Here is a 144,179-nt window from a genome sequence, read left to right as displayed (position 1 = left end):
TTGTATTGGTTTTGTCATACATCAACATGAATCTGCCACAGGTATACATGTGTTCCCCATCCTGTACCCCCCTCCCTCCTCCCTCCCCATACCATCCCTCTGGGTCATCCCAGTGAGGAAACACTATATCATTATCATGTAGTTGTCCTTTGGACAAATTTGGCCCATAGGGCATTGACCTTCTAAAATCAAAACCAGTGGTGCCACATCAATGAATCGATAGCACTGAGTGTGCCCTATCCTCTTTTGCCCTAGTTTCAGGTTCTAGGGATTATGGGAACTTAAAAAGAAATATGATGAAAATAACTTGGCCAGCTGGGAGGAAAAAGCTCCACTTGGAAAGTAGGGGAGAGTCAAGTATATCAGCTAAATGGCACATCTAAAAAATAATAAATAAATGGCTCTTTTCTCTTTGGTAAAGATCTCTCCAAGTTATCATGATAAACTCAACACAGTGTGAGTTAGCAGTTAACCCTTGATTATCTTTAGAAAATGAAGTGTACACCTCAGATATGCAGATGACACCACCCTTACGGCAGAAAGTGAAGGAGAACTAAAGAGTCTCTTGATGAAAGTGCAAAAAGAGAGTGAAAAAGTTGGCTTAAATCTCAACATTCAGAAAACTAAGATCGTGGCATCAGTCCCATCACCTCATGGCAAACAGATGGGGAAACAGTGGAAACAGTGGCTGACTTTATTTTGCAGGGCTCAACTGGACATGGACCAACAGACTGGTTCCAAATAGGAAAAGGAGTACGTCAAGACTGTATATTGTCACCCTGCTTATTTAACTTATACGCAGAGTACATCATGAGAAACGCTGGGCTGGAAGAAACACAAGCTGGAATCAAGATTGCCAGGAGCAATATCAATAACCTCAGATATGCAGATGACACCACCCTTATGGCAGAAAGTGAAGAGGAACTCAAAAGTCTCTTGATGAAAGTGAAAGAGGAGAGTGAAAAAATTGGCTTAAAGCTCAACATTCAGAAAACGAAGATCATAGTATCCGGTCCCATCACTTCATGGGAAATAGATGGGGAAACAGGGGAAACAGTGTCAGACTTTATTTTTTTTGGCTCCAAAATCACTGCAGATGGTGACTGCAGCCATGACATTAAAAGATGCTTACTCCTTGGAAGGAAAGTTATGGCCAGCCTAGATAGCATATTAAAAAACAGAGACATTACTTTGTCAACAAAGGTCCATCTAGTCAAGGCTATGGTTTTTCCAGTAGTCATGTATGGATGTGAGAGTTGGACTGTGAAGAAAGCTGAGCGCTGAAGAATCGATGTTTTTGAATTGGGATGTTGGAGAAGACTCTTGAGGGCCCCTTGGACTGCAAGGAAATCCAACCAGTCCATCCTAAAGGAAATCAGTCCTGAATATTCATTGGAAGGACTGATGCTGAAGCTGAAACTCCAGTACTTTGGCCACCTCATGCAAAGAGTTGACTCATTTGAAAAGACCCTGATGCTGGGAGGGATTGGGGGCAGGAGGAGAAGGGGATGACAGAGGATGAGACGGTTGAATGGCATCACCGACTGGATGGACGTGAGTTTGGGTAAACTCTGGGAGTTGGTGATGGACAGGGAGGCCTGGCATGATGCAGTCCATGGGGTCACAAAGAGTCAGACGTGACTGAGCGACTGAACTGAACTAAACTGAAAGGATCCCAAACAGGATAATATTTTAAAAGTTCTGTTTCACTTAGCATTTAGCATCTGTTTCACACAGCATTCCACTGTGTTTTTCTTAAACAACTATTAAAATTATTTTACTTTGCCCAAGGGGCACACCTCAGTGTGAGGGATTCAGGTTCCTTGGAGTGTTGCTGTGACTGGAGAAGACACACATCAAGTGAAATAATTACCACAGAAATATTTGCCCAAAGAAAGTAGAAGTGATAATAAAAATCGGGGTTTGTATAACACAGCACAATTTATAAATTTCACATATATGTTCCTCAACCTTGGAAGATAGAAAGGTATATAATTATTATCCATGGGTTATACATGGATGGGTGGAAAGAAAGAGAAACAATAATAGGAATTTATTTTTAGTAGTCCATGTAGACACTTAAATTTCAGTTTAACGCAAACCCTAGTTGTAGCCCTCCTGATGGGCACAGACAAATGTTTTCAATTTTGCATCCTATGTCTGAAGCTACCAGGTTCTACCTTCACCAGGTGTGGCATCCAAAACAGAGACTTGGCACATGCACACACCCCCCAGTAATTGCCAGTCTTATAGACTTAAGATCATTTCCAGGTTAATGTTTATTTTGGATGAATGTTTTGACCATGGGAACATTTTGAAAGAAGGCTGCTCATCATTCAAATATGAATTCATCCATTTCTCCACTTACCAAATATGTACTGAGAAGATCATTGGTGTACCTTAAAGGTTAAGAGTGAATCAGAAGTGGTCCTGGCCTGCAAGAAGCTAAACACAAATCTTAAAACAGCAAACTAACTGGGAGGTACTTGGGGGGACTTTGGATGCTATGAATTTAGCTCTTGCCAAGACAAGATGTGTTCTTGGTAGTGGCAGTGGTTAGGGCAAAACGTTTTTTGTAGATTTGAGAGACCCTAATTCAATGATGTGAAACTTCCGCATCCTAAAAGATTACCAGGGAGCCTTATTTAAGTAAGATGTCTGGGCCCCACCCCCAGATATAGTATCCTAATTTAATTTTCTCAAGTAGGGCCAGTGAATTTGAATTTTAAAAACCCCCATCACCCGCCTCCCCCCCAACCAAGGCATTCAAATAAGTGAGTTCAAGAGACCCAGGTAGCCCTCAAAATGTTCTCCACCCAAGTAGCCTTTGCTTGGGGATCTTGCACGTCTAGTCATACTCTTTCTCTGGAACTTGATTCCAAAAAGAACCTGAGAGTTAGTCCAAATGCTTCAAGTTCTCACAGTGGGGGTGATCTTCATGAATATGTCTCTTTTGCAATGAACTCTGTTTTCTTTTTTTTTTTTTTACTTTTTAAAATTTTTTCCACAATTTGTTCTCCATATTTAAGCATATTTACATACACACATTTATATTTGCTAATATAAGGGGCTCATTTTACAGATGTTCTTTTTTTTTTTTTTTAGTTTTTTATTTTTTAAATTTTAAAATCTTTAATTCTTACATGCATTCCCAAACATGAACCCCCCCTCCCACCTCCCTCCCCATAACATCTTTCTGGGTCATCCCCATGCACCAGCCCCAAGCATGCTGCATCCTGCGTCAGACATAGACTGGCGATTCAATTCACATGATAGTATACATGTTAGAATGTCATTCTCCCAAATCATCCCACCCTCTCCCTCTCCCTCTGAGTCCAAAAGTCTGTTATACAGATCTGTGTCTCTTTCCCTGTCTTGCATACAGGGTCGTCATTGCCATCTTCCTAAATTCCATATATATGTGTTAGTATACTGTATTGGTGTTTTTCTTTCTGGCTTACTTCACTCTGTATAATCGGCTCCAGTTTCATCCATCTCATCAGAACTGATTCAAATGAATTCTTTTTAATGGCTGAGTAATACTCCATTGTGTATATGTACCACAGCTTGCTTATCCATTCATCTGCTGATGGACATCTAGGTTGTTTCCATGTCCTGGCTATTATAAACAGTGCTGCGATGAACATTGGGGTACATGTGTCTCTTTCAATTCTGGTTTCCTCGGTGTGTATGCCCAGAAGTGGGATTGCTGTTTGCCTTAATTATAGAGATGAAAGGTTTCTGCCCTATATTCTGGTCTTAGTCTGTCCCTCTCTGTCAATCGATGGTGAGCTACCAAAGGCAAGGGGTTCACAGTCAACAATCTCTCCACTCCCCTGCCTTGCACATGAGGAAGTTTGCAAGAAATGCTCATTTGGTTGAATTAAATGGACAGGATTTTAAGAACTTGAAATGTGTATGCTTTTCTATTCCAAGAACCACTTCGAATTGATGATTCTCCTCTACTGAGCAGAAAGCCCTAGTAAGAGTTCTGTTCACCATCTAAAGAGGCATGGGGCAAATGTTGTTATAAAGGGCTGCTCCTTATGTTCCAAACTCTTCTGGCTTTTGTGAATGTCTTTGCATTAAATTCACGCAGAACTGATAATTTACTTAACGATAGTTCTTCAACTATTTCCTCATAGAAAGTTTGGATCTAAACAGAAAATTTTCACTGAAATGATGAACCCTTTGCAAAGTTTTTTAGAGAGGCTTCTGGGCAGGTCGCGTGTTATTAGTTCTGAGCCTTTAAACATGAACATACACACAAGCAACCACATCTGCAAAAAAAAATGTCCATGTGCATCATTCCATGGTGTTACTCAAAAATATAGAAGAAAATGAGTTAAATAAAAACAGGCAACAATGAATGTGTCTGCTGGGAGAACTTCCTTGTGTTTTCCATTATCACAGCTAAACATTGTCAGACCCTTAACTTGATTTTAATGTATTTAAGCAATAACCATCAAGGCACAGGGTACTTTCTGGGAATTAATAAGCAGCAAGAAGAGTTGGTGGCCCAAAGTCAGACCGAGAACTGTTAACTCCAGTTAGCAATCAATTTCCCAGGAAATGCCTGGCATTGAGGTTGGTATTACTATTTATAAGCCCTTTATATATGAAGAAAAGAAATACATACATCCCCCCTGCCATGCCTTCATTTCACAGAATGCTGTGGGAAAGCTGAAAGCTGAATCACTGTTGCCGCTACATTAGGCCTTTTCTGTTAAATTAAAAGTAATTATCAAAATGGAGGCTTTGGTCAACAACAAAAGCCATATGTAAGTGCCCCCATACTACCCTCCTCTTCCTCATCCCCACCACCTGTAAATTAAAGGGAAGTAGTAATGACAGCACCTTCCTGGGACATTTTCTTAATGAAGTCCAGCACACTGCAGGAAAGTGCATGAATCTTAAGCATACAGCTTGATACAATTTTTTGAGATGAACTCAGTCGCATTATGACCCAGATCAAGGCTGTGACCATTTCCAGAATCACTAAAGCCTTCCTCATTCTCTCTCTCAGGCAGGATCTCAACAAAGGTAATCACAATTCTGCCCTCAAATGCCATAGAATTGTCTTTCCTTTTCCTAAAGTGTCAGTTGCTCAGTCGTGTCCAACTCTTTGCAACCCCATGGACTGTAGCCTGCCAGGCTCTGTCCATGGGATTTTCCAGGCAAGAATACTGGCATGGGTTGCCAGGCCCTCCTCCAGGGAATCTTCCCAACCCAGGGATCAAACCCAGGTCTCCCACATTGCAGGCAGATTCTTTACCATCTGAGCCACCAGGGAAGCCCTTTCATTTTCCTAAAGTAAATAAAGTAGAAAGTAAAGTCACTCAGTCATGTCCGACTCTTTGCGACCCCATGGACTGTAGCCCGCCAGGCTCCTCCATCCATGGGATTCTCCAGGCAAGAGTATTGGAGTGGGTTGCCATTTCCTTCTCCAGGGAATCTTCCCAGCCCAGGGATCGAACCCAGGTCTCCCTCATTGTAGGCAGACGCTTTCCATCTGAGCCACCAGGGAAATCCTCATTTTCCTAAGTGTTATGTAAATGGAATCATACAGTGGGTACTCTTTTTGTGTCTTTTTTTTTCCTCAACATTGTCTGTGAGACTCATATATGTTGTTGCATGCCACTGTTTTTCATTGTTGCTTCAGAGAAACTTTTTTTTCAATGTAAGTGTTTAATATTAATGGAGACAGAGGAAATTGACTTCTGGCTTTTATTATCATTAAAATTTTTCTGTGTAATAATGATTGTTTTTAAATCTTGAATCTTTTTATTGAAGTACAGTTGACTTACAATGCTGTATTATAGATGTACAACAAAGTGATTCAATTATATATATATATATATATATATACTCATTTTCAAATTCTTTTCCCATTTAGATTATTACAGAATATTGAGCAAGAGTTCCCTGTACTACACAGCAGGTCCTTGTTGGTTATCTATTTTATATATAGTAGTATATATATGTTACTCCCAAATTCCTAAATTATCCTTCCCCCCAGCTTTCCCCTCTCATAACCGTAGGCTTGTTTTCTCTATGAGTCTCTTTCCATTCTGTAAATAAGTTCATTTCTATCTTTTTTTATTCCAAATAGAAGTGATGTCATATGGTATTTGACTTTGAAGAGTAACTTTTAAATATGCTAAAGCTTGAAAAAAAAAAGAAGCAGAAAAAGTGTTTTTCTTTTTCTGACCTGTAAGAAGCTTTGATGCCTCAAAGCATGAATGTCTAGATTTTGTTAGGACTGGGATGGTAACACATATACAACGGCACTGTGTGTTTAGGACATAATAAACCTCACCCGTGGTAAGGCAACTGCTTCATAAGGCTGTTCCAAGGACAGGCACAAGAATTATGTATAAAATTATACACAAGAATTGTGTATAAACAAGCATAAAATGTAAAGCGTAGTTGAGGCATCTTTCTTAACCTCTCTCCTCCTTCCCCATTGTGAAAGGAATTATTATCAAGTGCCTATTAAGTGCTAGGTACTTTAGCACTTTTGTTGCAGAAACCAGTACTCGAGAAACCAAGCACCACATTCAGACAGTTGGAGAACTCAGGTTTATTACACCAGCGGGCCCAGAGGAGTTAACACTCCAAGCTCTGAACCCCAAACAAAGGGATTACAGAGTTTTTATAGACAGACTGTAGTGGGTAACACTGGCTGTTTAAACTAAGGGGTTTCGTGCATGCAGGAACAGTGGTCAGGATGGGGAGGGGGATGCCTGACCTGGACAGCCATGATTAAACAGGTTTGCAGGGGCTGGGTGATTGCAAAGAGCAGGACAAGGGTGAGTGGGATAAACTCCAGTTTCTAGTATTGCAAGTCCCCACTTTCTGAAATGACGTGACCTACGTGATCTAGACTTTGCAAGGGGCAAGCTGAGTTACAGAGGCAGAAGAAGGAGGTTATGCAAAACTTCACTTTGTCTTCACCACACTCCATGAATGTAGGTATTGCTTTCTCCAGTTCACAGATGGAGAAAGTGAGGAATGCAAGCTAATTTGCTCAAGGTCACAAAGGTAAGTGGTAGAATTAGAACTTAGGATCTAACTCTGAAATTTAAGCCCTTTCATCATACCCATAGCCAGGTGAGAAAGGTGGGCCAGAGGGAGTCATTGACTAGGGAGGGGAGGATGACACAGGATTCACTGAGATTCTAGTCAGCAACCCTAGGCTCCTTGGGGTGCATCTGAGCCTTCAGTATCTGGACTTTTAAGTGCCATTTTATTTTATAAAAAAATTTTTTTGGCCATGCCACATGGCTTTTAGGATCTTAGTTCCCCAAGCGGGGACTGAACCTGGGCTCTGGCAGTGAAAGCTCCAAATCCTAACCCCTGGACTGCCAGGAAATTCCCTAAGTGACATTTTGATGAAACTTGGCTTTAGTCTGCATTTACCAGTGTGAGAGATGTATTAAGCATCCCCTCAATACTCTTATAAATTGATGCTTAACATTTATTGATAACTTAGTATGTTCCAGACACCATTTTCATGCTTTCCATGCATTAGCTCATTAAGTCCTTTTAAACACCTTATGAGAAAATACTCCAGATAACCCCATGTTACAGAAGAAAAAACTGAAGCATGAAGGAGTTAAGTAGCTTGCTTGAGGTCACACACCTGGAAGTTTAAGGGGTCTGAATCTGAATTTGAACCTAAGGATTCAAATCCCAGGTGGTTGAGATCCATTAGCTTGAAAACTCTATATCATACTGCCTCAAGTTAGGCTAGTGCACCTTTTATAAGCAAATTTGCCCTTGTCCTGTATTTTGACCAAGCCATTCAATTCAGATGCAACTTCCTAAAGCACAGACTGTATTGTATTCCATATTACTGTTTTAAAATTTATCCTGAGTTCTGTATTTAGTGGGTGATGGGTAAATATCAGCTGACTCACATATCAAAACATTTATTGAATCTCCAATAGGTTTTCATTTTGGAAGCTGGATCGCCTGATGGATAATTCATAACAGTGATATTATTTCCCAAATGAAAAATTAGAAGATATTCTCCAAGCAGTTTTGTTTTTAAATTTTTGAATATAAAAACTATTGGGTAGGATGATCAAATCACATTTGTTGGTTATTATTCTCATTATGTATTTTTCTGTAACAAATCACCCAAACTTAGTAGCAGGAAGTCACAATCATCTTTTTATGCTCCCAGATTCTGTGTGACAGGAATTCAGGCAGGGAACCAACAAGTGTGGCTTATCACCCTTTCAAAAATTCTGATGCCTCAGCTACGAAGAATCAGATGACTGGAAGTGGCTTGAATGGCTAAGGACTGGAATCACCTAGAGCAGGTGTTCCCAACCCTCAGGCCATGGATGCATACCTAGAAACAGGGCCACACAGCAGGAGGTGAGTGGCAGGCAAGCAAGTGAAGCTTCATCTTTATTTACAGCGGCTCCCTATTACTCTCCCATCACCCTCAGATGGGACCTCCTAGTTGCAGGAAAACAAGCCCAGGGCTTCCACTGATTCTGCATTAGGGTGAGTTATATAATTATTTCATTATATATCACAGTGTAATAATAATAGAAATAATGTGCACAATAAATGTGACATGCTTGAGTCATCCTGAAACCATCCCCTCAATCCTTGTCCATGGAAAAATTGTCTTCCGTGAAGCTGGTCCCTGGTGCCAAAAAGCTCAAGAACAACTTATCTAGAGGCTTCTTCACTCACATGTCTGGTGTCTGGTCTGTGATGTCTTATAGACTGGGAATGATTACTTGAGCACCTACTCATGGTCCCTCCATGTGACTTGGGCTCCCTCACAGCCTGGTGTCTCAAAATAGTCTGACATCTCACATGGCAGCTCAGGGCTCCAAGTCAGAATGTTCTGCCAAACAAGGTAAAAGCAACATCACTTTTTTTGATCTAGCCTCAGAAATCATCTAGCACCACTTTTACTAGACTCTTAGTTAAAGCAGTCACAAGCCTGCCAATGTTCAAAGGAAGGGTTTGATCCCCACCTGTCGATAGAAGTATCAAAGAATTTGTAGCCATATTTTAAAATTGCTACAGTTATACAGTCACTAATGACATTTATTACATAAAGTCTTCACTGTCCTAGTGATAAGAGAACAGACTCTATGGTTTCAATACCTTTAAACCATGAAGTTTTTGCACCTTACTTTATGTCCCTTGGTATGTTTCAGTGTCTCCTAGTTTATAGTCTATGGAAACTTGAATAGTATTTGTATCCTGCTGTTGTGTGAAAATTGTATAAATCTTAATTATATTAAATTGGTTCATAGTACTTTTCAGGTCTACTATATCCTACTTTTCTGTCTATTCATTCTATTAATTTTTGAGAGTTTGATACTGAAACTCTCATTAAAAATCTTACCTACTTAAAAAAATGAAGGTAATCTATAGTGGAACTATATGTAACTTTATTCTGTATTTTCCAAGTCTCCTGTAAATGTGTTATCATACTTTCATAATTTAAAAAATAAGAAAGGAAAAATAAGTCTGCATTGTCCCAAGAAAGCCAAGACCAAGTCAGCTTCGACAAAGCAATGATGGAACTTGAAAGTGTTGAATTGGGGTTGATATTATATTACTCTGGTGTCCAACTAATTTTATTCTATAATCTTGGGACATCTTGAATCTCCAGGGATGTCCCTTAATGAAGCACTCTCATTAATGCATGTAAGTTGCCTTTGCTCTTCCCCCCATTAGAGTAAGGGGACATTTCAGCTCCCAGCTTTTGCTTCCCTGCTTCCTCACTCCTTCCTGGGTGATACTGTAACTTGAGATTTTCCTCTCACTTCTTCCCTGTCAAAGCCCTGTCCCGTGTGGGACATTATTGGCTAGGAAGCTGTGATCCATTTGAGGAGAAAAATGTGAAGCAGAGTAATCAATACCTAAGGTCACAACCCAGGTTGATAACCTCACGGTGAATGGGGCTCCCAGTTATCTAGTAAACAGTTGCGCAGGGTATTTGCACTTGCTATCTAGTAGACTTGTCATTTTGTAACCATCAGTCTTTCTGTATGTTTAGTTGTCCTAATTTAGAATCAAGTCATCCAGAATATCAGAGGGCACTCAGAGTTCAGGTTTTGTTTCAATCCGTGTATTTTACAGGTGAGGGCACTGAAGCCAGGGAGGTCGCTAGGGAGCCTTCTCTGAAGTCAAAGGCTATGAAGGAAAGGAGTACAGAACAGAACCCAGGTCTCTTTACAGCCAGTCCAGGCTCTTTTCAGCTCACTGCCTAAATCCTCACCACCACTTCCTAGACTCATGCAGTGCCCCTCACATTTACTTAAAAGAGCCCTATCCACAGAGGCACGTGGGAGCCGAAAAGCTGAGAGACTGCTCTCTTTCTGCTTTTCCCATTTTTCTCTCCTTCACTAGACTGAGGCTAAGACTCTGATGTGTGTGTGTGTGTGTGTGTGTGTGTGTGTGTGTGCACGCGCTCAGTCGTGTCTGAGGCTTTGCGACCCTATGGAGTGTAACCCTCCAGGGTCCTTTGTCCATGGGATCTCCCAGACAAGGATACTGGAGCGGGTTGCCATTTCCTTCTCCAGAGGATCTTCCTGACCCAGAGACAGGACCCACATCTCTTGCATCTCCTGCATTGGCAGGTGGATTCTTTACCATTTGTGCCACCTTTGATAGGGAGAGAGAATGGATTGTAAGAAACTGGAAGGGCTTTTGATCTTTCAGTTCAGTTCAGTTCATTTCAGTCACTCAGTCGTGTCTGACTCTTTGTGACCCCATGAATCGCAGCACACCAGGCCTCCTTGTCCATCACCAACTCCTGGAGCTTACTCAAACTCATGTCCATCCAGTCAGTGATGCCATCCAACCATCTCATCACCATCTCATCCTCTGTCATCCCCTTCTCCTCCCACCTTCATTCATTCCCAGCATCAGGGTCTTTTCAAATGAGTAAGTTATTTCAATCAGGTGGCCAAAGTATTGGAGTTTCAGCTTCAGCATCAGTCCTTCCAATGAATATTCAGGACTGATTTCCTTTAGGATGGACTGGTTGGATCCCCTTATTGTCCAAGAGACTCTCAAGAGTCTTCTTCAACACCACAGTTCAAAAGCATCAGTTCTTTGGCGCTCAGCTTTCTTTATAGTCCAACTCTCACATCCATACATGATTACTGGAAAACCCATAGCCTTGACTAGACAGACCTTTCTTGGCAAAGTAATGTCTCTGCTTTTTAATATGCTGTCTAGGTTTGTCCTAACTTTTCTTCCAAGGAGCAAGCATCTTTTAATTTCATAGCTTCAGTCAACATCTGCAGTGATTTTGGAGCCCAAACAAAGTTTCTCACTGTTTTCCCATCTATTTGCCATGAAGTGATGGGACCAGATGCCATGATCTTTGTTTTCTGACTGTTGAGTTTTAAGCCAACTTTTTCACTCTCCTCTTTCACTTTCATCAAGAGGCTCTTTAGTTCTTCTTCACTTTCTGCCATAAGGGTGGTGTCATCTGCATATCTGAGGTTATTGATATTTCTCCTGGCAATCTTGATTCCAGCTTGTGCTTCATCCAGCTCATCGTTTCTCATGACGTACTCTGAATAGAAGTTAAATAAGCAGGGTGACAATATACAGCCTTGATGTACTCCTTTTCCTATTTGGAACCAGTCTGTTGTTCCATGTCCAGTTCTAACTGTTGCTTCTTGACCTGCATACAGATTTCTCAGGAGGCAGGTCAGGTGGTCTGGGATTCCCATCTCTTTGAGAATTTTCCACAGTTTATTGTGATCCACACAGTCAAAGGCTTTGGCATAGTCAATAAAGCAGAAATAGATGTTTTCCTGGGACTCTCTTGCTTTTTCTATGATCTAACAGATGTTGGCAATTTGATCTCTGGTTCCTGTGCCTTTTCTAAATCCAGCTTGAATATCTGGAAGTTCACGGTTCATGTACTGTTGAAGCCTGGCTTGGAGGATTTGGGACATTACTTTGCTAGAGTGTGAGATGAGTGCAATTGTGTGGTAGTTTGAACATTTTTTGGCATTGACTTTCTTTGGGGTTGGAATGAAAACTGACCTTTCCAGTCCTGTGGCCACTGCTGAGTTTTCCAGATTTGCTGGCATATTAAGTACAGCATTTTCACAGCATCATGAAGAAATCTACAAAAAAATTAGTAGAACATGTGAGTCTAGCATGATATAAGGTCAATATACAAAAATAAATTGTACTTGCCTGGAGAATCCCATGGACAGAGGAACCTGTCAGGCTACAGTCCATAAGTTTGGACTGTAGCAACTTGGCATGCATGCATGCACACAATACTTAACAATAGACAATTGGAAAATGAAATCAAATCACTATAATAACCTCAGATATCATTATATACTTAGGAATAATTCTAAGTCTATGGATAATTGTAGTACCTCCAATTTAGTATGCTATGAATTTCAACAATTTCACTAAAAGATGGTTGCTCCAACCCAGTGATTTCCTATCTATTCCATGCTTCCAGTCACACTTTTGCTATCAGATACCTTCAATTAAGAGTCGGACACGACTGAGCGACTTCTTTCACTTTCATGCATTGGAGAGGGAAATGGCAACCCACTCCAGTGTTCTTGCCTGGAGAATCCCAGGGACGGGGGAGCCTGGTGGGCTGCTGTCTATGGGGTCACACAGAGTCAGACATGACTGAAGCGACTTAGCAGCAGCAGCAGCAGTAGCAGCCTTCAATTAATCACACAATTTGCATCTTTCATTGTATAAAGTTGAATGAAATACACTAAGCAATAATGTATTTTATTCTATTGTACATTTAAAACTATATTTTGACGTTTAGAATAATCATTTAAAAACTGTAGCATTTGGGGAAATGTAGTTTATGAAATTGTAAACTAACCGAAACGTGGGCACTGGAAGCAGTTACTTCTACCCGTTTTGTTGGCTAAGTTACTAAAATGAAGCTAAAGAATAAATAATATTAAAGTGAGTTTTATATGTCCAGATAAATATAGAAATAAAAGAAATCATGCTATTAGGAAGTTGAGCTGAAATTAAGAACATTGTAGGAAATTGGAAATGAGACCATGTTTTCCTGGAAGGTGACAGTAACTTGTGCTTCCCAAAAGCTTGAACAAGTATGATGTAGGGTGAAATGGACTTTTCCAGAATCCATGAAAAAAAGTCTTTTTAATAAAAATTTTTACAAGAGTACAGTTGATTTACAATTTGTGTGAGTTTCAGATATACAGCAAAGTGACTCAGTTATACATATATGTATCTGTTCTTTTTCATATTTTTTTCCTATATAGGTTATTACAGAATATTGACTAGAGGTCCCTGTGCTATGCATTAGGTCCTGGTTTGGTTACCTATTTTATCTACAGTAGTGTGTATATGTTAATACCAGTCTCCTAATTTATCACTTCACCTACACATTTCCCCTTTGGTAACCATAAATTTGATTTCAAGATCTGTGAATTTGTTTTGTATTAATAAATAAGTTCATTTGTATCATTTATTCAGGAAAAAATAAATCTGAAAGAAATTTGCCTAAAGTGAAAAATTGTATCACTAAATAAAAAATGACAGTCTCCTAATTTTTGTGTGGTTGTAACAAAGACCTGGGTCCAGTTTAAGATCATTTGAAATCATACATTCATAAAAATCTAGAAAGACTTTACGAACTTAATCAGACCAGAATGTGAGGAAGCAGGCACCCTGAGTGAATTCATGAATTAAACTTTTGGCTCCCTTTTAGTTTTGAATTCAGAAGTTCTGTCCTCTCCCCTCAGCACTTACAAAAGGAACTTAGAACAAAATTTGCATAACTGTAAGTGGGGAGAGAGAATTTTCTACCTTCAGGAACTATCAGTTTAAGAAGCACACAACACCTGTAAGTTTGACCTAATTATAGCAATGTGTTCTAATTGAGATTTCCTTTGAAAGACACTCAGACTTTTAAGAAGAGATGGATAATAAAAATCTATGTAAGAAATATCCCTTTTTGAAAGACATTCTGAAGAATTTAGGAATAGGGAGGAGTGATATCCTCAACTTACTCTAAAATGGTTCAAAAAAATTATATACACACATGCACAGGAATGATAAGAAAGCAAATGGGGCAAAGTAGAAACTGTTTATGAATCTGAGTGAAGGGTATATAAGAGATCTTTAAGTTTGAAATTACATCAAAATAAAAAAATTTTCCCCGTGTCTATCTAAATCACATAGCTTTCACAGCCACTGATGTAAGCTACCTATAAAAATCACGTTTTAGTGGTTTTTATAACCTGAACTGGAACTCTACATATGCTATTTCAAGTGGCTTTTCTAATATAGAACCACTACTTATTGTATCTTCACAAAGAACTCATTATACTAACTGAAGCTCAAGCAAAGTTCATCTCTTTAATTAAGCCAAGTTGAAAAAATATTTTATTGGAAATAATTTTGGAATTTTCCTGTCAATATGGCCAAATATCCCCAGGAAAATAATCGCTTTCTTTAAACTAGAAAGGAATGAGAAGAATGGATGGAGACAAGAAATCTTGTTTAAATATGTGTTGTTAGAGGATGAATCTTCAATTTTATAAGTATTTGAAAGCTGATAAGATAGAAGAGGGTGGTCTAAGAAGGATCACAGTGAAGGCTGAAAGATAAGAACATATGGAAATAACCCAAACCTGAAGCTACTTATCTCTGAATTTCTTGTTATGTGAGATAAATGTCCTTACTGCTTAAAAAAATATGGAAGTAATAATAAGTAATAATGATGATTATTATCATGACAATGGCATCATTGCTGGAGTCAGCCCTGAGTCTTATATTCCAGATTGGAGAGTAGAAACCATTTTTCCCATTTGGTCTGATGAAGGAAGTGGCATTCTAAAGAATTCTTGTTGCATAAAAATTGCCAAACACGGGGTGAAAGGAGAACTATGTCCCAAACTGGTGAGAAAATGAGCCCAAAGAGTGGCACAATGTCTTTCCAAAAAAAAGCGGAGGAAAATTGCCCATAATTTGTTTGAATTGGAATCTTAGATTCAGTGCAGCTTCATTTCTTTCTTTGATGAAGGGCATTTATTCGTGCTGGTATTCTCCCTAAAAGATGCAAGCATTTATCAAACTACAATTTCACAGAGTGAAAAAAAAAAAAAAAACATAAGGATAGTTCTGTTTCTCAGTGAAAACTCTGTGGTTTCCTGTGATTTGGCCTCAAGTGTCATATGTCAGCATTTCCACACTATTGTTCCAAAAAACCCAGATTCAAGGGCAGGGCACATAAGCCTTACCTTTTCAAGGGAAATCAAAGAATTGTTGTTGTTGTTGTTGTTGTTCAGTTGCTAAGTCGTTTCCGACTCTTTGCAACCACGTGAACTACTGCATGCCAGGCTTCCCTGTCCTTCACTATATCCCGGAGTTTGCTCAAACTCATGTCCATTGAATCGGTGATGCCATCCAACCATCTCATCCTCTGTTGCCCCCTTTTCCTCCTGCCCTCAGTCTTTTGCAGCATCAAGATTTTTTCCAATGAGTAGGCACTTCGCATCAGATGGTCAAAGTATTGGAGTTTCAGAATTAGCGACCGTTTTTAATAGTGGCCACATTTCAAGATTCACACTTGTGCCTCAGTGCTTCCTTCAGGCATCCTGTTTCTGTTGTCTCCATTCACCCAGGTTGCTACAAAGGTGAGTTCACTGTCACTTCCGATGGACATCCCTCAGTCAGCCATTGTATTAGTTTCAAACTTAGTGGCTTAAAACAATACAAATTTTCTTTTTATAATTCTAGAGTTCAGAAGTCTGCTTCCCTCTTGTAAGAACCCTCCTGATCATGCTGAACCCACCTGGGATAATCCAGGATAATCTCCCTGTCTCAAGATCCTTAATTTACTTTCATCTACAAAGTCCATTTTGCCATGTAAAGTACTGCATTCACACGTTCTGGAATGTGGCCATCTTTAGAGGATCATTACTCTGACTACCACCACCATGTTTCCGGAAGCAATGGACCACTTGCCTTAATAACTGTGTAATTATCATGTACTGTTTCAGAATGTGGATCTTATGATGTGTTGGCCAAAGAGAGACTTAAAAGAAACCAGATGTAGTATTTATTTCTGTTAGCTTCTGAAATTTATTATTAAAAGTTGGATGTTATTATCTATCCTATGACTATCAGTTTAATCTTGCCTTTAGAGTAGCTTGATACAACTTCTAATTGACAGGCTTTTGTGAAAGATTTCTGATCTGATTTTCTAATTCTTCACAGCAAAGTTTTCTGACAATTATCCTTTCAAGACTCTATCCTAGTACTTGACATAGAGTAAATTTTCAAATAATGTGTGTTAAATAAATTGAGTCTCTATACTGCTGATGAAAATATTGGGTGTGAATTCTCTGTTTATCAGGTGGTGCCTTTAAGTTGTGGGCTTCCTTGGTGGTTCAGATGGTAAAGCATCTGCCTGCAATGCAGGAGACCCGGGTTCGATCCCTGGGTCAGGAAGATCCCCTGGAGAAAGAAATGGCAACCCACTCCAGTACTCTTGCCTGGAAAATTCCATGGACAGAGGAGCCTGGTGGGCTACAGTCCATGGGGTCACAGGGTCGGACACGACTGAGTGACTTCACTTTTAAGTTGCTAATAATAATCAATAAGGGGCTTCCCTGGTGGCTCAGTAGTAAAGGAGACTCCGGTTCAATCCCTGGGTCTGGAAGATCCCCTAGAGAAGGAAATGGAAACCCACTCCAGTCTTCTTACCTTGGAAATCCCATGGACAGAGAATATTGGTGGGCTACAGTCCATGGGGTTGTAAAAAAGTCAGGCATGACTTAATGACTAAACAACAGCAATAAATAATCCATAAAAGTGTTTTCTTGGTGGAGGGTTTGCTCTCTGACTACAGTCCCTTGGTTAGTGAAGTTGTTGAATGGTGTAATGCCAGCATGTGTAAAAAGAGATTTCTAGACAACTGGCAGTGACCTGACACTGACCTCCTTCTGAATTAAGACTTTTTATACTTCTGTATTGACTTCCCTTGTGACTCAGCTGGTAAAGAATCCGCCTGCAATGCGGGAGTCCTGGGTTCAATCCCTGGGTTGGGAAGATCTCCTGGATAAGGGAAAGGCTACCCACTCCAGTATTCTGGCCTAGAGAATTCCATGGACTGTATAGTCCATGGGATCGCAAAGAGTCAGACACGACTGAGCAACTTACACTTTCCCTTTCACTTCTGTATCACAAATGATAAAACCCACCACATATCAAAGGACTTTTCCCAATAGTGTGTTTATTAAAGGAAAGGAGGTATAAATATCTCAGCTAATTACACCTAAGAGATATTTACCTTCAATTTCTCTTCACTAAAACCGTTGGCTAGTTCTGGCTAAGGTAAAAATGCCCTTTCTCTGATTTTACATCTTCATCTTCTTTCCACTGACTGAACATGGTGGTCAACTCCTGTCTCAATCCGTGCTGAGTCATATTGTACTACTCACTTTTTCATATGAGAAGTGATAGGTAAATTACAGGAAATTTTCTTTTTCTATCTGCTGTTACTCAGTTATGAATTCACATCGTAATGTCTATGTCACTGATAGTTTTGTAGCTCTTTCCACTTGCTAGTAAGGAGATAACATGCAAAAATGGAGACAGAAATAGATGGCTTCACATTAATTTTCCCTTTGGAAAAAGTATGCCCATTCTCTGCTTGGGCAGAAGGGTTTCATACATCAATTTAATATTTAGCAGAAATAAACAAATATCTTTCAGGCTGAGTTCTTTCTGATAAATGACCCTCTCAAAGCTAGAAATCCCCGTAATTGTTATGTACATGCTCTATCTCAAAGTCATCATCTTATGTTGGTCTCTGAGTGGTTATAAATGCTACTTTTCCTTGAACATTGGATTTCCAACAGGTCAGGCAACTGGTCATGCCCAGTGGGTTTCCACAGGGTTGAAGCAACAGTGGGAAATTTCTCATTGGAAATTTCTGAAGATGCAAAAATGGAAGTCATTAATAGAAAGCCAAGAACCTTCCAGAAAGCTAAGGTCTAAGAAATTTGAACGGACTTCCCCAGTGGCTCAGAGGTAAGAACCCACCTGCCCATGCAGGAGATGTAGGAGACACGGGTTTTATCCCTGGGTCAGGAAAATCCCCTGGAGGCAGGCATGGCAACCGACTCCAGCATTCTTGCTTGGAGAATCCCATGGACAGAGGAGCCTGGTGGTTTACAGTCCATAGTGTAGCAGTGTCAGTCATGACTAAAGTGACTGAGCATGCTCGCATGCAAGAAACTGAAAGAATCCAAAGGAGTCTTGAACATCAAAGCTAGAAGTAGGTATAAGTACAGAGCCAAGAATCTAAGAAAGAGGGAGATGGGAAGAAATGGAAATGGGTGGGAAAGAGTAAATGGAAAGTGTTCTGGAGCAAAGACTTAGAACAGGAGTCACTATCCATAGTTCACTTCTGCATACAGTCAAGAGTCATGCATGGGGTGGAGTTTGGAGAATTGTTCAGTATTCAGGTTACTCCCCATTTGCCCTTCCATGTCCATTCTCCAGCTTCCTTTGCCCTGGTTAGTACCCCTTTAGATTCCATCATCTAGGTTCCTTTACTGTACAGTTTCCAGTTGGGTTTGACCAATGGAAGGCCCCAAGAAGAGATCTGAGAACAGGAGAGAGAGATCAGAGTGTTTATTGGTCCCAAGTCCCATCCTACTGTGCTGCAGACTGGCAGCAGCTGAGTCCTACTGGAGCCTTGGCTCCTGCCTAGTTGGGTCTTTCCAACTACCATAGGTATCACTGAAAGTGAAGGTGTTAGCTGCTCACTCGAATCTGACTCTTTGTGACCCCATGGACTGTAGCCTGCCAGGCTCCTCTGTCCATGGAATTTTTCAGGCAAGAATACTAGAATGGGGAGCCATTCCTTCTCCAGGGGATCTTCCTAACCCAAAGATTGAACCCTGGTCTCCTGCATTACAAGCAGATTCTTTACCCTCTGAGCCATAGGGCAACTCCTACAATTTCTCTTTGTCACTTGTCTTCTCAGGCCTAAGGATAATATTGTGGCTTTCCAACTTTACTAGCTCCAAGGTGCTTCACCATCCATTATTAGTTCTCATTTCCCTGCTGTCACCTCTGTAAACACTGCCTTCTTCAAAATTCCATTTGGGTGTGCTTTCTGTTTCCTGTTGCTGAAACCCCAACTGATAGACAGTAAATGGATATTTACTAGAGTTGGCAAAAATTCTAAACATTTCTGAGTGCTGTTGCTATCAGTTATGTAAGTGTGTATTCTGTGCTGTAAGTCACCCTTTCGTGTGTCTTGTGATTCAGGAATAAAATGCTTTGTTCCTGCCTTTTATTGGTTTATGGTCTGCCAAGATTACAAGACTGAGCATGCTAAATAGTATAATACTGTGAAGGAATTGCTACAGTGCTGGGAAACGTAATGGGAGAATGGAAAAATTACCCAGGTTCACTTGGGGTTTTCAGGAAAATTCTCTGTTGGCAACCTGAAGAAGGAATTACTGTAGGATTGATGATCTGTTGTCTTCCCTTGACTTTGTAAAGATAGATATGTCCTTTCCTCCCCAGAAGACATCTAAGCAAAGATATCTTTATCATATAAACACTTCCTGAATCAAGCTTATCTTTGGTCAGCTTCTCAGAGCAGAGACTCAAATAAGAATTCATGAAGAAGCTATTTATGAATGAAGTGTTCCTAAGAGAAACCAATAAGGGAGTGGGATAAGCAACACAAGGATTGAAGAAGTCAAGGGTAAGAGTTTTGGTAATATCCCAGCCTCAACCGAATCCCAAAGAGAGCTCAGAAGTCTAAATTGCATCTCAGAGCTGTTTCCCTTGTGACATGGGAAGGGGGAGATTTTGTATTTCTGTACCAGTCATTGCTTCTGAGCTATTCATGGTAGAGGGTGGGTTAGTTGGGGAGCCACATAAGTGTCCCAACAGGTCCAGGAAAGATTAGAAGTGAACAAATTGGATCCAATAGTCCAAGGGATGGTCTCTGAAGATGGTGGCAGGTAAGAGTAGTTGAGAGGCCAGCATGCAGACACTAAAGAATGGATACATAGAACTCATAAAGGTGAATCTAGAGAAACTGACTAGAGCACCAGCATGATCTGCTACAGAGTGCTTCCAGGAGCACATCTGCAGCTGTTTAGCACACCATTAGGCAAAATCCTGGGGAAAAGCAAACAAGCAAGTGCATTTTTAGGTTTTAGAGGCATTGCAAGAGATTTTGAGTGATGCCTGTCTCTAAGGTGACCAATGGTAGCCCAGCATACCAGATTTTCTGTGCTAAAACTCAGATGGTCCTGTGTAACCTGGGATGGTTTGTCACTCTACCTGTATCTGAAATGTCACTCAGTGAAGAAATCGCAGGTTGTCTCAGAAAAGATCTAACCCAGGCAGAGCCAGCAGAGTATAGGAAGGTTGCAAACCTCCCCTGATACAGCCCTCAGTTGTTTCTGCAGCTGCATGGAGTGTGGCAATCTGGGGAGAAATTGAGTCTTGACAAGTGGGGATGTGGGAACTGCAGAAGAAGAAGGAGAGGGCTTCAAATTTGGTTTATTTTCCAGGTACAGCAAAAGCCTTTATAACCTCAGGCAGCAGCGAGCGCCTTTCTCAAGGTGCACTTCTGAGGAAGACCTTGGTTCCCCGGGATAGGAGAGGGTGCTAAGATTCGTCAGAGGTTCATACTAGTGGGACTAGCTCAGGATCAAGACTCTTTATTAGCCTTTCCTGAGAGATTTCTCCCAGATAAAATTTCCAGACTAATGCTTTCATGCTCCTTCGTCTTCAGGGAGGAGGCAAGGGAAAAGATGTTTGACATGAGTTTGAATTTTTTACAGTGTTACTGTAAATTCTATTGATGTGATAATAAATTTCCATTTAGCAATATTCTTGTTTAGCTTTGTTTCAAGTCTAATGTGAATGATGATGAGTAATAACACTTCAAATTACATCAATTTTCTATATGAGAAAATATGCCATGTTCATGACATTTTTTGTTTTTGAAAAAGGGAATCAGAAGGTGATTCATGACTACAGCTTTTAACTTATGTATGGGTTGAACTTTTTTCTAAAGAATGTTGTCATGATGATTTCACCCTGGGTAAGCTGAAAATGTTTCAGCGTGAGGGTTTTGAGTTACTGAATTAGAGATAAGTTTGTATGCAGGTGTCAATTGTAACTGTAAGAATCTTCTGAATTTAATGATTCAAAGAGCTAGAATGACAGTTCTTATTTCTGACTGCATGGGAGAACTATCTGGGGAGCTTTAAAATGATTCCAATATCTGGACCCCACTCAAGACCAATGATATCTGAACTTCTGGGAGTGAAGTCCAAACAGGTGGGCTTCGTGGACCCATGACATGTGCAGTTCCATGGGGCCTTGGACTTACAAGCACCCGGCTTCACCCACTTGCCCTGTCTCACTGGAGAGTTGTCAGGGGTCAAGCCTGTCACATGAGCCTTGAAAGGAGCATCTACCATCACATCTCCTACATACAGAGTTAGACAAATAGGGATGCGTGATGCCATTTTCCTGGTCCACTGCTTTTCAAATCAACAGGCTTACTTTGTGCCCCTGCATCAGTGAGGTAGGAGACCCACCGTTAGGTTTTCCTCTGAGCCAGGTAGCCAGTGAGGTCTTGAAATCGTGTGAAACACTTGGCGAGTCATCCACTAGTAGAAGTCCCTGAGCCCGAGACACCAAAAGGAGTGACCCAGTATTCGGCAGGATAGAGGCTAGAGAGAAAAGTAGGCAGAAAACCCGAAGTCCTAAATGTTTTTCCTTATTGTCTTCATTCTCTAGAGTGGCCCTTGGCTGAATCTTGTATTCTTTGAGTCAAGACTCCCTTTCCTGTCTTTATCATTGGAACACGGGCTACTGCATAGAAATCAGGGGAAGAGCAAATTATGTAAAAGAAAGGTCTTGGGTAGATATATCTTATGAGTCAAAGCTGATCAGGTTTATCTTTGTTATTATATTCAGAAATAAAAATTGAGCTGACGAAGGGAAAGAGAACACAGAGTGCTCATCATGAATGTTCTTCACATTGTACCCTATCTTTCATTATTAAGTCTTTGCGTCAATACAATAAAAACAGTCCAAAAATGAACTGGCTTTCCTATCAAGAAGCAGGAGAATGCTTGGAGCATACTTTAGTTATGTTCAGTGAAATATATGAAGTTATCATGTTTGCAACAATCTCTCTTTCAACAAATCTAGCACTCACCATGTGCAGACGCTGTTGTAGGTACAGGGGCTACAGCAGTAAACAAGAAGAACAAAAATTCCTGCCCTTAGGAAATGCATGTTCTAGTGGGGAGACACGGACAGTAATAATGAGTAAGATATAAAGGATATTTGATGGAAATAGATGCTACATAGAAACATAAAGCAGGAAAAGGAGCTGCTGGAGGTTGAAGGTTAAGCAGGGTTTGCGGCTCAGGTAAAGTCTAAATGATCACCTTGGGCTTGGGCACTGGGGAAGTTTTATTCTTACTCCTGGCTGGGATTGGCTACCACTATCCTAGAGAGGCTTCCCTGTGTGCCTCAGCAGTAAACAATCCACCTGCAATGCCAGAGATGTGGGAGACTCAGGTTCGATCCCTGGGTTGGGAAGGTCCCCTGGAGGAGAATATGGCAACCCTCTCCAGTAATCTTGCTTGGAGAATCCCATGGACATGGACAGAGGAGCCTGGCAGGCGTTAGCCTATAAGAGTTGGACACAACTAAGCACACACACGTGCACACACACACACACACACCCTAGGGAGCCAGAGGAAGTTTGGTGCCCCAGGACCCAACTGCCGGGTGGCACTTCCAGAGGATGTGCCAACCGATATTGGTTGTCTACTCATGGTATTTTTGATATGACACCCTCAGTAAAGGTCGCTCATCTTTACAATGCATGTGAATTCCATCAACTGCTAAACTTATTTGATGGTATAAATAGGGTGGCTGACTCCATCTCTGGAAGTGCCACCCAGCAGTTGGGTCCTGGGGCACCAAACTTCCTCTGGCTCCCTAGGGTGTGTGTGTGTGTGTGTGTGCTTAGTTGTGTCCAACTCTTATAGGGAGCCTAGTTTTTTTTTTTAATCTAATATAAAATTTGTTTCCATTCTATTGTAACACTGTGATTCAATTGGTGGGCTATAATAGAACTACTCTTGCACATTTCATGAAGAAATAAATCCCTGGGGCCTCAAGCAACTCCTGGATATTTCAAACATTTTCAAAAGTTTTTAGAACCTAGGTATCAAGATCCAACAACAGAGAATTATTCCAGCTTTCCTTTCTTCAGAAAATTGAGACTTTCTTTATTTCTCCTGGGCATGTCAGACTAAAGAAACACTCTATTCATCTTCAAGTGGCTCAGACTTCTATCAAAAATATTGGATTCTCTTTTATGGAATATAAACGAAGGAGGAGACTTTCTGATACTGATTGAGGCTTTGTCTTAGGATCTGTCCCAAGCAAATGTTTCAAAATGAGTTCTTTACTAGCAGTGGCAGCTTCAGCATTTCAATTCAGGAAGGACACAGAAGCTTCATCTAAGTGGAATTTGGAGGTGGGGACAGGTGATAGAATTTGTGCTATGTCTTGCTTGAAGTTGCATTCACATAAAAAATACATTATTTTTATTCAGTTTAGATATTTTAGGGGGCTGGCTGGAGAGGAGGTTAGGGCTGGTGGAGGTTACTACAGAAGGTAACTAAAGAAGGTAAAAGCCTTACCCTGCCTTGCCTCCTCACCACAAATGCTTACCAGACTGGGAGAAGTAAAAAGAAAAAGGTATTAGCTGACCTTTCACTTCTATGCCCCATGTCACCATCAGAATCAGGTCTGGGACTTCTATATAGAGCTCTGAAATTCAGTTTGTCTTGGACTCTCTTCTTCCTCTTCTCCATCTCTCCTCTATTCATCCTACCCAACCCCTCATCTAGTTCCAGCTAATGTCTGCTTTTCGGTTCAAGTCGGCAAATATTTATGAAGGATACTCTATGAGCTCCTCATTTGACTAGGCAATGGAGGGAATACAATGATGAACTGATAAGCATACAAGTTGGGAACTGACAAGAGTTTAAGCTAAGTTTAAGTTTAGAAAGTCTTCCAGACTTATTTACATCTTAATTTGGGACCACTGAAGATCCAAAGTTTTAAGATAAAGGGCGGAAGCTATTTTAACCCAACAACAGGAGGTGGAATTGAATCAGTGGGGCACGTTGGGTGTTGAGGGGCCCACGGGGGTGGGGGAATGGGGGATGTTCTGTGTGCAGTGAACCCTGTCCAGCACCTTTTATACCAGCACCTAGGTATCACATAATCTCAAAAGAAGAGAAAAATCTCCAAAATCCTTTGAACAGGTTAAGATTCAGTGACTCTATGATTCTCAGTCACATCTTGGAGTAGCAAATGGATGTAAATTCTCAGATGCTTTCCAATTCCTGGATGATTCTACCCTGCTGTTGTCCTTCATGCATTCAGATGACTCTGCCTTTCATTCCTGAACACTCTACACTTTAAACATTTTCTCTCTCCTGGGTATGGAAGATTTTGGGCTGACACCACCAGGAGTTAATGATTCCCTGGTGTATTGTTTTCTTAGGCAGCAGTCACAAAGTACCACAAACGAAATGGCTGAAATAACATAAGTTTATTGTGTGACATTACTGGGGGCCAAAAGTCCAAAATCAAGGTGCTGGCAGGGCCTCTATGGGAGGATCCTTTCTTGCCTCTTCCAGCTTCTGGTGGTGGTTTAATTGCTCAGCTGTGCCCAACTCTTGTGACCCCATGGACTGTAGCCCGCCAGGCTCCTCTGTGGGATTTCCCAGGCAAGAATACTGGAGTGGGTTGCCATTTCATTCTCCAGGGGATCTTCCCGACCCAGGGATTGAATCTGTGTCTCCTGCATTGGCAGGCAGATTCTTTACCACTAAACCACCTGGGAAGCCCCTCCAGCTTCTGGTAGTCCCAGGCATCCTTTGTTTGTGGCAGCACAACTCTATCTCTACCTCCATCTTCACGTGGTTGACTTCCCACTGGGATCATGTCTTTTCTTCTCCTTCTGCAAAAACACCAGCCATATTGGATTAAGGACCCACCCTACTCCAGTATGACTTCATCTTAACTTACATCTTAATTACAGCTGTAAAACCCCATTTCCAAATAAGGTCACATTCACAGGCCCTGTGTGTTAGGATTTCAACATATTTTAGGTGGATACAACTCCACACACAACATCTGGTGACCAACAATGTTTTTCCATGTCTAGGAATAAGGTTTTGGTTGGCAGACATGAAACAAGCCAAAGCAAAATGGTCCATGGGGGAGGAAACCATGATCTGACTAGCCTGACATGCTTGTCAGTTTGTGCTAATCAATCCTACATGTATTTGCCTTATCACACCGGCTGTACACTTTCTTTCTTTCCCCTTCCTTTCTTCCCTCCTGCCTCCCTCCCTCCTTCCTTCTGTCCCTCATTCCTCCTTTATTTTATCATGGAATCAAATGGTTAAATATTTGGTGCTGGGAGATTTATGGCAAGATCTGGATCAGAAAAAAGGTACTTTCCTGTGAGTAAGGTAAATATTGAGGTACTCATCAGTTTATCACATACCCTAAAACCATAAGAGAGAGCTTGCCAAGTGTTTTGTAATGGAAGGATCCACTGCAAGTATTCAGGTTTATATTTATCTTTGCATTGCACACATATACACAGACACACACACACATCCGTATTCACACATACACATTTTTAAGTAACTTAGCTGACAGCATCAACATTTCATTCAGAGCATTCTGTGGGTGATATTGTCTCCAGCACCACCGTCTTGTGAGATAACTGGTCACATATTTCCCTAGCACAAGGAGACCAATTAAAGAAATTGGCATTCTGCAAATTTGAACCAATGATTTGCTTACTAATCCCAATCAGCCAAGGTGAAGAAATTTAGTTCATGCTTCTCGTAGAGCCAGAAAAGGAAACTCTAGCAAAAACAGCTGCCCCATCGTCTTCTCTTCCCCTCTTAATCACCTCCAGGTCCGCAATTTTCAGTTATCAGAAAACAACACACTAGGTTCAGGCTCATGATAAATTATAACACAGCTCAAAGAGTAAGAGAACAAAAGTTATTAAAATTATCATCAGGAGACACTTTGTCAAGAGCTTAACGTGTTATAAAACTCTGTACTGGGGTAAGTCAGAAATGGGGCTTCCCAGGTGGCTCTAGTGGTAAAGAACCCTCCTGCCAACGCAGGAGACAGAAGAGACGCAGGTTGGATCCCCGGGTTGGGAAGATCCCCAGGAGAAGGACATGGACAGAGGAGCCTGGGGTCGCAAAAAGTTGGATACTACTGAGCAGCTCAGCACACACGCATGAGGATCAGAATGGGAGATGCCAATAGGATTAAGCTGTTACATTTTTTGTTTTAACCTCAGCTGTTTTGAATTTGGACTGATCATTGGAACTCCCTCTCCTTGATTCTACATGGGATGTACACATCTGTTCTTATCAATGTCACAAAAATACTTTCGAAAACAGGTGGAGGGTGGCACAGGAATCTCTGGAGACATCATGAATGTCTAGATGCACTTTCTTATTTAAAGATCTTATTTGAAGAAAAATTCTCAATAGCTCTGGAACTAAAAGGGAAGCGCAATGGTGTTTGGTCAGTGGAGCAAGAGATTTGTAGCCGAGAGAAAATACAGATAAAGTTATTTACAGTGTGCTTTTTATACATCTCTTAGCATAACTCAGGCTTAGAAAAGATCTCAATTGTGATTTTGCTGGTTTAATTTTGACCTGAACAAAACGGATTTGCTGGTTTTGTTTCTTCTTTTTATTTAAATAGGACACACCCTCCTGGTTTTGAGAAATCTGATCGTTATCTCTGAGTTAGAACCAGGCCTGATGAAGTTCTTTTTCCAGTTTTGGATGTTTGATCATGCTGGATTCCTACCAAAAGCCTCAAGGGAGACTTAACTTGAAGGACAAAGATGATTGTCAAGTGAGCTATGAATTAGGGTCTGATTCTTTGGTAGATATTCAATGAAAATGGTTTAGGCAAAGGTATATTCAATAAGGCAGACAAAAACACCTTGGGGAATAAGAAAGGCAAAGTAAACACACAGCAACTCATTAAAGAAACAGCCAATGAGCAATTCATAACCAATATCTGATATATAATTTAAGACCCAAAGGTCACTTAATATCAACTCTATTGCAACACAAAAGCACAGAAAAATCTGGCTGGCAGTTGTTCTTCAGCTTGCCTTAGCTGCTTTTATTTCACGCAAGTGTTTCTCCAGAGGCACAAAAAAATGTAAGAATAAAATCGGATTTATCGGAGGCATTTGTTTGGATTAATTACATAATAAAAGCATTTTCATACTGCTAATTTACTAAGCAATGTCACTGGAATGCTGAATTGCTTTACTTTTATTATGATGATCAAAAGAGATAAATGCAGGCCTGGCCACAAAACCAAAGCAGAGAGAAGAGAGGCAGCAGTCATTCTTCGCATAATTACTGGTATTTGTCATCCTTGTCTTGAAAAGGGGATCATCAGTTTTTCTAAAGACTGTTTTCTTTGCTTCAGAGCCTCTTCTTCAGCATGCTGTTTATCATCCATGTTGTCCTTATTTACCCAGCAACAAATACACGACGAATATGTTTTTCATTAGGCAATTTAATGAATTTAATTTTGCTTCAAAATGTTAATTTAAAAGTGTGCATTTCGTTCTTACAAGGATAAAACTGAAAAAAATCTTGGTTCTCAAGTGTTAGATTAAATTACTAGAAGTAGAATTGAAAACCAGGATTAATCAGTATGAAATTTAGTGTTGTGAGCCTGAGGTTGATTTTTATCAATTATAATTAATTTTCCTATCCCTTTAAGAAAACAAAGGCTCAAGAATCAGGGCTTCTAAAGCTTTATTTACATTTAGGGAGAAATTTTTGAAGAGAACAAGTGTAAGAGGAAACAGAAAGGAAGTCTGCCTCGAGGAGAAAAACCCTAAAGAAAAAGCTGCTATCCATCACTAGAAAATGAATGAGAATTGTATTATTTCTTGGCTTTTAAAGAATCTGTCTTTTGCCAACTTGGAAGAAAAAGGATCCATTTTTCCCCTACATAACTACATTTAATAATTTCCATAAAATTGACATTTTAAAACTATGGCAAAAAGCCAAATTAAAACTTTTGGATTCCTAATCCCTAAATTCTGAACTCGTTTTCTTAAGGAATACCTATGATACACTTTAAAACGAATCCAATTAATATAATTACAGAGAGGTTAAATAACACATACACGCTGGATCTGTTTCTGTAAAACATAGCTGTTCTGTTATTTATATTTGGTTATTTTAAAAAATTAGAGATGTGGACATATATATAAAGTAACTTTTTTTTTTAAAGAGGGAATCTGTTGTCTTCTACATCATTAAATTTGTAAAAAGCCCCTACAACCAATTAGCTTGGAAATCTCATATTCATGCTTCTGAATATTGCTGCAGTGGTAACGAGGAAAGCAGTACATCCAGGTATTTAATGTGTAACCGAAACAAGGTACAGGCATCAACCTGTATCCCGCGGCAGTTGACATGCTAATTTCTTCGCCTCCTCTCTCGCGCGCGCACTCCACCTCGCTTCCCCAACCCTCTTCCCCCACAAGATAAGAGGCACCCTCTGGGCAGTGGAAGGTGCCTCGCGGCGAGTGAAGAGCCACCGGAAGAGTGAGGGCAGAGCGCGCGGAGCCCACGCCCTCGGCCGCAGGGGGAATGCAGGCGGCCGCCGCGGGCCGGAGCAGAGGGGAGCCGGGTAGGAGCGCGGGACTGGGGATCTGCCGCACGAGGCGCGGGCCCCGCAGCCCTCCCGGGGCGCATGGGGGGGGGATGGGCGGGCCGAGGGCGGAGCGCTGCGCTTCGCGGGGCGGCGGGAAAGGGGCGGAGAGGACAGCTCTGACTCGGGCGGGCAGAGGGACGGTGGCAGAACCTGCGGGCTAGTTGGGAGGCTCACCCTCTGGGAGGAAGGGAAGCGGAGACCGCCGCTGCTGAGGAGCGAGGAGACGCCTGGAGGCCGAGGGTCAGGCCGCCGCTATCTCCTCCAGCAGTGCACACCGCAGAGATCGCGCAGCCGGCGGGCGCACCGGCCACCAACGGCGACCCTTCGCGCAGGTGGGCACCCTAGAGCGCTGCGCTCTGTCCCCTCCTGGGCCACCGTGGGCCCGATGCCCTCCCTTCCGGGCCGCTGAGCTCGGGGACGAAGGCTGGGCAGGTCCGGGGACCGGAGGAAGGTGCTCGGCCCCTTGGTGTGCACGCTTGTGCGCGCGCGCTGTGCTAGATGGGGAAGAGGTGCGGAAAAGCTGCCTCTCTCGGGGCTCACTGTCCCCATCCCTACCCTCCCCGGACGAGCTGACCCCCCGAGCGGCTTCGGAGGACTGCGACCCCTTCCCCCGCGCTCAGTCTCGGTGGTGCGTGCAATTCGCTCCCCTCTTCCCAATGCACACCCAGCTCCATCAGGACGCCCCTTGGGGAGAAGAGTGGTGGCAGGACCAGGTGGGGCGTGAGCGGGGAAGGCGAGAGTTGCTCGAGTATTGTCTGCCGGGGCGAGTGCCTGAGCCCGCGCACTCCCTCCCGCTTTAGGGGCCGAGGGTAAGGGTGGAGGTGGTGGTGGTGGAGGAGGGAGCGGGGAGGAGGGAGTGGGTTTGCCGAACTTCTTTCGGAAGGCTGACTGTGTGCATGCACTTGGCGCCTTGTGCACGTTTGGGTGAGGGTTTAATAGAGACACGTGGGAGCAACATTGGTTGCTGGCGGGCCCTCCAAAGAGCCTCTTGGGGTAGCCCAGAGCGCCTTCGGGGTTGGGACGGAGGGGTTGGTGTTAGTGTAAATGTCAGTCTTAGGGAGGAGAAGGAGAGCGGCTTCAGGAGACTTGATTTTCGTAGATTTGCTGCCATTCCTTAAACCAAACCAGGCTTTCCGGGCGTTAAAGTAAATTACCAGTAAGTGGGGACGGATCCCTGATAAGGCTGAAAAGGCCCCCGGGTTTGCTGGGGAGCGAGCTCGGCAGGCCTGCTGCCTGGGTGGCTTCTGGTGCTGTCTCGTGTGGGGTGGGGGTGGGGGGTAGGGAATGGTACTTGTCCCTTTAGCTTAAGGTGCTGGAGCTGGAACACTTCTGGATAGACTTTAGGACCAAGAGGAGGCAAAAATTCTCAACTCTGGAATCCCAACCTGTCTCTGTCCTCTCTCTTTCCCTTTCTCTCTCCCTCTTCTTCTCCCTCTCCCTCTCTCAGACACACACACCACACACCACCACACCACACCACACCCTGGGGTAGTTTGCTTGTCTGTCTGTCTCTGTCACACACATCCACACCACACATACACCCTGGTTGGGTCTTTTATTCTAAATTAACTCCAGCATCTCCGTGTGTGTGTGTGTGTGTGTGTGTGTGAGAGAGAGAGAGAGAGAGAGAGAGAGAGAGAGAGAGAGAGAGAGAGAGAGAGAGAGAGAGAGAGAGACTTACCACACACACACACACATAGCCCTCTCATCTCATGGCTGCTTTGACTCACTGATACACAGTTGCTCATGGATTTTTATTCATTGCTTGTTCTGCTCATAGATTTTTATTCTTTTTTTTTTTTTTTTTTTTTAGGAAAAAAGACCTACCTATATTAAAATCTGTGGAGTGTCAGAAAGACCTTTCAGCACTCATTCACATTCAAATCAAGAATAGGGCCTTATGATGAAAACACCCCATATAGATGTTTTAGATTGGGCAAAGCTCTAGTTTGTGTTAGAATTAATATTATTATTTTAAATAGACATTTTACAACTATGTGACAGAATAATCTTTACCTGGATCTCTCCCTTTTTTCTTTGTGGTAATTTACAGAATTCTTAATTATCTGGTTAACAAAAGTTGTCTTCTAATATTAAAAGACCGGTCTTGAAACAGTTGCAAGGTTGGCATGAGAATAGACTCTGGGACTCATATCTCTTTAATGAACTGATAAGAGTGGTGTTGATCTGAGACTTATGTATGGGCAAATTTCTAAATAATTTATCAAACCATTGAGGGTGAGGGACTCCTTGTAAATTTTCCACACAGAAAAGGGAGAACACTTTTATCTTTTAGAGCAAATATTTTGCCACTCTCCCTCCAATTGTCCCTGTTAGATGCCTAGAAAATATGCATGGTAAATGAATAATACATGGCTTATTTCTCTTTTTCGTCTACAGGTGGCAGTGTAGAAGCCAAGACGGGAGCTTCCAGAAGTACTTTCAGAAAAATAAGAGTGAACCTCAGAACGCAAACACAGGGATCTGAAAAACCACAGGTATGTAGAAAAATTAATCCATCTATCTGGCTTTATAATTATTGCATTCCACTATCCTGACATTTATATTGACTTCTATGAAGTGAAATGTATTTTGAGGTCTTCTCAAAGGGGAAAGCAAGTGTATTCTATTGCAGACAATATATTTAAATAAAAATACTGCGCATCATTATACTGTGTTACTTTTTACTGCTCTAAAAAAGAAGCATTGTTTCCATCATGACCATGTGGCTTTGCATTCAACTAGTTGTTGCTTGATGTTTGCTTTTAAAAACACTTTTCCTGAAGCTGTATGAAACTGCCAATTGTTCTGAAAAATTTATTTTGGGACACGATTACCAAAGCCACCCTGTTGAACCAACATAATAATATCCACTTTTTATAACAAACTGTGTCTCACTTGACATCTCACTTATCAGAATACATACAGGCTACTGCTTTTTTTTCTTGGCCACTTGGGGCAGCATGTGGGATCTTCCTTCCTACCAGGGATCAAACCAATGTCCCAAGGGAAGTCTCTATGCTGCTACTTTAAAAAAAAAAAAACATTAGCCACATGCTCAGCAGTGACAGTGCAGAATCCTAAACACTGGACTGCCAGGGAATTCCCTAGGCTGCTTCTTTTAAACCAGCCTTTGTCATTTTTCTCCTACTTTGCTGGCTTTTCCAAGCCCAACATATAAGTACCTTCATAATTTACCCACTTGACTCAACTAATGACAAATTTAATATGGGAACAAAGACAGTCAAGTTCTCAAGTTCTCAAGTTTTTCATTGTGATACAATTCAAAAGAATTTGCCTCTGGTCATCATTAAAATATAAGATTTTACATATTAAGGCCCTTTTTCAAATGAGTAAGTTATGAATGGTAGAGGAAGTGTGGGTGGGGGGAGTTCACCTTGGTAGCTTTTTATTTTCTTTCCTTAGATTTGTGGGCCATAGCTAATGATGCTTTCACAGGGAAGCTATAGTTATGATCATGTTGGTTGTATAACGAGCTGGCATCAAAATGGCTGTTAAAGGGGATGAAGCTTTGTCTTTCCCTGGGGGATGTATGCATTCATCCAATGCCAGAATGTGGAGATATCTTTTGCTTTTTTTACTTTCTGCCTTTACAGTTGAAGAGGGATTTGTTTAGCCCCTGCCAATGAGGGTGTAAGACAAAGTCAGATGCTGTTCTTGAAGAGAATAATATCAAATTGGACATTTACAGGTAGAAGGCAAATTGGGACCTCTGATTTGAAAAGTATAAATTGAAGACTGAAAGACTGTTTGCTGGAAAGATCGAGGATCTTTCCTCGATCCTTGATCCTCGATCTTTCCACTCATCCTCCACTTGGTGTGGAGTGGCTTGACAACAGCTCTCAGACATTTAGGAACACATAAATTTGCACTGTGTGGGACTTTGATTCATTATCTGACTCTATAAACTGGGAAGTAACTAATCATTGCACAATTTGGCTAAGAAGAATGGGGTCTAGTCTTCTAAGTCAGAAAGGAAAGGAGCAAAGATGAGATTTTACTTCTTTCTGGAATTATAGCATTCTCAATATAGAGACATCAGGTACTTTAAAGATGTGCCCAGTAAGAGCACTGCTTTGAAAATACTGTATTTTATTTTTGAGGTATAACATGGGACTTCCCAGGTGGCATTCATGGTAAAGTATCCATCTGCCAATGCAGGAGACACAAGGGATGCGGGTTTGATCCCAGGGTCAGGAAGATTCCTTGGAGTAGGGAAGATTCCCTGGAGTAGGAGATGGCAGCCTACTCCAGTATTCTTGCCTGGAAGATGCTATGGGCAGAGGAGCCTGGCAGGCTATAGTCCATGGGGCCCTAAAGAGTCACACAACTGACTGAGTACTTACATACAATAAAGTGTGTACAATGCATTAATCCTAAGTTTATTGCTCTATGAACTTTTATATGTGTATATGCTCATGGGACTACCACCCAGGTCAAGAATACAACTTTTCCAGTATCCCAAAAGATTTCCTCCTCTTTCCCCTTCTGGTCAGGTTTTATCCTATTTCTAATGAACTGAATCTGAAGATAACTACATTATGATTTGGTTTCCACACTGTCGTGTTTTTTAAACTCCATCCATTCCTTTTATTGGTTGTTAAGCTCCATGTAAATAGAGTCATATAGAAGGGACTTGTGTGTGTATGTCTTCTTTCACATAACATAATGTCTTTGTTGAGGCTTCCCCATTAGCTCAGTGGTAGAGAATCCACCTGCAATGCAGGAGATTCAGGAGATGCAGATTTGACCCCTGGGTTGGGAAGATCCCCTGGAGGGGAGGGCATGGCAACGCACTCCAGTATTCCTGCCTGGAGAATCCCTATGGACAGAGGAGCCTGGCGGGCTACAGTCCAGAGGGTCACAAAGAGTTGGACACGACTGAGCCACAGCACACACGCACAATGTCTTTGTGATTTATCCATGTTGCTATGTTAGTAGTTCATTCTAATCAGTTGAGTAGTAATTTCTGTTGTATGGATATACCACAATTTGTTTATCCATTCTCCTGTTGGATCTTTGGATTGTTTCTACTGTATGACTAACATGAATAAAGCAGCTGTGAATATTCTGGCTTATAAGTTTTGGTGCACATGCTCACTCATTACTTTTGAGCATATACAGAGGAGTAGAACTGTTAAGGTCACAGGGTAGGCTTGTATTTAGCTTCAGTGAAAGTGAAAGTCACTCAGTTGTGTCCGACGCTTTGTGACCCCATGGATTACACAGTCCATATAATTCTCCAAGCCAGAATACAGGGAGTAGGTTGCCATTCCCTTCTCTAGGGGATCTTCCCAACCTAGGGACTGAACCCAGGTCTCCTGCATTGCAGGCAGATTCTTCACCAGCTGAGCCACAAGGCAAGCCAAAGAACACTGGAGTGGGTAGCCTATCCCTTCTCCAGTGGATCTTCCTGACCCAGAAATCGAACTGGGGTCTTCTATATTGCAGGCAGATTCTTTACCAACTGAGCTATCAAGGAACCCCATCCATTAGCTTCAGTAGATATTGCCAAATGGTTTTCCAAGATGATTTTTACCAATTTACACTCGACCAGGAGTTCCAGTTGCTCCACATTTTCACCAACACTTGGTTTTGTTGCTCTTTTTAGTTTAGCTGTTTTTGTAGGAGAGTAGTGATAATGTCCTTGTGGGTTTAAAAAAATTTTTTTAATTAAAAAAATTTTTAGCAAAATGTACATAACATTTACCATTGTGACCACTTAAAAATGTTGGTGGTATTAAGTACATTTACTCTGTTGTACCACTATCCATTTCCAGAACTCTTTTCATCTTGTGAAACTGAAGCTATATCCATTAAACAATAACTCCCCATTTTCTCTTCCCCTAGTACCTGGCAAACACCATTCTACTTTCTATCTCTATAAATTTGACTACTTTAAGTACCTCATATGGGTTGAAATCCGGAATATTTGTTCTTTTGTAACCCACTTATTTCACTTAGCATAATGTCCTTAAGATTCATTCATGTTGTAGAATGTGTTGGAATTTCCTTTCTTTTTACAGCTAAGTAATGTTCCTTTGTATGAATATCCACCACATTTTATTTATCCATTTGTCTGTTGGTGGACACTTGGGTTGCTGCCACCTTTTGGCTATTGTGAATAATGCTGCTAAGAACATGGATGTATAAATATTTCTTTGAGACCCTGCTTTAATTTTTGGGGTGCATACCTACAAGTGGAATTGCTGCATTGTATGGTGATTCTGTTTTAATTTTTTGAGGAACCACCATACTGTTTTCCATAGACATTGCACCATTTTACATTCCCAATGGTGTGTACAAGGGTTTCAGTTTCTCCACACCCTTGCCAGTGCTTGTTATTTATTTATTTATTTATTTTTGATAGTAGCCATCCTAATGGGTGTGAGGTGGTCCTTATGTTTTAAATTTATGTTTCCTGATGAGTAATGTTGTTAAATGCCGTTTCACATACTTATTGGCGTTTGGATATCTTTTTGTGAAATTCCAGTTAAAATCTTTTTCCCAGTTTTGAATTGGATTCTTTGTATTTTTCTTTTTCTTTTTTTTTTTGTCATTTTTTTTTTATTCTTCACATGGATCCTTTGTCAGATATATGTATTACATTTTCTCCCAGTCTGGGTTGCCTTTTCATTGTCTTCACAGTATTTTTTGATGATTTTTAATGAATCTAATTACCATTTTTTTTCTTTCTTGGGTATTGCTTTTTGCATTCTATTTATGAAGTCTTTACTTACTTCAGGGATATTTTTAAAAGCTTCCCTTCTAGTTACTGAAAATATATGAAGGCAATCTGTTTGGAAGATGCAATAAATTAACCAGAAGCAGATTTCAAAAAAAGTATCCTAAGAATGAAAGTTAGTGATGTTCTTTGCTGCAGCAGGTGCCACCAAGGGCTTGAAAAAAAATGTGTTTTTTTCCATCAAATACATGGACACTGATGATCTTCCTCAAGCTGCTCCTGTTGCTGTCTCCCCCTACCTCCACTGACTGTGACTGGGGCCCTCTAAAGTGGGAAGAACCCTAGGAAAAAGTCCCGGGGATGCTTGGCCAGAGGAAAGAATGTGGCATAAAGGATGGTTTTCTATTTTTCCTTAATTTGTAACCTGTACTTTCAAAATGATCCTTCCCCTCCCCTCTTCCATCCCCAAGGAAGGTTGCTGCTCTTTGGCGATGCTTCTTTCTTTGCCTCTGAAATATTTATGTCCCTCAGGATCGTGCCATCCCTCTGCACCTCTCTGTCTCCACCTTTTCCTTGAAGGCCCTGTGTTCACATTCACTCTCCAGTCTTGAGCTGGCCATCTGTCCGTGCTCTGTGTTCTAAAGACACCCCAGGTCTTTATCTCCTGTTTCCCCTACCCATCCCTCAGCATAAGGTCCAGATCTGTATTGTTCTCTGCCTCCTGGACATCTCTCACTGGGTATCCCTTAGGTACCTTTCTAAAAACCCTGTTTTGTTCCTTTCCAGTCTGCTCTTCTGCTCTTAATGCTTTCATTGATACATTTGCTATTAATCTAGGCTTCCAAATTAGAAATCTTGGCACTGTCTCTGATTCTCCCACCCAACTTATATATCACCCTCAAAGCCCACCTATAGTTGATTGTCAAGGCTGTTAGGTCCTTCTCCCATCTCTGAAACACTTTTCAAAGGCATCTTCTCTTCCTTAATATTTACTACCTTGTGATTCAGGTCCCCTCTTGTGATTCAGACTATGGTAATAATCGTCTCCAGATTCATCTTTCTGATTCTTACTCTTGCCTCTAATCCCCCACTTCTCATCAGATTTTGTTTCCTAAAACAGATTTAATCACGTCATTTCCCACTTTAAAATGATGTGTAGCTCTCCATGCCTGCAAGAGAGATTCTAATCCTGTAGCTTGATTTACAGTATGACACTCTTCATTATTTGCCTTCAACCTGCTTTTAATGCTCTGTCATCTGCCACTTCCTCCCCACACTCCATCTGTCTTAAACACTGTTTTCCATTCCTAGAACATTCCTTGAACTCTTTCTGTGCTTTTGCTCATGCTGTTTCTTCTGCTTCTGATGTCTGTTCCTGTCCACTGGTGACTTACTGGTCTTTCCTTAAAAACCACCTCAAATGTGACCTCTCTGACTGAGCCTTCCTATCCTCTAAGTTGACTTTGTTGTTGATACTTTTTTTTTTACTGTTGTTAGAGGAATGACTCCCTAATTGCAGGCACTATCACATACTAATCTTCATACCCTTAGATCACCACTTCAAATATAGAAGGCATTTCACAAATGTTCATTGAATGAATAATTCATGACAAAGCATTCCTTACTATATCAGTTAGCTTTGGCTTCTCAACAAACCACCACAGTATTGGTTTGGTTTGTGGTTTAAAACAACCTGCATTTAGCGAGCCCTTGATTCTGTGGGTTGGCAATTTGGGCCAGATTCAGCTGGGTGGTTCTTTGGATCTGGGCAAATTTTTCACCGAGCGGGTTGGGGTCTGGCTCTTCCAGGATGTCCTCAGCTCCTCTCCACATGGTTTCTAATCTTTAACCAGGCCAGCATGGGCTTGTTAACACTGTGGGTGGCAGGGTTCTAAGAGAGGGGGCAGAGGCATGCAAGACCTCTTGAGGATTAGGCTTGCAACTGGCACGAAGTGACTTCCTCTGAATTCTATTATCCAAAACAAGTCACAAAGCCAGCCCTGACTCAGTAGTGGGGAAATAGATTCCCTCTCTTGAAGGGAGGAGCTGCAGTCATGTTGCAAGGAGCACAGAGAGAAGAGAATAATTGCAGACATTTTTACACTTACCTAGCAGCAGGAATGGGCTTCCTCAGTGGCTCAGGGGTAAAGAATCTGCCTGCAATGCAAGAGACACAAAAAACTCGAGTTTGGTACCTCGGTCAGGAAGATCCCCTGGAGGAGGAAATGGCAGCCCACTCCAGTATTATTGCCTGGAGAATCTCCATGGACAGAGGAGCTTGGCGGGTTACAGTCTGTAGGGTTACAAAGAATCAGATACTACTGAAGTGACTTAGCATGCATACACGCAGGAGCAGGAATGTGAGCGTAGAGCAGGCTTGGTCCAGAGAGCTGATTCCATTTAGGTCCGCAGCAGGGAGAACAGTTTTGACCCTGGAAGACTGAATCTGTTTGAATCTAAGATGAGCTTACCAATATGGTACCAGGGTTCCTAGCATCCTCCTTTGGCCCTCCCCTCAAGTTCTCTCTCTTTATCCTTTTATCCAAGGTATATTTAAGACATCCTTGGTTTCCTCTTGGCATTTATGAGGTATTGATACCATTGATGCTGTGGAATGGGGAAGCTGCTCTTCAGTCCTGGAAAAGGAGTTAGGTCTCTCCTCCTCCTTCCTTCTGAACGCTGTTATAGTGAAGCTTGAGCATTGGGGAAGCTTCTCATCATGGAGGACTGTTGAGTATCTCACATTGGTTTGTCTCTAGCATCTGATTTAAGAGGCGTTTTTGGAAGAGGAGGATGTCAGGCAGTGAAAAGAGATATAATTGATTGGGGCTGTTCATCTGTGTTCTCCCTCACTTATGTGTGAACACTGAAGCTATCCTTCTACTGGGAAACAGTGAAGTGAAAGTGAAAGTGAACTCGCTCAGTCGTGTCCGACTCTTTGCGACCCTGTGGACTGTAACCTACCAGGCTCCTCCGTCCATAGAATTCTCCACAAGAATACTGGAGTGGGTTGCCATTTCCTTCTCTAGGGGATCTTCCCGACCCAGGGATTGAACCCGGGTCTCCTGCCTTGCAGGCAGACCCTTTAACCTCTGAGCCACCAGGGGAAACAGCAGTAGTAGTTTATCCAATGTTAATGTTTGTGTGTTTTTCCAGCTGTTACAAACTACTCAGAGTGGAAACATGAATTCAAATGTTTCTGATTTGCTACCTATTAAAGAATCTTTTCTTAAAGACTAGACTACATTAGGAGGAAGTATCGTTCTAATATACAGATAGGAGTTTAGTTCAAATATACATGAAGAGTATGTTAGTAAGTATGCTTAGTAAAATGTACACAAAGTAACCCCAGTTTTCCAGAGATAAGATGGTAACCATGGTTAGGTTTGAGTTTTTCCATAGCTTGGTTTTAGTACACATCTACATGTTTTAGGAGAGCTGTTTGAAGTATTTAAAGAAAACATATACATTTTGCCTCATTCAAACTTATAACCAAAAAGCCTGAAAGAATAAGGAGGCCATTAAATGGCCTTAAGACCCTTCTGGCCTCTTTCTGATCTCTCATGTGTTTTCCTCCTGGCTTATGCCACTCTTAGATTGGCCACTGGCACAATTAGAGGCATGAAAAAGCCACAACTCTTGAGTAAATCCCCTGTCAAAATAACAGATGTGCTAATATTTATGGGTGAAAATAGAACTTGCACTTATGTTAAAAAATGTCTCCTAGAAGTTTTTTCTTACGGCATGCTTTTCCTTTTATTTTTCCGAGAACAAAAGATTTACATCTTGGAGTTCACATCTCACTTATTTATAGATCAGTTTCTTACTGAATCTCTGTATTACCTTTGCTACTTATTTAAAATGACAACATCAATTCAGGTGGCCACAAATAAGTAGTTTTAGAAGACAATGACAATTTCAAGTTAGAAAAATCAATATTTTTATTTGTTAATTTATTAAGTCAAGGAATTTTAACAGCTTGCAATAAGGTACTAGTTGAGACAGATAGCATTTACACGTTACTCATGTTTTTGTTTTCTAACAGAGCTAATTTGATATTATAGACAATAGTCTAAAATATTTTATATATTATATCCCCAATATGTTGCATAATGTGTGTTTTCCTTCCTAAGGTATATCTGTTGTTCTTTAGTTGCAAAGTTGTGTCTAATTCTTTTGCAACCCCATTAAATGTAGCCCACCAGACTCTTCTATCCATGGGATTCCCCAGGCAAGAGTATTGGAGTGGGTTGCCATTTCCTTCTCCAGGAGATCTTCCTGACCCAGGAATCGAATCCACATCTCATGCATTAGCAGGTGGATTCTTTACCACTGAGCCACCAGGGAATCCCATAGTCTCTATGTACTATATTACGTAGAGAGAGAAACACTGTTGTTCTGGTTCCCAGTAGGTTTCTAAATAGCTCTGGGCTTCAGTTTTGTCATCTCTTAACATAAGGGTTGGACTGTTTATTTTAAAAGTCCCATCTTAATCTGACATCCCATCAGTCTTAATACTATGGTTGTGTTTTCCCCCCTGATTTTAGTAAGCTTTACCAAAAACTCTTATTGGGATTAAATTTTTTATTGTATAAAATGTAAAATTACTTTATTATAAGGTTAAGGAAATGAGATCAGGCCAGGTAGAAACCAGGAGTCAGGATCCATCATTGTAGTATAGTCAAATTTATGTCATTGTGGAGTTTTTCTGTGCTTGGTCAAGAGCAGAATGACTACAATCCTACTGAAGAACAGAAACTTTATTGTTGAGTAGGGTGCCTATCCTCAAACTATCCTCTTTATCATAACCTCTTCAAGAATTGTACTAAATTTGAAGGCAGATACATGACTTGCCAGGTTTTTGTACCAAGCATTTGACGTTCACAAATCCAGGTGTGGTTTTCCTTACATTCATCCTGCTTCGGTTTGCCAACTTTCTTGAGGGTTGATGTCTTTCATCAGTATTGGAAAATCCTCAGCCATTGTCTCTTCAAATATTGCTTCTGTCCTCACTTCTCTCTGGCTGTCCAACTACGTACATAGTCAGGATACCATGTTTCTTACCTTCTTCTTCTTTTCTATTTGAGATTTAATGTGAGTTTTCCATTAAGCTTTACCTTTAAGTTTACTAATCCTATCTTCTGCTTTGTCTGTGAAGTGAAAGTCGCTCAGTTATGTCCAACTCTTTGTGACTCCATGGACTATACAAACCATGGAATTCTCTAGGCCAGAACACTGGAGTGTTCCCTTCTCCAGGGGATCTTCCCAACCCAGGGATCGAACCCAGGTTTCCCACATTGCAGGTGGAGTTTTTACCAGCTGAGCCACCAGGGAAGCCCAAGAATACTGAAGTGGGTAGCCTATCTCTTCTCCAGTGGATCTTCCTGACCCAGAAATTGAACCAGGGTCTCCTACATTGTAGGTGGGTTCTTTACCAGCTGAGCTACCAGAGAAGCAATTTACATAAGCATTTAAAAATATAAAGGGACACTATGAAGCAGTATGACATGTTTCCTGCTTTGTCTAGTGTGGTATTAAACCCATCCAATGAGTTAATATCAGACACTGCATTTTCTTAATTTCCGATACTTAATTTTTCTAGGATGTTCGTTTGATTTTTTTATATGGATTCTAGTTCTCTTTTGAAATTCTCCATCTTTTCATCCATTTCCTTTTTTCCCTTATTTTTTAACCAATTAATCAGTTTAATAATCTTACTGAATCTAATAATGCAAATCATCTGTGAACCTGCATCTATTTGTCTTTTTTCTATTGCATATTGGTTGCATTTATGTTCAGCTTTTCTCATGTCTAATAATTTTTTTTTCATTCTGCCTCTGTTTATTGCTACCAACCCATCTTCCTCCCGAAGAAGGCAATGGCAACCCACTCCAGTACTCTTGCCTGGCAAATCCCATGGACAGAGGAGCCTGGTAGGCTGCAGTCCATGGGGTTGCGAAGAGTCGGACATGACTGAGTGTCTTCACATTCACTTTTCACTTTCATGCATTGGAGAAGGACATGGCAACTCATTCCAGTGTTCTTGCCTGGAGAATCCCAGGGACGGGGGAGCCTGGTGGGCTGCCGTCTATGGGGTCACACAGAGTCAGACACGACTGAAGTGATTTAGCAGCAGCAGCAGCAGCAGCATCTTCCTCCACCCCACTCATGTATACATGCTGTCGTGTGACCCCAGGGACTGCAGTCCTCCAGGCTCTTCTCTCCATGGAAATTTCCAGGCAAGAATACTGGAGTGGGTTGGCATTTTCTTTTCCATCATGTCTAATAATTTTTTATTTTGTACCCAGACACAGTGTGTGAAAGAGTCTTAGACTAGTTCTAGATTACATCTTCTAGAAAAGATTTCCTTCTTGTCTTCTGTTAGGTAAATATAGTGAGGAGCTGATCACCTTCAGATATTGAGCTAAATTAAGGCCAGGTTGCAGTTTTAGGAAGACTCAATCTAGTTATAGTTGTCCACTCTCCTCAGGTCTGGCTTTCCTGGGCTTTTGATTGAAACCTTAGGGGTATTTTTGTCTTCTTAATCCAGAAAAAATGAGGGAGATTAAATTTTCCCCCTTTGGCGGTCTTGGAATTACTCGTCTCCTATCTTCTTAGTTTCAAATTCTTGCAACTGTCTTGAGGAGAAACCTGGTTATGTATTTGAGGCTGAACACCCACGGTAGTAAAAACTTCATCTCTGAAACACTATGAAACACTGGAGAGTTCACTCTGAAAAGAACCTTCAGCCTGCTGCCTTTTCCTCCCTCGTACAGCTCCAGAACTGAACACACAGGTGTATTTTCCATCTTTCATATTGGCCTTTGCATGTTCATTAAAAGCTTTGCTGATTTCTTTTCCACAGTAGAAATCCTATCTCTTGGTCTCATGAATATGAACCCAAAGGTCCAAGGTGCCCCGAGGGAAGATGATCAGCAATTATCTGCTCACCTCAGAACGGCTCCCTTCATTTGATGTTCTTGTACTTGAGTCCTTTATAGTCTAATGGAAGACTCAGACGTTTTTTTACTGCATAAAACATATAAAATGGGATGTGAAACTTCATAATACATCATATTTACATCCTCATTTATTCTTCAAGTGGAGTCTACTGTTTAAACATTGCTAGACTGCTTCAGTCATGTCCGATTCTTTGTGATCCCATGGACTGCCACCTGCCAGGCTCTTCTGTCCATGGGATTCACCAGGCAAGAATACTGGAGTGGGTTGCCATGCCCTCCTCCAGAGGATCTTTCTGACCCAGGAATCAAACCTGTGTCTCTTTCATCTCCTGCATTGGCAAGCGGGTTCTTTACCACTAGCACCATGTGATGTTTAAACAGTAAACATTTTTCAGCTTTGTGATAAAAGTAATTTTGGTTAGAAGCACCTCAGTTCAGTTCAGTCACTCAGTCATGTCCAACTCTTTGCGACCCCATAGACTGCAGCACGTCAGGTCTCCCTGTCCATTACCGACTCCCAGAGCTTGCTCAAACTCATGTCCATTGAGTCGGAGATGCCATCCAACCATCTCATCCTCTGTCGTCCCCTTTTCCTCCTGCCTTCAATCTTTCCCAGCATCAAAGTCTTTATCAATGAGTCGGTTCTTCACATCAGGTGGCCAAAGTATTGGAGCTTAAGCTTCAGTATCAGTCTTTCCAATGAATAGTCAGGACTGATTTCCTTTAGGATGGACTAGTTGGATCTCCTTGCTGTCCAAGGGACTCTCAAGAGTCTTCTCCAACACCAGAGTTCAAAGGCATCAGTTCTTCGGTGCTTAGCTTTCTATATAGTCCAACTTTTGAATGCATACATGACTACTGGAAAAACCATAGCTTTGACTAGACGGACCTTAGTCGGCAAAGTAATGTCTCTGCTTTTGAATATTCTATCTAGGTTGGTCATAACTTTTCTTCCAAGGAGCAAGCGTCTTTTAATTTCATGGCTGCAGTCACCATCTGCAGTGATTTTGGAGCCCCCCGAAATAAAGTCTGACACTGTTTCCACTGTTAATCTACCTATTTTCCATGAAGTGATGGGACTGGATGCCATGATCTAAGTTTTCTGAATGTTGAGTTTTAAGCCAACTTTTTTGCTCTCCTCTTTCACTTTCATCAAGAAGCTCTTTAGTTCTTCTTCACTTTCTGTCATAAAGGTAGTGTCATCTGCATATCTGAGGTTATTGATATTTCCCCCGGCAATCTTGATTCCAGCTTGTGCTTCATCCAGTCCAGCATTTCTCATGATGTACTCTGCATAGAAGTTAAATAAGCAGGGTGACAATATACAGTCTTGATGTACTCCTTTCCCAATTTGGAACCAGTCTGTTGTTCCATATCCAGTTCTAACTGTTGCTTCCTGACATGAATATAGGTTTCTCAAGAGGCAAGTCAGGTGGTCTGGGATTCCCATCTCTTGCAGAATTTTCCACAATTTGTTGTGATTCACACAGTCCAAGGCTTTGGCATAGTCAGTAATGCAGAAGTATAGTGGTTTTCTGGAACTCACTTGATTTTTCAATGATCCAAAGGATGTTGGCAATTTGATCTCTGGTTCTTCTGCCTTTTCTAAATCCAGCTTGAACATCTGGAATTTCAAGGTTCATGTACTGTTGAAGCCTGGCTTAGAGGATTTGGAGCATTACTTTGCTAGAATGTGAAATGAGTGCAGTTGTGTGGTAGTTTGAGCATTCTTTGGCATTGCCTTTCTTTGGGATTGGAATGAAAGCTGACCTTTTCTAGCCCTGTGGTCACTGCCGAATTTTCCGAATTTGCTGGCATATTGAGTGCAGCACTTTCACAGCATCATCTTTTAGGATTTGAAATCCTGGAATTCCATCACCTCCCCTAGCTTTGTTCGTAGTGATGCTTCCTAAGGCCCACTTGACTTCACATTCCAGGATGTCTGGCTCTAGGTGAGTGATCACACCATCGTGATTTTTGGGGTCATGAAGATCTTTTTGTATAGTTCTTCTATGTATTCTTGCCAACTCTTCTTAATATCTTCTGTTTCTGTTAGGTCCATACCATTTCTGTCCTTCATTGTGCTCATCTTTGCATGAAATGTTCCCTTGGTATCTCTAATTTTCTTGAAGCACTTGCTGACTCATTATTTCCCAAGGAGGAAAATGGGAATCATTTGACAATATGGTCTTGTTCAAATATTTTCATTGCATTTTTTCAGTTTTTCCATTGTAATTTGTCTAGAAAACATTTTGTAGGTAGAGGATGGGAATGAAGGCAGTTTCAGTCGGTTTAAAACTCTCAGATGGATTCCTTAGTAGATCCATTTTACTTCTATTTTGTACTAAAAGAAGACATAATTGTCATTACCACTCCTCCCATTTGTGAAAAGAATTTGCTCCAAAGAATTCTAATGCCATTAATAGGCAGCATCCATATGGTTAGCAGATGGAAAAAGGAGAGAAGGAGCCCCTCAGATTATTTAAACTGTAATCATTTCATTGTTAAGGAGCAGTTCAGTTGTTAACTTTTCTCTGAAGCTGTATAGACCTGGCCAGCGCTGAGAGCCCCAGGGCTGGTGGGAGCCCTGAGTTCCGGTGTCAGCTCTGCTTCCCACAAGTCATGTGTCCCAGGGGAGTCCTGTTTTCTCATCTCGAGAATGACATTGAAGTAGTTGAATCCTAGTCCTCTCCTTCTTTGTCCTTTGGATTCCATTCATCACTTGAAAATTAAGATTGTACTTGCATTTCAATAAAATGTACTGCCAGAATCAATTAAAAGAATCAATCTGTGCAAATCCCTTTTGACTCATGAATTTTCTGTGTTTGTTACACCAAATGCTGTGTAATACTCTATGTGCAGTACATCACTATGAAAAATAATCTGAGTCCTGAGTACCTGGATTCAAGTCCCAGGTTTGTCATTCGTCTGCTTTGAGACCTTGGACACATAATTGACTTCTATTAGCCAAACTGAGGCTGGAAAATGGATAGAAGAGCAGCCTTACCTGTTTCAGAGCTACTGTGAAGGTGGACTAAAACGTTTCATAGGTGAAGGCTCCTCATGAACAGTAAAGTGCTGTAAAAACATTAATTACCATTAGGACTGTAATGACACAGGCCTTGTCAGCAGTAACCATCTGTTTGTTGTGGCTGTCACTATCAAAAATGAGATGTGAAAACAGCCCGAGGGTATTTAAATTACCTACACCTTGACTTTGCTTCCCATTTCCCTTCTGGTGGGGGGAAACGTGGTGTAGGTAAGCTGACACTGTTCAAGGTACAAACTCTTTCTTTGAAGCCATTGAAGTGTAGAGCTGGATGGGTTGGTGTGATTATTTTAGCAAATCTCCCTCTTTTAAAGATGCAGTTTAGGAAGTTTAACTGACTTGCTTAAGGTAACAGAACTCCTTCAAGGTAAAACCACAACTAAGACCGGTAAGTGTTCCCTGTTTAAACCCTGATCTGTGCAATTGCTTCTACAATTTTGGTCAAGGACCAAAATAAACAGATTGCTTTTGCTTTCAAACCTTGGGATTTTCCATTTCCTTTCTCCCTTGCCTCCTGACATCTTTCACTTCTCTCCTACTTCACAGCCCCCACTCCCATTCTGATGGTGGTACCTCTCCCCACTTCAGAGAAGAGGGTTCTTCCTCCAGCTCTCACCCAAAGCTGCCCCCACCGTGTGATTTTGTGTCTGACCCCATTTGCCTTCTCTGGGATTTATTCTGTTACTCTTATCTGTGTCTTATATTGTCTTTCTTTCCCTTTCTGTTGGCTCAATGATGGTATCCAAGCTTATTGTACATTTTTTGTTGTTGTTTACTTCATCATACACACTACTTCTTTTCAATACTTAGCTACTGGAAAGAGATATTGGTAAGTAGTCACTGCTCTCTCACTATTCATTCATTCCTTGACTTTTTCGTCATTTTTTAAATTGTGGTAAAGCACACAGAACATACAACTGGCTATCCTAACCATTTTTACATACACAGCTCAGTTGTATTAAATACATTCATAATGTTATGCAATCACCATCTATCTCCAGATGCTTTTTTATTTTTCAAAACTGGAACACTGTCCCCACTAAACAATAACTCCCCATGGCCCCCAAGCCCTTGGCAAGCACCCACCCTGTTACTTTCTATGTGATTTTTCCGTGTATTTCTTATGCAGTAATGTACAAGCTCAGTGACTAGTGCTTGCTGGTTGCCCAGAAAAGCTACCTTGCTGCCTTTCTCCTTCTGTCTCCCTACTGTGCCTCTTGCCTGTCTGTTTATTTTTTCTCATTCTCTGCCTTCTCTTCCCCCACCCCTGCTCTGCTCTCTCCCCTGCCATTTGTTGCTGTTTTCTGGTCTCTTACGGGGACAACTTGCCACCCAGCTTCTGGGCACTTTTTCTCCTTGTTTGGCCTCTTCAATTACTTCTCAGGATCTAGGCTGGCTTCCTTCCCCACTTCTATTTTTTAATTTTTTTAAAAAATTTATATTGGGGTGTAGTTGCTTTGGGCTTCCCAGGTAGCTCAGTGGTAAAGAATCTGCCTGCAATGTGGGAGACCTGGGTTTGATCCCTGGGTTGGGAAGATCCCCTGGAGAAGGGAATGGCTACCCACTTCAGTATTCTTGCCTGGAGAATTCCATGGACAGAGGAGCCTGGCGGGCTACAGTCCATGGGATCCCAAAGAGTCGGATATAACTGAGCACAGCACAGCAGCAGCAGCAGCAGCATAGTTTATCTATAATGTTGTATTCGTTTCTGATGTACAGCAAAATGATTCAGTTATACACATACACATGTATCTATTCTATTTCAAATTCTTTTCCCATTTGGGTTTGTTACATAATATTGAGTAGAGTTCCCTGTGCTATATAGTAGATCCTTGTTGATTTTCTATTTTATATATAGTAGTGTGTACATGTCAATCACAGACTCCTTATCTATCTCCCTCACCTTTCCCCTTCGGTAACTATAAGTTTGTTTTCCGTGTCTGTGAGTCTGTTTCTGTTTTCTAAATAACTTCATTTGTATCATTTTTTTTAGATTCCACATATAAGTGATATCATATGATATTTGTCTTTGTTTGACTATCTTCACTTAGTATAATAATTTCTGACGTTCTTCTGCAGTGGAATTCAGCAACAACACAGTCCCCTACCCACTCTTCCTCCATCTAGGCTCACCAGCCTGCAGGGACTGTTTCCTCACACCTTTGACCACACCATGCTGAGCCTTCATGCCTTCAGCCCCTTGCTTCTCTTTACTTCCATAAACATTCAGCCAAAATTCCTTTAGCTCCACAGAACTTTGGGAGTCCTTCTAGCAGCTCCAATTTCAGTGTTGGTGGGATCCATCTTTTCCCCTGCCCACTCAGTGAGTGCTTCCTGGACTGGAGTTGTGGGTGATTCTTTATCAGACTTGGCCGTTAGCCCTGAATCAGTGAAGGAGAGCATTCATTCACTTCTATAGATAAGTGCTTTTCTGATTGAAGAGGCTGAATATTGATCAACCATGGGAAACATTAACGTATGAAATCAGGAGAGAGATTCACATAGTACTTTATTGTGGTCATCTATGACATCAGCTAGTTTTTTGAACGTTGAGTTATTTTACATGAAGTATCGCAGTGTGCTGGGTAGACTGATGGCCCTCCAAAGATGTCCATACCCTAAACCCTGGAACCTCTGACCATGTTAAATGGCAAAAGGGAATTAAGGTTACAGATGGAATATAAGGTTGTTCACCTAACTTCAAAATAGGTTATCCTAGATTATTTGGGTGGACCTAGGGTAATCAAAAGCATCCTTAAAAGTGGTATGTAATGTAGAATGTCCTTATATCTAAGTTCATGGACTACTGAGAGTCTCAAATTGCCTTGAATATTATCTTTAGTTAATGCTTCACTGATAAATTCCTTTCTATAACAGATATAATTCTATCAGTTTTCTGTGATATTAGCTGTAGTGAATGCTTTTATTGAATGCTTATATGAGTCAGGTGCTTTATATCTATTACCGTATTGAATGTGCTAAATAACCCAAGAAGTAGATATTATTAATTCCTTTTATGGATGAGGAAACAGGCAGAGTGATTAACTTACACAAGGTCACACTGCTAGTAACCAGTGACCCTGAGGTGTAATTGCACATATAAAGAAGAATTCGGAGGTGTCACATTTCCCTTTTGCAAGGCATGCTCATGGTTTATACTGTTATATTTTTAAAAAGTCTTGCCTTAAAATTTGAAAGTTGAAGATTAATTTGGACTTTGTCAAAGCAATATGACACCACTGTAGCCAACATAGAAAATAGAAGACAAAAATTAACCTGTAGTCCAAAAAATCTTTTAAAAACTCTTTAATTTTATATTGGAGCATAGTTGATTAACAATGTTGTGTTAGTTTTAGGTGTACAGCAAAGTGATTCAGTTATACATAAACATGTAGCTCTTCTTTTTCAAATTCCTTTCTGAAAAACATCTTGATTATATTTTGGTATATTTCCTGTCAGTCCTTTTGTTCCTGTGCATACGCATGTTGCAGTTTCCCACAGCTCTCATCATGGTCATCTTATACCTTTCTTATTTTACATCATGTATTTTTTATATCACATGTCATTATCTTTAATACACAATAGGTGGTTGCCAATTTTGATTAAAAATGATGCTTTAAGAACAGTTACCATCTAAGACACACTGTTCTCTTGGCAGAGAGCAGGAACATGATCCAAATCACACAATACAGTTAAAACCTGCTTGGAGGTGGCCAGTGTCACATATACTCACATTTCTGTTGGGCAAAGTATGTCACGGAGCCAAACCCAAAGTCAGTGAAGTGGCACATACTCCTCCCCATGACGACCCACAGGATGAACCATCCTATCATAGAGAGGGAGAAGTCATAGGGAATAATGGTCCTACTTACCACCAGGAAGGGGTGAGATGATTAGAAGTAGAACATAAAAATAGAAATAAATAAAAGTAGGAGAGCGGTTGGTGGGTTTTGAACCCAGACTGTGACCTTGAGCAGAGGCTTTGTCTTCAGGTGCCTCTAATGTGAAATGGAAGGGTTAAAAAAAAATGATGTATTGAAAGCATGCTGCACTTTGCCTGACACGTAATAGGCTGCCAGCCAGGGTTAGTTTCCTTCAAGGATGTTGTTTTGCCAAGGTACTGAATGTGCTGTTTTAGGGCCCCTGTTTGGATTGCACTCAACTTTTTGGGGTTTTAACTCAAATATATAATGTTGTGGATTTTTTAGTCATTAAAGAAAAGTGAAAGTCACTCAGTCGTGTCCAACTCTTTGCGATCCCATGGACTATATAGTCCATGGAATTCTCCAGGCCAGAATACCAGAGTGGCTAGCCTATCCCTTCTCCAGAAGATCTTCCCAACCCAGAAATCTAACCAGGGTCACCTGCATTGCAGGCGGATTCTTTCCCAACTGAGCTATCAGGGAAGATTGGCCTAATTTGTGGATTATTTTCCTTAAATTCCTTTAAAGAGTGCATAATCACTGGGGAGCTAATTTTAAATTCCTGGCCTCCAGGAATTCCCAAGGGGCTTCCCAGGTGGCCCTAGTGGTAAAGAACCCACCTGCCAATGCAAGAAACATAAGAGATGCGGAAGGAAATGCCAACCCACTCCAGTATTCTTGCCTGGAGAATCCCATGGACAGAGGAACCTGGTGGACTAAAGTTCACAGGGTTGCAAAGAGTTGGACACGACTTAGCATGCAAGCACGCAGAAATTCCCAAGGGCAGGAATCACCATTTCCCAAGTGATTATGTATTCTTAGTTGCTTAAAGGGTGGTCGTGGGCCCTGAGCATCCCCATCATGTGCAGGCTTGTTAGAAATACAGCATCTTGGGTTCCCACCTCAGACCTATTGAGTCAGATTCTGCATTTCAACAACATCATCAGGGGATTCGTATGTATATTAAAATTTGAATAGCACTCTTGTATCTGATCCTTAGAAATGCTGTAATTTGAATTATTCTTTGCCTTTCAATTTGACCCTAAAGAATAAATCAATAACGATTAGGTTGAAAAAATTGGTGTATACAATATTTAAAATAGGCACAGTTAAAACAGTAGTTCTTTAGAATTGTTTTTTCTTTTTCAACTTCTATGGGGAAAAAAACATTATTTTATCTATAATGTTTAATCTTGATTACAAGCAGTTTGGGCAAGAACAGTTTGTTTGGCTTATTTGAATTTCAGAAGTCTTGGTTTTATGAGTTCAAACTCAAACAATATTAAAAGTAATCTAACATGTAACATTTTGAGTCTTTGGGACAAAGTGATAATCATTTGTGCTGCTTGTCCCTGTTCTTTGATAGTAATCTTGTTCTTGAATTTCCTTATGTGTAGATTCTATGTCTGAGGACGTAAGTGACGGGAGGGAGAGTGTAGACACTGATGGAAGTAAGGTTTAAAAGCACTGAGTCTTTACAAACTCAGATGCACAACCGGTTTAATGTGTTTGCCTAGTTTTAGGGCAAATCTGCACCTGTGTTTATTGATAAAGTTTTATTGGAACTCAATCCATTTATTAACTTAATCGTCTATGTCTGATTGCAAGATACAATGGCAGCAGAATGACAGACACCACTGTGTGGTGGCCTGTGAGCTTCAACTGTGTACTGTTTGGCCATTTATGGAAGAAATTTGTCAACCTCTGGTAGCAATAGTGAAAGATAGCCTTTGGCATGTGTGTGAAATTCTTGAGAAAGGTGTCTAAAGAATCTTGATTAAAAGAAAATAAGAAAGGAGTCAGTCTAACATTTAATAAGGTTTCATTTTTCTTCTTCCAAATTATATGTTTGTGTTAGGGCCCTGAACTTTGCCACTTTAAGTCTTTCAACTGATCCCTATGATCAGATACTGACTGTACTACACCAATTCAGTAGTTAATCAGTGAATGGTGTGTATTTTTATTTATTTCTTGGGTGCATGCTACTTCCTTCCTGCAGCGCAGACCATTTTCCCCTTCAAACCTACCAATCTTAGGCTCTTCTTTACCTGGGGTGCCGCCTTGTGGTGGGCTGTGGGCCCTTCACTGATGAACTCCTGCCTGGCTTAGTCATCGAGGGAAGTGAATCAACCATGGAGTGACTCATTGCAAACCCCACTCAGAGTCAGAAGCCCCATCATATACCTTAGAGATCATGAATCATTAGACTGGGACTACATTCTGGTGGCTACAGTTTAGAAAAAAATCCCCTATTATGATTCTTAACCCTTTTCCTCCCACTGTAAATGGACTTAGAATAAATGTTTAAAAAAAATAAATTAGTCGTGAGGTCTTTTACAAGGATTTAATCTTGATTTACATTTTAGTTAATTTAGTATCTCTCACATTTTGATCTTTATGGTTGTATGTATAGATATATTTAAAAAATAATGTACACATATACACTTATGTGTATTATCCATATATTGTGTGTGCATGCAAGTATATAACTAATTCTCATTACTAGTAAGCCTTGTTACTGAGTTTGAGAGAAGAGACTACAATTATACACTTAACAAACTCCATCTCTGGACCCCTGCCTGTCTGTGATGAATTGTCCTCAGGTAGGTGTTAATCCATCACTTATTCAATAATCAACAAACAGAACCTTTATGCAAAGAATCACATCCATTGTCTTCCTTGCCACTTATTTCTGGGTAAAATATGGTGACAAAGCACAGCAGTCCACCAGTAATCCCTTGATTCAATAGTAATTGCCAAAGTCTTAACTAAAGGCCAAAATACCTTCAAAATCCCAGATAAAGATTATACCACTTATTTACGACTATGTCAGAAGACAAAAATGCATATGTACTAAATCAGTTGCTTAGCTGTACATGTTGGACGCCATGTTGTTATTTTCAAGATACAGTAGTAACGAGCAAAATTATCAACCAGATTATTCTGCTGTAACTTACACTAGTCCACCTGGATGAAGATAAAGAGAAAAGTGGTACTCATAAGAATGGACAGATCTGGGATAGATTCAGCATAAATAGCTCTTTTGAGACATTTAAAACTATAGTTTTCAGCTAAATGTCCACATAGTTTAAAGATGTATTCATTCCTGAATGTTGCCAAGCATCCGAGTGCCATGAGTAGCTTGCAACAGCAGTTTGTGTGGTTGCTATGTTCAAAACCCTAAAATAAGCAACTGGAAAATACTATCAGAGTGGGTAAATATTACTGTAGTAACAACTTATTTTCTATAGGAGAAATTTGGAAAATAAAACCAGGATCCCTGGAACTTGGGTAGAAATACATTTTGCACAAAATGGAGAATACATAAGAAGAAAAGTCATGCTTCTGATCCCGCTTTTCGTTAATAATACTTTTCCTTATGAAATGGAATAACTTAAAATGTCACATTGTGAGTGACTTTCTAATGCCCTCTTTGGTTTAGATGAAATCAAGAGAAGGTGCAAAGCCCTGAGAGAAATGTTGTTCCATTTTCCTTTTTTTTTTTTTTTTTTAGCATCAGTTCAGTTCAGTAACTCAGTCATGTCCAACTCTTTGTGACCCCATGGACTGCAGCACGCCAGGCTTCCCTGTCCATCACCAACTCCCAGAGCTTACTCAAATTCATGTCCATCGAGTCAGTGATGCCATCCAATCATCTTATCTTCTGTTGTACCCTTCTCCTCCCACCTTCAATCTTTTCCAGCATCAGGGTCTTTTCCAATAAGTCAATTCTTCGAATCAGGTGCCAAAAGTATTGGAGCTTCAGCTACAGCATCAGTTCTTCCAATGAATATTCAGGACTGATCTTTAGAATTGACTGGTTTGATCTCCTTGCAGTCCAAGGGACTCTCAAGAGTCTTCTCCAACACCATAGTTCAAAAGCATCAATTCTTCGGCGCTCAGCTCTCTTTCAGTCCAACTCTCACATCCATACATGACCACTGGAAAACCATAGCTTTGACTAGATGGACCTTTGTTGGCAAAGTAATGTCTCTGCTTTTTAATAAGCTATTTAGGTTGGTCATAACTTTTCTTCCAAGGAGCAAGCGTCTTTTAATTTCACGGCTGCAGTCACTGTCTGCAGTGATTTGGTAGCCCAAAACATAGTCTCTTACTGTTTCCATTGTTTCCCCATCTATTTGCCATGAGGTGATGGGACCAGATGCCATGATCTTAGTTTTCTGAATGCTCAGTTTTAAGCCAACTTTTTCACTCTCCTTTTTCACTTTCATCGAGAGGCTCTTCAGTTTTTCTTCACTTTCTGCCATAAGGGTGGTGTCATCTGCATATCTGAGGTTATTGATATTTCTCCTGGCAATCTTGATTCCAGCTTGTGCTTCATCCAGTCCAGCATTTCTCATGATGTACTCTGCATATAAATTAAATAAGCAGGGTGACAATATACAGCCTTGACGTACTCCTTTCCCGATTTGGAACCAGTCTGTTGTTCCATGTCCAGTTCTAACTGTTGTTGCTTGACCTGCATACAGATTTCTCAAGAGGCAAGTCAGGTGGTCTGGGATTCCCATCTCTTTCAGAATTTTCCACAGTTTGTTGTGATCCACACAGTCAAAGGCTTTGCCATAGTCAATAAAGCGGAAGTAGATGTTTTTCTGGAACTCGCTTGCTTTTTCGATGATCCAAGGGATGTTGGCAATTTGATCTGTGGTTCTTCTGCCTTTTCTAAATCCAGCTTGAACATCTGGAAGTTCACGGTTCATGTACTGTTGAAGCCTGGCATGGAGGATTTTGAGCATTACTTTGCTAGTGTGTGAGATGAGTGCAATTGTGTGGTAGTTTGAGCATTCTTTGGCATTGCCTTTCTTTGGGACTGGAATGAAAGCTGACCTTTTCCAGTCCTGTGGCTACTGCTGAGTTTTCTGAATTTGCTGGCATATTGAGGGCAGCACTTTCACAGCATCATCTTTTAAGATTCGAAGTAGCTCAACTGGAATTCCATCACCTCCACTAGCTTTGTTCATAGTGATGCTTCCTAAGGCCTACTTGACGTCACATTCCAGGATGTCTAGCTCTAGGTGAGTGACCACATCATCGTGATTACCTGGCTCATGAAGATCTTTTTTGTACAGTTCTTCTGTGTATTCTTGCCACCTCTTCTTAATATCGTCTGTTTGTTAGGTCCATACCATTTCTGTCCTTTATTGAGCCCATATTTGCATGGAATGTTCCCTTCATATCTCTAATTTTCTTGAAGAGATCGCTAGTCTTTCCCATTCTATTGTTTCCCTCTATTTCTTTGGGTTGATCACTGAAGAAGTCTTTCTTATCTCTCCTTGCTATTCTTTAGAACTCTACATTCAAATGGATATATCTTTCCTTTTCTCTTTTGTCTTTACCTTCTCTTCTTTTCTCAGCTATTTGTAAGGCCTCTTCAGACAATTATTTTGCCTTTTTGTATTTCTTTTTCTTGGGGATGGTCTTGATCAATGCCTTCTTTACAATGTCATGAACCTCTTTCCATAGTTCTACAGGCACTCTGTCTATCAGACCTAATCCCTTGAATCTATTTGTCACTTCCACTGTATAATCGTAAGGGATTTGATTTAGGTCATACCTGTGTGGTCCAATAAGTTGACTCATTGCAAAAGACTCTGATGCTGGGAGGGATTGGGGGCAGGAGGAGAAGGGGACGATAGAGGATGAGATGGCTGGATGGCATCACCAACTCCATGGACGTGAGTTTGAGTGAACTCTGGGAGTTGGTGATAGACAGGAAGGCCTGATGTGCTTCAATTCATGGGGTCACAAAGAGCCGGACATGACTGAGCAACTGAACTGAACTGAACTGTGTGGTCTAGTGGTTTTCCCTGCTTTCTTCAATTTCAGTCTGAATTTGGCAATAAGGAGTTCATGATCTGAGCCACAGTCAGCTCCTGGTCTTGTTTTTGCTGACTGTATGTATAGAGCTTCTCCATCTTTGGCTTGTGCAAAGAATGTAATCAATCTGATTTCGGTATCGACCATCTGGTGATGTCCATGTGTAGAGTCTTCTTTTGTGTTGTTGGAAAAAGATGTTTGCTATGACCAGTGAGTTCTCTTGGCAAAACTCTGTTAGCTTTTGCCCTGCTTCATTCTGTACTCCAAGGCCAAATTTGCCTGTTACTCCAGGTGTTTCTTGACTTCCTACTTTTGCATTCCAGTTCCCTATAATGAAAAGGACATCTTTTTTGGGTGTTAGTTCTAGAAGGTCTTGTAGGTCTTCATAGAACAGTTCAACCTAAACTTCTTCAGCATTAGTGGTTGGGGCATAGACTTGGATTGCTGTGATATTGAATGGTTTGCCTTGGAAACAAACAGATCATTCTGTCGTTTTGGAGATTGCACCCAAGTACCGCATTTTGGACTCTTGTTCACTACGATGGCTCCTCCATTTCTTCTAAGGGATTCTTGCCCATAGTAGTAGATGTAATGGTCATCTGAGTTAAATTCACCCATTCTAGTCCATTTTAGTTCACTGATTCATAGACTTAACTTCCAGGTTCCTATGAAATATTGCTCTTTGCATTATCGGACTTTACTTCCATCACCAATTACATCCACAACTGGGTGTTGTTTTTGCTTTGGCTCTGTTTCTTCATTCTTTCTGGAGTTATTTTTCCATTGTTCTCCAGTAGCATATTGGACACGTATCGACCTGGGGAGTTCATCTTTCACTGTCTTATCTTTTTGCCTTTTTATACTGTTCATGGGGTTCTCAAGGCAAGAAATTTTTAGCATGGCAATACCAAAATATGCTCTTCATATGAAGTATATTGTTCTAGAAAATACAATTTTTTATCTTTTTAAATTCTGTTAAATCAGATAACTGTCTTGACCATGAAATTCTTTAAATACAATCTGGATCTCCTGAGTTTCCTTTTGCTTGGATAAGATAGAAAAATGCCCATATAATTATTAAAGCCACTTTTTTGATAACAAAGTACTGACAGCTTCTTTGCCATCTATTCAACTACTGTCCTGGTCTTATCCTTAGCTTCACATGAGAATCATCTGGAGAAGATTGTACAAAATATAGGAGCCTGTGCTTCACCTCAAATTTCTGATTCAGTTGATTTGAGATGGGCCATGGGTGTGTGTATGTGTGTTAAACTACCTATGAGATTGTACTATGCAGCCAGGCTTGAGAATTACTGTTCTAGGCCCTCAACAAATCCTTGACAAGTAACCAGATCTGTTAACTGACGATGATCTGTAAAATGATGTAAACAACGTAAGTTTAGGTAGATGCAGCAAATTATGGTGGTGTCAAAGTACCCTCCAGCTCTGAGTTTCTGGGATTCAAATCCAGGTACTGCAGGGGATGTCTGATTAATGACTGTGTCGGCCATTTTGTTCAAGACACTTAGCAAGGAAACATCTTTGTGACAAAGTAGGCTTGGTCTGGTGGGGTGGGATATCTGACTTAGAGGCAGCTTCACTCGGCAGAGTGATGGTCCCACTTTTTTGCATTAAAGGGTTTCCATAAAACAATCTCATGAGATTGGTTTTATTCTATTTGGACAACTCGGGACACTGAGGCTTAAAGAGAGGATACCTGATTAGGAGGTGGCAGAGCGAGATTTTGCAAGCAGATCTGTTTGTCTCTTAGCTACATTCTTTTTCCACCTTCTCACACTGTTTCTCAAACATTGAAGGGATTTTCCATGGCCTTAGTTGCTCTGCTATGAGTGTTCAGGAACAAGGTTACCTGTGAGGACGAAAGAGCTCAGGAGCTGCTCATGCTGTAATGCCATGTATGTTTGAACACGTTTGGACTAATGTGGATGAATGATCACCATTGATGGGTGACATACATATCCTTAATGTTTCAAGGCTGTGAAAGCTCTGTTATTTTTATATAAATGTTATATTGTAATCATTTAACATGTACATGAAAAAGGGGTTCTTGGAATTCTTTTCAGAAAAAGAACTATTAGAGTAACCTGTTAAAGTCTTTATTTATTGAATGTGTTAAATGTAATTTATTGACAGACCTGTTAAACTTGTCATCTACTAATAATTTCAAGTGAAGCAGTTCCTTGTGGTCAATTTTTATTAACTGAATCACTGGTAATGCTTTTGCTCAGATGTTTACATGTCAGTTTAAGAATTAAACTTATTAATACAAATGGCAAGGTACACACCTTTTAGTTATAGCAACAACAATTACAAAAGCAACTTCCATTTAGTGACTTGCTATTATGTGACAAGACACTGTAGATATAGTCTCTCTAATCCTGATGCTGCTGCTAAGTCACTTCAGTCGTGTCTGACTCTGTGCGACTCCAGAGACAACAGCCCACCAGGCTCCCTCATCCCTGGGATTCTCCAGGCAAGAACACTGGATCGGGTTGTCATTTCCTTCTGCAAATCTTGATGAGTTAAGTGGATTCTCATTTTGCAGTAGGGAATATTTTGTTTGTTAGTCACTCAGTCATATCCGACTCTTTGTGAGACCATGGACTGTAGCTTGCCAGGCACTTCTATCCATGGAATTCTCCAGGCCAGAATACTGGAGTGGGTTGCCATTCCCTTCTCCAGGGAATCTTCCCAACCCAGGGATCAAATCCAGGTCTCCTGCATTGCAGGCAGACCTGGTTAAAAAACCTTCTGACTCTAAAACTAGCTATCTTACAAGGGAGACTGTTTTTCTGCTAGTAGTGTTTTTTTTCTTTTTTTTTTTAAGAAAATAAGAAATAATGACATTTCACTAAATTTCTTCAGTGATTGTTCCAAATTGGTTACCCTTATGTCATAAAGTTTCTCTTACCATATGGATTTCACTTCTACCCTCCCCAATCCCCCCCGTTCTTTTTGTAGCTGCTTCTTTGAGGGTTTTTAAAAACCTTTTATGCATGCACACATATGAAGTTAAATATACACACAGAAATGTGGTTTTAACAGTATGTAGCTGAAAGAAGATGGAGAAGGAAATGGCAACCCACTCCAGTATTCTTGCCTGGAGAATCCTGTAGACAGAGGAGCCTGGTGGACTGCCGTCTATGGGGTCGCACAGAGTCCGACATGACTGAAGCGACTTTGCAGCAGCAGTAGCTGAAAGAAATATTGTAAATGAACACCCGTTTAACCACTGCCAAGGCCAAGAAATGAAATGGTTCCAGGACTTCAGAAGCCCTCTCCCCTTCCTTTTCTCCCAGAAGTATCCTGACTTGATGCAAACCATTTCCTTATTTTGCTCTTCAATTTTCCTACCTAAATTTGTATCCCTAAATTGTGTAGTTTTGCTGATTTTTGGAGCTTCATGTAAATGTATTAATATAGTACATACTCTGGTGCCTGGCTTTATTTCTTCAACATATTAGTAATGTCATTTTCTGCATAGTGATCTTACATATATAATTCCCATGTGCTTGTTATATTTTGGTGGTATCAAAATGGCATGTTTGCCAAAATTTAATTTCTAACAATTGCTGATATATAAAAATTTTATTTTTGAGCTTTCATGTTATATTCAGCAATTTTGCTAAAAACCCATCAAAATTTTAATAATAGTGATTCCTTTTCTATGAATACAATCTTTTTGTCTGTAAATAATACCATTTTTCTTTCTTTTTAATCTTTCAGTCTTTTTTTTTTTTTTGCCTTATTTCCATAGCCAAGACCTCTAGTCTTCCCAGGTAGCTTCCACTGGGGCTTCCTTGGTGGCTCATCTGGTAAAGAATCTGTCAGCAATGCGGGAGACCTGGGTTTGATCCCTGGGTTGGGAAGATCCCCTGGAGAAGCGAAAGTCTGGCCTGGAGAATTCCATGGACTGTATAGTCCATGGGGTTGCAGAGTCACACGACTGAGCAACTTTCACTTTCACTTTCTAAGATCTCTAGTGCAATATTGAGTAGAAGAGATGATCATGGACATCCTGTCTCATTCCATTTTCTAAAAGGAAGTGCTTTTGATGTTTACCATTAGATATTATGTTTATTATAGGCTTTTGTATCTTTTTTAGAATAGGGATTTTCCTTCTATTTAAGTTCATTTTAAAAATCATCAATACATGTTCGTTTTTCTCCATCTATGATTTTTCTCCTTTAATATATTAATGTGGTTAATTATATTGACTTACTTACATTTAAAAAAAAAAACTTAGTGGGGATTCCAGATTTACTTTGATCAAGATATATTATTTTTTTTTAAATGATACGGTTTTGGTGTGCTAATGTTTTCTTTTAAGATTTTTGCATCTTGAGATCGTGAATGAGATTGGTTTATAGTTTTCACTTATAATTCTGGTTGTCTTTTTCTATTTGGCTCAGTCTAAACTCTAAGCTTTGGAAAATGTCCTTTGCTCTTGTTCTATGACAAGATTTGTATAATTTTTCCTTAAAACTTTGTATTAAGTGTTACTGGTTTCTTAATTTTGGTAGAACTTGCTGGTTAAGCCATCCATGCATGCAGTTTATTTTTTACTGTGGGAAGGTTTTTAATTACTGATTCAGTTGCACTGGTAGGATTTATATTTCTTGTGATCATATGCGTACTAAGTCACTTCAGTCGTGTACTACTCTTTGTGATCCCTGTTTTCCACCAAGCTCCTCTGTCCATGGGATTATCCAGGGAAGAATACTGGAGTGGGTTGCCATGATCTTCCTGACCCATGGATTGAACCTTCATCTCTTTTATCTCCTGCATTGGCAGGCAGGTTCTTTATCACTAGTGCCACCTGGGAAGCCAATGTGACCATTTAGATACTTGTATTTTTTGAGAATTTTTCCTACTTGTCCAAAATTTTAAACTTTTTAGAATAAAGTTATTGAAATTAAAAAATTATCCTTAATGTCTGCAGTTACGTCTTTCTGTTTCATTCATCAGTCTTTGTCAAAGTTTACACATTTATTAATTTACTCAAATGACCAATTTATGTCTTTGTCATCACTATTTTATGCTTTTTTTCTACTTCAGTTCTGCTCCGATTACTATTTCATTCCTTGTGCTTTCTTTAGGCTTATTTTGCCCTTAATGTCTTGAGATACATAATGGCTTTGTAATTTTCAGCTATTCTTATTTTCTAATGTATATATTTCTTATTCTAAGTAGCTTTGGCTCCATCCCACAAGTTTAATATTTAGTAAATTTGTCATTCAGTTTAAAATATTTTCTAATTTTTATTGTTTGTTTTCTCTGACCTGTGGATTACTTAGATATATTATTTAATTTTTTAAAACAATTTGGGGTGTTAGTTCTGTTGGACAAAACATCATTTCTATTTCATTTAGTGAAGTTCTGCTAGTGATAGCTTTTTTCAGTTTCTGTTAGTTTGAAAGTGTCTTTCTCACTTTCCTTCTTGATAGACATGTTCACTGGTTATAGAATTATAGGTTGGAACTGTACTATTCATATTTTTCTTTCAGCATTTTGAAGTGTAGGTATTCCACTGACTTCAGATTTTAGTAATTTGGGAGTAGGAGTGGGGAAGGGTGTCAATTCAGTTCAGTTCAGTCACTCAGTCATGTCCGACTCCTTGCAAAACCCATGAACAGCAGTATGCCAGGCATCCCTGTCCATCACCAACTCCCGGAGTCCACCCAAACCAATGTCCATTGAGTTGGTGATGCCATCCAACCATCTCATCCTCTGATGTCCCCTTCTCCTCCTGCCCTCAATCTTTCCCAGCATCAGGGTCTTTTCAGATGAGTCAGCTCTTCACATCAGGTGGCCAAAGTATTGGAGTTTCAGCCTCAGCATCAGTCCTTCCAATGAACACCCAGGACTGATCTCCTTTAGGATGGACTGGTTGCATCTCCTTGCAGTCCAAGGGACTCTCAAGAGTCTTCTCCAACACCACAATTCAAAAGCATCAATTCTTCGGTGCTCAGCTTTCTTCATAGTCCAACTCTCACATCCATACATGACCACTGGAAAAACCATAGCCTTGACTAGACAGACCTTTGTTGACAAAGCAATGTCTCTGCTTTTTAATATGCTGTCTAGGTTGGTCATAACTTTCCTTCCAAAGAGTAAGCGTCTTTTAATTTTATGGCTGCAGTCACCATCTGCAGTGATTTTGGAGCCTAGAAAAATAAAGTCAGCCACTGTTTCCCCATCTATTTCCCATGAAGTGATGGGACCAGATGCCATGATCTTCATTTTCTGAATGTTGAGCTTTAAGCCAACTTTTCACTCTCCTCTTTCACTTTCATCAAGAGGCTCTTTAGTTCTTCATCACTTTCTGCCATAAGGGTGGTGTCATCTGCATATCTGAGGTTATTGATGTTTCTGCCAGCAATCTTGATTCCAGCTTGTGCTTCATGCAGCCCAGTGTTTCTCATGATGTACTCTGCATATAAGTTAAATAAACAAGATGACAATATACAGCCTTGACATACTCCTTTTCCTATTTGGAACCAGTCTGTTGTTCCATGTCCAGTTCTCACTGTTGCTTCCTGACCTGTATACAGGTTTCTCAAATGACAGGTCACGTAGTCTAGTATTCCCATCTCTTTCAGAATTTTCCAAAGTTTATTGTGATCCACACAGTCAAAGGCTTTGGCATAGTCAATGAAGCAGAAATATATGTTTTTCTAGAATTCTCTTGCTTTTTCGATGATCCAGTGGACGTTGGCAATTTGATCTCTGGTTCCTCTGCCTTTTCTAAAACCAGCTTGAACATCCAGAAGTTCATGATTCACATATTGCTGAAGCCTGGCTTGGAGAATTTTGAGCATTACTTTACTAGTGTGTGATATGAGTGCAGTTGTGCGGTAGTTTGAGCATTCTTTGGCATTGCCTTTCTTTGGGATTGGAATGAAAACTGACCTTTTCCAGTCCTGTGGCCACTGCTGAGTTTTCCAAATTTGCTGGCATATTGAGTGCAGCACTTTCACAGCATCATCTTTCAGGATTTGAAAGAGCTCAACTGGAATTCCATCACCTCCACTAGCTTTGTTCGTAGTGATGCTTCCTAAGGCCCACTTGACTTCACATTCCAGGATGTCTGGCTCTAGATGAGTGATCATCCCATCATGATTATCTGGGTCATGAAGATCTTTTTTGTACAGTTCTTCTGTGTATTCTTGCCACCTCTTCTTAATATCTTCTGCTTCTGTTAAGTCCATACCATTTCTGTCCTTTATTGAGCCCATGTTTGCATCTCTAATTTTCTTGAAGAGATCTCTAGTCTTTCCCGTTCTATTGTTTTCCTCTATTTCTTTGCACTGATCACTGAGGAAGGCTTTCTTATCTCTCCTTGTTATTCTTTGGAACTCTGAATTCAAATGGGTATATCTTTCCTTTTCTCCTTTTCTTTTCACTTCCCCTCTTTTCACAGCTATTTGTAAGATCTCCTCAGACAGCCATTTTGCTTTTTTGCATTTCTTTTTCTTGGGGTCTTGATTCCTGTCTCCTATACAATATCATGAACCTCTGTCCATAGTTCATCAGACACTCTGTCTACCAGATCTAGTCCCTTAAATCTATTTGTCACTTCTACTGTATAATCATAAGGGATTTGATTTAGGTCATACTTGAATGGTCTAGTGGTTTTCTCCACTTTCTTCAATTTCAGTTTGAATTTGGCAATAAGGAGTTCATGATCTGAGCCACAGTCAGCTCCCAGTCTTGTTTTTGCTGACTGTATAGAGCTTCTCCATCTTTAGCTGCAAAGAATATAATCAGTCTGATTTCTGTGTCGACCATCTGGTGATATCCATGTGTAGAGTCTTCTCTTGTGTTGTTGGAAGTGGGTGTTTGCATATTCCATTAGGACTTTTACTTAGCCTCAGACATAGGGCAGTTGACATGAGGACTGGGAGACATAATAAAAGTCAAATTCATGTGTGTTGTAGAAGTTGGTTTAAAGTTTACAAAGCACTGTTGCACATGGAAGAATATGAGAAGGGGCATAGAGTACCATGGAGTTCTCTATAAAAAAATCCAGCTCTTCTGTTTGTGGGCATAAGAGAAGGCCTCTGTATAGACATTTTTTTTAAATTTGTATTTTTACTTTATTTTGCTTTACATGTATGGCCATTTTTTAAATTCCCTGTGCTTCACGTAGTGAAGCCATGTCCCTGCCATGGGGGACATTTTCCTTTTCTCTTTTTTTCTTCTTTGTCTTATTTATCTCCCTATGTCCTTCTTTTTAAAATACTTGTACCATCATCATGTACATGTATAGAAAAGTTATCAGTTTTCATGTACAGAAAGGATCCTTTATTAGTAGCTCCAGTGACTAAATTTGGGGAAGATGGATGATGGAAGAACAGGGCCAGGCCTTGCATACTTCATAGTTGAAGCCCCTGTCCAATAATATGAGTTGGGAGACTTTCGATAGTTTGCTGATTTCAGCTTGGGGTCACAGGTTATTGCTTGAACCATGACCTTTTACACTACTTAGTCTCCCCTCTCCTTTATTCCTCAGACCCTCACCAGAATGTGCTTGGGTATGTACCTCCTTTAGCCTTTCTTAGACCAGTATATCCCACTGAGGGCTCACTCAGAATTAAGCCTCACAAATTTGCTTCTCTTTGTTTGTTTTTTTATCTCAATTACCTCTGGTGCAATGCTCCATGTTGGTGACAGTGGCACCAGATACAAATTAATTGAGATGGGGCAGAAGTAACAAAAAAACATGGCACGCCTAAATGGGTTTCGGAAACTAGCTTTTACTTCTTAATAGATTGCAGTTTGCGGTGGAGCATGCAAATCACATCAAAACTATGCAGATTGTTTCCTAGCTTGTTACTGGTTTCACATACCTGAATAAGCCTCTGGTGAAATTCAAAGGAGACTGTTCTTCTGAACCACAGATTCCAAAAGCCAAGGAATCACGAGCTATTGGGAAATTCATTTATATAGTACCTGTTTTTCCACTGCATTCCTCTTTCAGGGGAAGTAATCTTGGACAGTCTAATCCATTCCCTTATGTAATCTTTCTTACCATGGAAAGTTGAAATCACGAACTTTAGAAAATGTGTAGTTTCTTTTGAGTTTAGCCTTTTCTGAAAGGAAGGCTGGGTGAATAAGGGTTTGCCCTACCTTTTTGCTCTGTCAACTTAAGAATTCTTGTTCTTCTTAGAAATGTCTCAGAGTAACTTTTATATTTCAGAGGAATGGATGATGGGTCTATGTTTAGAGTAATAGAATAATAAGACAGAGTTGTTAGAGGGAGGGCCATTGTGGGAACTGTTCATGTGGTCACGGTTGCTCATGACACTTGTACACTCTGTCTACGTATGAATTATTCATTTTGCTGCCTTTGCTATAATAGCCACAGTGTTTGGTCTCTAAGACTGTCTTGTGATATATACTTCTTTTGCTAAAAGGCTACATATCAGCAGCCTCATTTGATTTAGAAGCCAATTCAGCATACCACGCATACCACTCGAGAAGAATGTCAGGATCCTTCCTGCTCTGAAAATGTCATGCATGCTTAAAATGACAAAGTTTGTCGCAAACAGTGGTTGCAAGTGCTTTTTATTCATTCTTGAATCTTCAAAGCCTTTTAATTTGAAGGTTTTATCTTCAATCAGAAAAAAAAATCACTCAAATATTTGTTTTGACTTTTAATATCAGAAAGTTGAATTGGAGATTTAGAGTAAATCCAAAACATAGAATGAAGGCAATATGTATTTTTTAAATATTGTGGTTAAGGAAAAAAAAAAAACCTAACTGGAAATTTACCGCTTTAATGACTTTCTTGATCAAAGTTAAGACCTACACGTTTTATTTACAAATATAAATTTGAGGAAAGATAATTTTGAGAAAATCCAGAATAAAAAGAAGTAAAAATACCTGTAGGAATTTTTGAAGTTAAATTAAGAAAGGATCAATTGCCCTAAGAAAAATTTGACTTTCTCTTTTGCCTCTTTATTTCTGTATGAACATTGTTCATTCTAATCCACTTTAACCATTTTTAAATGTACAGTGTACAGCAGTGTTAACTATATGCACATTGTTGTGCAACAGATCTTTAGAACTTTTTCATCTTGCAAAACTGAAAGTCTGTACTCATTAAAGAGCATCTCCTCATCCCCAGCCCTTGGCAGCCACCATTTCACTTTCTGTTTCTATGAGTTTGACTACTTAGATGCCTAGTATAAATGGAATTATGCAATAGTTGTCTTTTTATGAGTGTCTCATCTCACTTAGGGTTATGTCCTCAAGGTTCAACCGTGTTGCAGCATATGATGGGGATTTCTTCTTTCTAAAGGCTGAATAATAGCCCATTGCATGTATATACCACATTTTCTTCATCCATGTCTCTATGGAAGTAGTGTGTCTTTTTGTAAAATTTTCTTATGAAAGCTTTGCTTGGGACTTAAAGCAACCCAACCACAGAGGACATAGAAAAATCAAATACGAGTCACATATGGTAAGAAATAGAATTTTCATTTGTAATATTTAATGTGCGACTTTCATTTTCTTCGATGCAAAACTTGGAATTTCTTCAAATGGGATTCTAGTGTAAATGGGTTAGGTTTCCACTCCCCCGAACTTGTCTCCCCTGATGCAGCCTCCCACCACGGCCTCTTAAAATTACAGCTCCTCAGACTGTCCCTTAAGGGACAGTGTGCCTGGGAGCCAGGACTCTTGACCTGTGGGAGCTGGGAGTCCTGTGGTCCCGCCCGCACTGACTAAGGCATATGTTCAAGGGCTTGCTGGAGAGTGTGATAAACAGTGGCATTTTTCTCCTCAAGTTGTCTGTGTTTCACTCAAATGTCTAGAGGGAAGAGATAAGGGAAAAGGGGCAGGGCAGGAAGGGAGCTGATGGAGCCAGGAAAGGATGGATGACCTATGAGATCATTAGGGTTGGTAATGGGCTTTCTCATTGGACTGTGTGGGTCTCTCTCACAGATGAGCTTCTGTGGGGATTCCAGCCCCCAACTCAGAGTTGAAGCAACTCTAGCTCAAGCAAAACCACACAAGCAGTACACTCCGTGGCCTGGATTTAGTCTAAATGTTGCCAGAGAACCAGGGGACAGAGTATGACATGAAAGAACATGGGATTTGGGAGACAATCCTATGGTGCTGCTTTCACTCTTTCTTGCCTTTGATTTTTCCTGGGAGCAACGTGATGAAGCAGACGGGGAGGCCAGGTTTGGATGGTGGCTGGGGAGTCCCTGTCTTCACGGCTGCTATAGTGTCATTAGTTTTCCTGTCTTTGGCAAGTACAAACTATGAGAAGGAGCCTTTTCCCCTCCCTGACCCTTTTATTATGCTTGGATAAGGGTGAAGAGCCACAGAGGGTGCGTCTTCTTTGATTTCCTCCTAGGAAAGCCAGGCAGGGTGCTGCCAGACGGGTGAGGGGAGAAGAAAAGCTGAGGGAAATGCCCAGCATCTTACGGAGAAACCTGAGTGTCTGGGGGAACGCTTGTGTGCTTGGACTGTGGCTTCCCAGAGACCCCCAGACCCTCTGGCTCTTCAGTGATGGAGTCAGGATGTGGGGAAAGGAGGGGGCTCAAGCCCAGGTGCGTGGTTGGTTCTGCAGCAGTGCCAGCCGGTTCTGTCTTGCCTCCCATGACAGCCTGCTAGCGAGGAGGTGCACACCCCAGCCCTGCCAAGTGGGAGGGCAGTCAGCTGATTCTTAGGCCTGAGTCAGGTGAGGGCCTTGACAGACCTGGCCCCTGCAGTGAGGGCTCTGCTTTAGGAGGCAGGTGGAAGCCGAGGACTTTCTGCTTTGTGACTGCCAATTTGGAAGCAAGAATAAATATTTTTAAAAGATCTTTACCAAGTCATTTATGTGTTGTGTGTGGTGTGTGGTGTGTGGTGCTGGTGGTGGTGGTGGTGTGTGTGTGTGTGTGTGGCTTCAAAATATGAGTTTACATTGTTAATTTTGTCCCCTAACCCTTTTAATGAAAATCCCCAAGTCTGCAGCAAAGTTGAAAGGATTTTACAGTGAACATACAACACTAGATGACCAGTATCTTATAGTACTTGCTTTATTTAATAGCTAACCATCTATCATCCATTAACCCATCTTGTTTTATGATGCATTAAAAGAAACACATGCCCATAAATGCTCCTGCATTATAAATTCAGTGTTTCTCTCTGTTTTTTTTTCCTTTGAATTTGCATATGATGAAATGTACACACCCAAGTGTAAAGTGCTATATTTCCCATCATTTTGTCAGCATACTTTTTTCCCCTTTTTTACAAAATCAAACTTCTGGCTAGTTACAGAATTGTCATAAATTAAGAAGGCTTCCCTGGTAGCTTAGAGGTTAAAGCGTCTGCCTGCAATGCAGGAGACCCGGCTTCAATCCCTGGGTTGGGAAGTTCCCCTGGAGAAGGAAATGGCAACCCACTCCAGGATTCTTGCCTGGAGAATCCCATGGACAAAGGAGCCTGGTGGGCTACAGTCCATGCGGTCGCAAAGAGTCAGACACAACTGAGCGACTTCACTTTCACTTTCAAGGTTTTGAAAGTAGTTGGGAACAATAGCATATGACGAGCATATTAGAAAGATTATGTTCATTGTAACATGAAATTTGTTCTTTTTAAATACCCTGGCCCTTCTCTTGGTTCTTTTCCTCTCCATTCCCTTCTCCATATACACAGGAGAGAGAAAAAAGTAAAGCAATTGATTAGTGAAGTTTTTTTTTAGGATCTCCCAGAGTGAAGGACTAGCTAAAAAGTGACTTTTACTTCCAGCTTTTGCCATTTACTTTTTGGCAACCACTTTCTTCTTTTATTTTTCCTTTTGTTGTGAAATTCAATGAGAAACAGTCTATCTAGTCCCTATATTTCATAACAAAGTATGAAATTCAGTATAGCTATTCTAGAAAGTCCAAATAGACAATTCCGTGACAATTCATAATGTGTTTCCACGTGGAATTAAAGGAACCCGCCTGCCAGTGCAGGAAACACAATGAGATGTGGGTTCAGTCCCTGGGTCAGGAAGATCCCCTAGAGGAGGGCATGGCAACCCACTCCAGTGTTCTTGCCTGGAGGATCCCATGGACAGAGGAACCTGGCAGGCTGCAGTCCATAGGGTTGCAAAGAGTCAGACACGACTGAAGCGACTTAGCATGCATGCATGCATAAAGTGACAGATTACTTGAATACTATGAAGGGCACATTTGTCAAACTTATTAAGAAAATGGGGAGATGTAAATGTTGATTTCTATTTATTACTGGTTCACTGGCGAATCCTTGCACTGTTTTAATTGTCTGTACACAATGGCCATGTCAAGCTGCTTGAATGATGGAAGAAAAAACCCAAATTCAGGTAGGACAAGAATTTGATCTGGGTCTGTTTGATGTCTTGTCTTTAAAAAGGGGGAAATGGACAAGATTGGCTTTGGAAATATTTGGTGTGTATGTTAAAATGCCTGGTGCTGTAGGTTAAAGAGAGACCCTGAAGGATAGATTACCTAGAACAAGCATACTGTTCGCTTAGAAAGAGAGGATGTGATAAGCAGGATCAGGATAGTAAGTTTATAGCACAAGTTCAAAGAGCAGGCAGTGGCTGGCAGCTCTGGTGGTTGGGGAAGGTTTCTGTGGGGAGCATCTGCTTTGAGGTGATTGGATGTGGATGGAGAGAGGAAGGGAAGAGGGCTTTCAAGGTCTCTCAGTTGCTCACAGCAGAGATGCTTATTCCCTTCAATGCAGTATGAATCAATGAAAAATTTGGGGAGGTCTTAACAGATAAAGTTGAAAACATAAGTTGGAGTAATTATGTCAGGTCTTAATTGACAGGTTATTTTATTTATTTATTTTTAATCTGATTGAAGTATAATTGATTTACTATGTTTTAATTTCTTCTGTATAGCAGTGACTCAGTTATATATGTATGTATATATATATATATTCTTTTTCATTATGATTTGTCATAGAATATTGAATATAATTCCCTGTGCTATACATTATGACCTTTTTGTTTATCCATCCTATATATAATAGTTTGCCCAAACTCCATTCCTTCCCTCCTCTACCCAGAACCTTTGGCAACCACAAGTCTGTTCTCTGTGTCTGTGAGTCTGTTTGTTTCTTTGTTTGTTTTTGTAGCTATGTTGATTTGTGTTGTATTTTAGATACCACATGTGAGTGATATCACATGCTATTTGTTTTCTTTTTCTGATTGTGCTAAGTATGATAATCTCAGCAAATGGCATTATTTCATTCTTTTTGGTGGCTGAGTAATATTCCATTACTGTTTTAAAATCACATCTTATTTATCAACTCATCTTTGACAAATAATTTTAAAAGGCCAATACAACCCTTAGTTCCCTGGATTATTTTCCATTCTCCACCTGTGGTTAACAGAAATCACACTAGACTCTATCAAAAGAAAGAGTAGTATCCATTCACTGATTTATTGTTTCAAGAAATAATTTGTGTGAGCTAATTTTAAAAAGTTTATGAGAAGTGATGATTAACCAATATATGCGAAATAAAATTTTAACCCTAAGGTTTAAACGAAAGTGTCACCTTTTCATGAGAAAAAATGTGACTGTGTACTCCTTTTATTAATGGGGACACGATCACTGTTTGATAAAACAATGTAAGAAAATGCCCAACAACATTTCTTGTGTATAGTTACTCATCTTTTAAATGTTGCAAAATGCTGAAGGGATCAGAAAACCAGAAAGGGCGGGGGAAGTTGGTGGTTTAAAAAATATAGTGACTAACTGACTTGTGCTGACTAACACCAGTGAACTCATAGTGAGTAACAATAGTGAATTTAGAAGGGATATAAATACAAGGAGAACTATTTTAAGACTGCTATAATACAAAAGGCAGCTGAATTGGTCACAAGTAAGGGTTCCCTCTGGGAAATTTGGAAGTAGTTCAGTTCACCCCTACAAAGTCTTGTTTCTCTTTCCCTTCTTAGGGGAGTTAGATGGAGTTCTTTCAAATATGGCTCCTTTTCCACTGGCTTCCTGGGGGTAGTTCTTGGCAGATGAGCTTGCTTGTGGTTTTGCTTCGAAAAAAATGCCATAGGTGTCCAGTGGTAAGCAAAAACAAAAGGTCAGTGGTGGTGTCTGAAAACTGAAAATGTAAAAGGTTTATTTGAGTTTATTTTCTTAGTTTTTGTTTCCAATCATGGGATAAAAGTATAAGGACTGACAAACCATCCTTTTCATAAACATAAATGCTATCTTTTTAAAAATGAAAGATTATAGGTTATAGATAGAGCAAAATTATAACTGACCAGAATGTGCAAAGACAGAAAGTCTATTGTGGAATTTCCAGTTATTTGAGTATTAATCAGAAAATGTTTTGGTTTTGCTCTTATTGAAAATATTTTTAAATGTTAATTTATTTTCCTTGAAACTCATTTTCCCAACAGTATTTGACCTGAGGCCAGATAACGAATTTGCTGTCTTCTTCTCTCATAACATCTGCCTTATTTTTGTTGACACTGATTATTGAGTGGGCTTCTCCGGTGGCTCAGTGGCAAAGAATCTGCCTGCAAAGCAGGAGCTGCAGAAGACACAGGTTTGATCCCTGGTTGGGAAGATCCCCTGAAGGATGGCAGGGCAACCCACTGCAGTATTCTTGATTGCAAAATCCCATGGACAGAGGAGCCTGGCGCACTATACTCTATAGCGTCACAAAGAGTCAGACACCATTGAAGCGACTTGTCCCATGAGTGGTCTCTTGCCTCATTAGACTTAAATTCTCTAAAGACAAGGACACCACATGGGTTATCATTGTAATATCAGCACTCATCTAACCCAGTGTCTAACATATAGCAGGTACTTATTTGATCAAAGAAATAAGAAGATCATGAATCATACATTAAAGATGAATTTCTCTAGCTATGTCTTGGGAATTAATTTTTTCTGGAAGAAGATTAACAGACTCATCTACACCTAGGGCATGATGGGATTTCAGTTTTTAGCTAAAATCTTTAAATGAACTTATTTTCCCATTGTCTTTTCTGTTAAAAGCTTTTTTTTTTCTCTCATAATTTGGGATTTCCAGGGACTTGGGTCACTGTTAGAATATTCCACATACGTACGGAAGGCAATCACTAGTTCTGTTCATTTGGGTGAGGCCTTGGATAAATGAATAATGTCCCCCATTTAGTATGATAAATAAGAAAGAAAATTGTCTCAAGTGCATGAATTTGAATGGCATGGATAGGAAAGAGAAAGCCTCAGGTTTCCTTGGTGAGAATATTATTCGAAGGTCTTTGAACAGTTAATTAAATGGAATATTTATTTAAATAAATGAGAGTCTGTAGGCAAATTGATGAGCAGTTTTGCTTTTTCTAAAGAAATCTAGTGGTTTAAAAATAATGAATTGAAACTTTTAGTAGAAAATATATTATGAAGTCCTCTCAGTGTAATTTCAACACGAAAGGGTGTACTGCTGCATTTAACATTGAAGATAATTTCGGTATTTTGTCTTAAATTTAGCAGACCCATTTTTCAGACTTGGAGGTGCTGAGAGCAGACTCACATAATACCATTCCTTCAAAACTGGTGGTAAATTTCAGTTAAGTTTGCTGCTGCTAAGTCGCTTCAGTCGTGTCCAACTCTGTGCGACCCCAAAGACAGCAGCCCACCAGGCTCCTCTGTCCCTGGGATTCTCCAGGCAAGAACACTGGAGTGGGTTGCCATTTCCTTCTCCAATGCATGAAAGTGAAAAGTGAAAGTGAAGTCGCTCAGTCGAGTCCGACTCTTCACGACTCCATGGACTGCAGCCCACCAGGCTCCTCCGTCCATGGGATTTTCCAGGCAAGAGTACTGGAGTGGGGTGCCATCGCCTTCTCCGTTCAGTTAAGTTTAGCGCACCAGAAAAGCTATACTGTAGAGTTTTGTGTTATATTTAGGGAAGATTTCATCTAAAATTTTTGCATTCACAATTGGAGCAAATTATATTTAAAAGGGAGTAGCTTTTAAGATACAATTTGGTTATTGCAGCCTATCCTTTATAGGTTTTGCTGGTTTACAAGAATGAGAAATGAAGGGAGAGAAAGGATTTATATGGACATTGGATTCAAGAATTGCCTTAGGCATTTGCATGGCCCCTTAATCTCAAACTGAGGGTGTCTTCTGTCTTTTATGTCTTCTAGTTTTGGCTAGGGACAGGTGTTTTAAGTATTGCCCCTTAGGTAGAATCACTGTTGCCAGTTCATTCTGAAGTACTATAAATGCTTATTCTATAAAATTCAGAGATTGACTATTTTCCAGTCTCATCTAGGTTTAGAGCTTTGAAAATAGATTAGTAAATAGCATGATTCAGTTTTCATTTTGACATATAAGCACCGCTCCATGAGTTTAATGCTTTTTTAAAAAATTCATATTAGTGATGTTTAAAATAGCTTTCCTGAAATGAAACTTCAGAAGGGAATGGCACTTCGTGTCTTGGGATTTTTAGAGCTTCTCAACAGAGAGCAATGGAGAGCCCAAGAACATAGATGGCAGGAGTGCTTCACAGGGAGGCTATTGAATGGGCCAGGAAATGCTGCAGATAAATGCAATTGGAGAGCAGAAGACAAACCATGCTGGAGCCGTTAGACTCTTAGCTATTCGGTTTTAACTTAAAAGGAAACCTAGGTTTTTACACTTGGACATAAATAAAAGAAATCTAGACCATCCTTTCCACTGAGCAGCCTAAGAGTCAGGAAAACAAAGTAGAAAGCGTTTGTTCACTCCTTCAAAGTTGTTCTCTGAATCTGATGCACTTTTCAAGTCTGCAGGAGGATGCGAAGTCTTCAATGTTCGTCACCACTAAAGAGAATCTGTGGCCTCAGACTGTTTAGATGATGTTACCCAAAGTAAGAGCTTGAGTAATATGTTGAATGATTTAATTAATAAACCTTATCTTAAAATTCTGGTATGACAACGAAGCTTGTATCCTGGAAGAAGACATTTCCAGAAAGGAAAGCAAACATTGCTTTACGCAGGAAGTCAAATCATAGTATCTGCTATACAAAGAGATGGTGCCCATTAGAGCTATAAAAGAAGCTCAAGAAACATTTATATTGGGTGATGGATGGTAGATACATGAAGAAAGATGTCTCCAATCATGGAAGAAAATAGGGTAGAATCAATTCACTAATGGAAGCAAATCATATATATTGTACTAAACATTATTTTAGAAGATTTAGGTTCTTCTTTTGTTTCTAACTATATAACTTTAAAAAAGCATTGAAGTATAGTTGATTTATACTCTTGTGTTAGTTTCAGGTGTGCAACAGAGTAATTCAGATAGACATACATGCACACACAAACATATTCAGGTTATTTTCCATTATAGGTTATTACAAGATATTGAATATTGTTCCCTACATTATATAGTAAATCCTTGTTGCTGAGGTTCTTAATAAAACATTTATCAATGGTTTTTCTGTCTCAAAGAGTGTTTCTTAAAACTTTTTATTTAGAACTAATTTTACATTTGCAGAATAGTGGCAAAAAGAGTACAGAGAGGTCCCATAGTCCCATCACCCAGCTTCCTCCATCTTCCACGAACTGATATTAAGACCGGGAAGTGAGCATTGGTACAAAACTTCTAACTAAACTCCAGGCTTCTCTTCACATTTCAACCAAGTTTTCCATGTATGTCCTTCTTCTGTTCCAGGATCCCATCCAGGATCCCACAGTGCTCTTTAGTCATCTTGTCTCTTTTATAGTCTCCAATCTGAGACAGTTCCTCAGTTCAAAGAATATTTATGAAAAATATTTCTCTAGGGTGGCAGAAAGTGAAGAAGAACTAAAGAGCCTCTTGATGAAAGTGAAAGAGGAGAGTGAAAAAGTTGGCTTAAAGCTCAACATTCAGAAAACGAAGATCATGGCATCCGGTCCCATCACTTCATGGCAAATAGATGGGGAAACAGTGGCTGACTTTATTTTGGGGGGCTCCAAAATCACTGCAGATGGTGATTGCAGCCAGGAAATTAAAAGATGCTTACTTCTTGGAAGGAAAGTTATGACCAACCTAGACAGTATATTGAAAAGCAGAGACATTACTTTGTCAACAAAGGTCCATCTAGTCAAGGCTATGGTTTTTCCAGTGGTCATGTATGGATGTGAGAGTTGGACTATAAAGAAAGCTGAGTGGCAAAGGATTGATGCTTTTGAACTGTGGCGTTGGAGAAGACTCTTGAGAGTCCCTGGGACAGTAACAAGACCTGACCAGTCCATCCTAAAGGAAATCAATCTTGAATATTCATTGGAAAGACTGAAGCTGAAGCTGAAACACCAATACTTTGGCCACCTGATGCGAAGAGCTGACTTATTTGAAAAGACCCTGATGCTGGGAATGATTGAAGGCTGGAGGAGAAGGGGACGACAGAGGATGAGATGGTCGGATGGCATCACCAACTCAATGGACATGAGTTTGAGTAAGCTCTGGGAGTTGGTGATGGACAGGGAGGCCTTGGCATGCTGCAGTCCATGAGGTTGCAAAGAGTGTGACGTGACTGAGCGACTGAACTGAACTGAACTGAACTGAAACAATTAAAAGGGGCTTCCCTAGTAGCTCAGCTGGTAAAGAATCCGCCTGCAATGCAGGAGACCTCGGTTCGATTCCTGAGTCGGGAAGATCCACTGAAGAAGAAATAGGCTACCCACTCCAGTATTCTTGGGCTTCCCTGGTGGCTCAGCTGGTAAATAATCTGCCTGCAATGAGGGAGACCTGGGTTCAGTCCCTGGGTTAGGAAGATCCCCTGGAGAAGGGAATGGCATCCCATTCCCATATTCTGGCCTGGAGAATTCTAAGGACTGTATATAGTCCATGGGGTCACAAAGAGTGGACACAACTGAGTGACTTTCACCTTCACTTTCAAAAAATTACAAGGTCGTTATAAAAGAATTTTCATTTATCCTGCTTATACATTTCATCCCCCGTCCAGTCTTTTAAAATATCTTTGTATATATATATATATATATTTGCAAAATGCTTTACAAGTTTTACTCGTTCCAAAAATTAGTGAGAAGCAAGGAGTAATTTTTGACAATTTTCTCATTTAATTTAAAAGGAAATTGAGCCATAGGGGAATTTGTATTGTATTTGAAAGCTGAGAATAACAAATTGAGGAGACACAGTTCAAACCTTATTTCATTTGTTTATGGCTTCGTTAGCCAGAATACTGCCTTTTGCACTGTCTGAGTATCCCCTTGAATGTGATGACTGACGTGAATATAGGTTGACCTCAAAGCAACAAAAAGACACAGAATTTCCGTAGAAGCTATACCAGTTTCCTTTACTGCTGTTTCATATTCACCTTTCCCAAATCAACTCCCAGTTTGGTGTTCCTGTATAAAATGAAACTACGTTCTAAACAAAGGGGAAATGATGCGTTGGAGGGGGGGCCTCCTTTGGCCAACAGAATCACCTTACTCAGAAAACTCATCACTGGGTTGACATGGGAATAAGGGAAGGATGGATGTGCTATAGTTGCAAGATGCAAAAAGGTCTTTGAAGCTGAGGTCCACCCCTAAAGTAGCCAAGCTTCAGAGGCTTGTGAGGCTTTGGGAAGCCGAGATGTCTGCTTTCCCAGAATGTTTCACTTGACAGAGAAATGCAAATGTATTGCTTTTCCATGAATTGTATAAGTGAATGTTCCATATATTTTTTGCTTTGTACATGTTAATTTCTGCCTTTATCTGTGTGCTTTGGTAAAGTTATTTGAGAGTTCAACGAAACACAAAATAGAATTGCCAGCCTTTAAAGCAACCCAGGGAAGTAGATAAATCAGTCTTTCAGGCTTCGCACCCAGTATTATGAACCCTCTGCCTTTTTCTCCTTTGATTTCCTAGACCCCAGGCAATCCAGCTGGGCCACTAAGGAAGGGAGGAGGGAGTGGAGAGGCCCTTTAAATTTCCTTTCATCTGGTGTCCTCTTTGCTGACAGAAATAAATTAGCATGTCATATATTAATATACTAGTGGCTGTTAGCCACATTATTCCTTTCTGGTAAAATCAGTTCAGTTCAGTTGCTCAGTCATGTCTGACTCTTTGTGATCCCATGAACTGCAGCATGCCAGGCCTCCCTATCCATCACCAACTCCCAGAGTTTACTCAAAGTCATGTCCACTGACAATGTCAGTGATGCCATCCAACCATCTCATCCTCTGGTATCCCCTTCTCCTGCCTTCAATCTTTCCCAAAATCAGGGTCTTTTCCAATGAGTCAGTTCTTCACATCAGGTGGCCAAAGTATTGGAGTTTCAGCTTTAGCATCAGTCCTTCCAATGAATATTTAAAACTGATCCCCTTTAGGATGGACTGGTTGGATCTCCTTGCAGTCCATAGGACTCTCAAGAGTCTTCTCCAACACTGCAGTTCAAAAGTATCAATTTTTTGCCACTCGGCTTTCTTTATAGTCCAACTCTCACATTCATACATGACTACTGGAAAAACTGTATCTTTGACTAGATGGACCTTTGTTGGCAAAAGAATGTCTCTGCTTTTTAATATGCTGTCTAATACCTAACCAAAGCCTCAGGGACATAAACACTGAAAGCCAAGGACTTACCAGTACAGGCTTGTGAACATTCTAGTAAGTGAGGATTTTGCCCCTGTTCAGTTGCTACCCCATGCTGGTTAGCCCTGTCAGTGTCTTAATCACATGAGAAGCATGCAAAGTAAATCTTAGAAAAACTACTAATTATAAATATGTTCTCCTGGAACACAGGAAGCAAGCATTTTTAAGCCTGTGAATGAAAGGAGGCTTTCCAAATGAATCCATTTATACAGAGACCATATTATGTCTTGTGAATTAAGAACTATGTGAACATATTCTGAAAAATATGAGAGAAATAAAGAATTTATTTGTCCAGCTATCTCTGTCAAGAAGGTTTTATTTCTATATGTTCATTCAAGACTGGACCCTTAACAAATAGTTTTTACATTAAAAATAATTTTTATGCTAGTGTTTAGCAAAGTTGTGATTATTTTCCATGAGCCTCCATATTTTATTTTGACATGAGTTTAGCATCAGGCATTTTAAGTAACATTTTGGCTTCCTTTGTGTATTTCTTCTCTTACAATAAGTGGAAAAAAATCTTACCACTTCTTCTTTCTTTTGTAATTAAAAATTTCTTTGTGCTTTTAGGAGAATGCTTTCAAAATGGTAGGAGTTAGACATTTTATGCATGGTGTTAAGGTCCAAAGAAATGAATTAGAGTGAAAAAAGAGGACTTCATGTTCCCCTTAGAAATATCGAGAGTTGATGTTTCGCTTCACAGACATTGTACAAATCTACTTCTTCCTAAATGGATTTTCTTTTAGTGACTCTCAGCATAGGTGCTTGTTGACCTTTGGCTACAATAATAGTCCTCCAGTTTTAAGAAATAGACTTGTATGATTACAAACCAAGAACACTTTAAGTGGTTATAGTACAGGGCTGTTGTAATGAGTAAAACTTTTCAACTGTTCTCTAGCTTGGTCATTATTATGTGCTTTAGAAATCCTTATTCTGTGAGTGAGTGCTCTCTGCTTTTTCGGTCTGTACAGTTATTAGTGTTTGATAAATATCAAATTTTCTATACCTACATTGGGCTTTTAGAGCATGCAGTATTATCAAATTCAAGGTCTATGAAAGATTTTTTTACAGTGTTTAATGAATATTAAGGTATTCTCTGTATTGGAACTTATTAAAAATCCATTTTTCTTCATATACTCTATATAGCCCATGCTTTTAAACCCAGCTGGTTTTAGCTATATCTTGTTTTTATGATTTGTCCTCCATTACTGAGAATGGTACAAAATGAGACCTTTGTTGGTATCTTAACTTGATTATAATTTGTATGTATAACAAAAAATCTCACATGACAGAGGATGAGACAGTTGGATGGCATCACCGACTCAATGAACATGAGTTTGAGTAGGGACAGGGAAGCCTGGCGTACTGCAGTCCATGGGGTCACAAAGAGCTGAACACGATTGAGTGACTGAACTGAACTTGATCACAAAAAATAGATGTGTTTCTTCCATCATCAGTACTAAATGACAGCCCTCTTTCAAGATTTTTTTTGTTTTTTTTTCTTTTGGTCAGCATCTTGCACTCCTTGTTGTTCAGTTGCTCAGTCCTGTCCAACTCTTTGCCGCACCATGGACTGCAGCACTCCAAGCCACCCTGTCCTTCACCATCTCCTGGAGCATGCTCAAACTCATGTCCATTGAGTCCGTGATGCATCCAACCATCTCATCCTGTCATTCCCTTCTCCTCCTACCTTCAGTCATTCCCAGCATCAGGGTCTTTTCTAATGAGTCAGCTCTTCACGTCAGGTCGCCAAAGTTTTAGAGCTTCAGCTTCAGCATCACTCCTTCTAATGAATATACAGAATTGATTTCCTTTAGGATTGACTGGTTTTATCTCCTTGCTATTCAAGGGACTCTCAAGAAGCTTCTCCAATACCACAGTACAAAAGCATCAATTCTTTGGCATTCAGCCTTCTTTGTGGACCAACTCTTATATCCATACATGACCACTGGAAAAAACCATAGCTTTGACTGACTTGCACTCCTAGCTATGGGCTAAGCAAGGATATTGACATTAGTATGCTGCACTGGGTCTTCAATAAGCAATTGATTCAATACTGTGCTCATCTTTTGTGTTCTGACAACTGCATACTTAGCAAGAATGTTCCCAGCCTATAAGTGGATTTATTTTAGCTTGTAAAGAATGTGTCTACAATGCGGGAGACCTGGGTTTGATCCCTGGGTCAGGAAGATTCTCTGGAGAAAGGAATGGTAACCCACTCCAGTATTCTTGCCTAGAGAATTCCATGGACAGAGGAGCCTGGCAGGCTATAGTCCATGGAATTGCAAAGTCAGACATGACTGCACAGTTACCATTTTTACTTTCACACACACTACCTAATGTGAGAAATGTTTCTGACATTTGGGACATGGGTTTATGGAAATTAGATTAAAAGAAAAAGGAGATGATGTAGTCTATCTTGTTTTAGGATAAACAGAGTGTCTCTGAAGTTTCCCTTTAAGCCTGCGTTAACTCACTGTGTTCTTTTTAAAACTCTAGTCCCTCCTTGGGAACCACATCTTAAAAGGTAAGCATATTTAGTAATTCCTGGCCTAGAGGGAAGTACCAATGATTTCTGTTTTCAGAAGAGAAGCATAGTGTTTTAGAGTGAGCTAGATCCATCCTTCCCTGCTTTTTTTTTTGAACAGATGGAGAAACTGAGTCCTAAAAGGTTGCAACATCCTTGAAGTTATGCAAAGAGCTAAAATAGCATATGGCTTATCTAGGATGCAAAGATGGGAATCACTTCTGCTTGATTGGCACCCTCTTGAAGAGAAATACTTTTGTTCAGCTTGGTGAGTATTGACCTTCTGATTACATCACTTATGATTTTTTTTTAATGTTAAACCTGTATTGAAAAAATAACATATCTTGCTTTTAAAATGGAAGCTCTCGGCAGCATTTAGATCAATCCGTATGTTATGGTTTAGGCCAAATTAGCCAGCCAATTTCAGAGCTGTTGTTTGGAAAGCTTCGGTATACGTTCATTAGAGATTTCTGTCAAATCACAGCTTGTAGAAGTTATTTCCAAATGTCCTATTACTTGCTGGTTAAATGAAGGCTGCTTCTCTGAGAAAGAGGTCATATGCTCCTTAATGGGGCCAGCCATCCTTCCCTGGTGCTCCCTATGCTTGTCTGCCTGTCACCTGCTCTCAAGCATCATGCTCCCTGTGTACTTACTGATGGCATCCTTTCCAGTGCCCCTCTGTTCCCAAGCACCTGCACTCCCTCCTTGAGGGCACAGAGCCTGGGGGTTCAGGGCCAGGCGGAGAACCCCACTGGGCACCTCTGTCCTCCCATCTACCCCTAATGAGCTACAGTAAGCAGATCACCTGACTGGAAAGCTTTCCTGGGGTTCCATTCTGCACTCAGGGTAGAGAATTCTTGCTGTAATGAGTGATGGAGTCATTTCTTTGGGAAGAGACTCAGAAAGTGACATGGATGATACATACCTCTACTTGGGTCCTGTGTTTGAGGTCAAAGAAGACTGTGAGAAACTTTCTTATACTCTCTCATAGGTCTTCATTTGTTAAAACAGCTGTTATGTGCTAGGCTCTGAAATAATATGGACAGATTTAATCTTTACTGTGATACTGTGAGGGAGAGATTATTGGCCTTATTTTAAATATGAAGCCATAGATATTGGGGCTTCCCAGGTGGCGCTAGTGATAAAGAACCTGCCTGTCAATGCAGGGGACATAAGAGATGTGGGTTCGATCCCTGGGTCGGGAAAATCCCCTGGAGGAGGCCATGGCAATCTACTCCAATATTCTTGCCTCCTGGACAGAGGAGCTGGCTGGCTACAGTCCATAGGGTCACAAAGAGTCAGACACAACTGAAGTGACTTAGCACGCACGTACACATAGATACTTATGAGCAGCATTCAAATCATTTGCCTCAAATCACATACATAGTAAACCATAAAAGGTATCCTCACTTGTTTGATTTCACCAAATCATACCAAGAAAAAAATAACAAAGTGGATGTTTGGTTTGCTATTTCCTCCCTTCCTTGTATATCACTCTGAATAACAAAATAGTGACTTTTCAGGGCATATATTTTTAGTTTGACAGAATTTGTGTCTAATATTAAGACTGTCTCTTTATTCTAAAAAGCACGTTTTTTGCTGTCCCACTATATGTCAAACTCTGTACTAGGTGCTCTGGATACAGCAGTGAACATATATCACAATAAGGGGTATTTTTTGTCAAGTCCTGAGATTAAAAACAGGAGGCTTTGTGTGTGTTTCATCGTGTCTTTTCTTCTATCAAGGCATTGAAACATAGGGCCCAAGATTAGTCATCATCATTTTTCCATTGATTTACAGAATTACTGAACTAACAAGGTGCTCCTGAGGTTACTAAACCAGCTCCTGAGGTGTGAGGGAAATGTGAACTAAACCATTCTATTATTAATAACTTTCAAGGAGGGAGATTCCATTAAGCCTTTGTGGTAGTTCCTGCTTTAGGCTTTTAGAGCCTGTTGTGATGATGATAAATTATTTCTGCCCCATAAGAGTTGGCAAGTATGAATCTGAATTTTTAAGGTGAATACATTAAGAAATTTTTAAAATCTTAAATTCTATACCTTTAACTAAAATAAACACCTTTAGACATTTTGGGATGATGAGCAGAGAGCCTAGATGCATGGTCACATACCTGTTTGTCTATAGCTGTGGCCTGAATCCTACGCATTCTGAGATAAAGCGAGAAGCTTTGTGACTGTCTGACAGTTCCTCCTGCTTTTCTGTCAGAAACTATGTGTTCTGTTTACCCCACTTCGCAATCTGGTATAGATGCTTCTGGAAACATCTCTTTTAGTAGTTATCTTTGCCACTTCATAGGTAAGTTGACCTTTTTTTCCTTACAGAAGGCTCTATGCTTCATGTAGAATTGTACACCTATTTTCAATCCTTATCATTATGGTTAAAAGACCTCCTGATACAATAGAATTCTCAGTTCATGGACTTTAGCCTTGAGCCTGTTTTATTAAACTCTCATGTGGTAACTTACCATGCGCAAAGCTTCAGTGATGGCCACTTTTCACCTCAAGTCTCATATTCCATGATTTTGTTTATCCCTTGAAAGTACAAGAGAAAACCAGAGACTCTTTAAATATTGCCATCATGAGAGCCCCAGTTGTAGGGGAAACATCTCCCCAAAGTGTAGCTTATTAAACTTTCATAAAAGTTTCCCATTTAAAATGTCACATTGATCAGATTCTGAGATTAAAACTAGAAGCTTTATCTGTGCACGTTTCATCTTGTTCTTTCTTCATCAGCAAGCTGTTGGGATAGATCCTACAGTCATTCATTCTCTACCCTGCAGAACTATCCAGTTTACTGAGTAGAGGGCTCCTGCTCTCTGGAGTATGTCATGCTGGTGCATGTTTCAGGGCCTTGGTGGCTGTGGTGCTACCTCCTTGCAGTATCTGGGCCATGCTTGGCTTGAATTACCTTACAGTGGCTCTTTCATCCTGGTCCAAGAAAGGACTCATGGCAAGAACTGTTATTCCTTTCAATGTCCAGCTTTTTGTCTAGCTCCTTAGTATACAAAATGTGACATTCTTCTCCATGTACCTGTCTAAGATTGTGCTTCACATTAGGGACAAAAGCAGTCTGGGTTGCAGACTTAAACAACATGCAGTTTCACTCAATCAGTGAAAGATCACATTTGCTCAGTCACTTCAGCCGTGTCCAACTCTGTGACCCTATGGACTGTAGCCCCCTAGGCTCCTCTGTCCATGGGATTCTCCAGGTGAGTGTACTGGAGTGGGTTGCCATGCCCTCCTCCAGGGGATCTTCCCAACCCAGGAATCAAACCCACATGTTTTATGTCTCCTACATTGGCAGGTGGGTTCTTTACCACTAGCGCCACCTGGGAAGCCCTCACATTTGATAATTCCCCAGTTTTTCAAGGTGAAACTTTTCCATTGAGATCACTATGACAGTTGTGCTGATGCTGGTGGGTTTGTATTTGGGGAAAACTTTAAGTTAATATATTTATACTCATTATGTTGTTTCTTATTAATTTAATGCTCATTTTCATTTTAGTTACCTGTGTAATTATTGAATATCCAAACTCCCCACTGAAGTTCAAATTCCATGATGATGGGAACTGTTGTCACATTGCCTCATATATATATAATAGCTGTACAGTCAATACTTGTTTTTATGTGTAGGGTAAAGAACACTGGTGGGAACCTGGGATTTGGGCCCCGATCCCATTTTTGCCTCAACAGCATAGGCGACCTTGGGCCAGCTACTTCCCATAACTGGACTTCAGTCTCTTCATCTGTGAAATAAGGCCATAGGAAGGGGGATTCATGCAGTCACTTTCAGCTTTATGAGTCTCAGTGTGTGAGTCTGACTAAATGAAGGAAGAATTGCAGCCAGTCCGTTGAATGCCACGACTTTCTTTCCAAACCCTGGCTGACTCCATTGAAGTGCCCTGCCCTGGGCTGGGAAGGGCTGGCCCAGGGCCTTCCTTAGGAGCCCAGGCCAGAACCCATCACCTCCTTTGGGATATCTGGGAGCAGTGTTTTCCACACTTTTCCTGTTGCAGCCCCGTTCTCCCCAAAATAATAAAAGAATTAAAAAGACTTCTGCTTCTTTGTGGGCAGAAGCCATGTCAACCTTAACCTATGCCTGGCTGTTTGCTGCAGGTAAGATGGAGGAATTCCAGGAGGTGGTTCAGTGGGCAGTTGCTCTGGTGGGAGAGGAGGGTGGAGACACTGGCCTTCCCCTGCTGACTGGACTTAGAATTGACCTCAGCCTCCACTCCCATGTCCCACCCCGTGCCCCACCTCCAGCACCACAGTTTCTAGCCACCTCGTAACACTTCAGATCCTCTGCCTGGCCAGGTAATAGGGATTCAGATGACTGTAGTAAGTACAGTGGTGTGTGACAGACCAGTCTCAGATGCTAGGAGCCTGAAATTTAACATATCAAAACCCCTCCCCTGAGCCTCCTAAATATTCCTCCTTCCCCTCCCCCTATCTGATTTACTGCCAAGAAGATTGGAGCCCTCTCTGTGACAATCTGGAAAATCCTGGATCAAATGGTCTCTTCTCTAATGCAAGGGGAATCAAATTTAAGAATTCAACAAAAAATTATATCAATTCCTGGAAAAAAAAAACAACTATAGCCTACCAAATCTCATCTGAGATGAAATCAATAACCTGAATAGTTCTGTAATCATTAATAAAACTGGATTCATAGTTTAAAACATTCTGAAAAAGAAATCTCCAGGCTCAGGTGGTTCTGCTGGTAAATTTTAACAAACATTTGAGGAAGAAATAGCACCAATTTTAGGCAATCTCTTTCAGAAGAGGGAAAAGTTCCCAGTTTGTTTTATGAGGCCAGCATCACTCCGATACCAAAAATGGTAAAAAGAACAAAACAAAGACAAAACCACAAATCCATATACCTCAAGAACATAGATTTTAAAAAAAACATTAAAAATATTAGCAATGTTAGTTATCAAATTTATACATTTAGAATTGTTCTTAATATTTCCTTATTATTCTTTTAATGTCAGTGAGAATGATGTGATATTCCCTCTTTCATTCCTGATGTTAGTAAGTTGTGTTATTTTTTTCCCTTTGTCAGTCTTGCTAGAGGCTTAATGATTTTATTGATATTTTCAAATAACCAGTGTATGTTTTCATTGATTTTTCTTTCTTTCCTTTCTTTGCCTTTTTTTCCCTTTCAATTTCATTTATTTCAGCTCTGTCGTTTTCTTGCTTTGGGTGAATTTTGCTCTTTGTTTTCTTGTTTTTGCATGTGGAAGCTTAGATTATTGATTAGAGACCTCTCATTTTTCTAATATAACTGTTTGTTATAAATTTCCCTATAAGTAGCATTTTAACTGCATCACACACATTTTGATATCTTGTATTTTTTATTTTTTTGGTCACACCATGCAGCATACAGAATCTTAGTTCCCTGACTAGGGATTGAACCCATGTCCCCTGCAGTGGAGGCATGGATTCTTAACCACTGGACTGCCAGGAGGTCCCATGATAAGCTTATATTTTTATTTTGTTCAATTAAATAGTTTTCACTTGAGACTTTCCCTTTGACACCCAAACATTACTTTAGAAGTAACATTGTTGATTTCTAGTTTAATTTCATTATGATCAGAAGACATATTTTGCATTATTTCAATTCTTTGAAGTTTGTTGAGGTTTAATACTTTAAAGTTTGGTCTATCTTGGTGAATATTTTATGTGTACTTGAAAAGAATGCATATTCTGCTTTTGTGGGTTAGAATGTTTTATAAATATGAGATTCAGTTGGTTGGTGGTATTTTCTGTCTACTATTTCTACTATATATTACTGAGAGGAGTAGGAGTTTCGAAGCTTCCAACTATAACTTTAGATCTTTTTGTTTCTTGTTTGAGTTATGTCCGTTTTTGCTTAATGTATTTTGAAGATCTGTTGTTAGATACAAATGCATTTCAGATTGTCACATCTTTTTTGGCAAATTGACCCTTTTATGTAGTCTGCTTCTTTGTTTCTGGCAATTGTCTTTGTTTTGAAGTCTGTTTTGTCTAATGTAAAGCCACTCCAGCTTTCTTCTGAAGTGTTTTCATAGTATACCTTTTTCTATCCTTTTACTTTTAACCTATCTACCGATAGTATATTTCAAGTGAGGTTTTTGTTAGCATATAGCTCATATTTTTTTATTCATTCTCATAGTCTTTGTCTTTTCATCTGGTTAGACCATTTGAATTTAACATAATTATTGATATTGGATTTATGCCTATCATTTCATTATTGTTTTCTGTTTGTTCCTTCTATTTTCAGGCATCTGTTTCCTGTATCCTGCCTTCTTTATTTGTTTCTTAGTGTTTTATTTTACTTGATCTCTTGTGTTTCTGTTTGTATCTTTTTATTCAGTATCTGCTCTAGAAATTGTGACCATCATAAAGGTCCCTTTATCCTCCCTTCTGTTGTTACTTTCATCTGATCTGTTATATTGACATACTTTGAAAATCCCATAGGCAATGTTATAATTTTTGCTTTCAACAAAGAGCTCAAGAGGAAAAGTATCATGTTTTATTTTTAACCAGATATCTACCAGTTCTCTTGCTCTTTCTTCAGTCCTCATGTTCCTTGTGGTATCACTCCCCTCTGAATTTTCTTTAGCTGTTATCTTAGAGGAAGTCAGCTGCCAATAAATGATCTTAGTTTTCCTTCAAGTGAGGATGTCAGTATTTCACTTTCATTCCTGAAGGATAGCTTTTGAATGGATAGATTTATGCCTCTTGGGACTTCCCTGGTGGTCGAATGGCTAAGACTCTGTGCTCCCAATTCCGGGGGCCTGGGTTCGATCCCTGGTCAGGGAACTACATCCCATACACTGCAACTAAAGATCCAGCATGCCACAACTAAGACCTGGCATAGCCAAATCAATCAATCAGTAAATAAATATTTAGATTTATGTTTATTGAGAAATTTAGGAAGTTTTCAGCTATTATGTTGTTAGATTTTCTTCCTGCACTGCATTCTTTCTCTTTTTTCTGGGACTCCCATGACACAGATCTTCTGTTATAGTCCCCCAAATCCCTGGGGCACTGGTTTTGCTCTTCAATCCTTTTTTTCCCTCTGTGTTGTTCAGATTGGCTAATTTCTATGGTTTTATCTTCAAGTTCACTGACTCATCTCCACACAGCACTGAGCCCATTGAGTGAGTTTTTATTTCAGTTATTTTATTTTTCCATTCTAAAATTTCCAGCAGTTCTTCTTTATATGTTTTCTGTCTTTGTTCAGATTTTGGCTCAGATGGTAAAGCATCTGCCTACAATGTGGGAGACCCTTGTTCAATCCCTGGGTAGGGAAAATCTCCTGGAGAAGGAAATGATAACCCACTCCAGTATTCTTGTCTGGAAAATCCCATGGATGGAGAAGCCTGGTAGGCTACAGTCCACGGGGTCAAAAGGGTTGGACATGACCGAGCGACTTCACTTTCACTTATAGGCTCCAAGATTGCACATGATTGGTTGCTGGAGCATTTTTATAATAACTATTTTAAATTCTTTATCAGGTAGTTCAAACCTCTCTGTTATCTCGACATTGGCATCTGTTGATAGTCTTTTCCCATGCTGGGTAATTTTGAATTTTATCCAGCACATTTTGAGAATTATGAGACTGTATCTTGTTGAAAGCCCATGGAGAATGTTGCTATTTTTGTTTTAGCAGACAGTCTACTTGGTTAGGTTCATAGAGCAAGTTCTAACCCACCTTCTGTCCTAACCCACCTTCTGCTGGTCCCAAAGTCAGTTCAATTTTCCAAGCCTTGACAGTGGTACTTGAATGTGTCTGATATATATGCTCCCCAGTGACCTGTCTGTGACTTAGGCAGTTCAGTTCTCAGAGTCTTAAGTAGGCTGTTTAGGATGAGATCCATGCAGGTAAAGCTTACAGGTGAGTCCAAGAGTTCAGAAACCATTTATGGGGCCTCTTCCCAAGTTCCTTCCTCTGTGATCTCAACAGTACTTCTTAAACATTTTTATTTGATTCAAGTATAGTTGATTTACAATGTGTTTATTTCTGCTGTAGAGCAAAGTAATTCAGTTATACATATATATGTGTTTGTGTATATATATGCCTGCATGCTAAGTCACTTCAGTCATGTCCAACTCTTTGCGACCCCATGGTTTGTAGTCCGCTAGGCTCCTCTGGCCATGGGATTCTCCAGGCAAGAATACTGGAGTGGGTTGCCATGCCTTCCTTCAGGGGATCTTCCCAACCGAGGGATTGAACCCTCATCTTTCATGTCTTCTGCATTTTCTGCCTTAGCAGGCTGATTCTTTACCACTAGCGCCACCTGGGACTATACATATATATATATATACACATACATAATATATGCGCTGTTTTTTTGGACTCTTCTATTAAGGTTGATCAAAGGATATTAAATATAGTTCCTTGTGCTATACAGTAAGACCTTGTTGTTTTCCAATAGTTTCTAATTCCACCAGACTTCCTTTTTTTTAACCAGAAAATTGGATTTCATTATTCTGTTCTGCCATGTACTTCCACATCTGTGCCCACATCCCCAGTGCAAGCAATAGAGAAAAACAGAAACACCAGAGAGAGAAAAAATATCACGAGCTTTGGCCCCATCCTCTTGGAACCCCTGTTCTGCTGAACCCAGAGGAATGTTCTTCCCGTCCAGAGTTCTGGTCCTGCAGGCTCCTGTTGCCCCAGGCTGCTCTTGGGGGCTGTGGCCTGAGAGAACAGAGAGGAGGAAAAAAAATGAGGGATTTCCCCCACTCTCTGAGTGTCAGGAGTTTTCTTTCCTGCTCCCTGAGCCAGAGCTACAGGGCATCTCCCGGCTCTCTGTCAGTGCCTGGTGCCTGCTGGCAATGTGTTGAGTTCAGTCTTGGGGCATACTAGAGGAAAAAGTCATGGTAAACTTGCTGGCACTTTGGTGGTATTTGAATTCTGGTCTTTCCTAATCTGCCTGCTACTATTTACTCCTCAGTCCTCAAAGAGCTGCTCCAGGCAGTCCTTCCAGGTTTTACAGTTTGTGTTCCCTGGGAAAGACAGGGTGGAGTGGGCTGTCAACATCTTAAGCAGACCCAGAAACTCTATGTCTGTTTTCAAATATTTACAATACCCTGAATTTAAACAATGGATACGTGAACTGTCTCCTTAGTGTTACTCTGCCCAGCTTTACATTTTTGCTTGAAAAACCATCCTTGGATCTAGATATGCATTTTAGAAGGAAGGTGGTATTAATTCTGCCAATTAGTAGTGTTATTTCCATCATTCGATGAAATTAAAGTTGCTTCTTTCTCGACACTACAACTAAAATTAAATGGGGAGCGTTTTTTTTTTCCTCTCATTGACCTATTTATTACAATGAAAGTTCTTTTTCAAGCACAAGAGTTATACATACAAGTCAGAGCTTTCTGAAATCCTTTTATCCAACTAGAAAAAGACCAGGGAGACAGTGCTTCTATAAACCTGAATCCAGCAAGCACCCTCTTGAGGCAATGAAATACTTCTTGAACGAAGAGAGCTTCGTTGTGCAGATTTTTCAGTGCTCTGTTTTAGATTCTGAATGTTAGCTGGGCTTATAATTCCTGGAGAAGTGATTATTGTGCTAACAGTTAAAATAGTTGCGTTAAAAATCTGAAAACAAGCGTCTATGAGGATTGGAAGTGAAGCTGTAAATGTCTCCCTCCATAGCTAAACGGTTAAAGGTATTACCAGGGTGGTGAATGATTTTCAAAGACCTGTTGTTCAGGAGGGGTGGGGAGCAGGAAACTCTGTTGGTATTAGAGGAGAATGGAATGTTTTAGGCAGTGGGGGTTTGTCATTTCCAGGAGCAGGGCTGGCAGTGCGGTGGGAAGGTCTGGCTCCAGCTTGAGCCCACTCACAGGATGTTAGGGGGAAGTGTGACTAAGGTCACGGCCATGCCACATGGTGGGCCAGCTGGAGCCAGAGCAGGGGCCGCTGTGGCCACACATCCTGAGTTTCCATAGTCTAATGCAGTGGGTTTGCAAGAAAGGGTGGATGCAGGATGCTGGCTAGGCGTGCAGAGCGCGTGGGCTGCTATGTCTTTAAGTGACAGTGGGTGGAGATTACAGCATTTCTTCTGCTTTTCCTTTGACACCTTTTAAAGATACAACCCACGGTTTGCAAGGGTTTCAGCCTGTGTCTGCTAGAGGGATCTGAAACCCTGCAGCATTCCTAGGAGCACAATGAAAAATTTTGAGTACCATTGATAACGAATATGGAAATTTTAAATTAAGCTGGAAATTTGAAATGCTCTTCATATTCAGCAGTTTAATAGGGGACTGTTTTGAAATCCTTCTTAGGGAATTTTGAGATGTTTTCACATTTGAAAAAGATACGTACATTGCTTGTAACTTTTCTTTGGAAAAGGGCTATTCAGGATGTTTAGCAGGTTGGGTTTCAGAATTTCAGCAGCTTTATGGTGTTGTCATCCAGTTTGACAGACTGAATATGCACTTAGAGGAAATGGAATGTATTTTTAATCGCTGGAATGTATTATACCTAAGGAACATGGGAGAGTATATATCAGGTTTCAGCTGTGATTAATATTTTGCTGATGATTTTTCAGCTACATGGCAAGTTTAAACTCAGCCTCTACTTGAACAATGTCTAGTATTTCCTGATTGTCAAAAAGAAAATGGGTCTTAGAAAACTGGTCTAGAATTCTTATCCTTAGCCCATTAAGAGCCTAGGAGGTCTCACTTGAAAATTAATGTCTTAATTTAGGGGAAAAAACCCAATTGTATTAAAAAGTATAAAGTATAAATCTTTTCCCTCCCTCAACAAATTATTTTAAAACTGCTTTGAGGAATGAGGCAAGGGGTTTTCTTTAGATTACTTGGCAGTTTGAATTCAAACCCTTTGCCTTCAAGCATCACCATAGAAACTTGGGTAGGAGGCTGTAAGTACTGTAGGCTGTTATCCTTAGGCATCATGGTGAAGATTCTGTGTTTTTAAGAGCGTGTCTCCTGGCAAGGATTCATTGAAGTGAAAATGAGTTTCCTTTAAAGTGCTAAGTATTTACTTAGTTCTGGTGTTCTTCCTAAAAATTAAGACTTGGGTTCCTCCTACAGAGAGAAAGGTAGAAGAAGTAGAAGAAATCATAATCTTGAGTTATGTTATTTTGATTGTAATGCCATATTCAAAATATGTGATCGTACCTTCGAAATAAGGGGCCTGAAAGGGACAGGTGTCTGCTTTAAAAGCTACAAATTCTTTTAATAGAAAAGGAAAGTAGAAATCAAGCATTTTTTGAGCGATCACCCATTCCTTTTATGGATTTTTTAAAATTTTCACAGCTGTTCATTGAAGTAAATTTATAGACTTGAAAAAAAGTCAATGGCTAGGATGGTGAGTTTGGCCTTTGTTTGATAGGTGATGCTAAGAGGGAGGAGAGGCTAAACAGACGGGTGTGTTTGAGGACTTAAAACAGCTGAGAATGACTTTGCCCCTTCGGGACATTTGGCAGTGTCTAGAGTAGGTTTTTTGGTTGTTCCAACTGGGGAGTGGAGATGCTATTGGCCTCTGGTGGATTGACACTAGAGATATTGTTAAACATCCTGCAGTGCACAGGACAGCCCTCCTGGCCTCAACACCGATGAATGGTCTTGGCCCCAAATGTCAACCAACAGTACTGGTCTTGAGCAACCATAACTTGAAATGAAATAGAAAAGAAATTAAATTAAATATTCTCCCTGCCTCACTGAAATGTGTTGAAGAAATGTTAGCCTGAGTCACCCACCTTAGCAAAGAGTTATATCTAAATATTTTTTCTAGATATCTCAATGAGTAGAAACCATAGCTTACTGACAAAAAGGATTTATATGTGATCTCTGGGATGCATTATTTTAATCATTTTTAAGATGTATAGTTCATTTATAGTATTGTGATAGTTTCAGGTATACAGCAAAGTGATTCAGTTATATAGTGTGTATATATATATATATATATATATATATACACACACACACACATATATGTTTGTTTAGTCACTAAGTCATGTCCAACTCTTGTGACCCCATGAACTGTAGCCCGCCAGGTTCTTTTGTCCATGGAATTCTCCAGGCAAGAATACTGGAGTGGGTAGCCATTCTCTTCTCCAACCATTCTCTTCTCCAGGGGATCTTCCCAACCTAGGGATCAAACCCAGGTCTCCTGAGTTTATATATTCTTATATATATAAATATAATTTTCACATTCTTTCCCCATATAGGTTATTACAAAGTACTGACTATAGTTCCCTGTGCTATATAGTAGGTCTTTGTTGTTTATCTATCTGAAGCCCATTATTTTTTAGGGTTTCACTTTCAAGGTACATTGCTTTTTCTCCATTCTGCTTTTCTCATAGTAGAAATTTGTCTTCTTCCACTTCCACCTGATCTCTCCATCATGGAGGTAATAATCAGTTGGCAGCCATTCTGTGTGAAGTATTTTTTTGTCCAAGGTATTTAGAAGCTGCTATTATATTCAACTGAGCTTCAGGTACCATCATCCAGCACAGAGTGCTGCAGTGTATATTGGCTATGTTCAAATTGTTACTAAGCATCAAAAATAGTAGGGGTTGCAAAGTCAGAATATAATGTACTGTAAGGATATGGCTTTGTTAGCATCAAGTGGCAGTAATATTTAGTTCTTGTTAATAAAACACTTAAGTTCTATTTTTAGATGTTCAGCTTGTGCCTGGAGACTCAGAAATTGAGTTTCAAAGCCTCAGCAATTCAGAGGTCCTCTGCTCCCTTTTGCCACCCAAACAGTTTCCTTCCCCTTTTCACAGTTTCATAGATGAAACATGACCATAGATTTGTAAAATGTGATATACCCATAGTACCTGGCGCAAGACGTCATTCTTAGACATTTTGGAACACTTACCACTGTTTTGGGCTTCCCTGATAACTCAGTTAGTAAAGAATTGCCTGCAATGCAGGAGACCCTGGTTCGATTCCTGGGTTGTGAAGATCCCCTGGAGAAGGGCTAGGCTACCCACTCCAGGATTTTTGGACTTCCCTTGTGGCTCAGCTGATAAAGAATCCGCCTGCAATGTGGGAGACATGGGTGCGATCCCTGGGTTGGGAAGATCCCCTGGAGAAGGGAACGGCTACCCACTCCAGTATTCTGGCCTAGAGAATTCCATGGACTACAGTCCATGGGGTCTCAAAGAATTGGACACGAGTGAGCAACTTTCCCTTTCTTTTTACTTTGCACCACTGTTTTAAATGTCAGAACACTGCAATCAATAAAAAGATGGAATAGAGCTGGGACAAGAGAGCTGGAAAGCTGAGAACGGTAATGTTTGCGGACAATGGGAAGAGTGTCAAATAAACCAACAGTGGTTCATTCTGCAGTATCTGAAATATTTTTGAGCACCTAGAAAACGTGAGTTCTTTAGGCACTGGTGGTGCAGTCTGGAGAGAGAGAAGGGATACGATTTAGCTAGAACTGAAAGGGCTGATGGAAGGAATAGCAAATATGACAATCTAGACTGCTGATTTTATAAAATAAAACATTTTCTCATAGTCTTAGGAGAAGACCAGATGTCTGCCTCTCCGTTTTAATTAGGAAATGTGCTATAGTTATCTGAAAAAGATTACCTTTACCCTGTTAAAATCATATTTTACAAAGATGCTGCCACTAACTCTACCCAAAAAAACAGAGAGGTGTATATGGGTATAAATAACACACAAATGGAGCCATCTTCTCAATGATAGACATTGAATTGCAATTTAAAAAATAAATATTTTCTCCATATTACCTTTTTAAAAAATGTTTAACAATGGACAGGTAGATTTTTGTTGTGGTGGTTCACTGAACATTATCTTTCATCTGCTAAAAGTTTAAACTCCACAGAAAATTAGAAAGCAATCTAACCATTTTAAGTCATATTTTAAAAATACATCTCTTGGCCTGAAAAAGTGTACATATTATATTGCTTACCTATCTTACAACTGATCTTTTTAATTTGCCAAGGGCTCTGCTGACAAAGGTGGAAAGTGACTTTCACTCAGGCTGGATTTCTCTTTTGTTTTGTTCTTCCTCAGTTTTAATCTCTCAAAAGAACTTTTTATAATTTTTTTTTAAAATTTGGCCTGAGCTATAATTTTATATCTTCTTTTTATAGGGCACTTTGAATGAGGCACTCCCTCTCTAATATCAATTTTATTAACTTTTAAAACGAGGGGGTAAAAACAATGGTGGATGGGGATAGATGAAACAAGCTTGGCAAAAATAACCTTTGCAGTCAATTAAAGGAGTCATTATACTATTCTCTCTACTTTGGGAGATGCTTTTAAGAGTTCCCCAATAAAAATATTTTTAAAGGAGGCAGCAGAAATAGATGATACTAAATATTGTTCCAGAACAACCATTGGTGCTCTTAAAAGGTCTGGGGGAGATCTGAACATACCCAGAGGCCAGGTTCAAAGGCAGGCATGCGTGGTATGGGATTGGCTCAGGACCGCTGAAATCAGTAGAAGATGAAGGGAGAAGATGAAGTGAGTTCTTAGCTGTGATGAGTGAATCCTGACTTGGCTCTTATAAACTTAACCGTAATGGAGTCTGTCCTCTGCTCATTCTCTTCAGCCCCATTTCTCCCCTTCTTTCCTCTATAAATTGGTCCAAACCTCCCATTGCCCTGAACAATGTTATATGTTCATAAATGCAGAAATATGGTGCCATCTCGAGTCTTGCATGCCCTCAGCAAGATGATCAAGAGTTTCTTCTGTCTCAGCACTTCTGGGAGCTGTGTGTTTGTTTCTGGGACACTTTAGTCTTTGTCCTGAAGTTCTGATTAAGTGCCTCACTTCAGTGGTTGGGTTTCTGGAGCCATCTCCTTATTACCTTGCAAAAGTTATTTTATTTATTCTGATGTACAGGACACACATTAGGTAGAACTTTTACCCTGTCCATCTTGGAACTCACTGATCCTCAAATCTTACACTTGACTTTCTGTTGAATCACAACAAGAGCTACTGAGAGCAGAGACTTTGTTGTTGTAGTTCAGTCACTCAGTCATGTCCAACTCTTTCTGACCCCGTGGACTGCAGCACACCAGGCTTCCCTGTCCTTCACCGTCTCGCAGAGTTTACTCAAACTCATGTCCATTGAGTCAATGATGCCATACAACCACCTCATCCTCTGTTATCCCCTTCTCCTCCTTCCCTCAATCTTTCCCAGCATCAGGGTCTTTTCCATTGAGTTGGCTCTATCTATCAGGTGGCCAAAGTATTGGAGCTTCAGCATGGGTCCTTGCAATGAATATTCAGAATTGATTTCCATTTAGAATTGACTGGTTTGATCTTGCTGTCCAAGGTACTCTCAAAGAGTCTTCTCCAACACCACAATTCAAAAGTATCAATTCTTCGGTTCTCAGCCTTTTTTATGGTCCAACTCTTACATACATACATACATAGATTCATGAGTACTGGAAAAACCATAGCTTTGACTATACGGACCTGGGATATCTCAAAAACCCTAGAAATAACATTTTAATATAAGATCTCCAGAGATGTTCCTGACAACCCCATGACATACACATCCATTCTAGTTTTCTGGCAAGGACCAGGGCGCTGAAGAGCAGAAATTCAGAGGTCTCCCACCTCAGAGGTCTTAACTATCTTCTGAGGCTGGAGATAGATGTAGCGCCACCTGCCACCCTCATATGGAACTGCACATACATTCCCCATTTTCTTAGTGATTTGGTTTTTTTTTTTTTTTTTCCTTCCTAAAACCCTGAGTGAAAGCTTGGAAGAAAGAAGGGAAAAGAGGAAGAAAAGAACTAGATTGAGATTGAGGTAATCATAACATCACAACAGAAAACTTTGAAGAAGTGAGATGTGGAGGGCAAATCCAGTAACACTGGCTCTGTTAATAGTGACCTGTGAGTAATTTATCCATAGATTTCCCTTTGTGTAGAACCTGTTACCCCATATACTTCCCCTAAGCTGTGGTGTTTCTGTAATGGAGGAAAGACAAAAGAAGTTGGGTTACAAACTGCTGCCTAATCTAATACTTGTTTCTCATGTACTCAACAGATATATATTGAACACATATGTACATAAACACAGCTGGGCAAGATGCTGGGGCTAGTGCAGTAGGCAAGATAGATTCAGACTCCTCTTCAATGTAAGAACGCACCATGGCCTGTAGGTATATTCTCTTTGGCTCACACAGTGTTATAAACACTGCAGTGTTTCTTTCTTTTGAAAAAAACTGGGAGATTAGGCCTCCTGGACCTATATCTTCAAGTGGTAAAAGTCAGGGAAGTTGGGGAGGGGTAGTGTGAAAAAATGCCTGCCATGGTAAGCCGAGGCACAGGTTCCACAACTTGCCCTGGCCTCCGCCTCTCATTTGTTTTTGTTACTTCAGCCCCGGGGACATCTTAGTTGGGATCTCCTGTGGTCATGTTCCTCGTTTTCACAGGGATCACACTATGGGATGGGGAGGCTTGGGTGAGAGCTGGAATGAGAAGCCAGGTTGGGATGGGAGGTGTGGCTCCCGCTGCTCTCCCTGCCATTTGGGCAATGGATGGAGTTACACCCTCCATCCAAGCCTTCCCAAGCCACTGCTGAACAGCTTATTTTTAAATAGCTGCACAGCTTTTTTTTTAAATAGGTGCACAGTTGCTGTGCAGTCTATGGCAATCCACTCCAGTACTATTGCCTGGAAAATTCCATGTACAGAGGAGCCTGGTAGGCTACAGTCCATGGGATTGCAAAGAGTCGGACACGACTGAGCGGCTTCACTTTCACTTTCACTTCAGGATTAGAATTTTAAGTCAGAAAGGGGAAATCATGGCTCCAAGTTTTTCTAACTCTCTTATCGATGAAGCCACCATTTCCGATCATTGGGTTCTTTATTTTTACTTCCCTAAATACATTTACAGCATTTTTTTTCACCTCTACACCTGTGTCTCTGCAATTCTTCTCACCTAGCCAGCCCTTTCCTACCTGCTCATTGGTGCTGCTCACCTTTGAAAGCATACCCTGCCTCGCTTTCTCTAGGCTCTGAAGGCTGGGCACTGGTGAGGTTCAGGCAGCAGGGAATAGAGCTGCCTATAGGGGCTCTTGTGGCTTCTGCCAGATCACTTACTTTGATCTGTTTTACATACTGGGCTTTCTTGTTAATTTCCTTTGAGGAAAGCATTCCAGAGCTTCAGATATTTTTCGTTTGTTTAGAGTCTATCTGTTACTTCATAGTATTCATTATCATTCCTAACCTGCATACCTGGATTCTACAATTGCATCTTAAATCCTAGACGACAGGATTCCTGTCCAACTCAGTTCTGCTGTTCCAGAGCCCAGCCTGGGACCGCACATAATCAAAAATAGATATTTGTTGCACAAGCAGATAATTTCATTTACTGACCGTCAGAGCACAGTTTATAGATTATCCGAATTTAAATATTGATACCCTGAGACCCCTCTCCTTCTGAGGGCATACCCATTCGTTGCTCCTCTTAAAATGTATTAATATATAGTTCCGAAAATGGAATCCATCTATACCACCGTCACTTTATTTCCCTTATCTGTTGGGTTCTGTCTCTTTAAGTCTGAGACTAAAAGTAAGAGACAGGTGATGACAGGCCTGATGGGAACAGCCCTTGGAGCGTCAAACCACCTGATGTGGGGAAGGTAGGGAGGGATGGGCACTTTGACAGCATTTAAGGTGGAGAGCACAGTTCAGAAATGCCCCAGAGATTCCTGGACTCTCCTTCAAGAGACGCTGTACCTACAGCATGGCATCTGTCATTGGGAAAATAGGTACCCTTTAGGGGAGACTCCACATTCCAGGCCATGGTGGAAGGATGGCTGAACTGGCTGTTGGGGACCCTGATTTATTTGTTAACTTTACCACTTGTTATTTTTTTAACCTTTAGCAGTCACTGAACTTTTCCAGGTGTGTTTTGTCTAGCGTTAGGAATTAAATAGGCTTCCCAGGTGGTGCTAGTGGTAAAGAACTTGCCTGACAGTGCAGGAGATATAAGAGACGTGAGTTTGATTCCTGGGTTGGGAAGATCCCCTGGGGGAGGGCATGGCAACCCACTCCAGTGTTCCCCTTAAGTTTCAAAAGAGAATACTAAACTCAGACCATGGAGGATGAAAAGTACTGAGGCGAGCAGACATATAATTTATTAAGTCTCTGCTTTATCCTAAAGTGTCAAGGTTGTATTTCAGTCTTCACTAGATGTCTATGTTCCCAAATTAAAACAATTTAAAAATTATTTTTGCTGAGTTACATTATTTATTGTCCTCAAATTTTGGAGTACAGTTGATGTCTCTGGTTTTGCACATTTCTGAGAGGGTCCTCATATTAAGTTCTAATTTTTTTTGTTCAGTTTTAAATTCCAAGATAGAGATGATGACTTTATAGTAAACATTGCACATAGCAATTCACTTTACCCTCCCAGTAACCCTATGAAATAGGGACCGTTGGTTCCCTTCATTTTACAGACAAGAAAGCAGACATAGAGATGTTCAATGAATTGCCCAAAGTTACCCAGTCTGCAAATGTTGGAGCTGAGACTTGGCCCCAGGCAGTCTGGCTCCAAAGTCTGTGGTCTTAACCTCATTCTGCTGTCTGTCTCTAGAGTCAGTTAATTCAGGTATACCAATTGATTTTTTGTTGTTGATAATGGAATTGATCATGGAATTTTGGTGCTGCTTTTCACAGCCACTACCTGACTCACAGCTCTTTTGCAATAAACTTTAATGCCATTTGCAGATAACTAATTTTTCTAGAGCTCTAGAAGTTCAATGGTTGGGCTTAATGTCTTCTGTTACCAAGAACTTGGTCAGCCTCAGTTTATGGCCAGAGAGACTCTACCTGATAACTACCAACTTGTCAGCTTCTGAGAGATGCTGCATAGCTAGTACCTCTAATGGGGGTGATCAGTGTTGCTGAGCACACAACTGAGCACACACACACACATCCCCTTCCAGCCACTGTGCCATTTCTCTTTAAAAATGTTGTCTTTATTTACTGCTGCAAATTCCTCTCTTTCCATGCTCCATTGTCTCCACTCCAGTTACACTTCGTGTCCCTACCCACTGTACCCCCAAAATGGCTCCCATCAAGCACTCCCAGACCTCTGCATTTCAAATTCACTGATGCATCCCCAGTCCTTATCTTATTCAGCCTGCCAGCAGGATTTGACCCAGCCGCTCCTGCCATCTTCCTTGAAATCGTTTCCTTCCCTCGGCTTCCTTGAGGCCACACCTGGTGCTCTGCCTTCCCAGAGGGTGCTCCTTGCCAGTCTTCTTTGCTGAATCCTCCTGGCATTGCTCCAACCTCTTCTTATTCAAGTGCCTCAGTTCTCCTACCACTTCTCTATCTGTCCTCACTCCCAAAGTCAAACTTATCTCTTGGCTTTCAATACCACTTAAACGCTAATGATTTCATCTTGGAACTCTAACTCAATTTCAGATTCGTTTCTGCTTGGATGTCTACTTGACATCTCAAACCTAGCATATCTAAATCCCAACTCTTCATCCTCCTCTACACACCTCCCTAACCCCAGCCATACCCAGCCTGCCTCTTTGGGGGAAATAGCAGTTTTGTTCTTTCAGTTGTCCAGGCTAGAAACCCTGGAGTAGTCAGTGACTTCTCTCTTTAGCTTATATCCCCCATCAGTGGGCTTCCCTGGTGGCTCAGACAGTAAAGAACCCTCCCGCAATGTGAGAGACCTGGATTCAATCTCTGGATCGGGAAGACCCTCTGAAGGAGGGCATGGCAACCCACTCCAGCATTCTTGGAGAATGCCATGGACAGAGGAATCTGGTGGGCTACAGTCCACAGGGTCACAAAGAGTCAGACACGACCGAAGTGACTTAGCATGCATGCCCCCATCAGCAAATCCTGTCTGCTCTTCCTTTAAAATGTATCCAGAATCTGACCAGTCACCTTTATCTCCCACCGATATCACTTAGGCCAGGCCACTGGCATTTCATCTGGGTTAATCAACTAAGCATTCTGTTCCATCCTTGCCTCAGGTGGTACCTCTTCGATCTTTCCACTCTTCCCAATCAAAAGCCTCCTAGGTATTTATTTTTCTCAGAGTAAAGACCATAGTCCTTGAAAGATAATGGCCTAGAAAGCTCTATGTCATCTGCTCCCCTCATTCCTGCTCAACCGAATCAGTGTCATCTCCTTCTTTCTCCCTTGCCCATTCTGCTGTAGCACCATGGCCTCTTTGCTATCCCTTAACTGACCAGGTATAATCCTTTATCTCCTCTGTCTTGCCCTCTCGTTTGTTGCCTAGGTCTCCATGGAACCCACTTCCTCCCTTTCCTCATAACTTTGTTCAAATGCCTGCTTGATTTGAGAGGACTTTATTCACTGATCACCCTAAACAAAATAAGAGTCACCCACACACTCCCACCCCCACCTGCACCCCAAGATTGTTGGTCCTCTGTATCCTACCAGAGATCTCATCACCTGCTGGCATATTTCGCATTTATTTGATTGTCTGTCCTTCTCCTCTGGACTGGAAACTCCACGAGGTCAGAGACTTTGTCTCATGTTAATTGCTGTCCCTTGAACCTAGCCCAGTACCTGGAAGTTGAGTACTCAATAAGTTGTGTTTTTTTTTTTTAATGAGCAAGTGAATTAATCATATGAACAAGGCAGTCAGAAACAGGCTATGGGAAATGAGGATTTTCCCAGGCTGGAAGGAGACCTACAGCATCTACGAAATTTTATGTGTTCTAAGAGACTGCCCCTACCTATCCTTCATATTTGACTGTTTTTAAAACCGGGATACTTATTAAAATAGACAGTCTGTCCCACGTGCCATCTGCCATGCAGTGGTTATGATGCAGTTGCTGTTGCCCACGCATTTACAAAGTTGGCCATAGCTGTTCACATGGCCAACAACTTAGTTGAGTTGTCTTGTATATTATTGGCTCTATATATGGCTGAGGGTACCTATCATTTGATGCACTTTCAATAAGAGTACACTTATTGTCCTTCAGATGAATGGATAAAGATGTACAATGGAATATTACTCAGTCATAAAAAAGAATGAGATAGTGCCATCTGTAGCAACATGGATGGACCTAGAGATTATCATACTAAGAGAAGTAAGTCAGAGGAAGACAAATACTGTTTGTTATCACATACGGTGATATATGTGGAATCTAAAAAATACAACAAACTAGTGAGTATAACGAAAGGAAATAGACTCACCAATATAGGGAACAACTAGTGTTTCCTAGTGGGGAGAAAGACAGGGGAGAGGGGCAACATAGAGGTGGAGAACTAGGAGGTAAAAACTATGTATAAAATAAATAAGCTATAGGGATACATTGTACAGCACGGGGAATATGGCCAGTATTTTAAAATAACTATAAATGGAGTATAACCTTTAAATATTGTGAATCACTGTGCTGTACACCAGAAACTTACACATCAACCATGCTTCAAAAAGGAGGTTACACTTAATAAAATAAAATGTTATTGGCCCTGAAACAAAATGTTATTGTGTACCCAGAACAGCAGGGAGTAAATTTGATATTAGTGAAGCAAATGTTCATTGCTGGATAAATGACTGAAATCCCACATTTTCTTTCAAAGCAACAACTAGGAAAATACAAGTAGTTGAAGCTGTGTTATTTGTTGCTGAGATACATGCAGGAGGACTGCCAGTTACATGCCAAGCAGTGTAACTGAAGGCAAGAAAAATCGCCAAACCTCACAGAACAAAGCAATGAAAAGCTAGTTTGACTGTCACTCAGGTCTATGTTTAAGGGATTGTGTCATAGTTAATTGACAAAGTTTGTTTCTTACCTAATAATGCATAGAAGAATTGAGTGTCTTACAATCAATGGCATGTCAGGTTGGATGAAATAGAGTGGGTCTGTTTTCTAGATCTTAAATTTACAAAATCAATTTTTCTTTCTTTTGTCATTTATAGTTACTAGTTTACATTTTAGATTTTATGATGCCAAATTTACCCTTCCATATACATTAAACAAAAAGGGAGAAGCTTGGCTAGAAACTTGTGTTTTGGTTTCTTGATTTTCCCCCTGAATGTTTTTTCTCCAGCATTAAGTAGAGAGCTAGCATCATTGGGAACAATTATCCAGAAATGAAATTTGACTTTGGTTGGTTATGATTGGTTTGAAGATAAATTTTTTCAGACAGTTGCATGTTTCTGGTTTTCAACTTTTTCATTTGAATTAATTACAAGCTCCCAAGAAGATAGAAAAATAATAGAGAGAGTGTTCTGAATGTCTATCACCCAACTTCCCACCATGGTGACATCTCAGTTATCATAACTATAACATCAGTTCAGTTCAGTCGCTCATTCGTGTCCGACTCTTTGCGACCCCATGAATCGCAGCACGCCAGGCCTCCCTGTCCATCACCAACTCCCGGAGTTCACTCAGACTCACGTTCATCGAGTCGGTGACGCTATCCAGCCATCTCAGCCTCTGTCGTCCCCTTCTCCTCCTGCCCCTAATCCCTTCCAGCATCAGGGTCTTTTCCAATGAGTCAACTCTGCATGAGGTGGCCAAAGTACTGGAGTTTCAGCTTTAGCATCATTCCTTCCAAAGAAACCCCAGGGCTGATCTGCTTCAGAATGGACTGGTTGGATCTCCTTGCAGTCCAAGGGACTCTCAAGAGTCTTCTCCAACACCACAGTTCAAAAGCATCAATTCTTCAGCACTCAGCCTTCTTCACAGTCCAACTCTCACATCCATACATGACCACAGGAAAAACCATAGCCTTGACTAGACGGACCTTAGTCGGCAAAGTAATGTCTCTGCTTTTGAATATGCTGTCTAGGTTGGTCATAGCTACAGTTTTAAAAATTTGTTTTTATTTTATATTGGAGTATAGTTGATTAACAGTGTTGCATTATTTTCAAGTGTATAGCAAAGTGATTCAGTTACACGTATACATGTACCCATTCTTTTTCAAATTCTTTTCTCATATAGATATTTACAGAATATTGAGTAGAGTTCCCTGTGCTATACAGTAGGTCCTTGTTGGTTATTTATTTTATGTATATCTGTGTGTACACGTCAGTCCCAAACTCCCAATCTATTCCTTCCTCTTAACCTTCCCCCCAGCCCCAGAACCATAAATTCATTCTTTTAAGTCTGTGAGTCTGTTTCTGTTTTGTAAATAAATTCATTTGTGTCATTGTTTTAGATTCTGCATATAAGTGAGATCATGTAATATTTGTCTTTCTCTGTCTGACTTATTTAATTTACTATGAGAATCTCCAGGTCCATCAATGTTGCTGTAAATGGCATTATATCAATTCTTTTTAATGCACAGCCACAGTTTTTAATGGATCATCTTGCACTCTTCCAATGATCTGCTGGGGAAGGAAAAGAGAGGGAAAGTAGCTTTGTCATACTGTACAACCACTTAAGGAGTGTTCCTGGTCACAGGAGGTGAGATTGGAGGAGCAATGTTCTAGAGAGAGTCATACATTGATGGTTACCTCGTAGAGGAAGTCATCAGGTTAAATTAATTTGTGAGCTAAAACTCTCCAACAGAGAAGGTCGTCATCAATTTGTTTTATTTTCAGTGCAAGGTTTCTTTTACGGAAATTGTTTTAAAGAAATTTAAAATGTTCTATAAAACTCTTGAAAGAAAAACTTGGAGTTCTAGAATCAGTTGGAAGGGACTTCTGGTCAAACCACTGGTTAAGTAAGGTGACTTCCCCTTTACCATCACTGACAGGTTCCTAGTCCACTCTTCTGAAGGCCTCTTTCTGCTTAGGGCCTCCTTCCAGTTTCCATATGATAAGGCTTTTTTTTTTTTTACGGACACATCACACCACAGACAGTTCCTTCAGTGCTTTCTCTCCTTCCTTCCGCTTAATCAGCCTCAATCCTTTAATACTGGAGTAATTTAAGCAGTTTCCTTCATTACTCTGCTTACAGCTCCTTCACAGGCTGCAGTTTTTTGAAAGCTTGGCCACATCCTGGAGAGAGGATGATGATGGATCAGATAAATTAGAGAGAGCTGAGAGATACATTTTTGGAAAAATAGTGCAAAGAGGATTTAGTACTAGATTGGAAACAAAAGCTCACTATTAAAATCATGCTTTTCACATGGAACTGTGTCCTCCTTTTCTTGCTTCTCTTTCCCATGTCTATTATTTGTTCCTCTTTCACAAGCTAGGGGGTGGTCTGCATTTTGAGGGGTCCCACCACCCCCTTCTCCCCAGCCTGAGCCTCCTACTCACTTCCTGTTTTCTGCCTCACTGACTCTGTGACCTTATCACCTCCCAGCCAAGACCACCACCAGCACCTTCACCTCCACCTCCACCTCCACCTCCACCCCTGACCTTGCCTGGATGCCTGACTTCCAAGTTTATTTCAGTGCTGTTTTTCGTTTTTCTTCCCTATTGTTAGATGAGAACCAGGTCACGTCAGTATAGTTGGTGATTGATTTACAAAGTCTTAAGTTCACTTACACTTAGCATCAATTATGCCTTTGAAAATTCTACTTCTTTCCATGGAAAACATCAGAATGGTAACCATCCCACCCCCAGTCTCACCTCAAACATTTTGGTATATTAGGGAGCAGAAAAAACCCATGCAGAGTACTTCAAGGACTCTTCTTTTCGGAGGACTGAAACTCTGAGAATTAATAAGACCTATTTTCAGTGTCTTCTGCAATTACTGTGTGTGTTCAGTCACTCAGTCATGTCTGACTTTTTGTGACCCCATGGATTATAGCCCGCCAGGCTCCTCTGTCCATGGGATTCTCCAGGCAAGAATACTGGAGTGGGTTACTGTTTCCTCCTCCAGGGGATCTTCCTGTCTCGGGGATCAAACCTGTGTCTCAAGTGTCTCCTGCATTGCAGGCAGATTCTTTACCACTTGAGCCATCAGAGAAGCCTTGATCAGTTGCTATTTAGATCATTCAAAGAGAGAGGACTAAAACATGAATTGGCAGTTTATGGACACTTTTTCCCTTGCAACAGACACAGGTCAGGGTGTGAGAAAACTAGATTTGGGAATATTATTTCTACTACATAAGAAACTAAAGATTTTAATTAGGAACAGTACTGACTTGAAAGTCAAATCCTGCGACATAGTGAGCTTGACTGGAGTCAGGTGGCAAGGAACTTGAAGGCCGGGGAGTAGAGAGCCAAGTCACCAAGTCTGAAAACCAATCTAGCTCAGCTTATATTGACCCAGTGTTGATATATTTTTATAGATATGTAAACAAACTTTGAATAAAATCTCTAAAATGTTCCATTATATAAGCAGATTTGAAGATATGTAAAACTGGGCATACCAACTGTCATCCCTAAAGAGCTTGTCATTACAGATGAAAATTTCCAAATTGAGAAACACGTAGACATGGAAAAGTTATTAATAAAAGCTTTTGCCTATTCAGAGTGGTCCTGAAAGAATTTATTTGGTGACCTTATGAAAGGTTGTGCTAGAACAAAAACACTGTCCCATAAATAGAAATGAACTTTGGAAAACTTGACAGTGTGATAAAGACTCTGCTCTCCTTGAGCTCCTGTGTGTGGAATATTCTGTAAAGGTCCTAAATCCATTGGGAGCATTTGCCTATCTACAGAATGTCTATACCTATGTTTAAAAGGGAAAAAAATAAACCCACCATGGATTGATAACCCAAAGGGACAATGCATTTTAGCTCATTGGTGTAGGAAAATATGTAAATTTGTCAGGAAATTTCAAAATATGCTCTCTTGATTTCCTAAAGCATAGACCTGCCCTGGAATAGGACATATTCGATCACTGGAGCCTTTTTTTTTTAAGTAGGCAATTTTCCCCATGGTAATATTTATATTCCACAAATTACTAAACAGATTGGGTTAAAAATATGGCAGAAAAGGAAGTGCCTTTCCTGTAAGTCTGGTTAGATATGCACCCTGACTGTAAATAGCTGAGCTCTGTCCTTACTCTCCATGTAAATTTTTTTTTTTAAAAAAGCAACCTGATTTCATATGTTTCCATCCACCTTCTCCATATCACTCCTAATAAATTCTTACAAGGATGAGTATCCACTTATTCCAGCATAGTACAGTTTGGAAGTTTCATATGACAACTCTTTTCTCACAAAAAACTAGTATTATGAAAGAAATGCCCACTTTGCCCCACAGGTTTGTTGTTGCTTACAGCCTTCCCATCGGTGAGCTCTTGAAAGGTTAAACTCACGTCTGAGTGATTGTTTTCATAAACTCAGAATTTTGCTTCCAGCCCTCATGGCTCGATAGTGTGTAACCTGGTCTCTACCCAGTATTAGCCACGTTGTTTTCACCCTTATCTCTAAGGGCCCAAGATTATCTCACAGAAGCTCCAAAATAATTCTTGTGTCTGCACTGCATGTGTAAAAGGAAATTTTTCAAGGGAAGAGGGTGAGAATCAAGTTCAAACTCTTGAGAAATTTTGTAAAGGATTATATTGATTAACAAAAGCTCTCTGGCATCTTCTGGTAGACATGTGAGAGAAAGCAGTGATTGTAATTAATTTTTAGTGAGTGCCGCATATTTGATAATTGCTCTGATTCATGCTATTATATTCCTCTTCCTTCACCCACAGCAAAACAAGCTTAATTTGATTCATACCCTTAGGAAGAGGAAAAAAAAGCCTAAGATTACTCACATGGCTGTGATTCAGCTCTTGGCTCTTACCCCCACCTCCTCCTCCTCCTCCTCCCCCCTTTCTCCCACCCTGCCCACTCCCATATTCACTCCCACCCAGTGGCGTTGCCATCAAAAACTGAGTCAGTTCATTCTTTAAAATGGGTGGGGAAAAGAAGACAACTAATGAAAACTTTTCTGAGCAAAGTATACTGCTTAGATCTGAAATCATTGCAGGAAGACGGGCAGAGTGGCTGCTTATATAATAGGAAAAGCATGGAACAAAGGGCAACTCTCAAAGAAATGTTAACAGTGTCTTATATAATTCTAGACATAGTTCACGTGCATGTTAGTAGAGATAGCCACATAGCCCCATAGGCAGGCATCTATGAACGTTTTCTTATTTTGGGAATTTTATATACACTGGATATAAAACTGATCTTCTCATCTCAAAGTATATTACTTTGCTATAATCAAAAAGTGAATCTAGCCATTATCCAGATAGGTTGTATTAATTTCTGCTGTAAAGTGATTCAGTTATGCATGTATATATACATATTCTTATTTTATATTCTTTTCCATTATGGCTTACCACAGGGTATAGAATATATAGTTCCCTGTGCTATCCAGTAGGTCCTTGTTATTTATCCCAAAGATTTATTTTTAATTTCTTACTTATTTTTAATTGAAGGATAATTGCTTTATAGTATTGTGTTGGTTTCTGCCAGATATCAACATGAATCTAAAGATGTTTGATCATTATAAAACATAAGTAAGAAAGTCATTTTGTCAGCCTTCAAATGAACAGTGTGACTTAGAAGCCTTAAGATTGTTGAGTTATCTCCCATCCCGAAGGAGTTGGAAGATTGGTAATGGGGGTGATAAGCTCCCCTTTAGTGAGCTGATGATTATGGCACATATTATGGATGCAGTGATTTCTGTTCCTTCCTCATATTTTCTCAGTTATTCCCATTCTCCAGATGAAACCAAAGCTGTGAGAAAAATGGAGTCACTTTCCTAAGTCCCCACAGGTTATAGTCCCAGATCCAGTATTAGAACTCAGGCTGTCTGTCTGTATCCTGACCTGTAGTTCTGGTTTGTGGGAATCTGACACAGTTGGATCATTTGGTGTTTTAGAGATTGCCTGGAGACAGGAGCAGTGACCAAGAGGAAGTTCTGTGCCCAAGCTCCAAACCTGGCTTTAACTAAACTGTTGAATCAGGTCTCTGTGTGTCTTCCTGAATGGAGGGGAATGGAATCAAGCCTTCCCCCAAACACTCATTTGTAATCCTAATCACCTTCTCTCCATTTTTGCTGGCTTTCCCCCCATTCTGTTACCATCTGTCTCAGAAACACTGCCTGGATAAAGACAAGTCTAAGCAGTTGCTCGCCCTCCAACAAAACATAGAATTATTTCTCTTTTCCCCCAGAGCAGTGCCGAGCACCATATTTGAGGAGTTCCATATTTATAAAACTTGCCTGCATCTCAGCGATGTCTGGTTGCTGTCCATTTTATCATTCTTCAAATATGTTCTATGCTGGCTGGAAACGATTAGCTTTGTTACTGGAGGGTTTGTGGGATGCTTGAATTTCTTCACAGAGTTTTCAGATGGAAATCCATGTAGTCTTCTCCTTTAAGAAATGAAATTCCTTAATAAAAGACAGCATGGGAGAGAGTGCATGCTGAGGTTTCTTTTTGAAATCCCCACACACCCTCACTCCTTGGTTTTCCCTGAGGGTAACTATGGTGGAGTTTTATGTCATGACCCTGCGGAGAGAATAAACAGTGAATGTCTTTTTCCTGGGTCTGAAACCACTTCCTTATGCCTCTGTTTGGGGGCCCCTTTTTGATGCCAAGGGTGGTGCTCCACGCCCACAGGACTGTAGTATTTCCCCCAGTCTTTGACCCATTCACCTTCTTTCCTGGCCGGCCGATGAGTTTCCATGTCTTGACCCATCTGGGCTGACTGGAATGGAAATTCTTCTTGAATGTCCTCCCCAGCAGGTCCTAGCCCAATTCTGCACTGGCTTTTGGAAACTCCAAGAAATTTGGACAGAAAGGCCCCAGCAGATGTCAAATGTAAAACCAGACAAGTATTAAAATCACTGAAACTTTGGGAGGAAAATATGGATTGGCTAAGTGTTTGTCAAGTGATTCTTTTAAGAAAAGTTATGGAATTGTATTTTTCTCATGCAGAAATGTTAAAATGACTATGTATTACTCTAAAATGATGGTGCATAGAGGGCTGTTAAAGCGTAGAGATTGATTGACAATGATAACAAAACAGCCAATCCTTACATAGTACATACTATCTGTCAGGAACTGTCCTCTACTTGTACATGTATTTTTAACCCAGGTATCACAGCTAGGTATCAGCAGAGCCAGCATTCAAACCTCAGCAAGTCTGGCTCTAGGCTTTAAAAATATGTTATGGATTCTTTTAGATGCCCAAATTTCAAGCGTTCAATTCTATTAATATGCTGTCTTCATAGTCTGTGTTTGTTTCCATTGAAAGCCATGTAGTTATAGATTTTATAGTCTTTATATATTGTAGGAAGACAACTTTCTTTAAACCAATAAAATTTTACTCAAAAAAAAGTCAGTGGCTAGATTAATACATCCCTATGGAAGTGTAAGTTTTAAGAACCAAATGAGAAATATGTGCACATAGTTAAAATAGAAAGATTTCAAAAGTACAATTTGGAAATGTACTTCTAAATTTTTTATGTGGATTTAACTTCAGAAAGTCAGTTCTATCTATACATTTAGTGTGGGATTTATTCCAGTAAAAGAGTACAGGGACTCTTTCTGTAATGTGAATAGTCAGCTCCTAAGTCAACTGAATTTACAGGGTATATACCTTTTCTCTGCCTTCCTCTACCAATTTGAAAATGAGACATTTGAACATTTTGATATATTATAGAAATAGACTGTATTTTTTTATATTATAACAAAATTAGTTCTCCATCAAGGCATAATCAGCAATGCATGTCAAGCCTTGGTCAGAGCAGTTGCTAACTCTGTCAGGGTTAAAGGAAGTATGCTGAAAGGAGATAACTGAAGTTAAACTGCTCAGACCAAGGCTTCCAGATTTTTCGTGTGGGGACTTGGACTCCTTATTACTGCATTCTTCCTGTCTGTGTAATACCTGGGAACAATTTATTCCATGTAATCCCACCCCCATCTTGGTAGTAAACTTTTTTTTTTTTTTTTTTTTTTTTGCTGAAGAGGAAGACTTTCAGGCATGCCAATGTATTTAATCAGAATTTTCTCAGATGATATTGGAAGATTTTCAGGTTTTTATTTTGCAGCTTGTAGGCAGGTTGGGATTTAAGAACAGTACAGATGCTTGTGTGTGTGAGAGAGAGAGATGTGGTTATATTGCATATGTGCTTGTGTGTGAGTGGCTCAGATTAAAATGTGAACTGCAGTAGATGCAAAAGTGAAAGTTGCAACATGGCTCCCATGCTCCTGACCACTTCCGAAAGAACATGCCACGTGGGCTGCAGACTTACAGACTTAAACTTGGATCCACAGGACGAAAAGAGTCCTGGTCCTCCATGATAAAAGCCTCCAGTAGACTAAAATTATAAAACCTGTTTACTGCTGTTCGTGTGAACTCAAACGTTCAGTTGCCTCAGTTGCAAAATTTTCAACAAATAATTAGGATGGTTTAAATATTTGGGACTAGAACCAGAGCCTCACCATACCTTCAAAATAATCTTGCACTTTCTCCTTTACATGATCCAGTTCTTTGAAACCATTTATAATCTGCCTTGTGGTCCTGAAATGTACAAGTTATAAGAGAAAAAAAATGTGAGCTTGTCAGATTAACTACAATCACCAGTCTAATAAAACTGAGTCACATCCAAATGGGCTGCACTTACGCTACCCTCCCATTCTAGGGAAAACGTGGCTGGGGGAGGCAGTCTGAGTCATCACCTGGTTTGTTTGACATACGCTTCCTTCCATAAATTGGGAATGGCAAGCAGCACAGTGTTCCCGGCTTGCCTCGGAGAAAGAGCTCTTGCAGCCTTGCACAATCAAAATAGGGCCTTTTAGGTTTGAAGGTTGAAGCTATGTCCATATTTTGGCTTCAGATGTCTAGGGGAGAGGGAGAAACTGGACAGACCCAAACAAAGAACAAATGTAAGTACCATTTTTGGGGGGAGGGATAATGAAATGGTAGGGTGTCCACAGTTGAATGTTTCCTAGGATATAAAAAATAATTGAGAACTACATTGGGGGTGTTAGATAAATTAATAGCTGGCTCACTAAGCGGGGGGCTCATTTACTTAACGAGAATGTTCTCAATGTGAACAGTCCAAAATGATTACATGAGAGAGAGTGGGAGAAAGAAAGGGGTGGGGGGAGACTGATGATTCGATCGTTACGGTACAAATTGGTCCTGACTGTGTTTAATTTTGTCTGAACTATGCAACCATTTTGAGATAAATGTATTTCGTTTAAGAAACTTTTTCACAGCAGACTTTGAATCTCCTTTAGTGGTATTTGGAAGGGCTGAAAAGAGCGTGGCTCTTGTGTCTTACCCATTTTTCCTCCAGCCGCTGTGTGGAGGCTCACCGGAGCTTTTTAGAATAAAGAAGAATGCAAAATTGTTGGGGAGACTGAAGAGGAAGGGGAAAGGAGGAGTAGATTTATAGCTGAAGTGGGTTTGTAAACTCAGCCTCGGCTTGGGGATTATTTTTTAATATGTGCCAGGCACTCCTCTGATTTCCATCCTGGCTTGGTGGTGGCTTTTTGTCTGTCTGTGTGAGGCTCGGGTGTTCCCTATTTTAAAGCCGGAGTTGTCACAGCCTGGGCGTTTTCTGTTTCGGCTTATGGCTTTTTTTTTTCCCCCTCTTTTCCTGAATGAGTGTCCTTTGTGTAACCCCAGTAATTCAGAAATCCTGCAGTCATAGGGACTGCCCTGTCATGTGACTTAGGTACTAGGTGCTGCCTGCGATTGGTCAGCAGCTAATTGGCGGGTCCCTATAAGAAGTCCCGCTTTGGGCGACCAGTCACTCTCCTGCCTGGGCTGCTACTCAACAGGGGCTGTGGGAGGGGAGGAGAGGGGGTGGCGATGGGTGTCCAGTGATTCAGCCACATGTGATAGATGACCAAGGGACCACTTCCTTGGGGTCTGCACATCAGTGGAAGACACCCAAATTGGTTGTGGCTGCCTTGATCAAACTCTGGCTCCCTGAACTGGTAACTGTCACTTTAATGTAGCTTACTGATTAAACTCAGAAAAATGCAGCTAAAAAATCTTTGCCAGGAACTTGTGTGGACTTACTCCCTGTTCCCCCCCAACCCCCACCCCCTTGTTCTTATTCGTTTTGTCACAGGAATGAAATGCAGATAACTCTTTAGAAAACTTTCATAGGAAAAAAGCGCCTCGTGTGATCTGGAACAAAGACATTTTCTAATCAGATTTATCAAGCTGTGAAGAGGGAGTTTTAGCGAACGGAAGCAGCAGCATTCTGTCACCAGGAAATACTGCTTTATCCAGAATTGGTAAGTGAAAAGTGGCATTGCTCCCTAATAGATATCATATGCCGTGTGTGGGAATTGTAAAATTGTTCACAGACCCCTAACAACTGTGTTGAACTAAAGAACATACAAACAGAGTGAGGAATTCTAAAAAGGAACAGCTCGAGAATATAGCATAAGACTGAGAAGAAGCCAGGTAATTAACAAAGATGAGCTGAGCATTACCAGTTTAGCCAAATATGAGGGAAAAGAAAATAAAAACGAGTTCTTTGGTAGAATTGTGGCATTAGCATTCCATGGATATAGGTTTCCATTTAGTCTGAACAGTATATGTGATAGATACTTGAAGAGATGCTTTCAGAATTAGTCAACTTGCCCTCCTTGCCCTCCTTCTATCCCAGGATGTCCAGAATTTAGTTAGAATTCTATAAAATTAAAGTTTAAGTAATGCATTCAAAAATTTTCCTACCGATTATGAAGGGTAGATGGGAATAGATTTTTTTTTTTACATTTGTGTCATGAATTTTAAGACTTCCATTTGATTACATTAATACAGTGAAAGGGTGGTTATTTCTATATGGTTTATTTTTGAGAGGCGTTTTGAGAAATCATGATTAGCAGTTCTTACTAGTGTGCCTGTGTCTCCCTCTGAAACCTCAAATTCACTTTTCTAATCTTAAACCTGAGTGGCCCTTATGTTTAAATTTCCAGAGAAATACAATAATACTTTGCATAACTGTATTATATACAATAGTTTCTTGTTCATGAACCATAAGGAAACATAATTTTATATTAAGCATGAATGTCTGATTTCTTGATTTGGCTTCTTAAGGATGACTGTTGGAAAAGTTGAATAAAATAAGAAAATAAATCCAGAATGGTCGGTGGCTCTCTGATTTTACCAGTTTCTTATTGGTCAATAGAAGCAATCATGTGATGTCCACTTATAGAATCAGATGGAAAAATATTTTGTCCTTTAACTGCCAGTAAACGTGTCGGTTATTTTGGTGATCTCCCTTTATGAATGTGAATATGTACAACAAAACTATTAGTGACAGAATTGTAAGTTTGGGGTTATAGAGAATACAATATTATTAATTTACTTCTCAAAAATACCTTATTTCAAAATGAAAATTGAATCTGCATTTCTGACTTTGGGTTTTCACTTTCAAAATTTTGAAATCCTTAACTCAAAGGGGGAAAATGTATAATAAAAAGCAGGATAGCGGTTCTACACTTTCTCTTGTTGGCACTAGAGTGAGGTGAGAGTGGAAGGGAGAAAGATGAATCTAGTAGGATCTGTTAGTTGGTCTTTTTTGTTTTTCCTGCTTATACTTTAAGAGTTTTTAAGGTCATTTTTCTCAGACTAGTAGCTCTCAAGACTTCTGTAGAAGTACTTATTTTCAAAGAAATAGATAAAAAGCAAGGTAAGCATGGTCATTAAGGGCAGATCTTCCAATAAATCAGACTGGTGATCCAAACTTGTTAATATTACAGCTTATTTGACTTAATTAAAGTGTGGTTGAGGATATGGAAAAATGCTACTCTTTTTCTTGAAGTACATGGATTTGTAGGTTTCAAAGTCTTGGAGCCAGAGAAGTGGTGACAAGACATTAAGATATTTACAGGTAATTTATGTCTGACTGCTAGCTTGTGTTTAGTGATTCACAGTTACTTTCAGCTCTGTATTTTATGTAAATACTTGGAAGAAACATGATGATTTAATAATCTGTCTAAATACTGCTGTGCTTAATGGACATAAAGCCTCTATATAATTTTTAGGTTTTACTCATCCATTTAGAAGCCATTGTTTTGAATGACAAAAATATGACAGAAGCAGGCTGAAATAGTAAATGCTAGATAGTGTATTCAGAAGCATTTCTTTAAATCTTCATGTTTTCTAGTTCTGTGTGCTCTTCTCTGTTAGCATTTATTAGTTTTAAAAAATACATGTAAAATAAATAACAGCATTGCCCTGAATTCTCTGCTGGGATTATGGAGAGTACTAGAATTTTTGTATATCTTGTTAAAAGATATTAATGGTACACACATGTCTCTATGTGGGTATGTAAAGTTGTAAACTGAAGGGACTCAGGTCAAGGGACAGACTTCAAAATAGTTTCTCTCAAATAGTATTGATATTTGCAAATCCAGGAATATAAGCTCTTTCCCTTTGGGCTTGTATTTTACATTTTTGGTGTGGTATGCAGTTCTACCCAACTAAATGTTTTGAGGTATGGATATGTATATGTGTATATGTTTGATTGGAAGGGGGAACTTTAATCACTAGCAGAACAAGTGACTGTTTGTCAGAACCTAGATAAGCCTCATAGTGTTGTTCCTATGACAACCGAGGGACTGGGTGTTGAAATGTAACTTTAAGTTCTCGGTTTGCAAATGTCATTCAGACCTCCCACTACAGTCTCACTGAGTAGGAGGATAATGAGAAGGGGAAAAAACCATGAAGCAACATAAGTATCTCCGTTCGTTCCATGTCTTCCTGACTTGCCTTTGTGTACCAATCGCCATGGGGGTGGTAAACAGAAGTCTTGAACAAAGCAATACTTGAGTATAAAATAAGTGGAAAGGGGTCAGAGAATTTGGGGAGGAGAAATAACAACATATGGGGGTAACAAAGAGGCAAGAGAAGCCGGTTTCCATGCATTTGTGCAAATCCTTTATCCAGTGCTGACCAGCAGTGCGAACATCTTGAACCAGTTATTGTATAGCTCTTCAAGAGCTGCAAATATTTCTTCCAGTGCAATGTGGAGAAAATTCCTTTGATAGCAAGGTAGTTTACCTCTTTGGTGTAACGTTTATTTGTTTCCCCTAGAGTAACTACAGAGCATCCTGTATTCTTTGAAGGTCTATGTTTTTAAGTCAGTTTTAAAAATCATTTAATAGCTTGACCTTTTTCCATAGGAAAGATAGGGTTGTACTATTAAAATAGTGGTAAATTTTAAGTATATTAACCTAAACCCGAGACCTGTCGTTTGTGGAAATAAATTGGTTGACAGAGAAGCTTATGGCACACTCTGTTGGAGGGGTGAAGGATTGTTTAGATTATATTTCAGTTCAGTTCAGTCGCTCAGTCATGTCTGACTCTTTGTGGCCCCATGGACTGCAGCATGCCAGGCCTGCCTGTCCATCACCACTCCCAGAGTCCACTCAAACTCAGGACCGTTGAGTCGGTGATGCCATCCAACCATCTCATCCTCTGTCGTCCCCTTCTCCTCCTGCCCTCAATCTTTCCCAGCATCAGGGTTTTTTCAAATGAGTCAGTTCTTCGCATCAGGTGCCCAAAGTATTGGAGTTTCAGCTTCAGCATCAGTCCTTCCAATGAATATTCTGGACTGATTTCCTGAATTATATTTAGCATAGATTAACTGTGCAGTTGTGGATTTCCTATGCCTGAAGGGCTTCCTATTTTCTGCTCCTAAATGATTTTGACTATTTATTCGATCATTAGTATGTCCAGACCTGGGTTCGATCCTTGGATTGAGAAGATCCCCTGGAGAAGGGAATGGCAACCCACTCCAGTATTCTTGCCTGGAGAATCCCAGGGACAGAGGAGCCTGGTGGGCTACAGTCCATGGGATCACAAAGAGTCGGTCACCACTGAGTGACTAAGCACAGCACAGCGCATGCAAACACATATGGCCCAGCTTTATCCACTGAGAGAACACAGAAGCAGTGACACCTTGGTGGCAATGACCATACCTAGTTCCCAGATCTTTGTTTCTAAATGGACAGAGGAGCCTGGTGAGCTACAGTCCATAGGGTTGCACAGTGTCAAACAGGACTGAACAACCAACACTTTCACACACAGCATATCCAGAAGTTAGAAAGGAAAAGCAGATTTCAATGGATTTTGCCCCTTAGTTACTATATAGGTCCACCGTTGCTTCTGAAATCCAAAAACGTCTGACAAGCAAAAGATTTGAATGTAAAAATTTTGATAGCAAATCCTGACCTAAACTGGCATGAAGCTATTTATAGTCTTTATTTATCCTACTTAGTATAATGTTTGTATGTTTTACTGTAGAAATTATTAATGTGTTTGGTCATGAAGTACTGGGGTTTAAATTCACCATCATCATAATCAGTCTGAGAATCAGATAAGGGTTTGTAGACTTCTCATTGCTGGTATACATTGAGCTCACATTATATGCCAGGCACTGGCATCTAGAACAGTGTCTGGCACATGGCAGATGCTCAGTAGATGTGTCTTGGTGTAAAATGCTTTCACCTATTAACTAATGTAATCCTCACAAAAACTGAAGAGAGCCAATCGGGCTGTTATTCCCACTTTACATGGAGAAACAAGGGAAGCAACTTACCCAAAGTGTTCCAGCCAGGAAGTGATTAGAGCCAAGATTGGAAAGCAAGCAGTCTAGCTGCAGTCTGCTCTTAATGAATCCATTTCAGGTACGTGGGGGGCCTAAAGATATGGCACTGGACCTCTCCAGTGAGTTACAGGGGCGTTTCAGCTGTTTACTCCTGGCCACCCTGTGCCTGGTGTCATTGGCAGTTGATGACATCACCATCATGGTCATTACCAAGGGCCTGCTGTGGAATGGTTTTCCTGGGTGGCAGGGTGGGCATTTCCAGGGCTCTGAGAGGCTCTTCATCTCATTACAGGCTTCCCAATAGGTGCTCCATCAGGAGTCAGCCTGACTTCTTTATCTTGAAAAACGGAGATGCACAGAATAACTCTTTCCTCCACCCCCAGGGAAATGATCTTGAATAGTGGGAAAAGTCTTTTTGGAGACATATCTTGGGCCCTTAATCCAGCAGGAGGTCTGGGCTCAGAGGAGGGCATGGATCACCTCAGCGGGAATGAGCTCCTTGGCATGGGAGCCGCACTGGACACAGCACGGGTGCCTATGGACCTTGAGCTGCAGGACCCTGTATCCACCTTGCTTTTAACAATGCTTCTCAAAGAAAGGTGTCTTTCCAATACCTCTGTGTTTCTAGTGTTAAAAATTCATTCCAAGGTGATAACAACCCCTCCTCTACTTCCCAACTTCCCTATCCCACTGTCTTGCTTAATTTCCCTCTGAGCACTTACCTCTGACATGCTATATTTGTGCTTATTTATTGGTTTGGCCTTTCAGTCAAGCACTAGCAATTACGTTATCTTGGAACAAATCTAAGGGTCCTACATTTATTTCTCTTTGATGTCCTTACTCAAACTCTTTCCTCCCATCAGTCTCAGACTGTTAGAAATAGTGGAATTTTTTCTGCTCATTGGATTTTTCTTACTGTTACCATTTTTATATTCGCAGCTATGAGAATTTCTTTTTCTTAAACTGTTTTGATTGTGCAATCAAAATTTGGAGAACCCGTGTCTTCATTCAGGAGAGGAAACTTAGCCAAATTTGAATATAATCATTGAGTATTTAAAAAATCAAGACAATTTTAAATTACTAAGGAGAAGTAATTACTTTACTTTTATATTTTATGAACCACTTTCAATTTAGATAAGGAACTGGAGAACTGTACATATTCCAGTGAAAACATCTTAAACTTGCCTACTTGCTATTCTTTTAAAAAAAATTTTAATTAACATAGAATAATCATTCTACATATTAAAATATGTAAATTATTTAATTTTGGACACTTCCTGCCTCAAGTTCTTAAGTTCTCAACTGTGTAACCTATTGTCTTTCAATCTTATATTTATTCTAGTTTATACATGCCAAAGTATTTAGGATAGTCTAAAATATAAAATTAAAAAATACATAGATATTATTAACTGTAAGTAATGTCATATATATACACCATTAGAGCTCTCATGGAGTTGATTTTCTTAAATCTTTTTCTTTAAATTCTTAAAGGGACAGATTAGATATGTATAAAAGTTGAATATAAAATACTCTTGTAAGTCAATATAATTAAGACCTTTTGTTTTTCTTAGCTATATTTTAATAGCAAAATAGTTGCTACTACTACTGCTAAGTCGCTTCAGTTGTGTCCAACTCTGTGCTAGTTGCTTTCTTTTAAATGGTCAATCTACCAAAGTAATAACTTGCATAAAAGCAAAATATAACTGATTAAGGTAGAAGATGGAGTCATTGATTATGGAAAGCAAGCTAAGGTTTTATTTTAAATCATCTTCCCTTTCTGTCTTGGAAGAGTTTAATTCTCCTTTAGCACCTGTTCTACTGAAAGCCCGTAGCTGGTGGTAGTATTGGAAGAAAGCTTAGTTTTCCCACCTTTCTTAAAGCAAATGGACACAGACTTTTCAAGTGAGAACCCATTGACTTCTCTCAATTAGGATTTGTGTGAGATATATAAAGCGGGATTAGAGTTCGTAACAACGAGAGAAACTGAGTGATTTTGTGCAAGACCAGTGCAATGTTACAAGATTCTTTCAAAGTTCTGATTACCAAAAATCTCCACGCGTCCATACACTTTCCAGTGGATATCAAGTACGTGATGGTGGTTCCCATAACCCCAAGAAGGTACCTGTTCACAGCAGCCATTGTGTTTGCTCCCTAAGTGACCCAGGTTTTGGAAGCAAATAGACTTGTGCTTTAAGCTTACTTGGCCCCTTGCTGGCTGAGTGAGGGACCAGATTCCCATTTCTGTCCCTAAGCCCCAGAGAGTGGATTTAGCTCCCAGAACTGTGACATAAGGGAACACACATAAAGCACATGTGGTGGTTCCTGGAATGATGGTACTTCACACACTTGAGTTCCTTCCCAGATCCTTTTAGGACCAGACTTCAGTTTAGTCTCAAAATCTATGGATCCATTCTAAGTGATATGTTTTCCTTCACATCAGATGAAGTGAAACAGTGATGATAATGGTGGCTGCCATTTCTGGCACACTTCCAATGTTTGGGGTAGGCACATTTATGAGGGCTTTGCCCACACTGACCTGTTTAGTTCTCTTGACCACCCATTGGTGCAATTCTTATGACCAGTTCATAGATGAAGACACTAAGGCACAGAGAGGTAAAGGAATATGCTTAGGACCACTCAGCTGATAAGCTGTGGGACCAAAATCTATATCCAAATGGTGTCACTAGTATAGATGGCAAATACTTCAGACAGAAAGTAGAATAAAAGTTGACTGAACCTGAAAGTCTCAGAAATGGTCTTCTCATCTCTGTTCTGCAAAGTGTCATATCTTCTAGGCCTGGCCCTCTCAATATTGAAATACAAAATTGACTTTTTCTGCTGCTTATTTCACAAATTGATGGGAGCAGTTTTAGTCATTTGTGTTTTATGAGTTTTAATTAGGCCACTGAAGTCTAAGAGGGGAATTCCTTGTTTTCAGTTGATCTCATGCACTAACACACTTACTCATGTAACTTCCCCTATTTTTTTCTCTAATGTTTTCACTTGAAAGTGGGGGTGGAAGGGAAAAGTGTGTGAGCATTTGGGTCCTCAGGATGCACTTTCGTCAACCTTTCTGGAGACTCTTTTATCCGGTATAGCATTCATCCATAGAAAATAAAATGAGTAAGAATCAGTAATTACTAGTATTTTCTCTTTTATCTTCATCTCATTCTGAAAACGATCTAGAGGGGCAAATTTCTAAGTAAAGATTTATAAGAAGCCATCTATGTGCATAAAACCCCATGTTTGGATGAGGCGTTAATTTTCAGAATATGGGAAAGGAGTTTCACCTTGAGAATTTCCTCCTTCTTCAAATGTAGGTTGAGAATGTGGTTTAGAAGGCAAGGACAGGCTGCCCTACCCTGTGGGTTCAGCATGCTTAGAAATTTCTTTAAAAATTATCCTCGCCTTGGTCTGAGCCTGCCTGTAAGAGGATATATTAAAGCATATCTGTCTTTATTCCTTCATTTGTTCATTCATTCATTCATTCACCTGTATTCTCATCTAACTCATTCAGTCCGTGCCTGCAGACAGATGAAAGAAAGGCCAGGATGAGGTCCATTAGGAGAAGGAAGAGGAATAACTACAAACTCAGTCTGTATTCCTTTCATCTCAATGACTATATCTTTTACTTGACCTTTGCCATCTTGGAGACAAAGCACATTTCACAGACTGACATTCATCAAAATCTCTAAGCATCTTCCTTTTGCAGCTGGACTTCTTTTTTAAAGTAAGGGGAAGAAGGGACTCCTGACAGGAAAATAATGCAGAGAAATGATTTTTCTTTCCTTCTTTAATGGTGGTGGGAAAAGGGCTCATAGTAGGAAATCCATCCATAAATCCAGTGTAAGAGTTCCCCTGAGTTTTTGACTCATTTCTCTGAAGAAAATTATGAGACAACAAAGGATTCCACAATGGTGTCTTGGAAAATAATTTTTAAATAGAATTTAAATCAATTTTGAGGTCAGAAGTCCTGTCTTGCCCTCGTTTAAATATATTAGGAGTTTTTGAAAATATCTGTAAGTGAAGGTGGGAAAAATGAGGGATACTCTCTCTCTCTGGGGGAGATGAGAAGTGTTACTTGTCACTGTGCTACAGTTAGGAATACTCTTTCTCAAGGCAGTCATTATGTTTACTTGTGCTTTAAACCTGAGTGTTATTTTCCATAGTTTTCAAAACACACCTAACTAACCATTCAAATTATTTGTAATGGTGCAAACTTTGTTTTCTGATACAGGTGTGACTATAGCAAGAAAGGCAATGCATGACATGTGAAGTCTACATCAATAGCAGGTATATATGGCCCAATGGAAGGAAATGTTTAATGTAAATTTAAAAACAAAAATCATTCAGCCTCTAAAAGGATGGCTCATGATCTCAGGGCTCTTCTCTCTGAGCTAGATCAACTAAGGACTGTTTGGGACAAGTTAAGTTGGTAAAGATAGTAAATTTCTACCTTTTCCTCCATCCTGTTTGGCAGTAATACTCAAAAAGATTTTCACGAATCTTCTACCCTTGGATGGCAGGGAGACTATAAAGAAACTGTTCTTTCTCCCACAACCTTTGCACAATTTCTCTTCAGGCTGGGAAAAAAACTTTCCTATAGCTCCTATCCACCTGGTCCTTGAAGTATGGGGTATTTGGTAAGATGTTAACAAAAATTGTCCCAGGTGCCAGCCAGACCCTGTAAGGCTTGTAGCAGAACAGTTGACAAAGCTGTCAGATGGGAAACGTTCATTTTACCAAAGTGTATTGCACACCTACCATATATCAGATGGTGTTCCTGGTCTGGGAATATAGCAGTGAACAAGCTCCCTGATTGCATGGATGAGGCAGGCTGACAGTGATTGAACAAATAAGTAGATGCCAGGCATTAAAAGGTGCTAGAGAGAAAAAACAAAGCTTGCTCCAACAGATAGGGAGTACCCAGGAGTCTGAGGAAGAGCTACTTTATCCAGAGCTGACAGGAAAGTTCTCTCTGATGTTTCAATATTTGTGCAGACTTACCTGTGGGAAGCGAGGAGAGAGCCATGTGTGAATCTGGGAGAAGACGATTCTAGGCAGAGAAAACAAAACCATTGCACTGGAGGAGGGAGCAAGCTTAGTGTGTTCAAAGGACAATAAAGAGGTCAGTGTGGAGCAGCAAGCAAGGGGGAAAGTAGTAGATGAGGAGTGGGAGGTAGTAAGTTGCAGATCACATAGGGCCCCGTTGGCCGTAGTAAGAAGCTGCGAGAAAGTTGTTCTTGTTGTTTAGTTGCTGAGTCGTGTCTGACTGGGACGCCATGGATGATAGCCCACGAGGCTCCTCTGTCCATGAGTTTCCCAGGCAAGAATACTGGAGTGGGTTGCCATTCTCTTCTCCAGGGGATCTTCCTGACCCAGGAATTGAACCCACATCTCCTGCTTGGCAGGTGGATTCTTTACCACTGAGCCACTTGGGAAGCTAAAGATAGAAAATGGTAACTGAAGAGAAGGAAGATGGTGTTCCAAAGGGACAGGTGACTTCTGTAAAGATCCTACAGAGTCTAGCCCATTGTGCCTCATAACCGGAGTGTGTAGAAGTTGTGTAGGGCACTCTTTTGGGAAATGCTACTTCCGTCATTTAAATTATGATGATATGAAAACCTTGGTAAAGGAAGATAAAGTTGAGCTATCAACTCCTTATCAGCTAAAGATCCAAAAGTGGGTAATTTTTTCCTGTCACATCTATTCCTCAGAGGCATGGCGTACTCAGTTTTCTGGCAGTGAGATGTTTCAATTCCATTTACACTTAGCCCAAACTCACTTTTCCAAGGGACCTATCTTTGCTGATTTTGCACTCAGTGATAAATAGTTTAGACTTTTGAACTGTGTGGTTTTTAATTAATTCTACGTTCAAAGTGATTTATATAGCTCCTAGTTTTCAGTTCAACCAATTGATAGTTTACCTCTTAGAAATCTGAATGAAAATTTACCATTTGACATAGGTTAAAAAGTCATGTCACACGTGTTCATTTTACAATTGGAGACAGAAAGGGATTGTGGGAAAATCATACCAGTTGACCAGTTGAGTAGAAGGGGATTCTGTCTACATTTTTTCTTTAAATTTGTGTTAAAAACACTTGTAGTTTCTTTAAAATAGTGTTGACTGCTGTACATGAGTTGCATCCCCTTGTCATTCTTTTATTTTCATCATCTGATACTAAAGTTCTACCTTTTGCATAAGATAGACACAATTTCTGTTTTCTGAGACTGTATATGTTAAGAGGCGTGAAGTGAGATGAGACATAAAGTATGTATAGAGGTCACCTTATCAACATTGGACCATGTAACGAGGCCTGATAACTCCCAGGGCTTAGCAGATGCACTTGGTAGCTATTTGGAGGTATTGTCCAGGTTTATCTTATTTTACACCACCTGAGATTTCACATCTAAATTTTATCCCCTAGCCCTACTAGTTAGTTATGCATCTAGGTTATCATTCGTATTCTTGTAGCCAAGGACCCACCTACAGGAAAGAGTTACTGCTTTTGTCATTTATAGTTTAGTTCAACTGGACTGGATTTCCTTACTACCTCTGGCTTAAACTGACTGAGAGAATGACAGTTTCCCTTGTGGGGAGGAGAAGTCAGTAATTTGGGAACATAGAGTGTTTTGTGGAGGAGGGCCTAGTGTGCTCCTTTCCATCCTGCCCCTTAAGTAGGAACTGCACTGAGAGAGGGAGTGAGAATTCACAGATCACGAGGAAGCTGACCCAGTTGGATGGACCACATTGGGAGCTGAGAGAGAAAGAAGTAGAAATAAATAACGAAGGATGGAGGGGAACCTTAGAGTACCAGCAAATCTCTGGTCCTAAGCGCTGGTGTCCTTGGGCCCTAGCCTGACTTTTTTCTGGCATCCCTGCTAGGATTCCATTCCTGCTCATCTACTTAGAGACGAGGGCAGGCTCCTAACTTCCTGAGCAAGGAATTCCAGAATGGGCATTTAAGACACTATCTTCCTGCAGATTCTCCCGCACATATCTCTCTTAACTGAATCTACTTTCTAGGTGCACTATAGAGAGCTGGACATTCAGGTCCTTTTTTCACCAGCCTCTGACTTTAAGCTTTGAGGGTAACACCTATATTGTCCACGAAGTCATGTGTTCTGTTTAGTCTTTCCCCTCTGGCTGGTCACATCTTGATGGTCTCCTAGGGCTTGAGCCATTTCATCCCATGTGCCCTGGGATTTCCCCCTCTCTCCCCCCATGTAAAGAGACAATTTGTTGCCTGTGTTCTGAGACCTCCCTATTTCTGCTTTTGACTGGAGTCTATTCTGGTACGATTGTGTGGTAGCTGGGCACTGCAAAATGAGTCAGTTCCTGCAGTTTGGTTACAAGTTCTCAAAAAGTATTTCAGAATGTGGATGTGGTCAGCAGAGTCATTTTCCAGGCATCTAAAAGGAAACCCACATCAACTGTAACAATTGAGCTGCGAACCGATGCCCTGCACAGCAGAACTGGGCTTGCTTTTCCTCAAAGGAAAGCCTGTAGCAGCCCTCAAATCTAGCCTATTCTACAGACCTTAAAGGAGAATTCATCTTCATGCTTGCAAATCGCATTTTAGCTGTGGCTGCTGGCATAGTGTGACAGAGGTTTTGGCCTTTGTCACTTTTTGAATGTAGGCACACATTTGACATAAAAACATAATTTCTGAAAAGTAGAATCTTAAGATATTAGAACATAATTAGTACAAAATATGAAATGTGGCTTCAAGACAAAATTTGGTGATTTTCAGCTAATGTACAAAGGAAGAACTAACTAAGATGGTTTGGGTACAAGTAGAGTACATGGAAATGCAATTTTTTTTTTTTTTTTACTAAGTTGAACCTGTGTAGACTTAGCAGCAATACTGATTAAAAGAATAATTAAGTTCTTTTCAAGCTTTAGAAGAATGTCAATTTTGCCCTAACATTTAGAGAATGTTTTACTTCAGCATAGGCTTTAGGAAGTAATCATTGTGAAGTTTTTACCCTCTTGGGTACCCATGAATTATGTAAAATTTTGATTGAATTCTTAGTTACCAATCTTGTACCAACTGTTTAAAAAAAAAACTGGAGTTTTTAATAATAAGGAAACAACACAGAAAAAATGGGCAAATGGCTCGAACAAACACTTCACTTAAGAAGATACAAAAATGACAAATAACACATGAAAAGACGTTCAGCATCATTAGTCATTGTGCTGTGTTTAGTCACTAAGTCATGTCTGAATCTTAGAAACCCCATGGACTGTAGTCTGCCAAGGCTTCTCTGTCCATGGGGGTTCTCCAAGCAAGAATACTAGAGTGGGTTGCCATGCCCTCCTCCAGGGGATCTTCCCAACCCAGAGTTGAACCCTGGTCTCCCACATTGAAGGCAGATTCTTTACCAACTGAGCCACGAGGGAAGCCCCAAAAAATAACCTCCGAAGAGACTGGAGCCTAAATCCAGCACTTTAAACTGTTCGGCCATGCTACCTGCGTGCATTAGTCATTCAGTTCACTTTGGTTCAGTCGCTCAGTCGTGTCCAACTCTGCGGCCCCATGAACCACAGCACGCCAGGCCTCCCTGTCCATCACCAACTCCCGGAGTTTACCCAAACTCATGTCCATTGAGTCGGTGATGCCATCCAACCATTTCATCCTCTCTTGTCCCCTTCTCCTCCTGCCCTCAATCATTCCCAGCATCAGGCTCTTTTCTAATGAGTCAGCTCTTTGCATCAGGTGGCCAAAGTACTGGAGTTTCAGCTTCAACATCAGTCCTTCCAATGAACACCCAGGACTGATCTCCTTTAGGATGGACTGGTTGCATCTCCTTGCAGTCCACAGGACTCTCAAGAGTCTTCTCCAATACCACAGTTCAAAAGCATCAATTCTTCGGCACTCAGCTTTCTTTATAGTCCAGCACTTACATCCAACATGACTACTGGAAAAACCAAAGCTTTGACTAGATGGACTTTTGTTGACAAAGTAATATCTCTGCTTTTTAATATGCTATCTTGGTTGGTCATAACTTTCCTTCCAAGGAGTAAGCCTCTTTTATTTTAATTTCATGGTTGCAATCACCATCTGCAGTGATTTTGGAGCCCCCAAAAGTAAAGTCAGCCATTGCTTCCACTGTTTCCCCATCTATTTGCCATGAAGTGATGGGGCCAGATGCCATGATCTTAGTTTTCTGAATGTTGAGCTTTAAGCCAACTTTTCACTCTCCTCTTTCACTTTCATCAAGAGGCTCTTTAGTTCTTCTTCACTTTCTGTCATAAGGATGGTGTCATCTATATATCTGAAGTTATTGATATTTCTGCCAGCAATCTTGATTCCAGCTTGTGCTTCATCCAGCCCAGCGTTTCTCATGATGTACTCTGCATATAAGTTAAATAAGCAGGGTGACAATATACAGCCCTGATGTACTCCTTTTCCTACTTGAAACCAGTCTGTTGTTCCATGTCCAGTTCTAACTGTTGCTTCCTGACCTGCATAAACATTTCTCAAGAGGCAGGTCAGGTGGTCTGATCCATCTCTTTCAGAATTTTCCACAGTTTATTGTGATCTACACAGTCAAAGGCTTTGGTATAGTCAATAAAGCAGAAATAGATGTTTTTCTGGAACTCTCTTGCTTTTTCAATGATCTAGCAGATGTTGGCAGTTTGATCTCTGGTTCCTCTGCCTTTTCTAAAACCAGCTTGAACATCTGGAAGTTCATGGTTCACGTATTGCCGAAACCTAGCTTGGAGAATTTTGAGCATTACTTTACTAGCGTGTGAGATGAGTGCAATTGTGCGGTAGTTTGAGCATTCTTTGGCATTGCCTTTCTTTGGGATTGGAATGAAAACTGACCTTTTCCAGTCCTGTGGCCACTGCTGAGTTTTCCAAATTTGCTGGCATATTGAGTGCAGTACTTTCACAGCATCATCTTCCAGGATTTGAAATAGCTCAACTGGAATTCCATCACCTCCACTAGCTTTGTTCGTAGTGATGCTTCCTAAGGCCCACTTGACTTCACATTCCAGGATGTCTGGCTCTAGGTGAGTGATCGCACCATCGTGATTATCTGGGTCATGAAGCTCTTTTTTGTATAGTTCTTCTGTGTATTCTTGCCACCTCTTCTTAATATCTTCTGCTTCTGTTAGGTCCATACCATTTCTGTCCTTTGGTGAGCCCATCTTTGCATGAAATGTTCATTAGTCATTAGTTCATTAGTCATTGCATGGAATGTTGCATTAGTTATTCAGTTCAGTTCAGTTCAGTCACTCAGTCGTGTCCGACTCTTTGCAACTGCATGAACTGCAGCATGCCAGGCCTCCCTGTCCATCACCAACTCCCGGAGTTTACCCAAACTCATGTCCATTGAGTCGATGCCATCCAACCATCTCATCCTCTGTCATCCCCTACTCCTCCCACCTTTCACAGCATCAGGGTCTTTTCAAATGAGTCAGCTCTTCGCATCAGGTGGCCAAAGTATTGGAGTTTCAGCATTAGTCATTAGGAACTTGCAAATGAAGAAAATGAGATTCTACACACCTGTTTGAATGGCTGCAGTTTAAAAGGTGATCATACCGAGTGTTGGCAAGGTTTTGGAGGATCTAGAATCCTTATAATACATGTAGGTCAAAATGTAGAAATGTACAAAAGTCTTAGAAGACAGTTTGATAGTTTCTTAAAAGGTTAAACATACACCTACCATTCCATCCAGATATTCCACTCATAGAGAAAATAAAGAATATGTCTCTATGAAGACTTGCACATGAATGTTTACAGCAGTTTTATAAATAATGCCTAAAACTTGAAACAACCCTAACACACACCAGCAGATGAATGGATCAACCAATTGTGGTATATCAATATGATAGATTATACTCAATAATGAAAAGAAGTGAGCTATTGATATAGTGAACAACACAGATGACCTCACAAGAGAAAAGTAGAATGAGAAATGAGAAAAGCAGAGCCCCCACGGAAGTACATACTGCATAATTCCATGTATATAAAATTCTAGAACGTGCAAAGCAGTCTCTAATGACAAAGCAGATCAGTGGTTGCTTGGAGCGGGGGAGTTGGTGGGGGCAAGTGGGAGTCATTACAAAAGGATACAAGGAAACTTTGAGGCTGGTGGATAATTTCAGTCTCTTGATGGTGGAGATCATTTCATGAGTGTAGACATATGCCAAAACTTATCAAATTGTATGCTTTAAATATGTGCAGTTTATTCTGTGTTAATTCTTCCTCAGTTGAAAAGAGCAATCTTTATGGAGGGATTTAAAGATGCCCCTTACTTGGTAAAATATAAACTTGGCATCTCTTAGGAGGAAAAAATACTGATGAAGTTTTAATGATTTGGGTATAGAAATATAACCTTTTAGTACAGATGAGAAACCAAAGTTAAACTGTGAACATAATAGTTGCCATCACTTTAGCTCCTCCTGTTTACAAGGTATTGAAATAAGTGGTTCAGAAGGTATCTGGTCCAGCCCTGTGGGGACAGCTGCATGTTTGGTTTATCAGCATTTGGACTTAAACACAAGGACTGTAGCACTCACTTTATGATGAGGGCTAAAGCATTGGAAGTAGGGTTCAGATTGCGAAGACAGGAAAGTGCTACCTTTGTATTTTACCTTTGTGAGAAACATAAAATCTCTTCTGTCTGCATCATGCATGAAAATCTGTAAAGTACTTTCATAAATTTCATTTTTGGGGATCATCTCAATGATCTCATTATAGGTAGGAAAAGTATTATCCCCATTTGCTTGGGAGCCATACTGAGACCCAATAAAACCAAGCTGTTTACCTGGATCACAGAACCCCCATCTTCTTAGGCCGAGGTCACCATTCTCCCCGTGGCACTTTGCTGCTTCCCCAAACTCATGTCTTTGAGTATTTGGCCAGGACTTTTTGCTCATCAATTTGTCAGGCAGTTAGGAGAGTCCCATCTATTTGTATATGAGGTGTTCATGGCTGTGATCCCATCTAATCCTGTTTTCCTAACTATGGATAATAACACAATCACTGGCCTCACAAGGTTGTTATGAGTCAAAGACTCAGATGTGAAAGAGCTGTGATAGTCAGACAGTACTGTACACACAGCGAGTGTTGACGTTTACTATGTGATTGCCTTCATCCGGCCTGATTACTGAGGGCACAGTACTGAGCAAGTGGCTTTGTAAAACTATTAGGGAAACACAAAAGCATAATTCCTTTATTTGCACTATGCCTTCCATCCAGATTGCCATGTTTCATAATAAATGAAATCTGGTACACTGGATTACTTTAATTTTAAATTCTTCTTTCCAAGGTCTCAAAAGTCATTCTTTTTGTCCCAGCCACAGAAACTGGTAGCTTTGAAAGGAAACAATACAGAGCTAAAGGCAGGCAGGCTACAGTCCATGGGGTCACAAAGAATTGGACACAACTGAGCGACTAAGCACAGCACGTGAGGGTTTACTTAGCCAAGAAGGTTGGCCCATGCCTGGTACCCCCTTTCCCCTTGTTTGTGTTGACTGACATATCTCCTTGCTCTCTGTAACTTTCAGTGGCCCTCTCTCTTTAGTATCCCTCTTCCTTTGTAAATTCCTGGTTTGGGAGCAGCTGCCTTGGCACAATTCTTGATAGACTTCTCCCCAGAGTAAGTGATAAACTGTGTGCATGCATGCTCAGTCGCTTCAGTCGTGTCCGACTCTTTGCAGCCCCATGTACTGTAGCCGACTAGGTTCTCTGCCCATGGGATTTCCCAGGCAGGAATACTGGGGTGGGTGCTATACCCTCCTCCAGGGTATCTTCCCAACCCAAGGATTGAACCCACGTCTCCTGCATTGTAGGCAGATTCTTTACTGCTGAGCCTCTGGGGAAGCCAGTGATAAACTGTGAAGCAACCAATATAGGCTTTAGTACTGTCTTGGATGGCATTTCACAAAACAGATTTTCGGGAGATCGGGAAAAAAATTCTATGGTCCAATAAGTTCAGGAAAACTGGGTTGAACAACACTAAATAGGTTCCTTTCCAGTAGGACTTTTCAGAACCTTTCATGTTTGTGTCGAAACTTCAAGAAGGGGCATATGGTACATCAACATTTCCCAAATCTGATTCCAAGAACTGTGGGGTTTTTTGTGAATCATCTCTTGGTTTAATACTCCAAAGAATACACTTTGAGTAATGCTGTTTTGTAACCTGTTATTTGATATATTGGTAAAATGACAATTTTCTTAAGAGTTTTCTGACTGTCCCTACTGGCATATCTAAAACAAAACATAGACATGTTTTCTTGACTGAGTCTCGAGAATTCCAGCTTCTCAATTTTCTATTCATGATTTTAAAATTCATTGAGGTTCATTTAACCTTAGAAAAACTGGAGATAAAAGAGCACACAAAGACTGTAAGTTTTCATCTAATAATGAAACTCAATCAAGGAAATACCATTTTGTTTTAATTTTTTTCACCAAATCCTCTAGATTCTGCCCTTTTAAGTCCCTCCATTTATTCAATCGCTAATTCCGTGGCCCATCCTGGCTTCCATAGGAGCAGACATGAAAGAAAAGTGGTGATGTATGTACCTAACAGTTCTCTTCTATCAGCATAGGGTTTGCATTAACTTTTAGTGTTCCCAGTAGTAGGATGAGTTTAATTATCAGCATGAAAAAGATTATCGTGGTATGGATGTGTTCTATTACGTTTGTTCCCCAGACTATAGAACGTTCAATAATCAGACTAGGACTTAAAAGAGAGTGTCAGAATGAATAGCAATTGTCAGTGAGAAATTTGAATGAGTTCAATGCTATGGCCTACCAGCAAAGAATGGGAGGCAGGAGAACGAACATGGAGTCAGGAAAGGGAACAAGTAAATGGGGTTCATTTCTGGCTTGTACTGTGTATGTGGTGCCTCTCAGGTGGCTCAGTGGTAAAGAACCCTCCTGCAGAGCAAGAAATGAGGGTTCGATCCCTGGGTCAGGAAAATCCCCTGGAGAAGGGAATGGCAACCCACTCCAGTGTTCTTGCCTGGAGAATCCCACAGACAGAGGAACCTGATGGGCTACAGTCCGTGGGGTCACAAAATAGTTGGACACAACTTAGTGACTAAACTACAACATGTCCATAGGCTATATAGCTACAGACTAGATACTCCAGGAAAGCTTGGGCTTGTGGTTTGGATTGCTCATCGGACTCTGAGGTTGACCACTCTTTCAGAATTGCCATGTTGCATCTAGTGTCTTCTCATTAGACCTCAAGGGTTGCCCTTCATTTCTGAACTCCTTTTACGCCGCCTCTTCTCTAAATGAGAGGCCTTTGCTATTCCTTTTTGACTGAAAATGACTTCTATAGCACATCGCCACCTATACTCACCCAGATTAGCATGTCGCCCGTACCCCACAACATACACACATTCTTTTGTCCTCTTTGAGCCAGTCCTTTCAAGGCTATACTATCCTTCAGTGCTAAGTGCCCCTCCTGGTCTCTTTCTCCACTCATAGAAAAAGGAACCAGATTTCCCCTGCGTTACTTACCATCAATATAAACAGTAGTTTTGTTTCTGTTATTTCCCCTTTCAACCTAGCGATAAAGTTTGCCACTGTTGCTCTCTCCACCCGACACAGGAAGAAAGACTTCCTTCCGTCATTGCTTGACTTTGCCCAGGCCTATAAATAATCTTCCCTTTCTCTTGGACTCCAGATGCTCACCTTTTCTTTTTTTTTTTTTTTAAAAAAAGAAAGAAAGAAAAGAAAAACGCCTGAGAGTCACTCCTCCTGAATCCTTCCGGTTTTCTCCATCTGATAAACTTCCTCTTCTACCTAGTTCATCAAGGATGCCTATGAAGCTGTTGTCCCATTGACTGGAGTCTCAGTGTTGTAGGTCAGTGCTGGGCTTCTCCTTTACCCATCTTTTAGCTGTATTGACCTACATCTTTCCTCTGTGTCTGTTTCCTCTCAGTGGCCCTCCTTCTTTGGTATCCCTTTGCCTTCTTCCTCTCCAGACTATTTCTGTGACCATCTCAAAAATCCAACTCCAATTGTAATCTGAGAGCTTGATCTGTTGATATTTTCCTCTGTTATTTTTTTGATCTGACTTTTAATTAGATCGACAGTGTTTCTCTAAATACCTTCATTTGCTCTACAATACTGTCAAAGGCCCTGACAAAAACCCTTTATGGAGCATCAGCTGATAAGAAGAGAAGAATGGGGGAGAAAAAAATGTTGTCAGCAAGACTTTTATAGGCCCTTTGTTTGTACTGAGTTATTACCACTGAAGCACTTTTGGTTTCCTAACCACCAGTTGGAGAAACTGGTCACACATCCACTGGGTGGTGACCACTCTGAGAGAATACTTGATGTGTAGGTTTGGACTTTATACAGCTGTCTTTCTTCCCTTCTCTAGAAGTTTGAAAATAGCCAATTACTCCCTTTTCCTTTATTTAACACATATCAGAGCAGTCTTTATACATCTGCACATTCCCATTTTCTCTTTGTTGGACAAGTAGCATTCACATTTTCTTCCTGTTCTTGTTTGCTGAATGTCTCCTGGGTGTTGTAGCTGCTTGGTCATTAGTATCGGTGTGATATATGCTGCATTTAGCCTTCTGCTATTTTCTTTCTTTCTTTTCTTTCTTTCTTTTTTTTTTTTTTGGTCAACACATTAGATTTTTAAAAATATTTTTTAATTTATTTTTTCTAATTGAAGTATAACTGATTTATAGTATTGTGTTAATTTCTGCTATACAGCAAAGTGACTCAGTTATACATATATACATTCTTTTTAATACTCCTTTCCATTATGGTTTATCTCAGGATATTGAGTATAGTGCCCTGTGCTACATGGTAGGACCTTGTTGTTTATGCATTCTATGTGTAGTAGTTTGCATCTGCTAATCCCAAACTCCCAGTCTGTCCGTTCCCCTCTCCCCCTGTTCTCTATGTTTGTGAGTCTGTTTCTGTTCCGTAGATAGGTTCATTTGTGTCATATTTTAGATTCCACGTTAAATGATATCATATGGTTTTTATCTTTTTCTGACTGACTTCACTTAGCATGATAATTTCTAGTTTCACTCCACCATTTTCTAATCATTTGTATTAGCCCTTCCACATCTTCACACTTATCTAATAGTCTCCCCTTCTCTTCCTTTGTAGTATGAACCATTTATACAAACCACATAATTTTAAAAATCAATGTGCCACCATACACCTCATAATAATTAAAGTTCAGTGTTAGCTGCTGATAGACAGGTATGATTTTTGAAAGAGGCTTCATTTGCTAACGGTATACTTCATTTCATAGCCATCACAAGCAAAAGAAATTGCAACCTCTGGATGTCCCCTTTGCTCTTCCTTCTATCCTCTTTTCCCATCCTCTGCCATTACCTATTCAATTGTCTCAATTTTTCCATTTCATCAGAGTTTGCTTGTCCTATGGAATGAAGACAGAATAGCATTCCTGAGCCCCAAGTACTCTTCTGTGCTACAAGGTTATTCTCCTTGTGCTACAAGGGATTGTGGCTTCCCTGGTGGCTCAGATGGTAAAGAGTCTGCCTGCAATACAGGAGACCTGGGTTTGATCCCTGGGTGGGGAAGATCCTCTGGAGAAGGGACTGGCAACCCACTCCAGTATTCTTGCCTGGAGAATTCCATGGACAGAGGACCCTGTCCAGGGTTACAAGAGTCAGACCCAACTGAGCAGCTAACACAAACACAAGGGATTGTATAGAAACTTGCACCTTGAGGTGCACCCTTCACTAGTTCACACTTCTCTCCAGAAAATATCCTCCTTTACAAAGAAGTAGATCCCATAGGCACCCACAAATATTATAGAAAAGTACCATAAAACTAAGCTAGGAAGTGAATGATGTTTAAAGGATAAAGAAATAGAAGAATTTTCCTGAAATGGAGATGGTCCCCCTTTGTTTTTTGATGATTTTGTTTCTTGAAGCGCATCAGTACAGGTGCCAGACATTTCACTCGGATTTCTTTGACAAATATTTATTGAAAGATGACTATGAGCCAGTGCATCTGCTGATACTTCAGAATCTCAGAAGTATTACCCTCATAGAACTCATAATTCTAATGAGGAGACATATTTCTAAATAAATAAGGAACCATTTGGCTTGTGTTTCTGCCTGAGACACAGACAGTGATGAGGGAGCTGGCCCTGAGTAACATGTAGCTAACTTTGCAGAAGACTCCAGGAAAGCCTTTTAGAATTCTTCTAGACTCTTCAAGAATCTCTTTGAGCTGGGCCCAGCAGAGGGAGAAGAGGAGCTGGGCAAGCAGTATGCAGAGGTCAGGGATTTGCTTCTCCTTACTCCATCTGAACTGAGTGAAGCTTGATGGGAAGAGTCAAGGAAGACCAAATGAAGAATTTTGTGCCATGAGAACTTTCGTGGCAAAAGGAGTTCTGTGCAACGGTGAAAGCAGAGGCTTGGTGGAGATTTGATTATAAATGAATTATCAGGTATATGTGATGTTGATGCCTTTATAAAATAGCACGAGGCTTAGAAATGAGGGCAATTTAGGAAGACTCCAGTAATGGTATAGAAGTGATGGGTTAATTATGATTAAAAGTCTATGTCAGGGATTCTGAAAAACAAGAGAACTTTTCTCTATTATTTACAGGTTCAGAAAACAGTCACCTTACTTCGATACTGTTTTTTTAACTTACCACTGATAGGGTGCAAATTATTTAACTTCTTTTTTTTCAGTGATAAGAATTCCTCACCATTATTGCACCCCACCACCAATTGTATGAAGAGAGTTTAGAAGTTTCTTTCAAAGAGAGGGAGAGTGACAAAGAGAGAGATATTTGCACATGGATTTAGAGCAATTAATTTCTGGAACTTGTCCTTAAAAAGGCAGTTGCTTTGGTGAAAACTATTCTTTTTCTCTGAGTGCTGCTAATGAGTAAAATGATTCATGTTTTCATCGAATGGTTGTTTAAAAGAATTTGGTTTTCGTTGAGAAGGATTAAAGGCATGTGCCTAATTGCTAAATATTATTTTTAAAAAACTCGTCTGAGTCTGTCTTTATGGGCTGTGAGTGGTTTCGTCTTTAGAAGCTTGTTTTAGGATCTCATGCCAAAACAGGCCTGTTCAGACTAGAATTATCTGGCAGGGAATTTTTTTATGTCTCGAGCAGGAACATCAGAAAATGTTCACTGCAATCTCCAAGTTGACTTGCTGAGCAATTTACTAAATAAGAGATATGAAAATCAAATGACCATCAGCTGGCTAAATGTTTTTGGTCAATGTAGTCACAAGACCTCAGGTATGCAAGACTTGGACGGGTTGCAACCATATGCTGGTTATGGTGAGACCCTGGCTTCAGTCCTCAAATGTAACACAAAAGGAATTTGAGTTCACAAAAACATACTTTAATTAGACACCTGTATTTAAAAGGTTGGGATTTTCCTCAGGCGTAGTTTCACCCTGTGCCTTTCTTTCCTGAGTTACAGTTAATTTGACTTTTTGTTCTTCACCACGTGGGAGGCAGTTTGTTTTTTTTGTAAACAGCTTCATTGATATACAGAGAACCACACATACGTAATGCATGCAGCTTGATGAGTTTACATATGCAAACACCCATTACCATCACCACAATCCAGGTAAGAGATGTATCTAACACCTAACATAGCTTCCTTCTGTCTTTTTTAAATGTGTGTGTGGTAAGAACACTTACCATGGGATCTACTCCATGGGAGGCAATTTTTGTTTACTTTTGAAGTAAACTCTGTTCGAGTAACATACTAGAGTGTGCTTTGTCAAATCCATAAATATGCTGTAGTAATTGACTATCTTCCTATTTAGTTCCCAAAAGCTGTTAGTGCCTGTGCTAAAATATGTGAAAAATCATGGATGAGGATTGGTCCCTGCCAAACTTAGAGCCAAACTTAACAGTTTTTGACTTGGTAAAGCTAATATTCTAGCAGTGCTATAAAATTGCTCATCCCTCTTCATTTACTACCTGTACATATAGTGCTTGGGGTCAAAATTTCTTTCCCCAAATTATAATTTGTAAACTTAGGGATACTTTGGGGAGGCAAAGTAGAATCATCCAGATAATCCCTCAAAAAACAGGGAAGTCTGCTCTTCTTTTCGTTGAATAACCCATGAAGCAGCATTTCATTCATGTCCAGGGAAACTTGGATGAGAACGTCAGCTTGGTGTTAAATATCAGTGGGTGTCTACCTCTTGATTGGATCTATAGGTTGCCCCTGGTCTCAAATCCTAGGTTAACATTTCAAGAAATGCTCTTTATCCCTGTTCCAAGCAGGCTTTCCAACAGCAGGTGGCAGGCTTAACTTTTAATAAGTCTTTTCCTCCCTTTTAACTCTCTTTCCCATTATGTGTACCTCAAATATGGTCTTCAGCCAAGATGGATAGGCTGTTGTTTATGACTGTCTTTGTTTTACTTTTTTGCACTGTGAATAGGACTTGAACAGTGACTAACTTGGTTATAGTTCTGTTACTCATCCCTGGGGTTTAGTTGTCTTCTTAACTGTTAGATAATAAAATTGTATAATTTGCCATTATTAGTTTGACTTATTTATAAACTTATAAAATGTATTATTGGTTGATAGTCTATGCTATAGTACATTCCTTATATATTCTAGTCCCTGTATTTTAATAATCTTTAAAATGTGTATTATTGGTTAGTGGTTGACACTAATCTATAGAGCTTCCCTGGTGGCTCAGACAGTAAAGCGTCTGCCTTCAGTGTGAGATCCTGGTTCAATCCCTGGGTTGGGAAGATCCCCTGGAGAAGGAAATGGCAACTCACTCGAGTATTCTTGCCTGGAGAATCCCATGGACAGAAAAGCCTGGCAGGCTGCAGACAATGGGTTCGCAAACTGAGTGACTTCATTTCTAATCTGTAGAGTAGCCTTCCATAAAATTGTATCTACAGTTTTTCCTTTTTGTATTACCCAGATAAACTTAAAAGTTGAGGGAAAAGACCGTCTTAACTTTATAGTTCTTTAGACTTGAGGAAGATTTGGAGAATAATGTGAGCTTTGGGAATTAAAAATACCATTCTTCTTTCATTTGAATCAGTTCTGATGAGATGGATGAAACTGGAGCCGATTATACAGAGTGAAGTAAGCCAGAAAGAAAAACACCAATACAGTATACTAACACATATATATGGAATTTAGGAAGATGGCAATGACGACCCTGTATGCAAGACAGGAAAAAAGACACAGATGTGTATAACGGACTTTTGGACTCAGAGGGAGAGGGAGAGGGTGGGATGATTTGGGAGAATGGCATTCTAACATGTATACTATCATGTAAGAATTGAATCGCCAGTCTATGTCTGACGCAGGATACAGCATGCTTGGGGCTGGTGCATGGGGATGACCCAGGGTGCATGGGGATGACCCAGAGAGATGTTATGGGGAGGGAGGTGGGAGGGAGGTTCATGTTTGGGAACGCATGTAAGAATTAAAGATTTTAAAATTTAAAAAATAAAAAACTAAAAAAAAAAAGTATATCTACAAAAAAAAAAAAACCATTCTTCTAATCTAAATATACACCAAAATTTATAAAAGATAATCCTTTGAATTTTGGTGCTAAAACTAACCAAACTAAACCCTTGCCTCACTTTAACTGTTAGTCTTCTTATTCATAAAGATAGTTATGAACATTTAGTTTTAGTGGTTTATGAAATGTAAGTTTGTGTATTCTATAAATGCTTTGTTTTATGTTGAAGGTAGGATTCAGCCAAACTCATACAAGCAATTTGTTTTTCTTACTTTGGTATGTATGCCCTGGCTTTTTAGGTAATGACAAAATATACTTCATAGATGGAGTTGTTTTCAATTTATTTAAAAAGAAAACAAAACAATCAAAACAAAAACCTACTTCACTTTATAAATTCCATCCTTCTTTCCTAAGAGCTAACCACCTGGTGAAACACTATCATTATAACTTGGCAAGTGGGTTTGCTCTTAAAATTAGACATCTGTGATTATATAGTTAAATCATTCCCTTGAAACTGACATATTTAGAGCTCTCAGAAAACCAGTCATCTTATACCTAACACATTTTTAATTTTTATTTTATATTGGAGTAGAGTTGATTTACAATGTTGCCTAACATATTTTTAAAGCTACCTTTTTTAGGCAATAAATATTTGCATCCAGCTGCATGTCCACTCAAATTGTACTAATGTAAAATTCTAAGTATAGCCTGTCTTCCTGTTGATGATAACTTTCCTAAATCTTCTCCAAGTGATAGCCAAAGCATTTTAAATTCATAAGAAGATCAGATTCTAAAACGTGTACTTGGACCAAAGCTGCATAGTTATTTACTTTCTACAAAAATCCAAAAGTCAGAAACAATAATTGGCTACAGTGGTCCTATGCTGATATAAGAACACCTTCTCCAAGACACCAGGCTTCTTCCCACTTTAGGGCCTTTGTTCTGAATCTTGCCTCTCTCTGTGATGTTATCTCACTGCAGGTGTGTACAGTTTTCTTTCAAGAATGTGCTCAAATGTCATACCAGCAGTGAGGTTTTCTGTGACTACCTTCTGAACATTCCTCTTTGCTCTGTTGCTTTACTTTATGGCAGTGATCATCCATACCTGTTGAGTTTCTTTTTTGTCTTTCCCGACCCTAAATATTCATCTCTCAGTTCCATGAATGCAGGGTCTTGGTTCAGTGTCACATCCTCAGTGCCTGGAAGAAATTAACGAGTAGGCATTTCTGGGGTGAATGAATGAATGAATCAATCAATCAATGAGGAGGACACCTATCCTCTAACTGTTTAAAGCTACATAGTATTATTGGAGGAGGGGCTTCTGTGGTGGCTCAGATGGTTAAGAATCTGCCTGCAGTGCAGAAGACCTGGGTTCAATCCCTGGGTCAGGAAGATCCCCTGGAGAAGGGGATGGCTACCCACTCCAGTATTCTTACCTGGGAAATCCTATGGACAGAGGAGCCTGGCTACAGTCCATGGGGTCGCAAAGAATTGGACACAACTGAGTAACTCTTTCATTATGGGAAGAAAGCTGGGAACTGACATACTAGTGAGCTGCTCCTTTGAATATTTTGTAACGTATCTTCTTTGCAGTTTTCATTGGTGTTTTAGGTGTTTGGTGGAAATAACTATCATGCTATATAGAGGAAATGATATGATTTTTCCTGCAATTTACTGTATGTATGTGCATCATTGCTATATTAAAGTGGTATAAGGCAAATGAAAATTCTCCAAGGCCACAATGAAATGGACTGAGTTTTTGTTTATTTAATTCATTTGTTTTTCATATATGCATATATATTTTTCCATTTTATATATGTAAATATTTTGCATTTATACACACACACGTATACATTTTACTGCAAAAACGTGCCACATAATCAAGTGTAGATTTTTCTCACAAGCAATCATGGCTGCTCTAAAAGGGCAGGGAGTTTCATCTTGTATTTTGTTTGTTGCTGACTCTCTAACACCTAAGAGACTATCTGGCACTTTCCTCAATATCACTCAATATATGTTGAGTAAGTAAATAAACCTAGAGACTGTTAAATTGCATGTGTGGAATTAGTGTCGGTCAGACTGCCAATAAAGAAAATATGCAATTGAAACCTCCTGATACCATTTCCACATAATTTTCCAGGACTGATGTCTTCTCTTTCCTTCCACAGAGCCCCACCCTGAAGGCTGCATATCATCTAGCTGCTGGAATGTGTAGGTACCCTCAATGGCTCAGTAGCCAGTGTAGATCCTGTCTTTTGTAATCAGTAGCTACATCTGGCTACTGGGTCTCTGATGGCATCTTCTACCTTCAGTTACTGTGTCCTGAGTGAGATTATTGAGAAGTCCTTAAGATTTACCTTGATTTATGCATGTGTATACACACAGAGTTAAGTTCTGGGTGACTGGTTATTAGCTGGAGTGTGGGAACCATCAAGCTTTCATGAATGATAAGGTCTATTGAAATTCAACACCACAAAGGGGAGGAGTCTGGATAGTTTATCCATAGATTGTGTATATATCTTTTTTTCTCTCTCTCTCCCATGTGCTTCCATCATTCGGTCACAAGACTATCTATCAAGCATTTAGTTATAAATCAATCTATCTATCTATCATCCATCTACCTACTACCTATCTTACCTATCCATCTAGCTTATCCATCCATCCATCCATTTCCTCTCTTGGCTTGTAAATGACATTCTCAAAATAACATGGTAATTTTAAGAAAGTTTCACCTGTAGTAGATACATCCCAGCAATGCATTTGTGACTTGTGGTTGTCTTTTCCCTTTGTTAGAGAAGATAAATGCCAGAAATCTTGAATGCAGCAGGCAATTCTATTGAAATCATATGTGGGAAGTCTTACAGGCCCAACATCCAGGTCTAGGGCATGAACCTGGCATACAATGTAGATTTCTGTGTTTGTTGAGCAACAGCTACATTGTCTGCTGGGTTTCAGGCTACCTGGAAACACGTTCTTCGTGGCTGTTTTCATCAAAGCTTCACCTATACTGTTTTGGAATAACTTTTGCAGGCAACATAAACCATTGAGCTTAATCATTGGACAGAGTGCAGTGAAAGGACCCCATGAAAGCTGATCATTTTAGCAAAACATGATTTTGTTATGATTTCACCAAGATGGTCACACATCAGCCTGGGAAGGTCAGTGAACCAGAGACCAGGTGAAATGCTACCCTTCTCTCTGCCTCAGCTCTCAAGGATTGGTCACCTACATGTTATAGTATTATTATTATTTGATTTCTATTCCTATTTACTATCAGAAGGCATAGCCTTTATGGGCTTCATCACTCTGCTCTGCTACCTCCCCATTCCTCCTCATTTTGGCTTCTTAACCACCTGCAGGAGCCCAGTTTCTTTCTGTTCTTTTTCCACAGCCCCACAATTTTTTTGAATGACTTTCAGTCTCACCAGAATCTGTATGTCTCTGCCCCAACATCCCACCCCATCATTTGCTCCCTGACGTGAACTCTAAAGTGGGTTTTTTGTTTTTGTTTTTTTGCCATTACTCACCATCTCTTATGAAACCGGAAGAAGAACAGCTTTCTTATGGAATGAAAAAGAACTTGTAAAGATAAACCACCAGTTTTCAGAAGAAAAAGAAGAAGAGAATGTTGGAAATAGCTTCTGGAAAACTTTTTTCCATTATGTTTTGTTTGTCTGTTCCTGGTAAATAAATTTAAATCTCTCAGTGTTAAAAATTAGAGCAATCTAAACCATTAAATTCTCAGTAATAAAGGAATATAAATTTTAAAGGAGATATTATAAACCCTTGGTTAGATGAACTGGAGACTTTTAGTAAGAAAACATGAATTTTAAATGAATACAAGTTAACATTTAAAGCAGAAAATGAATATAAGGAACATGAAGATAAATATCTGTATGTAATAGTCGATTGTAATGATATAATGTATTTTTTTCACCCTGTGCTGAATCAGTAAAAATAAAGTCAATGACTTGGAGCTTTTAAAATATAGTGTATGTTTGTGTATCTTTTGACTTCCAATCCATTGTCTATTTTGTACCTAAGTCACTGGCCTTTGTGCCCTGCTAAAAGAAAATCATTCTATTTGAGCTGCTTGACAGCCTTTGAAGAGTGAAAAAAGTCTCTGGGACACATGATTATGTTTATTAAATTGTCAAGGAAACAGTTTTCTTTCTCCTCTCTTCACTCTATACTTGTGGTGTTCTGAGTCCTTTTGACTAAACTTAAACAATACAATGTTGACCGTGGAGCCTATTGTGAAGAACTCCTTAGTTACACGGTTAAGTTTTCATTTCCCTCTCAAGTTTGATGGACCAGTATCAAATTGATCCCCAAAGCAGGAATAAAAGTGTAAATAACCAAGAACTTGTTTTCTCATTTTTTTCTCAGCTTTTACTCTGGGACCCAAGAAAGGATGGATATTTGTATGTTGGCTCTTCCTAGAGAAGGCATAGCAACCACTATATGATTATTTTTTAACTTTCCATTTTGAAATAATTTCACACTTTAAGAATGCCTAAAAAGTGTAAAGACAGTACTGGTGCGAGTTTTAAATGGTGCAACTGTTTTGGAAAAGTTTCACAGTTCCTCAAAAAAGTTAAAACAGTCACCATACATATGACCAAGCATGTCCACTCCTAGGTACATATGCAGAATTGAAGACATATTTACATAAATACACGTTGACGGCAGCACTATTCCTATTTATAATAGCCAAAAGATGGGAACAACCCAAATGCCCATCAACTGATGAATGGATCAACAAAAGGTGGTCTATCCATACAATGGAATATTATTCAGCCATAAAAAGAAATGAAGTACTGATAGCTGCTACAATATTGAATGAAACTTGAAAACATTACACTAAGTGAAAGAAGCCCCCCTCAAAAAAAAAAAGCTGAATATTGTATGAATCCAATGTATGAAATTTCTAGAATATGCACGTTTAGAGAGAAGGACAGTAGGTGAATGGTTGCCAGGGGCTAGGGGAAGAAGGGCATGGGGAATGACTTCTAATGGGTAGAGGATTTATCTTTGGAGTGATGAAACTGTTCTCAAATTCATGTCCAAGTAATGGTTGCACAACTTTGTGAATATACTGAAGACTACTGAATTGTATACTTTAAAAGGATGAGTTTTATGGTATATAGACATTCACATACTCCTTTTCAATTTCCCAAGTGTTAATATCTCATGTAACTACAGTTATAAAAATCAGTAAAATAACATCAATATGATAAAATAATCAAAGACACCTTATTCAGCTTTCATAATTTGTCTCACCATTGTCCTATTTCTGGTTCAAGATCCAGTCTAACATGCCATGATTAGTTGTCCTGTCTCTGGTTTCCTTTAACCCAGGACACTTGCTCAGCCTCCCCTTTGTCTTTCATGGCTTTGCCACTTTTGAAGAGTACAAGCCTGTTATTTTGTAAATGGTCCCTCAATTTGGATTTTTCTCATAGTTCCTTCTGCTTAAATTTGAGTTATGTGTGTTTGGCAGGAATACTACACAAGTGACACTGTGTCCTTGGTGCACCATATCAGAAGGCACATTATGTCAATTTGTCCCACTACTGGTGATGTTAACTTTGATAATTTGGTTAAGTTGGTGTCTGATCCTGGCTATTTGCATTTTTTCTTTCTTGCTTTAAAAAAATTTCCTTTGATCACCATCCTGTACTCCCATTTTCCTTCACTCCTCATCCAAAGTTAACTATGTTTAATACACATCATTTAATTTGTATATATTCTTGAAAATATATCTTTTCTGGCATTTTTAATTTACATGAGTGGTACTATATTATAGCTCATTCTGTTTCTTTTTTAAATTTAAGCACTGTTTTTAAAGTCAGTCCACTTTGCTATCTAATTTGTTGCTTCTAATTCTGTATAACACTCTTAATATGTTGTAACGAGCACATATCTATTACCATTTCTAGTAATGGACCCCAAATGGGAACCAATTTCTTATCACCACAAATAACATAGTAAACATGCTAATACATGTCTCCTTCTGGTTCTGTGTAGGAAATTATTTGGAATATATAGTGAGTGGAGTTGTTTGATCATAATAGATACACAGACACACACACACATGTACATACAACATACCCCTCAGAATGGCCTGATCAGTCTGCTCCCTACATCAATGAATGAGACATTCTGTGCATATCCCTGCCCAAAATTGATTCGCTGGAGATATTTTGCCAGGCTGAAAGGTGTAAAGTGATCATGTTTCAGTTTGCATTTCTCTAGTTACTAATGATTATGAACATCTTTTCATATGCATTTGAGTTTTGGGAGTTTAATATAAATTTCCTGTTCATATCTTTTCCCATTAAAATTTTTTTTAAATTCTGAAATACAGCATGCTTATGGGAAAATGCACATAAAATAAGTGAACAGCTCATTGAACAGATGTGTGTAACCATCACCCAGGTCAAGAAATGGAATATTGCCAGTACCTCAGAAACACTATTCCAATATGTCCATCCCACTCACCATCCCTTCCCCTCCCCAAAGGAAACATATCCTAAAATCTAAAAGTATAGCTTAGTTTTGCCTGCTAATGAAGTTTCTATAAATGGAATTTTAAGCACATAATCTTTTGTGTTTGACTTATTTTTCTCAAAAAGTGTGAGATTAACCATGCTTTATGTAGATGTAGTTTGTTCACTTTCATTGCTGCATTTTAGTCCATGTTAGTAAACATTTGGATATTTCCAGCTGTGCATCCAGTAACCTTGCAATGAATGTTTTTTTATTTACATACAGCCTGATGACCCTGTACACTCATTCTACTGGAGAATACTTAGGAATAGAAGTGTTAAGTCGTGGAGTTTGGATAAGTCAGCTTTAGTAGATAATGCCAGGGCTATGTGGTGATTGTTAGACTTTGCATTTCAACCATGTGAGGGAATTTCTATGGCTCCACATATTCATCCACACAGTATTGTAAGTCTTAATTTTAACCACTCTGCTAGGTATTTAGTGGTATTTATGGTGCATTTAACATGATGATTAATGAGAGCAGATTTTTATATGTTCATTGGCCATTTATACCTCCATTTTGGTAAGGTACAAGTTCAGATCTTGTGCTCATTTTTATGTTGGGTTGAGTTTCTTGTTGACTTGTAGGAGTTCATGTATCCTGGATGTGAGTTTTTTGTTATTTTATTACAAATATATTTTACTTTGGTTTCTCTTTCATTCTTTCAATGGTTCAAACAAAAATCTTTTATGTTATTCAATATATAAATATTTTCTTTCATAATTGCTGGGTTTTGTGTACCTGGTTAAAATCTTTCCCTTACCACACTGTCTTTTTTTACTAAGCTATGTAAGTTTTGATATCCACTAGAGTTGTTCTTTGATATTGCTTAGCATATTTGTTTTAGGCATTTCACATTTGCATTATACAATTTCAGAATCCATTGTAAATTCTGACAGTTTAGGATTTTAATTGAAATTGTAGTTAGGCAGTTTGGGGAGAATTGACATTTATACTTTACTGAATCTTCTGATACATGAATATTGGAATTTCTCCGTTGGTTCAGGTCTTCTTTACTTTCTTAGAGTGTTTCATAGTTTTCCATATAGACCTCTGGTATATCATATATTAGATTCAGAGGTAACTGATCTTTTGTGAGGCTATTATAAGTGGCATCTTAAAATTTCACTTTGTAGTGGATCATTGCTAGTATATAAAAATGCAGTGTTTTTTGTTTTGTTTTTGCTTTCTATCCAGCAATATTGCTAAACTTAGTTGTTAATCCCCAAATTAACTAGATTCTTTTGAAGTTTTCTATACATACAAATATATCTGTGAATAAATTTTCTTTATAATCTTTACACTTATTATTATTTTTTACTAATTGTACTGGCTAG

The 144,179-nt window shown here is 40.0% G+C and overlaps 1 long non-coding RNA gene and 1 other non-coding gene across 6 annotated transcripts; both read left to right on the top strand.

Moving 5' to 3' along the window:
- The first annotated feature begins 28,966 nt into the window (after positions 1-28,966).
- Positions 28,967-140,275, top strand: LOC105605445 (uncharacterized). 5 transcript variants are annotated; one of them, XR_003587369.3, is made up of 6 exons: positions 28,967-29,186; positions 31,255-31,352; positions 79,541-79,687; positions 111,350-111,518; positions 138,458-138,500; positions 139,320-140,275. It is a non-coding gene; the product is annotated as an uncharacterized LOC105605445 (long non-coding RNA). The 5 variants fall into 5 exon arrangements; XR_006058241.2 differs by lacking the exons at positions 28,967-29,186; positions 31,255-31,352; positions 79,541-79,687 and adding exons at positions 111,025-111,212; positions 130,536-130,678; XR_006058242.2 differs by lacking the exons at positions 28,967-29,186; positions 31,255-31,352; positions 79,541-79,687 and adding exons at positions 111,025-111,212; positions 120,081-120,136.
- MIR221 (microRNA mir-221) lies at positions 139,156-139,265 on the top strand. The gene has a single exon (NR_107961.1). It is a non-coding gene; the product is annotated as a microRNA mir-221 (primary transcript).
- Positions 140,276-144,179: the final 3,904 nt, after the last annotated feature.

Source organism: Ovis aries, chromosome X, assembly GCF_016772045.2.
Source record: "Ovis aries strain OAR_USU_Benz2616 breed Rambouillet chromosome X, ARS-UI_Ramb_v3.0, whole genome shotgun sequence".
Classification (NCBI taxonomy): Eukaryota; Metazoa; Chordata; class Mammalia; order Artiodactyla; family Bovidae; genus Ovis; species Ovis aries.
The sequence above is the reverse complement of the archived record's forward strand: the minus strand, read 5'-3'. Positions and strand labels throughout refer to the sequence as shown.